The sequence below is a fragment of the Silurus meridionalis genome, chromosome 7 (genome assembly GCF_014805685.1).
Source record: "Silurus meridionalis isolate SWU-2019-XX chromosome 7, ASM1480568v1, whole genome shotgun sequence".
In the NCBI taxonomy this organism is placed as follows: Eukaryota; Metazoa; Chordata; class Actinopteri; order Siluriformes; family Siluridae; genus Silurus; species Silurus meridionalis.
The window spans coordinates 7,406,105-7,525,654 of record NC_060890.1 but is presented as its reverse complement, the minus strand read 5'-3'; the positions used below and the strand labels follow the sequence as shown (position 1 = coordinate 7,525,654).

Sequence of the window (119,550 nt, the reverse complement as noted above, 5' to 3'; positions counted from 1 at the left end):
TAGAGTGAGTAAGCCAGGGGTAAAGTCAGTGTTCCATTTTTTCCCAAAGGTGTTCATGGACTATGCATTATTTGGGTCTTCTAGTTCAAGTTAAGAGACAATTCAATTCTACATATAAAGAAGCAAATATCATTAAAACAAATAAACAATAACTTTTTGATTTATTTATTTAATTCAATTTATTTGGAGTTTCTCCGAAACCGGGTCATGGAAGTTGCTACCAGGTCACAAGAACATTCAGGGGACACAGTATTATTGAAATAATTTCTAAATACTTCTACTCTTACTTGATAATGTTTTTATTTAAATAAATTTATAAATAAAACGTTTTCATTGATAATATTTATTAATTAAAATAAATATCAATTCGACTGGTACAATAACTAATAACTGAGCTTTCTTTTTAATAGGTCATGTTACTTTAATACATTATCAATGTGAATGCATTTTATTACTTCAGTTCTGTAAACTCATAAGAAAATTTGTTGATTCGAAGAATGTGGTTGTTTATTCAATACATTCACAAATAAAAGTGAACATGGACCATGCCACTAATAATAACATTAACCTTCAGTACTGTTTACGAATTTGAAACCATGCTAGAAAAAAAGTCTTTACATAATCGAGGACTTTTAAATGCAAACAGCTTTAAGACTTCATTTTAAGTGTCTATATTCTCTTTAAATTGAGTTTAATTTGACATGCTGAAGCCAGCTGGAAACTAAAGTTACCCCCTGATTGATCTGAATGGGCAATTTGAAAGAGCTTTGAGTTTTGTGTTTGCAAAATTTGATAAAAAACTGAGTAGTCCTATATACTATTCAAATAAAAGTTTGTGGACACCTGCCCACAAGTTTCGTATTAGTTTTTTTTTTTGGTTTTTTCTATTTTCCATTTAACCCCCTTTTGCTGTTATAATAACCTTCACTCTTCTGGGAAGTTGTTCCACTAGATTTTGGAGTACTAATAGCTCTATAGCAGGCCACTCAAGATCTTTCACTCGGAACTATGTAAGCATATCTTCATGGAGCTTAATTTGTGCACAGGGGCTTTGTCTTGCTAGAACATGTTTGGGTCTCCACTGTTCCCAGTGTAGGAAAAATATAATGCTCTTACGTCTAACATTCACTTCTTTCTGGATAAACATTTGAAGGAAAGAAATGTTTATGCTGATCAGGGAGAAGTAGCTGTGAGTCGGTTGGCCCTGCTGCTGCCCCCTGTGTGAGTGTGACGGAGATATACTGGGCATCTCCAGCAGGCATTGTACCAGCCCTGAGCACTGGGAATCAGACAGCAGGACCCCGAGCACCTACATATGGGCTCCTGAGAACCGGAGACGGCACCTTGCCAGCATCTGTCTCTTCCAAAATGGGGCACATCTCTCTCAGGTTTCACTCGATTCTGACAGAGTGTGACGTGCAAGGCAGGGTGTGCACACACACATGCACCCTAATGCTTCATCACAGAATACACACAGAACTGCAGATAGGCTTTTCTCAGGTATCTATATAAGATATATATTATTATATATATTATTTGTATATTATGTATTTAATTAGTGAATCTTTCAATCAATTTATAATAAAACATTTTTCCCAGCATTTTCAGATTTGAATCTGCATTAACATATATAATGCATTTTTCCACAGCATGCTCAAATATGAAACCCTGTAAGGATGTTGTCAGCTATCAGCATGCTAAAAGCTACTTCAAGGTGGTACTGCGAATGATCAGAAAACAAATAAAAGTAAATTCTGTTAGTTTATGTGGTAAAAACAATTATGAGAAGTCTCAGCCTGGAACACCTTTCACTTTCATTTCTTCTTACTTCCTCCATTTGTCTTTTGTATCCTGGGAGCCTGATTGTGATGTACAGTATGAATATACTATGGAATTAACAGCATTTTATCACAAAGCACCATGAATGTAACGAGTTCACGCTCTCGTTCAAATCTAGGGGTAGTTTAGACTCATTACCAGCAATTCCAGATGAACAGAATGACATTTATGATTCCCTAGATCATGCAGTGATATGATACAACAAATTTGCATGAATACACTGTATGGACAAAAGAAGTGGGAAGTTTTCCAGCCATATTTGATACTTCCAAACTGTTACCACAAAGACGGAGGAACACATTTACGATATTTGGCAGATGCCCTTATGCAGAGTGACTTATATTTATTATACAGCTGAACAATTGAGGCTTAAGGGTCTTGCTCATGGGCCCTGCAGCGGTAGCTTGGTGGTGCTGGGATTTGAACCCATGACGTTCCGATACGAAGTCATCCTACCCACTGATCTACCCCTCCCCCCTAGGCACCCTAGGTACCCCTAGGCACAATTGTATAGAGTGTCTTTGATTGCAGTAACATTACATTTTCCCTTCGCTTGGTCTAATATAATGTATATAAGCTCTGACCTCAACCTTACTGAACACCATTGGGAATAGTGATTGCACCCCAGGCCTCCTTAGCATCCCTTAATCCCTGACTTTACTAACACCCTTGTGGCTGAATGTGCACAAATCCCCACAATCACACTCCAAATCACACATTTAGTAGAAGATCTCCCCAAAAGCACGGAGGTTATTGTGACAGAAAAAAAGGGGACTGAATGTGGAATAGGATGTTAAAAAAACACATACCAATTATATGGTCTTGGTCTCCACAAACTTTGTACATATAGTGTATTGCCTGCATTGATAGTTTTCAGGCACCGGTCCACATACAACATTTCATAGTCCTTTGTCCAGTCACACTTTGAAAAAACAGTCATTTAAAAGGCAGGGTCTTTTTCTGTGGTTTTGTGCCCTGAGTGCACTCAGGGCTAATGCTTAGTCACTTACCATTAGGCTGATTTGAAAGCAAAGACAGCACCCAGTTCAGACTCACCATAACAATGCCTGCAGATATACACACTTGCATGAAGACTTGCACTGCTAGTAGCCAATAAGATATAACTTGTGTATGTGTGTCCCTGGACAATTCTGACATCCCAAAACACCTCTTCATTCTTAATAACCTCAACGCTGGTTCACCGAACAAGCAATTTGCTTTTGCCTCAATAATTATGCTATACACAGACGAGCTGGAAAACATGGGATATTTCATCACAACACACAACATGCATCATTTTATTATTCCACTGATAAATCATATAATAAGCAACTGACTGGCCATCTGGAAGTTTATTTTTATGTAACTTGTTTCTGTTTCTGACTTTCTCATGTTAAATTGTAGAAATTGTACATTTCTGTACAAAAATAAAAATACAAATTATATATACATACATACATACATATATATATATATATATATATATATATATATATATATATATATATATAGAGAGAGAGAGAGAGAGAGAGAGAGAGACAGATAGATAGATAGATAGATAGATAGATAGATAGATAGATAGATAGATAGATAGATAGATAGATAGATAGATAGATAGATAGATAGATAGATAGATAGATTTCTTCTCTTCTTTCAGCTGCTCCCATTAGAGGTTGACACAGAGGATCATCTGTCCCCATACCCCCCTGTCCTCTACATCTGTCTCTTTCTAACCAACTACCTGCACATTTTCGCTCACCACATCCATAAACCTCCTCCTTGATCTTCCTCTTTTCTTCCTACCTGGTGGCTCCATCCTCAGCATTCTCCTACCAATATACCCCATGTCCCTACTCTGCACTTGACCAAACCATCTCAATTGGGCCTCCCTCACCTTGTCTCCAAAGCATCGTACATGCGCTGTCTCTCTAATAAACTCGTTTCTAATCCTGTTTATCGACATCACTCCAAATTAAAACCTCAACATCTTCAGCTCTGCTACCTCCAGCTCCATCTCCTGTATTTTACTCAGTGCCACTGTCTCTAATCCATACATCTCAGGTCTCACCACAGTCCTATAAACTTTCCCTTTCACTCTTGCAGATACTCTTCTATCACAAATCACTCCTGCTATCACTCTTCTCCACACACTCCACCCTGCCTGCACTCTTTTCTTCACTTCTCTAACACACTCCCCATTACCCCACATACCTGAACTCCTCCACCTTCACCACCTCTTCTCTTTGCAACCGCACCACTCCACTACCCTACCTCTCATTCACACACATGTACTCTGTCTTACTCCTGACTTTCATTCCCCTTCTCTCCAGCATGTACCTCCACCTCTCCAGGCTCTTCTCAACCTGCTCCCTACTCTCCCGACATATATATAATAATTTCCCATCATTCTGCTCCAGCATTTTGGTGGCACTTCGCTAACGAATTAAAATGTGATTATGCATTGTGAGAGTGTCCTTGAGTGCATCTTAACTAGCTTTCTAGTTCGGCATCGTTTAGAAAGTCTGCCATTTTAAGTGCTGAAGTGCTAAATTTGGAACCTACGCTCCCTAAAAAAAGTCCCTCAATTCACCACAAAAACTAGTCCTTTACAGGATATGACAACACAGGATATAAAACAGCTGTTATTATTGGTGCAGCATTCAAATGATTATATACATTTGAATTATGTGCCTCCAACCTTGAGGTAACAAATTGATGAAAAAATGGTTGGAAAAGTCCCAATCCAATAAAATAAAAGTATATACATTTGATTTGAACAGGCTCTATATAGCTACATTATCAAATAGTCTTGTTATTAAACCTGTAGTATTGATTTTCAATGAAATCCAATGAAAATACTCCCTGCTCAACCTGTGATGGGTGTAATTATCTGTGAGTTTACATAGGAAATACATGGGGAGAAAAAGTGTTGACACACACAATATATTGTAGCAGCGCCAGTCCTGATGAAGTCAGCACTTCATCCTTATTGCTCCACCAGAGTATATTTTAGACAAGAATTAAACTGTAAGCATTTACTTTACCACGTTATTCAACCATAGAAATATACTACAGCATAAAGGACTTCATTAACCTTTGCACAAAAGTGCAATTTTTCATGTATTATGCCCCTGGAAGTTTGCTTGGGGGAATTAACTCGTTATCAGTGTCTACTTGAAGCACAAGGGCATGAGATAGAGTTGTTTTTCACAACTCCTGCTGGATAAATCAATGGTGTGAGGTGTAGTGCAGTCCGTAGAGATCCACCATAGGCTGCTGAGTGTGAAGTTTTTTTTTTTTTCTTCCCCCAGCTCTCTCATTATCGGCTTAGAGAAGGTATAACAGCACTCTTCGGATGGTCCAGGGAGTAGATTTTTACCTCATACAGACACAAAAGCATTCAAGCATGATGGTCCCAACAAAACTAAAGCCCACGCAGGGGATTTTCAATGTGAGGACTTTAGCGATGTGTAGGTCATTCTGAAATGAAGTGTTGGAAATCAATTGCATCGATGTGCCCTTCTAAACAATTGTTACAAAATGGATGAATTGACAAAACACTTCACTCCTGTGATTCACTGTAATAACAGCAAATCTGTGCTGATGTGTATGAATAATGTATGAAACATACAAACATTTATTACCCTGTCGTATGCAGCAGAAAGAAAATTTATAGCAATATCATATGTTGCTAGGGGTAAACATATTCGTACATTTTGGAAGTTTTTCGATACAGGGCTTTCGGTTCGGTGCTCATGTGTAACGAATGCAATCCTTTTTCCGTGCGGAACATAGTTACAATCTGAGTTCCCTCAGGGATGTATCAGGGATGGTGGACCGCACGTTTGTTTGGTCTCTGCTTCGCACTTTTTTTATTATTATTACCCTTATGAAAATATACACAACACTGCCATGGGCATAAAAAAGAGAATAAAGTTAGCGCAGTGTCACTGTGGCTACTCACTCTGTGTGGCTAGCAACTAACAATAGCACTATGGATTCTTCAGGGTTTTATGTCCAGCTTCAAGAATTTTTCTTCAAAAAGAAGAAAATCCTGACAAAAGTAAATAAATAAAGAATGGAGGGAATAAAGATATTAGTTAAAGTATGCTGAAATAAGGTAATTAGTTTTTATATCTAATATATCTATTAAATATTACATTTGAAAAACACACACATCTATATTGCCCAAATGGGGTTTATTTAAAATAACATTGTTAATTTATTTAATTTTATTTAATAATTAAAGTTTTTCATTAACCAATTTAATTGATTACTCAATGTAATCTAATAAAAAGTGTATTGCATTAAATTGATTTATTCTATTTTATTTTTAGAAAATATTAGAAAATATTATTTTATATATTATTTAAACCAAGCAGGCATTTTTTATTAAAAATGTTTTTAAATTGTGAATGGTTCAAACGTTGATTTTCACAGATGCTAATAGTAATAAACTGCGTTAAAAAAACACAAGCAATTTTATGTTTTGTAATTCTTCCCTTTAACCGTAACCGAAATTTAACCGAAGCATGATTTAAAATCAGAGGTACATACCGAACCGTGAATTTTGTATGAATTAATAAACATGAATGATTTGTAAATCTTAGCAAAATAGTAGTCACTATTAGTATGAACAAGCAAAATTCCCACTATGTTCATTTCAACTAAAAGTACTGTTATCAAGTTGAATTTGTATGTAAAATGTTGGACTAGCTAGCTAGCAGTTCAGACCAGACAAACGGGTGAGAAAAGATTTTTGCAAACGTTGGATTTTGTCGGTCTGTTATTAGCTATTATTAGCTACTGTTACTAAATTTGCAATGCTAGCAGACTCAATAAGATGTAGCCTGATGCTATGGTAGCTTTAGTATGTGTTTTGTAAGCTTCTGAAATGTCAAATAGTTGTTGCTTAGGTGTGTGCCTTGTGAAAGGCATTGTCCATATCAATTATCTACTGTCTGGTTAAATCCTTTTTCTCTTCTCAACATCAGATTTACTGAATATTAGCAAATAATTACACAATTCTATAAATTATACAGCTTTATACATGTGCAATTATAAATCAGAGTACTGTAAAGGGTTAATTAAACTGTTAATACTAAATGTAAATTGTATGTTTTATCTTTTTATTAGTTTTATTTTTTTTCAGTTCATTCCTTTCTGCTACTTGTTATTAAAATACTTTGTATTAGAAGAACGCTGGTTATGGCAAATGACGCAAAAAGGTTTGGAGAGGAGGGGTTGTTCTGAGTTCAGTCTGTGTAGAGCATAGCTTTGCAGGGTTCAGGATATAGCCTTGAACGTTAGAAAAAGGACCACCCTGAGGGATTGTTTGTGCTAAAGGATCTTTTGTCTCATCCACTACTGAGGAGAAGAAGGAAAAGAAGAGACATAGGGAGAAGAAAAGCGCTCTTGACATTTACTGCTAAATATGGCAGGATATGCCAACTCGCTTTTATTCAAGATGGTTCGCAATTCTTTTTTGACAAAGGTCGTTTTTAAAAATATATAAATGTATAAATTTTATGGGACACATTATTACCCTAATGTGCCTCGTCGCAGTAACGCTAGAGAAATGACTACCCAGTATAAATACAGGATGCTATGAGCTCACTGTTTAGTTAATGGACTTTAAGACTTTAAGAACAATAAGTGTCTGGCCCTTGTAAGTTCAAATCAGTGTCACATTTTGTCCACAATCAAAGCAGCACCATAAAAAAGCTTAAGAACTGCTGCTCAAGCATCAGTGTAGCTTGGAATTTGGACCTACTGTTTTACATTAACCAGGCCAGAGATATACTGCGGCCACGTACTGCTCTCGTGAACCGCCGCCAGATTCTGCATTATGCGCAGCTTTCGCCTCAGCAGAACCCAATGTGTTGGGACAAAATGTGCAGGTTGGCAGTGAGCAGTGCAATAAGTATAGAAGCAGACACATCCTCAATGCCTACTTTAATTAGCCATCTTGCGGAAATCTAACAAAAGAAATCACTTCATTCCTCTGGCAGGAATTATTAAAATTCAGCAAAAAAAAAAAAAAAAGCTATAGCGATGGCAAAAATGAATTGATTCTTTAAATTAACTGCAGTTCAGTTTCTTTTTCCATATTGATCCACAGACATCATGAGACTTTTACCTACACTTCTGCGTAAGGATACATTTTTTCCTAGATTTTCTGTGTAATTACGTATTTTGTCTATTTTATTAAACTGCAAGTTAATGTACATTGTACACTACAGTGCATAATGTTCAGCAGTGCAATGCACAAATTCACACAAATACATAACAGTCCTCTAGAGTCAGATTCTTGTTTTTGGCTGCCAGGAATGGATCCTAATGTGGTTTTCTGCTGTTGTAGTCCATCCAGTGTTCAATGATTTGTGTATGTTGAGATACTTTTCTGCTTACCGTGGTTGTAAAAAGTGTTTATTTGCATTACAATAGACTTCCTGTCAGCTCAGACCAGTCTGGTCATTCCGCTATTTACCAAAAAGGTCAAGGTCAACAAATCAGTAAGTCACTGTGATATGTTTATTGTATGTTCATATCATTTATCATTAAGTAAAATTTTTTCTTTTTCTAAATTTGGGATTAGTGCACTTTTGCAACACTTCTTTATGTCTGAGAGATTTCTTTAATACAATTACTTTTCGTTTAATTACTTAATTACCGCTTAATTCCCAAAATAATGGTCTGCTCCAAGGTGGCTTCAGGCAAAAAATATTTGAGGTAATACTGAAATGTTCACATATTTGCGAAGCCTAATTTTTTATTAAAATGTGAAAATGAATGATTTCAGCAACCAAGCATTTTATGTTTCTGAATCAAAATAAACATTCGTGTTTTCATTTTATAAAGTAATATGCTGATCTTTTTTATTTAGAATATAAAAATTAAAAACTGAGCTACATCAGGATGCTTAAAGTGATTAATTAATAGAAAAAACATTACTTATAATTACACACTCCAGTGCTCATGTTAGTTCTCACTCTCCAGTGTTCTGTATTGTTGAAAGATTTATGATCAAACTCTTGATGTCACCCAAATGAGGATGGGTTCCCCTTTTGAGTCTGGTTCCTCTCAAGGTTTCTTCCTCATAACATCTAAGGGAGTTTTTCCTTGCCACAGTCGCCATGGCTGCTCATCAGGGATAAATGCACACCATTCACCTTAAATGTTGATTTCTGTAAAGCTGCTTTGAGACAATGTCTGTTGTGAAAAGCACTATAGAAATAAACTTGACTTGACTATAATCCGTAATTGTATCTTAGTAAACTGCATTGAAATTGAATATCACTGTGTGGAAAATTCTCCTTGTGTCTGTGTGTTCCTAGGTTTTGTCCCACCCCCTGAAAACATACACTCACATTGACTGTCTAAAAAGGTTCTATAGTGTTAACTGGATAGGCTCTGGATCCATCATGGCCGCCCTGACCAGGATAACGTGCTTTATGAGAATGAGATGTGTGAATAAACACAGTTTGGAATGCATAACTACACAAATGGGTTGAACCTCCATGTTAGGGAGGAAAGCTTCTTGCTTTAGAAGATGATAAATTGGCCATGTTTGGTGAGCTGAACATCTTTTTTTCTACCAGGTGGTCTCCATCTGAACTCTTATTACTACCTCTGCTGTCAGAGAGGGCAACAAGAAAGCCTGGGAACCTTGCTGCCAGTTTAAACATGAGTGTTTCTCCAGACCAAATGTACTATCATGTTCCACTGACACCAGAGAACCTGGGAAAGGCAAGATGAAGCGGGAAAATCAGGTCAGTTCCTGTTTGCCTGCTGCTGGACATTCCAGTTAGGATTATAAATCTGGTTCAAATCTGGAAAAGTGCGGTCTGTCAGAGCTTATGGTTAAGTCAGCGTTAAGTGAGTAACTGGGTGTATGAACAGAGTTCAGATTCATAAAGATGTCCCAAAGACTGACCAAAGATGTCTGACACATTTAAACACTCTAAGAAATGATTGGCCAAAAAATGGAAGAAATAATGTAGTTAGAATTGTATGACTCGCAATATGACAAGCATTTTCAATAAACCAATGACCTGCAAATTATATTAATGCTGCACATTATTAAGCCATCATTGAATAAACCGGAGTGCTGAAAAGTTATATATTTGGTATTAATTTTTTTCTATTGTACTAATGCAGCATGAAATCAAAATTGATCACTTACCTAGTAAAAATTTTAAAAATTACAAAATACTGAGTGCATCGATCCAGGACACTGCCAATACAGAACAAAATAAAAAATCTATAGCATCCAGGACTTCCGAAACTCATTTTACTGGGCTGAAATAAAGGTTGCAATTCTGTCCAGCAGAGTGTATGCAGAAATAGCAGGCTAATGACATTATCCTGCTTTCAGAAAAATTCCAGAAAAGCCCATTACACTCCCAGTATCCAATCCTTATTAAAGTCCTCTCATGGTTAGGCCAATGGACTCTAGAGGTCATTTTGCCATTAGACTCTAATCAGTATCGATGTCATGCTTTTGTGTGTCAATGATATATGGTGCCCAAAGGAGACCTGAATTTGACCTAAAACATAACTGTCATAAAGCATCATGTTTTTCAGTGAGATTAATCATACTGACTACAAGATGTGCCAAATATGGCCGCATTGTGCATCTCCCTCCAGTCATTAATTACTTCCTGTCCCTAAATAACTTCTTCTTTCAGCGGATTATCCGTCTCCATACCCCCCTGTCCTCTACATCTGCCTCTTTCAACCCAACCACCTGCATGTCTTCCCTCACAACATCCATAAACCTCCTCCTTGGTCTTCCTCTTTTCCTCCTTCCTGGTGGCTCCATCCTCAGCATTCTCCTACCGATATACCCTATGTCCCTCCGCTGCACATGTCCAAACCATCTCAATCTCACCTCTCTCAGCTTGTTTCCAAAACATCCTACATGCGCTGTCCCTCTAATAAACTCGTTTCTAATCCTGTCCATCCTCGTCACTCCCAACGAAAACCTCAACATCTTCAGCTCTGCTCCCTCCAGTTCTGCCTCCTGTCTTTTAGTTAAAAGACTGTCCATTAATAACTTCAAAAAAAAAATTTAAGGATCCTCAGCAACTGAGGAGACACTTGTTTGCTGGTGGCTTTAACATTTCGCTCCAACCTGGCTCTCTAGTTCGCTGCACTAAGCCCATTGAATTAAATATCTCATTTCAGAAGAAGAATGCTCACAAATGAGGCAGTGAAGCATGATCAGGCTTCCAGCATGAGAAATGATGCAGCTTCATCAGGGCATGAAGATACACAGATCTGGTATGGCTGAAAACAATGTAGGATCCCCCCCAAAAAAAAGTTTCATTCCAGAAAATGATTCATGATCATTAAGATAAAAAAGAGCATTTAAAGTTATGAGAACTGAAGCCAGCATAGACATGCAATCTGTCTATGCTGGAAACATGCTGGTTCACAGTTCCAGTACTCTGCCTAAGGCATGATTCTTCAAGCACGAAATTCTTGCGAAGCAGTAAAGCAAAGCGCCTAGCAGCCCTGTGTTTCGCCTTTATGAATGACCTGAAATTCCAAACTCTGTGTTTAACTTTTACACAACTGCACACCTTTCTTTAAAGAACGTCTTGTTGCGTTTTTTATGTTTATGCATGTGTGAAGTGATTTAAAAAGTTATCTGGCATGGGACTCTCTAAGATACACAGGAAGAAGAGTATCTAAAAACGCAATATGCTTGGCATGCATCTCAGCATAGTTCCAACACCAGCTCCGGCTTGCTTTGAGCTGCCAAAGCTCACTTCCTGTGTAGCTCTCCAATTAGAACGAGTCAGTCCGGATTGCCTTTCAGTTACATTAGAAATGCCACGCAGGGTCCAGGGTCAGGTTAAGGTTCCCAGGATGTTAGGATCATTTGAACCTCTGTGAAAAGTAAGGGCATATAGTTGTTTGCATGCAAACTAGTAATCTTTTAACAATCCAACCTATGGCTTAGTTTACATTAACTGAGAGTATAAAATGACAGAAATGACCAAATTTTCGCCAAAATAAAAAAAAAAAACTAAAATTTCAGTCAGGTGTTGGATGGGAATTGACCTCATTAAATAATAAATTTACTGTAGTATTCAGCAGAAAGTGAGTTATGAAGCAAAATGCTAACAAAACCTATGATATTTGTGTTGCATGAGCAACATATGTTTTACCAATGGATCAGAACGCTTGCTCCTGAATGTTTAGCAAATATGAATTCCTATGTGATTTTCAAATAAATGATATAAATGTAATGTCATTTCACTTCTGAAGTTCGGTCTGGATAAGAGAATCTGCCTTTAAATGTAACAAAAAAATATATATATAACACAAGCGGCACCATTAAAAAGCTAAACGTGCGGGCCAGACTCTCTCGCTTCTTGTTGTTATGGTAACACAGACACGAAACCTCTTACCACGCAGGCGCATACTTTAGATCCGATTACATGTGCATTTAAATTACGAATGTTCTGCTCTGAATACAGATAAACTATTGATTAGGAAGCTGTAGTCCAAATTTATTTCTACATGCGACCACAGTGGGTTAAGGACAGTACAGACGTGGACCACAAACCTGGTTCACGTCCAAATCGAAATAAAAAGGACAATGTCGGAACGCAAAGAAATATAGAAGCCTCTCAGTTCTACAACAGGAAGGGGTTTGAAATATTAAAAGGCCAGATGGTTATCCATCGCTCCAATCAGCAGCTGGTTGTATTTTGTAGAACGGGTCAGTGTGAGCGAGAGACACGACTGAGCAATATGTGGGCCCCATTATCAGACCCCACACTACTTTTCAAATAAACACAAACTACTGGTCTTTTCTTCCAGTGTAAATATTTGCAAATCGTTTCTCTTTGAAGCCATCGTCTGATATTATCTAGTCACCCTTCATGGTCTGTCTAAAAAATTCTGACCAATAAGAAATAAATGGAGGTAAATGCTTCGTACTAAAATAAAATAAAAATAGAACGCTCTTGTCAACAAGGCTTCCCAGGAACACTCGCCGTCTCTCTTTTCCGCCAGCTCTCCTTTTTCGTTCTCGCTCTCTCCCTTTCTCCCCGGGAGGCCCCTGGTCGTCATGGTTACAGCCATTACACACCTGCTAGTGATTCAGGTTCCTGTTCTCTGACAGAAGATGTGCGCTCGTTCAGCATCTCTAAACCAGTCAAAGGCTGGACGGTGAGCTGCGCAGGACTCTATTGGACTCGCTGGCACTTTTTGTATCGCGCTGACCTGAGCTCAGTTTGCTTTGTTTCACTCAAAGTGTGCACACATTTGCCTGTGAGAAACCCTCCAAGATCACAGAGCACTAGTCATTCGTACCCGATACACTGTCATTTTGCCACAGGGTGTTGAGGCAGCCTGTGAATATCATGCCAATTCTTCACATCTCTCACTCTGTTCTCCAGCCTTCTGCCTTTCTCTCGCTTTTCCTCTCTCTCGCTCACGCTCTCTAAAATGATGGCTTGGATCCTCATCACGCAGCCATTTTCTTCTATCAACATGTGGGAGGGGTTGCCAGCCATGTTGACTGTGTGCAATCAAAATCAGTCCTTCAAATGTAAATGGCATGAGATTTTCTTTTTTTAATGTCACATAGAAATAAAAATGGGAAAAAAACACACTGCTAATCTCACTCTAACAGCTGGCATTGTGGCTGCACAAAAGACCTGAAACTGTTTTAGAAGTCTTTTGTTCTTCTAAATCGGTGCCATCACTGAAAGCAGCGCTTCTGGACAATGACAGGACAGGACAGGACAGGTCAGGGAGTGAGCTGTAAAAATCAGGATTTGCAGTACCATTCGCATAGCCATTGTGCTTTAACAATACGCACATTAGGAGACAAAGGAGACGTCAAAAGAGTGGGTGTTATGTCATTTCTTAGCCCTTAATTGGTCTTAATTGATGTTGCTCCGTCTGAATACGTCATTTGTGGTTTCGTGTCTGTGTTGGCTCTGCCGATAACTAAAAGCTTTCTGGAAGCAACGTCACATCCCGTCCACATCAAAATGTATAAATGTAACAAAAAAAAAAAACTATGGATTCTTTTACTTGTTTCAATAAGGCTGTTTAAACTAAAGGTGGGGGAAAAACGAGCACATCACATAATCTGCCTTTTTAATCTGAATATGTATGAAGAAGCGATCCGGATTTTCAGAGTGTTTCGCAACAGGTTGGAGTTTCACTGAGCAACTGAGAGAGGTTGCACAGCGAGCGAAGTGGAGACCAAAGCCCACAAACACGCACACCTTCACAAATGCATTCAAACCTCTCGGATGTCATATATAAACAGTATATCGGACCAGACATTATGGACATCGTTTACTATAATCCTTTGACGCACGTAAAAAGCAAACAGATGGAAAAATGGTGCTTGTTACACACAAAGGGAATTCCGTGGCTTGTTCTGAAACGAGCAGCTCCGAGTACCAGGCAGCTGACTCCCAGAGCTGAGTCACATGAAGCTGTATTGCTAATACTCCTGAATGGCTGCAATTAAGCGGATTATACTGCCTGGGCACAGAGAAGCAAGCGAGAGAGAGAGAGAGAGAGAGAGAGAGAGAGAGAGAGAGAGAGAGAGAGAGAGAGAGAGAGAGAGAGAGAGAAGGAAAGGGAGAGGGAGAGGGAGTGGGAGGCAGGCTCCACAGTGGATATATTTACAAAGAAGAAGAAAGCTTGGCATGAGCAAAAAAAAAAAAAAGGTCCTATTATCTAATTCTTCTCTTTCCTTCGTCACTATTCCATGATGTGAGGTGAAGCTCGAGTTGTCGTTTTTATAATGTGTAAAAAACATTAAGTAGGGCAGGTGCAGAATAAATTAGACAGAAGATAAAAAACTCCCAGACCTGAGGGGGCTTAGAAACAGGCTTTATTCATCTGAGCAATGAAAGCTGACCTCATATAAAACTGAGGGATGTGCGTCCCTCGTTTGCCGATTTAAGACCTTAGTTGTACCCCGCTGAACGAGGGCAGCCTCCTCAAAACAAAACCATGTCACGAAAGAACACACCCCTTACTTGATTTCCAGAACAAAAGAGAAGCATCTTTGACTTCACGAGCGCTGGGTTTTTAAAAGATACAAACTTGGGAGCAAAAACAAGCATAAATGACAAACCGACGCGAGGAATCAACAATTTTGTTAGTTTTTATAAGCAATTTCACAAGCAAGTAAGTAAACAATCTGGAATATTTAGCAGGTGTTACCTTTTTGCCTTTCTTCTTCCGGTGAGCTGACTTGCTGTTGCCCTTTTCCTTGGCTTCCTCACTCATCTTGGGCAGGATATTTTCTCAACCACTTAGTCCCACATGTAATCAAACCCAGATGTCCATTAGAGGAACAACTACCCTGCTCTGGTTTTCAGATGCGCTCCTCTCCACATGCGCCCGCTCTCCAGCAGCACTTTAACTGCTTGTCTCTAGGTTCTACACCCTCCACAGGTAAGGAGAATCACTAAGACTAAGAAGGGAATAGAGTAATGGGAAGTGGAAGAGTGGGAATGGATAAATCCACAGTGGCTTTCTAGTGGCTGCCCACCACTTTCTGAACAGAAACCACTAGCTCTACAGCTTCACTGGTTGCTCCACTCAGTGTAAATGGTGCTGATGGAGACACGCTCTCTCCCTAGCAGCCAAAGACAGGGAGGGAGGAGGGAGGAGGGAGGGAAGGCAAGCGAGAGCAAGGGAGGGAGGGAGGGAGGGAGGGAGAAGGAGATAGCAAGAAATGAGAAAAAATACCCTTAGACAAATAGTGGGGTGAACACAGAGGGAGAAATTGGTGGTTAATTAATGGTTAATTAGAGCTCATTGCCAGGGATCCATTGTTCGCCGACTTCAGTTGGAAAGCCATTAGCAAGATGCATCAGGTCCTTTTAGAGCGGGAACAGGCTCTTCTCAATTCCAGCTGGGATCGCATTACCAAAGATGTTGTTCTTGCTCCAAAATGGCCACGCCTAAATTCTCAACCATTTCAAATATGGATAACTGAAGCTAAGCGTATCTGTAAGTGTATCTGCGTAATGTCGTCTTCACCATAAACAGTAAAACAGAGATTTGTTTTACAGATCCTGTGTTGATGTGTTGAGCTGTGATGAGAAACTGCTGAACATTTCTAGTTGAGGTCCATGTAGGGACAAGTTATGGACAAATATGCAAGCTTTTTCAAAGTGGTCCTGTTTTTCGAAAAGAAAAGGAAAGAAATGAGCTCAACTGTCACCAGTTCTTTTCAATATCTTAAAGTAGAGCAACTCACAGCTGTCGAGCTCTCGTAATTAAAATTTCATTTGATTACTGACCTCAAAATCAGGGTTGTGGAGAAAACATTAAGTAAAAGCTGAACTCACAATTTCATAATGCTACCCTTTACATACACTGGACAGATAATCGTTATTGTTTTTCAGTAATTGCAGTCATTTCTTGACATAAATAAGTTGTTTTTTTGTGAATCATGGATCATTTTACGGAAACTCTCATCCAAAAGAGTCCATTCCCAACTGTCTCCCCTTCACTTTATGAATGATTGGTATAAACTGAACCAAACCATCTAGTGACAACCTTCCAGAACCTTCATTTGTCCACCCACAAAATTCTGCTGCATCTTTTAGCTTTCTTCTCAAAGATGTATAATTGGGTTATTAAAAATGTAAAAAAGTTTCCCCCTTAATGAATAGCCAAATGTAATACTGTGGCTGTACCAATTTTTTTTTTTTAAAGGTTTCTTAAAGGTTTCTTGCACGTAAACTAGCCAGCAAAACTCTTGATAGGCAAAGCATATGTGTATATAATGTGACGCTTACTTATTCAACTTGTTCAAACTGTGCTGTGAGGAAGTCAGGGTCAAAAAATAGGCAAAAGGAGTCAAAACAGTAGTCAAAACAAGTGCTTGTGGTCTCCATGTATAAATAGAGAACCTGTGCTATTTACCCATATTAAACTTCACCCTAAAATAGGTTTACACCGTTAATGTCGTCCTGTCACTATGCCTTCCAAGAGAATACAGTCTGCTAGTTTAATTAGCAACAAGCTCAATGACATATAGACACAAAATCTAATATAAATTCAATGAAAGTCAAAATGTCTGGTTGCTTATAATACAAAAAAGGATGAAGGAGAAGGGGGGAGGGGTGAAACAAGAAAAAGAAAGAGGGAGAGGGAGAATATGACAGAGAGACCAAATCCAGAGAGAGATAGCAAAAAAAGCTCAGCCAAACACCAGGTGAGAGGTAGTCAGGATATAAATAGCTGGACTACAAAGTGGAGTTTTGTTTGTCTGATACAGTAAGTACCAGCAGCTTATTGTTTTTAATCAGTCAATGTCCATGAATAGCATTTAAACCCCATTAGATCTTTTCTTTAAATATTGCATATGAAGCCACAGTGCTGACTTAATTAGAAACCACCACTGTATTTTTAATTACATTTTAATCACACCCCTCACTCTGGAAAACCACCATACCAGATTATAATGCACATTCTCTGAGATCTGCTCCCCATCATACGCCCTTTCTGAGGGCTAGACAGTCCTGTGTTAAACTCTATCATTCGCTTACTGAATACGTATCCAATGTAGGAATTAATCTGATTAGAAAGGATTGGATGAAAAACGAGCGAGAGAGAGAGAAAAAAAAAACTGGCTACCCCGAAGCAGATATTTGGATTTATTGGCATTCGAAATGACAAAGAGGATGGGTTTCCAAGATAGATCACGCTACACTCTATTCTGCCCTCTGTTGGGCATTGAATGTAATGGCATAAACAAGCATGTTCTTCACATGCCCCTAGCTAACATATCTATCTCCTATATGACAAGATCAAACATACATCATATATATTTTTTTATATCCTGTATAATAAAGATGCCCAAAGGCTGTGCATTCTTCTGAAGATTGCTGACACGCCTAAATATTACATAATATTATCGCTGCCTACTGAAAGCTTCTTATTAAAAAAATATTATGCCCAGTATCTTTATTCATTTTTGTGACAAACATATTTGCGTTAGATCTTGCTAGAAGTGCAAAATATATAAAAAAAAAACCACAAACAAAATATCATAGATATATTTAATTACAATGTAATTTTTATACATGTTTATGAAGTTACATAGAACTGTATCAATCTCAAAATCTCTTTAGGAGTCTGAATAAAAAATAACGCCGTTCTGATTCTGACACCCCATTGCTGCTGTGATCTTGTTGGCCTCGATTAGTTCTGGCAGTACAAGCTCCAGCTTTTTCACACACAGCTGAAGGTGAAAAAAGTCTGGCCTGTACCTTTCCTTTCTGACTGAATGGCATGCAGTAGGTGATTGGAAGCATGATTTTCTAGCATATAAGTGTTGACTGACAGACTTCCATGATAAAAAGGACAATCTGACCAGTCTGGATATTGTTTTGGCATTCAAGAGCTTGTGGTTTGAGATCATAATCATTTTTTTTATTCAACCACACATCAATAGCGTGTTCTATAATGACTGAGCACATGAGAAAATTCCAGAAAGACTACTTTCATCTGAAAAGCACAATTTCATTCTTAAAACTCATTCACTATAACCTGCTGAATAATTTTCTATAACAGAGACTCTGATGATAATTCTGTCTGCAAGGCAAAGCACATATTTATATTACATGTGCTGTAGTTTCTATAGTAACTGTTAATTCACATGGACACCTTGTACCACTTGTACTTGTTTTTCCAACATAGTAAAGTCTTCAGCACAGAAATCTTTGTCCTTCTGCTACTTCTCTCAGTACCGTGACATGCTGGATTTCTTAGTGTTTTGCAAGTTGTTTTATAGCCATTTGCTTGGCTTATATTGCTACTGAGTGAATTCTTACAGCGCATATTCATGCAAAGGTTTCATTTCATTCTTTATAAAAAATTAAGAAGTATAAGCTGATTTGTTCATAGCAAAATAGACTATTAAGTATACAGGGGATAAAAACTGGTTTATATATTCCCTTACTGCTTTCAGGATTCAAAATCTTCATAAACATTCAATTTATCAAAGATGTGAAAAATGCATTGAGTCCTACTAAGCTTGTGTAAACAGTTAACACACTTGGGGAAGTATGATTCATTTCACACGCTCTCGTCAAAGACTGTACCTGTTGGCAATTCTTGATCTAGCTACATGTGTAGGGGGGAAACTGTTATAAAACTTGAACTTCCCGACTTCTTTAATATACCAAAATACGGGTATATTATATAAAAATACCAAACTGGAATGAATTCGACCTCCCATACATGTGCATACTTCAATTATAGTCTGTAATTTGTATGACAGTGAAATTAATACAAACCACGACTTTTGTCAGTTAATAATTTACAAAGATAAGAACTAATAGGTGATATATTACATGAGAAATGAACAGTCTTCAGAAGGTGCTGGATCACCATAAATCATCAGAACAACTTTATTGTACCTTGTAATTTATTTCATAAGTCTCTGCAACTCCAATGAAGGGATGAACATCAATCGTCCAGATATTCCCTCAGTGACCAAAATCTTTCACAGGTGTTTCATTGGGTTGAGATCTGGTGACTGTGTTGTCCATAGCAATTTTTTATTTTCAACAAACCATTCAGCCACTCCAACCAGGTCAAAACAAAAAAAGATCATTAGAACAAGTTTGAAGTGACTCTTCCTTTTAAGTACCAACACATGGCAGCAAAATGCCTTTGCCTTGTCCTTCAATTTGTTGCCTGTCTGCATAGTAATAAAAATATGATAGGCACTAATTATTGTAATCATACTGTAAATAACTTTTAATTCTGCTGCTCATGCTAGCTAGTATTACAGGATGACAGAGCATTCCTCCCCACCCATACCACTGTCTAATTAGTTCATCGGAAATCATTAGCGGCAGAATGAAAGCTCAAAATGAATATGCACTTTTCACGGCCCTGTGCCTCAGCAAGCACAACATTCTTTGCAAGGAGGTCAAGCATGATAACTCCGCCAAGTTTAAACTGATAGTATGATTAGCGTCTCCATCTACTTCACTTTACTTCGTGTCCATACATGTTTATTTTAGCAGGAGCTTTTGCTCTTCTTGGCCTACGCCCCTGTTGGTTCAACTGTTGCTCAGTGTTCTTTTGGTTTCTTCCATTCTCTTATTGTCTTTCTGACTGGCTATTCAGGTTTTTTTTCTGTATTTCATAACATTCTTTTATAAAATTATATACCGTATTTTCCGGACTATAAGCCGCTACTTTTTTCCCACGCCTTAAACCCCGCGGCTTAAACAACGAAGCAGCTAATTTATGGATTTTTCCGGGGTTTTCCCAGGTTCACAAGCTTCAAGCCAAAAAACTGAGCCCCATAACATTAGACCAATGAAATTGCTGAACGGGTTCAGGTGAACCAATGAAACTCTTTATATTAAATCAGATGCACTCCCACTGAATCGGGCCGCACCACATCATAAATATGGATGAGGTTTCTATGACGTTTGACCTGCTGCTCACTCGGACTGTCAACAGGAAATGCGAATCATTTGTCACTCTGAAAACAACCGGGCATGAAAAAACGCACTTCACCTGTGTTCTGAGCTGCACGGCATCGGGAGAAAAGCGATGGTGATTTTTAAACGCAAGAAAGAAATTTTATATATATATATATATATATACGTGGAAAAAGAAGAATTATAGCAAACATTATATCAAAATTAAATTTGCCATAATTCTGCTTATTTATGATTGAATCATTAAAAAAATAAATACATAAATAGAAAATATTACTACATAATCTGCTTAACTAATGCAGTTTTATTTTCAAAGTTGTAGTTCAGTGACAATTATAGCACAATGAATAAGAAATCCAATTGATTGTACAATTAAGTTCAATGCCTAATACAGGAATACAGTGGCCTCTATTAATAGACAAGAAGCTGTTTCTTATTTCTTATATAAAGTTTTTCTAAATGGATTTTTTTTACCTTATCATATATTATTGTATTTGTCGGGCCTGGTCAAAGGTCACCACGGGTCAACTTCAGCCCAAAGGACATCGTTTGGGCATCTTTGTGCTAAAGAATCGTCACATTTTGTCAATAATCGTAGCCAAGATCTACTTGTAATGGATGAGCTAATGCGATGGACACGGTAGACCAGGTGCAGACCTTTATCCAAAAGAATGCACAATATTATCTTTGCTGCTTTATTTAACTTCTACAAACCAAACTTTAAAAACATGAGATAGTTTTTTCTGCATTTTGAAGCTTATTGCCAGAAAAGTGAACAAAAGCTATCTGATGCTTTGTGGTCTAGTCTTAGACTAGTAGACCTTCAACATTCCCAGACCAATATCAGGCCATTAAGATAGAAACATACTGAATGACATGTTTGCAGAGATCTGTATGTATGTCAATTTAGCAGCAATTGTATTATTGTATTAAAAGGATAAAATTAAAATCTGATAGAGGGAATCATCAAAATCTATTAGAAATTAGAAAAGATAATCCTCTACTTAAGGCTTGTCAGTGCAACTCTTCTGCAAATCCATTATTCATTGTTTTTAGCTGTACTTGTGATAAAGTATTAGTACAGCATTCAGGTCAAGCTGTAGGGAACATTCTGCACTCTTTGCACAGGAAAAGTGGCCTGATTTGTTTTTCATGGCATTTTGAACGTTTATCTTAAAAAACACTCCACATCAAACAAATAGAACTGGGAAATTACCACACAATCTCTCAGCACCTTAGACAGTGAGCTTAGTCATCCGAAAAGCATAACCAGAGGACATTTGGTTGGCTCCCATGTGTGGATCCTGTAGGACTTGCTTGATCTAGTATTTATAATTGCAATTTGAAAGACAGTTTCCCGTTCATTAAAAATATGGGTGCGAGCAAGCCACAGAACCCATACTGTTCTATAAAGTGTTGACTCATAATCCATATCTACTCGTTACTATGCCAGCATAAAAAGTCATAAACAAATAAAGCATTTTATAATCCTTCTGGAAAGTTGATTACCTAGCAACCACATAAAAAGCAATGAAAAATAATAATTAAATAAACATGAGGCTCAATATTATCCAAGGAAGTTACAATGAAAATTGCTAATAGTTTAGATTTTTCATAACTGTGTGTAAATGAAGGTAATGAATAAAACCGAAACTAAATTCAAACAAAACCTGCTTCAACAAGTCACTTGAAAAATCCCCTTAAACTCCAAACTGGGTATTCCCTCAGTAATGTTGCATCATATTAAGAAAAAAGTAAGTGAAGAATGATCAGATGCGTCTTGTATATCATTCACAACCTAGTATCAAACCTGGAAAATAATGTGTACATCCATTTTACATATTAATGCACAAAAAAATAAATAAATAAAAGTTAAAAAACACAATTTGTCCTGTCAAAGTCAATAATCCAAAACAATAAGCAAGCAAGAATACCATAGTGTGTGATAATGAAAGATTTTTTATTCCAGACACAATATACGGCTTCCTGCTTTACATGAGTTTTTATTAGCTTCATTTTATTTGTATATAGTGGTCCCCCCTCTGGAACCAAAGGCTTAGACTCGAGAAGGTTTCCTGACGCTTTCCATGTCAACTTGGACTTGGATTTGTGTTGGTCTTGGACATTGGTCTTGATCACAGTAATGTGTTTTAATGACCTTTACTTTCTTACATCCAAAATGTTGGACAATAATTAATTCATTTTCCTAATAATTGTAGCAACGGACAAATGAACCCAACCAATTTTGAGGGTTTTCATCTTGATTCAATCTCACTTTCATTTAAAACTGAGTTTGACTCAAACGTTTCATTAAAGACTCCACGTGGACATGATTTTGCATTTGACAATGGTAGTCTTGACAGCAGCCCCAGTATGCAGTAAACTGTATTCTTAATGAAATGCTTAAAGTGCTTGGATTCCCAGTGAGAACCGACCACCTCTACTGTTCTTAATGGAGCATTAAATTCACAGTATTGTGGGTTTTCTGGCATGCACAAGATTTGTAGAGAAGAAGGCTTTACATGCGTTTGGCACCAGGTATTCTTTTGCTACATTTACTCTTGTGTGTGCAATAGGAATGGTTTTAATTAAGGACAAAAACTACTCTGACTTTTTTTATAAATTAGCACAGTATAAGAGTTTAAGACTAATATCAGCTGTCTCTGTTGTGACAAGAGCATAATATTTACTAAATATCTAATAAATGTGCTGAAAGGATATGTTTACTTCGACTCTCAGTTCTCATTCTCACATTCTGTGACAAACGCATTGGCCATGCCTGTACACGCTGGCCAAATTCCAAACGCGCTACCCCATCGGGTTACACCAGTACCATTAGCTTTGCCTGATCATGCCTACAGAATCAAGTCCTGCTATTAGAAACCAACCAACTGGGAAATTATTCTTATAATTGGCTCAAGCCAAGGACAACAATGTCACATTCCATGAATAGCTTCCACATTAAATCTTAAAGAATGTTAGTATCATTCATTTCCTAGTGTATGTCTTTAGTATGAAGGTATGAATGTATCTGAATGTGTTGACCGCATTCCAAGATGTGGTATCACTGAATCAGTGACCTTTGGGCATCTCAAATGGAATGTAAATGAACAGGATGCTCTAGGTAACATGTTTACTGAATAACTGTGGCTTCCGGTAAATGCACGCATCTGATTTAAAACACTGATGCTTGCCTACAAGGCCAAAAATGGACCAGCACCCTCTTACCTCAGAGACCTTATTACTCCTCGCACTGCACCATGCTGCCTGAGATCCTCCAGCACTGCTGGACTGGTACCACCTTCTCTCAGGGTAAAAGGTAACTATACCTCAAGGCTCTTCTCTGTTCTGAAACCGAGGTGGTAACAGGTGATGGGTGAAGACCCACCTCTTTCGGAAACACTTTAACTAACACTAATCAGTAATCTAGCGTACCAGCATAGGTTTATTGATTGATAGAGACGCTAAGCACTTTTGTACTGGACAAGGGCGTATGCTAAATGCCATAAATGTAAATGTAAATGGACTGAATATTTGTGTGAACATCCTGAGGGTTTACCATTTGCCGCTTGCAGCACCAAGAGCTACATCAGATAAAAGGATGGCTCGGGTACTGAAAGGTGATTCTGTGAGTTAAATGCCATGAGTATCTATGCATCTATCTGCGCCACCTGCCCACCGTTAGCTAGGAATGTGGCCACAGTAAAGCTCAGCCAGCAGGGATCAAACATTTTGACTGATAGCAATGGTAACATCATGATTTATGATTTACATAGACCAGAATATGATGGTCAGATTTACAAACTTTGTCAATTTTGTATATCTCTTTACTAATTAGTTAAGTCCACAAAAGCACACGAAATAAATTTAAAACATAAATAAGAACACGCCATGGTAATAGTCATAAATTTGTGGTTATATGTCATAGATTTTTATGTCAACCATCTCAAAAATAACAGTGAAAGCATTTTTGCTTTGGCCAAATGCAATAACCACCAGACAAACATAAACAATAAATAGCCAATATAAATATAGTTTTGGGCTAGAAGAGCAGTACCAAAAAAGCTGACTGCAATATTCCAGGTCTTCTTAAGAGGGTCTAACACTGAAACTGAAATGTATTCGCAAACGAATTATCCAATTACAAATCACAACTAACTAACAATCTGGTCTGCAGCCATGATGAACAGAGTCCTAAGATTTACATAATGCATGCAAAACTACAATGGGCATGCACAGGCTGGGACTCACAGTTTTTAAAAACTTTTAAAAATGTAATGCAGATTTTATGTGAATCACCAGAACACCCTATGAATATTTCCAATGCTATCCATATACAGTAAGAGTGGATGTGACTCTGACCTATTTGTATTAGCATGAGGAAATCGTTTTGATGGAAACTCCAAAGCTGTGTTGTAAGTTGCTCTGGATAAGGTCATCTGCCAAATTCTGTAAAATATGACTAATACAGAGATTGCCACAATTTGCCAAGCTACAGTGAAACTATTTCTGTACCATCCCAAAGGACACTACAATAATAGAATCTGTTTATTTGATGGGTTCGTGTAAATAAAGTGCTTGAGCTGTTGATAAAATGGTGCGTCGCACTTATGTCTGAACTGAAGCTCGTTGGATCTGAACTCCCTGATGGCACAGTATGAGTACCCACAGCCTACAGGCAATTCACACACGCCGATGACATGATTCTCCTCCCCATCTCCATGGATACAGCCATTCAGCGGCACGCACGCTTGGAAGGAGAATGATAAATTGCTGGCAATTTGTGTCTCTGTGCAATCCGCAGACATAAAAGAGGATTCTGCAAATGTGGCATATGTGGCATATGTGGTATATGCGGTTCACCATCGAGGGGCAGTTATGACAGGCCACAGAAACTAAACATGAAGGCTTAATCCTTTCTAAATAACACTACAAAATAAGTAAAGGCTATTTTAATATTCACTCACTACATTTTGTCTCTCTGATTATTAATCCTGACCAATAGCAGACATGCTAATGTATAATTCGCTCTTATATCCAAAAAGTAGTTAAGTTTTTATCTCTTTTATGTTGCATTCTGAAAAATACTACCTTGTCCATCAACTTAACATTTTGGTCATGAGGGTGTTTGTGTCTAAATGTGTATACCCTCCTCTGATTCTGTGATATCTCACCTCCGCTAACAAACTCAGGGGAAAATGTTGGCACTACAAAACACACCACTTCACCTCTCAAAAACTGAAGTCCAATTCAAAAAATCACCTCAGAAGAGGTATCCGCTGCCATCTCGCCTCTTATCACATCTCTCCTCAGGCAGTGTGGGGGGGGGTGAAATCAGTCCCACTGACAGGAATGATGATCACCATTAATGAGGTCATTTAGAATCCATGGCTCAAAGCTGGACATGGTGAAGGAAGAAAGTACAGTATGATGGTGGTGAAAAATCATTTCAGTGGAGAGTTTCAAAAAAGCAATTATACAATTATACAATTGAATTGTTAGTCTACCAACAAATAACAGCTTTGTTTTGACTGCTAAAAAACTTAATTTTCACACATATGGCAGGTTAATGTTGATAGTTGAGCACACTAATAGTCTTTGGGTAATGAATTCAGTTATGATCAATACCCTCTCCGTGAGGTTCATTTACTATTGTTACAGAATTGGGGTGTGTCGCACCAACATGAAATGTGCTAAGCTTAAAATACTGTACCTACATGCTGCTAATGTTTGTTCACTGGTGAGTCTAAAGTCAATAGCAATTCTATTTTATTACTGGTTCTTAAACCTACTGGGCAGCTAGGAATAAGATAACACAGCCAGAAGTCTTTGGGGATTTTACTCCTTTTTCCCACTCAATTTCATCTTGGCAACTCCCAGCCACTTGCTAAGCCTCCTCTATTACATAACAGCTACTAACCAATGAGGCAAACACATGCTTCCTTCAGGAAACAGCCTCTGTATCTTTCTGAAATGTTCTCACAGGACAGCATAACACAATTAGAGAAAAGCACAATCTACCCTCTTCCGCCTAGACGACCCTCACATGGTCCGTAATTGGCTTGTGCCAATTCACTAGCTCACTAACAAAAAATACAGTCTAAAAGAAATTTTGCTGTTGAGGAGATACTATAGTAAAAAAAGCACAAAAAAACCCCAATCAATTTATTGAAATAAATATGCTCATTTATTTTCTTCAGTGAAGGTGAGACATAGTAGGTCTTTTACCCCTTCTACTCAAAAGCCGGTCTGATTCCCGGCCACAATAGCATTGCATCATCGGGTTTCAAAATAAAAAATTTTCAACAATGGAGCATTTCTAGAGAACCAAACCAAAAAAATCCTAGTGCCAGGAATCCCAGGTGCTACTGATTTGTCCACTCCTGGCTGACCAAATTGCAGGATAATTCCAGAATGCATCATGTAGGTGTGCAATGTTTGACAGAGACTAAAGACTATAATACATAAGATAAATAATTATTTAAACACCATAATGCCAAAAGTATTGGGTCACCTGGTCATAGCTACGGTATATGGCTTTTAAAAACTGCATTCCACATTTAGTCCCAATTTGCTCTTATGATTCCCTCCACTCTTCTGGAAAGATGTTCCACTAGATTTTGGAGTGTGCTTATAAATATTTGTGTTCATCAGCCACAAGGGTGTTACGAAAGGCAGTTAGTGATGTAGGTGAGCAGGCCTGGCGTGCAGTCAGCGTTCCAATTCATCCCAAAGGTGTTCAGTAGGGATAAGATCAGAGCTCTATAGCAGGCCACTCAAGATCTTCCTCTCTAAAGCATGTAAACCAGATCTTCATGGAGCTTACTTTGTGCACAGGGGTATTGCCATGCTGGAACAGATTTGGGTTTCCAAGTTTAAGTGAATGCAACATTTTATTATAGTGATTCTATAGACGTCCTGCACAATTGTGCCTCCAGTTTTGTGGTAACAGTTTGCAAAAGAACCACATACAGTATAGCAGGAAAGGTCAGGTGACCCAATACTTTTGTCAATATAGTGTATATGCATAAAAATACATATGTATATAATATGAGACAGGCTCATTTGGTAGTCTGATAATTTTTAATTATTATAGTACAAAGCGTTGTTGACGTTCCAGTCAGCAACCGAGTAGTGACACCTCTCTCTCTCTCTCTCTCTCTCTCTCTCTCTCTCTTTTTTTTTTTTTTACTTTTCGGTACAGGTCCCAACAGGCTGAGATCGGAAGATAAGCTAAATTCTCAAGAGAAAGTATTTTAAAATCCAAAGAAAACATGCAACAGGTGTGTTGATCAAAATTGCATGCGGACGCTTTAATCTAAATGCCAAATGTAAAGTCAGAATGCCAACTAAAAAGCAGTGGCAAAAAATATATATACTTGTTTTGGACTTTGAGACACAGATTTGTTTATTGGAGTTCTTGTAATTAGCCAAGTATGTGAACATATCTGGGAAATCAGCCAAGAAAATGACAACATTTACTGCAATCCCACGGTCTTTAAAAAAGGTCTCAGGTACTAAACAACTTACCAGAATATCAATAATGAAAGCCGTCAGTGTTTGTATGTGTTTTTTAAGCTTGTTCTGGAATAAACCTGTATGATAAATTGTGTTCTGAATGATATGTTAGAACTGAATCTGAAACAAACACATCATGCAACTGATATCTTGGTCTGGGAGAACAACAAGGGTCTTATCTAAGAACTGTCTTTCACATAGTGTGTGAGTGTGTGGTGGGTCATCATGACCAGGGGTAATCCTAACAGGGGTTTAAAGATGCATAAAAAATCAACACACACACACACACACACACACACACACACACACACACACACACACACACACACACACACACAAAGAAAAGCAGGTTTACTTTATTACTGTACATAAGTCCAGTCAAGTATGTGTACTTGCTCGCATTTTTTACTCTTCACTTACTACATTTCCAAACACTACATTATTAAATCCCTTAATCATATACACGTGTGTAGGGCTGCAACCAACAATTATTTTGATGATCGATTATTTGGTCAATTTCTTCTCCTTCGATTAATCAGATTTTTTTTACCCTGATTCAGGGTATTTATGTATAAATGTTTAATTTAAAAAATGCAAAAGCCAAATGTTAAGAAATTTTAAAGCTTATATAGTTGCTTGTTGAGGAGTGCATAGTAGATTTCTCCTTTGAACAAATTCACTCATGCTGGGTTGTTTCTTTCTGTAAAAAAAAAATACAATTAATAACATTTTGTATAATAATTAAATAATGTATGCATAAATAAAATATAGCAACATTAAAAACAAGCATTTGAATGTAGTAAAGCCGCAGTAAATCACGTTTTAAAACAGGTAAGTTAACTGTTGCAGTAGACAAATGCTATAAAAAGAGAATGGAACGGAGAAACGCAGCAAGCAAAAATGCTTGAATAAAAAAGGAAAAATATATAAGTTGGTCTGAAAAACAGTTTACACAATAACACTTCATTAAACTATACCATTTTCACATGACGAGAATTATACAGTGTTTGCTTACCGTGCTGATGTTTTGCCTTCATCCATGACTTGGGACGCACGCTTATTCCTGCTGCCGGTCTGACCTTTCGCAAGCTGCTGTGTTATCTTACCGTCACGCTAACCCGGAACTTGAGCAGCCCAACTAATCAATAACGGCATACGTTGAAAACGAATTTCATTATCGATTATTATTGATTTTATCGATTAGTTGTTGCAGCCCTACATGTGTGTAAAGTCATAATGTGACATCTTAGCATTAGATAGGTCCAAAAAAGCAAATGTAAACTTTAATAAATATTAAAATATCAAGATTAAGCGCTTACACCTATTTCTGTACTGTGCTTTGAAATATTTTCAAGTATAATAAGCTAGACTATACATCATGCTCATCAGGGTATTCATTAACCAATCAACTATTTTAAAAGATATAGGCGGGTGGTAAATACTAAAAGAAAACTGATTAGACGAAAGTCTGTTTGCACATCGGTGTATACATGAAACACAAACCAATAAGGAGACATAACGTTGCCTGAGGACGCCTCTATGTCTAGAAAACATATTATGTCTAGAAAATGTCTACATTCCATGCGTTCTACATACACCTCATTTTAATACAATTGTTGACCTTTATCCTAAAGGCTTAGAGAACTTCGACTCACACAAGCTGTAATGATTGTTTGTCTGTTGGCTTTACTTAGCTTAATCCTGACTTCTTTACATGTTGCTTTTTAGACAGTCACTCTAACCAACATCTATATAAGTTTGTTCTACTCATCCAGCACTCGAGCAAGAATGCTTCCAGGAGCTCCTTTGCAATAAAGATAAAGTCCAAATCCTCTTTACATTGGAGTCTCACACATACCCTTACACCGTGGCTAACCATTAAACCATAACAACCATTCTATTGCAATTATATACACCAAAGCTCTATATGGAAACCTGACTTTTCCAGCCATAGATGGTTCTTCCCCAAACTTTTACCACAAGTTTGGAGACAGACAGGATCACTTTGGATGCGGTAACATTACATTTTCCATTCACTTGGACACCAAGACCCAAACCTGTTCCAGCATGGCCACGCCCCTGTATACAAAGCAAGCTCCATTAAGTGTACATGGTCTGGAGTAGAAGACCTAGAGTGGCCTCCTACCGTGTAAGGCTCTGTCCTCAACCCTATTCAACACCTGTGGGATGAATTGGAATGCTGACTGCACCCAAGGTTTCCTCACCCAACATCAATACCTGATTTTACTAATCTAGCGATTAGCATTTCCACATTCATAGCTACTTTGTCTCTTCTGAGGTATTTTCTGTCTAGCTAACATTTGAGAGATGGAAAACCATATTTACCATTAGTAACCACAACCTCTTCTTCTTTCGGCTGCTCCCATTAGGGGTCACCACAGCGGATCATCCGTCTCCATACTACTCTGTCCTTTACATCTGCCTCTTTCAAAACAACTACCTGCATGTCTTCCTTCTCCACATCCATGAACCTCCTTTTAGGTTTTCCTCTTTTCCTTCTTCCTGGTGGCTCCATCCTCAGCATTCTCCTACCGATATACCCCATGTCCCTCCTCTGCACATGTCCAAACCATCTCAATCAGCCCTCCCTAACTTTGTCCGCAAAACATCCTACATGCACTGTTCCATTAGTATTACATTAGTATAACATTAACATTAGTAACTACAATGACAGTGCGATTTACTTTTATAAGTTTAGTACATATAAAAGTTTAAGCATTTTTGTTTTATTTCTCTTTTTAGTAAAGTTGAGTAAAAGATTTCAGCTTCAAATTTGACATTTTATTTACTTCTGTAAAACATTCTAGTACTTTTTTCACTCCTGTAAAAATACTTTATTTGGCAAAAGTTTTCATGCAAAGCAACCAGAAAAGTAGCCACCAAACCACTATGGGGCAGACAGAGATCCGTCTATCAGTCTACACTGGGAAGCAGACTGACGCTGTGGAGCATGTCCGTACTCTTTCATGCAAGCATTTCACATAAGCACAAAGAGATTTTGTTTCCATGAACACAAAATCATTAATAATAACTAACAAATTGACTCCACAATGCGATTGTTTACCAGTAACCCATCAACTCTTTTAAAGTAACTTCCTCAACATTGCTGTAATAAGTCTAGAAACACACTGAAAAATTTCTCTGAAACTGGACACTGATTAATAAGGTCCTGCTTTATACTGTGCTTCATTTTAAAGTAGGTTTATCCAGGTCGTGTTTCTTTAAGCACACTTTCTGCCTAGTAACTACGTGGAATGTGAGAGAACAGTATTTGCATGGCAGTGTTATCTGCTCTACCTGTGTAGACTTTTGTTCTTTTCACCTTTTATGTTTTAGTTATGCTTCTTTAAAGTTTGTGGAGTACGGTAAAGATCTAAGTTAAGGGCATGCATTTGCAAAACAAATTTTTGGAATGGAGTGAGTAGCCACAGTGACACTGTAGTAACTTTTTTTATACTGCTGGTGTATGTTTTCAAGTTTATTAATAATGAAAAAAAAGCACTCAAATTGCGAGGCGGAGACTAAACAAACTTTCGGTTCGCCACTTAATACGTTCCTGTGGGAACTCGGATTGTAACTATGTTCCGCACGTAAAAAGGACTGCATAACACTTAAATTAGCACTTTCCAAGTTTGCTTTGTGGAATTCAAGAGTTATATTTATATTAAGTTTGTAATCTAGCGTACCAGTGTAGATTTATTCATTGCTAGAGACTCAAAGCACTTTTGTATGTCGCTCTGGACAAGGGCGTCTGCTAAATGGCGCAAATGTAAATGTAAATGTAAATGCATTCCGTACACATGTGCACCAAACCGAAAGCCCTGCACCGAAAGATTTATACGAATATGTATACTGTTGAACCCCTAATGTATACTGTCAAGTCAAGTCAAGTTTATTTGTATAGCGCTTTTCACAACAGACATTGTCTCAAAGCAGCTTTACACAAATCAACAGTTAAGGTGAATGATGTGTGTGTATTTATCCCTGATGAGCAAGCCGTGGCGACTGTGGCAAGGAAAAACTCCCCTTAGATGTTATGAGGAAGAAAATATTGTATGTGCATAATTACAATAACAAAATAAACTGGTGAGTCTGATAAAGCATCACTGGCCTGACCATAATTTAACCACTCAGTAATATTGTAATACTGGGTAATTTTTTTCTGCAAAAAAACAACATTGTTGTGTGCATATTTGTGTATATGATCATATATAAGTTTTATGAAATAATCTGATGATGTTTTAGGTCATATTTATAGAGAAATGTCTAGAAAACCTTCTTTAAGCACCACTGTATCACCAGCCACCAACACACATACACACACTGCTTTATAGCTGAGGAAATCCAGATCCAAACAACATTCAAGCACTTTTTACAATTTACGCTCGGCGGCCTTGACTTTGCCCTTGCACCTCGTTCAAAAGGGATGTTTCAGCTCATTGAAAGGGTTGCATAGCAAAACTACACAAGACACAAGCATGGAACTCCTCACAGCTTTTTTTTTTTCTTCTTCTTTTTTTATTATCAGACTTTCTCACACAGTAAGCCTTTGTTTTACTTATATAATAATAAATACTTCCAAGGCAGATATATGACCCATGCAACGCTTTTAAAACCCACTCTAATTAATCCTCTCCCTTGCTTACAGACTGCAAGACACTGTGACACTGTAGAAACCCTCAGTGTCTCATTGCTCTGAATTTCCAAGCCCTTAAAAATGTTTCAATATTATCTAAGGGAACATGTTACTATATGGAAAAAGTTTTGGGGCACCTGACTTTTACAGTCCTATTTGTTTTTTCCCAAAACTGTTACCACAAAGTTGGAGATGCAGAATCGTATAGAATGTCTATGAATGCGGTAACATTTACTTGAACAAGGACACCCAAACCAGTTCCAGCATGTCAATGCCTGTGTGCACAACGCAAGTTCTGTGAAGATATGGTTTCCATGAGTTGGAGTGGAAGATCTACAGTGGCCTGCTATAGAGTTCTGAGCTCAACCCTACTGAACACATTTGGAATAAATTGGAATGCTGACTGCACCTCAGGCCTCTGACCCTACATCAGTGCCTGACTTTACTAACACGCTTGTGGCTGAATGGGCACAAATTTTCACAAGTACACTCCAGAATCTAGTGGAACATCTTCCCAGAAGAATAATGGTTAATATAACAACAAATGGAGACTAACTTTGGAATGGACTGTTCAAAAAGCAGATATAAATCTATTATCTAACATATACTGAATATTATATTTTCATTATATTTACAAATACACACAGCACTTCCCAGGTGTTTCCAACACCTGCCACAATCTCGACCAGTGCAGTCAGCTCATGGAATGTGTGGAATGTTTAGAATGTGTGTAACTGGGCTGTTGGGACCATGATGATGCCTTAACTTACTATATTCTTACTACATGCACTTTTTTTAGTCCCACATAGTTCAGCTGATTGATACACTACAGTATATGGACAAAAGTTTGTGAACACTGGGGTGCATATAGCAGCTTTATACAGCAGCTCTGACTTGCTCTACAGCTTTCCATTTAAGCTCTTTCACTCCAAACCCAGTAAAGCAGATCTACGTGGAGGTTCAAGAAAAAGAGAAAATGTAATGTTACCGCATCCAAATACATTCTATAAAGTCAGGTCCCAGTACTTTTGTCCATATAGTGTATTTCTATTCCTTATTGCAAATACATTGTAATAATTGTTTACTCTAAATCATAGTGTAATTACTGGCAATCCAGGTTGTAAAATCTAGCGTACAGTATGTATAGTACATACACAGTAGCATAATTTATGCTAAAAAACTGATTAATAAAATGAGCATAAGAAAGCAATTGTGGGCTTAAGGCTTAATGCATTTTCTTTTTCTATTACAGCTTTGATAACTGGTTTGTTGAGACCTAGTTTAAACAAATACATTCGTCAGATGTGGAGTTTTTTTTGGACCATCCAGGTAGTAAATATTCCAGCATTAAAACTACTTTAAAGCTCTTTCAGAATAAAGTCCAAATATATAGCATACAGTATGAATCATAACATAAAGTATTCTTTTCTGAATGCAGCCCAGATGTAACACAGACCTGCATCATAAAGAATGTCAACCGACTACTAACCGTAGATTGTTTACCAGTGAAAACAAAAGTCACGAGACATGCTCTCCTGCTGGAATGCATCCTTAATGTATTGGTTTTTTTTGTTTGTGTGTCCACATTGTACAGATGGTTCTAAGCAAAACAGTGTTGCTTTTCATCAGCACTAAGATTTCAACTTACAACTTACCAGGAACTTGCACACACAACCTAAATTCTTCCTTGAAAAAAAAAAGTCCATAAGAGCATTACTGGGAGAACTAGACCATGCTTATGAAGCTTATGCTTTTTATTAATGGAAACAAAAATTCAGGCTCAAACTGGGGAACCCTGGGGCTATGAGATGGCAATAATAGCCATCGTGCCAGCATGCCACCCTGCATTAACCCCCTGCAAGAGTTTCAGGACAAATATACTGTTATCATGGACCCTTCATAATAATTTTAATATTTTGTGTGTGCTTTTCTAACCAGATACTCAGCATTTCAACTCACAAGATAAGACTGGAAGGCAGAATTGCCTATATCCTTCTTAAGCAAGGCATCTTTATCATTCCATTCACTCTGAGGATTCAATTCATTTTCTGCCTATTGAATAAAGTAAAAGTCATGAATTAATGACATAATAATGCTAAATAAAAGGTTTTTACATAGTGTCTAGTGTTTTTATGGTATATTAGGTACAAACCTGAACCGTAAAAAGTGTAAAGCTACATGGAACTTTTCCAGGTAAAACAGGAATAAAACAGGAATAAATGGTGCACATTTGATGGAACCCCTCAGTTTAGTAACTGTAACCATGATGCTCGGGTTAGGAATCGACATGCTCGTTACGTTTATAAACTGCCTGCGCGGTGCGCATACTGTAATTCTTTCACATAACTTCTTTGTGCTGTTCCTGTTTTATACATCTTAATTTCCTGTAGTAACATGGTGATATTTGGTTTTATCATACAACAGCAAGTACATTATCCATTATTCATATAAACTGTATATGTATATATTTAAGGATTATAGACGAAGATCATAATATTATTACATAAATTGTTCTAATCTTATGTAGACCATTGTTATTACAGTTTTTTACAATTGTGCTGAATCTTATAAAAGTATAGAAAATGGTGGTTAGATAAAATTGAACCACATTCCTTTCTTGCTTAGGTGTGTTGTAATTTTTGAATACAGGCAGTCGTCGACGTACGACCTATGCAACTTACGACCATTCGACTTTACGACCACAATCGCTAGCCGCGGCGTATGACAGTAAGAAACAAAATTGTGTAGAGATGATACAAATGGCATAAAATGAACAAAGAACATGATGATATTTTATAACATCATTTCACAGTACTGTACATATAGCCTACTCTACTCACGACCAAATCATGTTAGGACCGGTCTGTCGGAACCAATCATGGTCGACTACCTGTAATTTATAATAAGTGTTTTACAAATGGTTATTTCTGGTTTACTATTTTGGTTAGGTGAGCAGTGTTCCAAGAGTCATTATATTTCCTATAAACGCACGGCAAAATTTCACTTCCTAGTTCAAAACCGTTACTACATAAACAAAAAGACATTACTAGACATTCTTTTTCAGGAATAATAAATTTGACCTCACATTCTGAAACCTCGACAGATAAAGATAAAAGGAAATAAGACAATATTGCTGAAAATTCATGGAACTTTATTGTGAGCTAGCTAGCCAGCTAGCTCTAGCCAATTTCTTTGTTGCACTGATAACCAGTATAACCTCACTCTTGCTGATTGATGTATGATTGCTCTATGCTGAGTGTATAATTATAACTGAACAATAAGTCTAGAATTTTTAGGGTTGAACTCGACATATCCAATTTATACTTAAAAAATGACCACCCCTCTCCTCAGTTTCCTTCCTATAGGCCCCTGACAACTAAAAAAGCATATTTGAAATCCAAAGAAAACAGTACAAACAGGAATACAGGTCATAAATAAGTTACAACCCTTAAAACCACCCTTCATTCGAACCGTAGCCATAATCATTGCTGTGTAACTATGACACCACATATGAGGTGACAGTCCATTATTGGAGAAGATGTATTATCCAGCTGCTGTGTGTTTTACACTATAACAGCACAAACCATTCTTTATGGACTGAAAGGCCCGTTGTTGTGAGTTCATTCCCACCAAGGCACATCTCGTGACATCACGAAAGCCCGGGTCATTGGCCCAAGATGGGGGAAGCCATCTCTATTCACCACAACGAGAGTAACCAGCTGTGACTGTCAAACCATAGCAGCTCTGCCAGCCACTACGCAGCACAAACAGTGCCCTACTCGTAAATGAGTCATTTGTGTGTCTCCAGAGGTGACTTGGCGCAAATCTGACAATCGTAACTGTAATCCATTTAGGACTGCTAAGCAGGAAACCTTTGGCTTCGAATGAGCTCTGAGGCGAAGGTTATGAGAGCCATATCTGCACATGAACAAATACGTGTAGGTCTTAGAGAGCTGGGCTTGAGGTAAGTAGGCATTTGTCAGCCGTGACAGGAAGACACACACACAGACACACACTCCCACACACAAAACACACACTGTTCCCTTTTAAGTGGCTTGCCATAGATGGGCTGGAAACACAGCCGGGTGAGCTCCAGCCTCCAACATGTCAGATCAATGCAACGTACCCAGATAGTAGAGAAAAAAAAATCCCCAGCTTAGGAGAAGGGCCCTTTCCAGGAATCGCTCTTCTTACAAAAACACTGTAATTTTGCGTTTCTTTTTAGCAATTTGCACACGCAATAAATCAACCATTAACTAATAATGGCATGAGAGCAACCACTATTAACGCTACAAGAGCAAGCTTTAGTTACACCAAACATCTGCCTGACATTTAGGCAAAGAATTCCTGTGTAACCAATCACAGGGGATTTACGTTATAATATGCATATACAGCATGGTAAACATACGCAAGCGGAAAAAATCATTTAAAGCCAGTTAATCTTAAAGGCTGATGAATACACAAACAAACGTTCGTCATGAGGTTGTGATGACAATGTGCACTCATTCATTTACTGGACCTGAAAAAAGCGCGAGGTTGTGTTCGATTCTTCAGGTTTATAATGCTGAGAAATTTCACACAATCACACACTAATCTGTATAGACTTACTGATATGAACTCAGATTCGATTGATCTAAACGCACTGTAACGACACATTTTAATCGATTTTATTTATAATGAACGAATATAAATATTTCAGTGTTTTTTTCAGTTTTTTATAATATTCCAGGAAACTCTGGGTCACCATGGTCGGGGTGCCAAAAAATCCCAGGACACAATCACAAACACACAACAGACAATTTGGAAATGCCAATCACTCTACAGAGCATGTATGTTTGACTTGGCAAGGAAACTAGTCTACCAAGATGAAACCAGGTACCGTGCAAACTCGGCACACACCGAGCGAAGAGGGGATTCGAACCCTTATCCCTCGAGGTGCAAATGTACTGACCACAAAGCCACCATAAATTTGTTGTTTCCTGGATAAGATAATATAAGATAAAATAAAATAAGATAAGATAAGCTATAGAGACAAAAATAAAGCACAGTGTATAAGGAAAAAGTAAAAGAGACCACCGATAAGTGGTTACGCTTTCAAACATATTGCACATAGGTAATATTGCAATGGAGGGTTTGGGGATTGTCAAGTGTGTGCATAGTGTTTGTCGTCTGTGTGTGTGTGTGTGTGTGTCCAATGTGTGTATCGGAATCTAAGTAACAGAACTGTCACAGTTGTTATTGAATGCCACCTAACTGAAAGCTAAATATGCACTGGGGGAAAAAAAGGAAATGTGTTCAAAAATGAAAGCAAAAAAAAAACCATGCAGAAAGACTGAAATTTATTCAGAGACAATGAGAAAATATTTCTAAAGTGGAATTAATAGTTGAAAAAGCAATTTGGGGAGAAAACAAACAAACAAACAAAAAATCTAGGAAACCTGATCCTTGCACACACTTACACACACACTGAGAAGGATTTCTACCTGCAACCTGTGCTCAGGGGTTTTATTCTTTATACAGCACTTTATATGCAGAAGTAACCAGCAGCGCGAGCGCACTCACCTGTATGCCGTTGAGTTCACCTGCGCTGGCGGAAGCCATGTTGAACTGGAGGAGTGGAAACTGGACGCGCTCACAGATTTGGACGCTGCACACAAACGTCTTGTTAATCCATCCACTTGAATGCGAAAAGAAATTTGGAGAAGACAAGAAAATCAAGACCTGGAGGAAGATCAGCTGCAGCCTGAAGTTTGGAGAAGTTTCGGAATGAGTAAGGGAAGATCTCAGCAGTAGTGGGCAGGTAGGCTGGAGTTTGAGCCAGTCAATGGGAAGTTGCTGACGGTGGGCGCGGCGCTGCTGCAGCTCCTGCTTCTGTTCCTGCTCGTGTTGCTCCTGCTGCTCTCAAAACAAACACTAGAGCAAAAGTACACACCAACAGCGAGCTGAATCGTGTTAGATGTACACACACACACTCATGAACGTACACACAACCAGTTGACTGTACACCTGTAGCTACAGTATAATACACCTATCCTTGGAGCACCAATACAAAAAGTATTAAAACACACTTTTTCTTGCCATATTTGCTTCTTCCCCAAATTAATACAACAAAGTTGGAAAGACACAATTGTATAGACTTTTTTCTATTCGGTTTTTCCTTCTCAACTAGGAGACCCAAACCTGTCCCAGCATGACAATAAAGATTTACACCAATCAGACATAACATTATGACCACCTGTCTACTATTGTGTTGGTCCTCATTTTTGCTGGCAAAGTTCTGACCCGTCGAGCATTAACACCAACCACTTCTCCAGCAATCTGAGCTACAGGAGATTGTCTGTTGGATCGAACCACACGGACCAGCCTTCGCTCCCCTCGTGCATTAATAAGTCTTAGCCGCACGGGACCCTGTCGCCGGTTCACCACTGTTGCTTCCTTGGAGCACTTTTGACATACCACTGCAGACCAGAAACCACAAAAGCTGCAGTTTTGGAGATGCTCTGACCCAGTCGTCTAGACATCACAATTTGGCTCTTGTCAAACTCGCTCAAATCCTTACACGTGCCCGTTTTTCATGCTTCTAACACATCAAAATTGAGAACAAAATGCTTGATCGCTGTCTAGTGCCATAACCCACCCACTAAAATGTGCCATGATGAAAAGATAATCAGTGGTATTCACTTCACCGGTCATAATGTTATAACGTCATAATGCCTGGTCAGTGTAGGTTACATGGGTTGGAGTGGAAGAGATGTTTTCTGGCTGAATGAGCACAAATCTCCACAAGCCCACTCCAAAATCTAGTGAAATATATTCCCAGAAGAATTGGAATAGATTGGAATGCTGACTTTACCAAAGGCCTCCTCACGCTACATGAGCTTACTAACGCCCTTGTGGCTGAATATAATATTTATATAACAGCAAATTGGGACTAAATGTGGAATGGGATGTTCTTAAAGCAAATACGAATCTTATAATCAGGTGTCAACAAGCTTTTGTCTATATCGTGTACTTATAGGTGATATAGATGATAGGAAACTGTACATATGTGTTTTTAATGTATTAATAAACCCATCGATGGTGCATCGATAATGCCGAATGTGCACATACAGTACAGAATGTGCATCTACAGTGCTGGATGTACCCTCGCAGTACTCAATATACATCTACACTATTTCATGTAACCTACAGGACTGAATCTACATATTCAGTTCCCAATCAACACTTGCAGCACTCAGTCTGAACCTGCAGGATCGAATGTACACATTGTGGCCGATCACACAAACACCCCTCACACACACTCTTATACTTCCTGCTATCTGGAAAAAGGTACCGAAGCGTTCAGGTCCTTACAATGTGTTAATGGAAATGTAAAAATGAAGGAACTGGACTCACACACAAACACACACACACACACACACACACACACAAACACATAAATGAACATATAACATATAAATGCATATAACTGCCCAAGTTGTTGCTAAAACAAGTCAGCGTTTACATGTATTTATTATTGTTGTGCCCAGTTGGTTTTGTGTAATTTTGTGTTTTGTGTTACATTTTGTTAATTTATGTTGTATTATGTAGCACCATGGTCCTGGGGGAACACCGTTACGTTTCGCTGTGTACTGTACGGTGCATGACTGGAAAGACAATAAAAACCTACTTGACTTGATTTGAGCCATTAGTCTTAAGTATCCATCTACAGTGCTGAACGTTTAACTGTGGCCAATGATTAGTTTGCAAATCCTTATAGATATTAACTTTACAAAAAACTGATCGACATGTAACAAGTATAGATTTGTGAAGATTTCATATAAAAGGTGGAAAATAAAAGCGCAGTCTCTATAAAGAGTTTTTGGGCACAAATATATACTAACTAAAAATATATACTAGAACTAAAAATGTAGTATATCAAAGCATATCAAAAATAGTCTGATTTTTTTGAAGTTCTGACAATGATATCAGTGCTGCAAAGGTTTTAACAAGACATGTATGATGCAAATAACATTTAAATAAATTGTAAATAAGATTAGTTTGATATTATTGACACAAACTTTCATGTGGTTGAGTTTGGTTTCAGGGATGAATTTTTGTATGTAAATGATCACATCTTGTTTTTGTTCTTCTTCTTCTACTTTTGCTTCCGTTATAGGTCACCACAGCAGATCATCCATCTCTATATCAACCTGTCCCCTACATCTGCCTCTTACAAACCAACTACCTGCATGTCTTCCCTAATATCCATAAACCTCCTTCTTGGCATTCCTCTTTTCCTACTGCCTGCCGGCTCCATCTTCAGCATTCTCCTACTGATATGATAACAGCAGAACCCCATGTCTTTGTTCTGCACATGTCCAAACCATCTCAATTATGCCTCTCTTGTCTTGTCTCCAAAAACATCCTACCTGCACAGTCCATTTTATAAACTCATGTCTAATCCTGTGCATTCTTTTCACTCCTGATCTGCAACTCTATTGACTCTAAACAATACAACATAGCAGGTCTCACCACAGTCCTATAAACGTTCCCATCACAATTTACTCCTGCCACTCTTTTCCACCCACTCCATCCTGCCTGCACTCTTTTCTTCAGTTCTCTAACACACGCTCTATTACTTTGCACAGTTGAACCCATGGATTTAAACTCAGCTTAGGGGACACATACTTACTTTTACTGTTTATTTTACTTAGTTACTTATTATTATTATTATTATTATTATAATAATTATTATTATTATTATTATTATTATTATTATTATTATTGTTGTTGTTGTCGTTGTCGTTGTTGTTGTTGCTGTTGTTTTTATGCAGTATTCATATAAACCCATTTCTCACTGTTTCACTATAATGCAATCAACACTAAACTGTAAATAAAAATCATGAGAAATAATCGGTCCTGTGGAAACCACTAGAGGGCAGTATTGTTACATGTGACTACATATGTGACTACAGTATAAAAATAAACTATGTCCTGTAATGTATCTTATACCATTTTATATGAAAGGTTGAAAGTAACAGCATGGAATGAAAAAATTATATGTATAATAAAATAATTACAACATCAAATATTATTTCAAGGAATAAATTAATCATGAAATATATTCCTTGTTCAGTTTTGTAATTAATAATTTATTTCACTTTTCATTTATTTCTTGCTGAGGCCTGGGTGAATGCCATGAAATAATAAAATCTGTCGAGATCATTTATCAAAACCAGCAAGAGAAATCCATCCTATTCGTGACTAATCTACGTGTAGCAGGTTATTGGGAGGTAGGTCAATAATGACAAATCTGTTTCTTGCCTGATTTAGACCTGGCCAAAGCTTCAGGTATGTTGTAAAAGCCACTTTGTGATTGGATGTTCTAACTGAAGGATGTAAACTGTAGACTCACTTTGAGAAAATCAGTGACTTGGAATAAAATGAATAAATAAGAACATGTAATTTAATAAAACTGTGACAGGATCTTGAATAACAACGTTATCGAACGAGCGAACCGGAATGGGACGTCATGTTGTTCTTTTTGCATTCATTATTCATAAATTAGTTAGAACACTGAAATAAAGCACACCTTAATCAAGTCTTAAAACATTTGAATGAACCCCAGAGCCACCCGGTTCTTGCAGAACTTAAATGCTTACTATAATATGCTGTTAAACTGCCTTCATTACACCTACATTATACAATTAGCAGATTGCAAAACAATAATTAGTGAGCATGAGGATAAATCTTTTTTAGATACGATGCCTTCATCTTTTAAACAGGCCCACTCGATTCAGAATTACGCCACATTAACATTTGGACAGATTTTGCCGTGGACTATTAAGTTTAAATTTGTTGCCCCATCTGTTTAGTCCTCAGAGTCGACACTTCAGAGGTTTGTGTTTTTCTTGTGCTTGGGGTGGAGATGTTATCGTGCCAGTTACGGACATGATCAACATCCGTCATCGGGTCACGCCCTTAATTTAACAGTTGTATGGGCTAATTATAGACGGTGTAGCTCTCATTTAGGATTTATAAATAAAAGCAGATTAGACTACATGGATAAACAAGCAATCTGTAATGCAACTATGTTGTTTTCTAGGCCTTAGACTATTCACTGGCTTTGGTTATATATATTTATGAGCTGCTGATGAATTACAATCTCCTTTCTTCTCCTCACTTAGAGATGCTTTCATCAAGTCTGTGACACTAGCCCACAGTATAATGAAAAAAAGCTGCTAAGCTAATTATTTCTGGTTATTGTATGGGACTGGTTTTATTGCTATAACTGTCCTTGTTTGTGTTTTTTTCTGCTTGATATTTTGTTACAATGATTTAACTTAGATTGCATTCTGCCTCACTTGCTTTAGCTGAAATCATTCCAAATGATGACTAAAATCAGATTACAGTAAAAAGAATATACATTTTTTTTTGTCACATTGTGTCTGTACCATTTGAGCATTTCGTGTACACTGTGTAAAAGGTGGATAATGCAGGATGGGAGAAAGAGGGGGTGGGGCGTGTTGTTAGCAACGTCTGCGGATGCTATGAGTCGCATAGCAAATTAGTCATGATGCATTTTTCTAAATTGCATTAACCAGAGGCCAGACCTGTCACCCATAAAGACAGGCTCCATCTGCCTGGCCGCAGGTGATGTATGGTCAGGTAATGGTTACTACTGAGCCTTAGATACAGACAGATTTGCTTTGATGTAAATCACTGTAGACATCTTGGTGCCAGCTTTAGATACTTGTTTCCTCCAGCAGTGTCTGTGCTGGACTTATATAACCCCTATACTATAACTTTATAATAATTTAGATTTTTCTTTTAGTTGTATATTTATAAGAACAATAATTTCAGTGTTTATGGGTAATAATAGTGTGTATTAGTTTTACTTTGCACTGAACATCCAATTGTAATTATGCCATAAGGCATGAGTGTGATTAGCACACTCATCTGCTAGGGCTGTCAGCACATCAAGAGCTTTAGAAGCTTAGCAGGATTCCTAGCATCCCCAGTCCTAGTTAACTTGATTGACTTCTGGATCAAGACTTGGAGAATGACCTGTTTGTCATGTAGCACACTAGTGCAGCTAAAGGTTCACTCATTCATGTATTCAATGGCAGGAATGTCTTTATCCTGATCAGTGTTGCTATGAAAATTGAGCCTATCCCAGGAACGTTGGGCATGACGCCACACTCGTTAACACCTGGAGGCAATTGAGTATCACAAATCCATCTTCCTGGAACAAACCTACACAAATACAGGGAGAACACAGACACTTACATGAGCCCAGAATGGATCCAGGGACCCAAAGCAAAAAAGGCTTGCGTTTCCCAGGTCTTGCTTTAAACCTGAGGAGAAACTTTTTATACTTCCCTTTACTCAAAGATTCCAGATTTGAACAGGATACAATTACAATTTAAATAACTTGTTACATCAAAAAAAGGATAACTTCCTGATAGTGATCTACTGCAAGATTGTATACACACACTTTCACTTTTAACATTTTCACTTCCAGGCTTCATACGCAGGATGATGGACAGAGAGATCAACCTCAACAGGTCAAGTGGCTCAATAATCCTGTTTAGAGAACACGGCCAATCGACACAACTCGGGGTTTGGCCTGAGAAAATCAAAGAGCTTGGAGTGATGTTATAAATACAACCGTACTACGCATTTCATTTATGATTCATCGAGCCCGCATGGCTTCCGGGTATTAGAAGGACTTTGAAGTGGTTTGCTGGTGGCTTCCAGCTGCACAGACTCAACTTCTTTCATACTCTCAGGCACACTGTTAATAACATTGAAAATCCAAGTTCTCTGGAAACAGATGTACTGCTTAGTGTAAGTGCTTGGGTCTAAATTCATATTATGAAATGGTATTGATGGGAGGCTTTAGGACTCAGCTCTTTATTCAGCTTTCCCTTTACGTTTGTACTTGGTACATCATTTTCATAAAGATGAATGTCAATCTTACTGTTTAAAAACTCATCTTAGCAACAACCTACGTTACAAAAGCATTTCTGCTACATTAAAGGGGCTCTGAAGGGGTCATGAAGTCACATGTCAAGTAGCTTATCTAATTTGAGGCTGCCTTTAGAACTGTTCTAGCGTTTCTGTTAATCCGCGTAATAAATCTGAGTCACCTTCCTTTACCTAGCTGGCAAACAATGTGCTGTTTGTACAGGAGTTGCTAGCAATTCAGCAAGCGCAAAACCAAAACGGAGTGGCCTTTATACAGTATACTGCAATATTAATCTAATTAAATACAAGATCAGACATGCCACCTAACCTTCCCAAACCTGATATATTTACAAATGTTTTAAAAAAAAAGCCTGCATTGCCCACAAGGGTAAATAAAGACTGTCCTCTAGGCCATTTTAGTGATGTTATGTATTCAAGCAGTGTATAAATTATTGTTCAATATTCCATTAATTTTCAGATTATATCATGTTAAGATTAATAGCTTATAAAAAATGCACATGGGGAAATAAAATACAAAACCCAAATAAAAAATGCATGTGGAACATAAAAGTTTCTTAAACTTTTAAATACAAACTATATTTACAAACTATATTCGGCACAAATGCTATCATAGTTGTACCTTTCCAGTCACTGTGGTGTTACCTGGAAAGGTGTGTCTAGAGCACTATTTAACCTAAAAGCCAGTTTAATGTACTAGTGTAGATCTTAAAATCCAGTAATGCACCTAGAAAGTATGGCACATTCAAATGACCATGTACAGTACAAGATGCATACTGAAGATTTAAAAAGAATGTGCAAAAAAATGTCAAATTTAGTCCTTTATTTCTGTAAGCATTCGAGTCTGTTGTTTAAGCTGATATGTAAACACGATACAGCGGATGTGGCAGGTAATTTTATGATTTTGAACACCTTTTAGAACTTTGCAAGGTCTAAATTGAGCCTTGAAAATCAGAACACACTAAGATTATATATATTCTGTGTGTTCTTTCCACACAAATGTATTTATTATTGTCAGTCACACTCAGTTCAATTAGCAAAACTATATGAATGTGAAAATTCTTAGGTATAAATATTATACAGGTGCATCTAAGTACAGAATATTGGCTGCCGCTCATTTATTTGTTAAGGTTTGTAAATGATAATCCTGAGCCTTTGTGTTCTTTTCACATTTTTTAGCAGAAAGAAAATAAAATAATGTTTTTTTATTTTAAACAAGCAAATCAGAGGGCTTTTAGTGGATGACTTTGAAGTCACTTTGTCTATATATAATAAAACATGAGACATGCCACACTCTTTTTTAAAGGAAAATCAGTCTACTGTAGGAAAATGAAAACATGAATCAGAACACTTATTCTGACACTAGTCAAAATGTTAATTTAATGGACACAAATAAACACATTTCATGGACGTGTACTCAGAGCTAATACTGTGTATATTATAGTTACAGAAAGTTAGCTTCACTTAAAATGTAATTGTGCTCTTGTGTATTCATGTGGGCTAAGCTAGTTAAGAGCTAGAACATTAAGGTAGAACATTACAGGACATGGTACAAAGACAACAGAAGAAATAAACTGCAATCAACATTTCCTGGCAACAGAACAGTATCAGCCAAACCCCTCTCATTTAAAACAAATTGCCCATACTCTAATTCAGCCTCCTGTAAATCAGTTATTTGAGAGTTTTTCCTTTTCTGCTTTCTTCTTTATTGTGCTCACAAATGTATTCTGTTACAGAGAGCCTGAGAACCAAGTTGAACTCATTACACAGTGAAGAAGGATTAGTAAAAGATCTCATTAGTGAGGTTTTTACTGCTGCTTTATAGAGAAAAAAAACCTTCTGACATTTTGTTGAATTATGGGTTTCTGAACCATCATGGTGTAGAGAAATATTAGAACGTGTTACTCATATGAACGAATCTAGACAATGAAAAGTTTAAGAGTACTCACCTTGGTGAGTTTTTCAATATACGTTTAACCTCACATGGAAATCAAATTAGAAAATCAACAAAGCCTTTAATACAAATATACTTCAGGAACTTTAAAATATATCTTGACTAAGTAAATATCATGACAACCTGAAAATAGGATGATAACACTGAGGTGTATAGTATGTGGACACCTGATCACCACATTTATATTGTGGTCAGATATGGGAAGTAATAAAGTACAAATACTTTGGTACTGTACTTAAGTAGATTTTTCTGGTATCAGTACTTTACTATATTATTTATTTATAACTTTTTACTTCCACTCATTGAATTTTTACATAAATATCTGTACATTCTACTTCTTAAATTTTAAAAACAGGTTCGTTACTTAAGTTTTAATCTATTTTAAGCTTCAGCTAACACTAGTACCTGACCTCACTGATCATCTTGTGGGTAAAAGAGCACAAATTCATATAGCCACAGTTCAAAATATAGCCTTCCTTTAAGAGGTTATTCAGTAAAGGTAAAGCTGGTGCACATATGGAAATGGACAGTTTAAAAAACATTTAGAACCTGCATGTTTGATGGTCAGATGGCCACCCACTTTTGACCATATAATGTAAATGCTTGAATGAGTCATATTAATGCTCCATGGATTTATTTTCTTATTGGTCACATTTCTGTGCATGTTTGCTCAGTTTCTTTGCGGGCTTCATCTGGGTCCTATGATTTCCTCCAACCAGGCAAAAAATATTTGAGTATGTACGCTGACTGCAGGTGTGTATGATGGCGAATTTCCACCTCAAATCCAGTGTTCCCAGTGGTTTTTTCAGTGCAGGAGAAACAGATGCTGAAGCATCAAGGTGCAATAATTTACAGATATATCATGCGAAACAGATCGCCTTGTCTAAGAGCACCCTTAGCCATGACAAATCACTTTCTGTACACCCTGGAGTGATTTCAGAGTGCATTATTATGCCAGGCTCACACTGTATGATTTTTATAGTCAATCCCTGACACGTTCCGACCCACAGATCTCACTAATGTAGCTAGCAGCAAACAAAAGCGATCTGTAGCATTCATTTGGTTTTTGACATGCCTTGATAATAAAAACAAGGCATTTCCTGAGACAAAATTTGCAAATTTTTCTCAGGAAAAACAAATCATGGACAAAATCACACAGTGTGAACCCATCTTAAGTTGTTGCATCATGGTTGATCATCTACTAACCATAGCTATCATGATGCACAATAGTAAAACAATGGTAGTAGTCATCATTGTCACAGTCTCCAGATCTCAACCCCGTAGAAAATCTTTGGAGGGAGTTGAAAATCCGTGTTGCCCAGCGACAGCCCCAAAACATCACTACTCTAGAGGAGATCTGCATGGAGGAATGGGCCAAACTACCAGCAACAGTGTGTAAAAACCTTGTGGAGATCTACAGAAAATGTTTGATCTCTGTCATTGCCAACAAAGGGTATATAACATAATAAGTATTGAGATGAACTTTTGGTATTGACCAAATACTTATTTCTTACCATAATTTGCAAATAATTTTTTTTTTTAATCAGACAATGTGATTTTCTGGATTTTTTTCTCTCATTTTGTCTCTCATAGTTGAAAAGAAGTGTGATCATACCTATGATGAAAATTACAAGCCTCTCTCATCTTTTTAATTGGGAGAACTTGTAAAATTGGTGGCTGACTAAATACTTTTTGCCCCACTGTATAGGAATTTTTAAATATTTGCAAATTTTGTCTCAGGAAACCAAATCATGGACCAAATCACACAGTGTGAACCCAGTTTAAGTTGTTGCATCATGGTTGACCATCTACTAACCATAGCTATCATGATGCACAACAGTAAAACAATGTTAGTAGTCATCATGGTGACCATGAGGTAAGGCAATAAAGCTTATTGTTTTCCTGTGTGTTTATACACAAATGTAGTCGATCCTGAATGTTTTTTTCTTCCCTTGAATGAAACCGTAACACGCTATTAATAGCGTTGACGTCAGAGTAGGCGGGAGGGAGGGATGGAGAGATGGAGGGAGGGTGCGTTGACGTCACACTGTGGGCTGCGGCTGCTTTCTTTATGAACGCCTGTGAATGGAGAGTCAGGAGCGCGTGCAAGGCTGCAGCCGAGCGGGCGAAGCGCGAGACACAGTGCGTCATTGACGCTTAGAGAATATTTGTTTGTTTGCTCGTTTGTATGTTTGTTTGTTTTTGCCTGGGCTCGGGGTGGGACAAGCCAAGCAAACGGGAAATGATCTCGGTGCATGTGCACAGCTAGCAGTCGGAAAGGAAATATTGCAACAAAAAAAAAAGAAAAAGGCGCAGGTCGCCTTGGTGCACTCCTTCAAGTCAAGACAACAAAACAAACCCAAAGACACGGTAGGTGGGGGGGTGGTCGAGCGAGGTGGGAGGTGTTTGCTGGAATGTATGAATGCATGCGCATGCATGTGCGTCCGCGAGTACGCGCGTGCGTGTGTGAGTGAATGTGTATTCACAATCCCAGCACTTGTACTTACCTGTTCTGTCCACTTACGGTACCTGTTCTTGTTTACATTCGTACTGCAGCACATAGCCTACCTACCTGATCTGTCCTCCGTTATCTTTTTTATCACTCGGGTCAGTTTTCCTTCTATCTTCCTTCTATCCTATCTTCATAATAAACTACTCTTTCAAAATCCATCTATCCATAAGGCAGCTTCATAGTACTAATTAAAAGGTTCCAGCACAATGTTGTTATTGCAGGCATCAACAATAGCTTGCAGTACCTCATGCATTCAAGCACATCTCAGAGTTTCCAATGTGTTCACTGTTGTGTGAACATTTCTGGTGTGTTTTTTGTATGTACAAACTTTTGCTACAATATGCATTTCAAGGAGAACATGCACATTCAGGATCAGGAAACATTCCCTTGCAACCAAATCATTTGATTTCAACATGCAGTGCATTTGAAAGCCATTGCTATTTTTAGTTGTATCAGCAAGTGTGTTTCTGCTGGTCTATAGATTTCACCTTTGAATTGATTAGGAGGTCTATGTTGGGACACAAGGAAAGCTTAAATAGAGTAAATCATCTAATCACATCAGCAGCATAAGGAATAAACTCGTGCAGATGCAGGTTCAGTGCTTGAGTTATACACATTTTATTATACAGGTCCAGTGCTTGAGTTATACACATTTTATTATACAGGTCCAGTGCTTGAGTTATACACATTTTATTATACAGGTCCAGTGCTTGAGTTATACACATTTTTATACATCAAAAGAGGGATATATATATATATATATATATATATATATATATATATATAGAGAGAGAGAGAGAGAGAGAGAGAGAGAGATATATATATATATAGAGATATATATATATATATATATATATATATAGAGAGAGAGAGAGAGAGAGAGAGAGAGAGAGAGAGAGAGAGATATATATATAGATATATATGTAAAAAGAAATCGTAGTAATTTTGAATGTGTCATGATGTGGATGTTTTTTGTTTTCTCCACCATTCTGTGTAACACCTTAGACTGGTGTGTAAATATGTGAATGTGTTTATGGACATAAATGCATACATGTAATTCTGAGACCCAATTAAAATCAAGGAGTATAAGGTTTAAAAAACAAAAAAAGTAAATGTTTAATATTTTCAAATATTTAATAGTAATAATTCTTCACTATTAGTGGCCTACTCTGTGGAAGCATGGGTTCAGGCAAGTTCATGCCAGCTGGAGTCCACGCTGCTATTAAAGCATAAATGGAACATAGGAAATACTAACAAGCCCTGAAATCCATGTAATTATTTAAAAGCATGAAATGTTTGACTGGAGCTGTCAATTTGATAATAATGCAATCATTTGTATTAAAAATTGTTGGATTCACAATGGAAACATTTTCATTGTTGCCCTCGAACTGTGTTTTAGTTTCAGGTTATCCTGAAATCAGCACACAGACCCTTGTGCTGACCCATCAGTCCCTGAACTTGGTCAAACTTCTAGCAAAGTTCATGGTCACACTTATTAAAGTTTGTGAGATTGTCAGCCTTTTCTTGTTATTTACTCTGTTTCTTGGCATTTGTTGTCATTCCCCTAGTTCCTAGATTTATTCTTGTGTGTCAGCATTTGCATCAGTCTTTGTTCTCCATTACGTGACCGCTTTCTTATAAATAAGGGTTCTGTGTCAATCCTTTTTGGTAACAAATATTACTGTCTTGTGGTCTTGAACCAGTTGAAGAACCCATGTGGAACTGTTTAAGAGTGTAATTCCTGTTGCCACCCACACTGACAAACATCTAGGTTAGTGTCCAAGCAGCATACATCATTACTATGGGTACATGATACCCATAATGCACTTTATATTGTTTTGTGTAATGATTAAAGTAATTAGCATCAATAATGCTGTGTCATGCTGGATAATAAGATGAGAAAAAAAAGCTCGCTTACAGTGATGCCATGATTAATGACTGGAAAAATAATGATCTCCTCATAATAAGGTTATGCTGATGCTCTGTATAACTGATATTGATGATCTTCCTCACTTTGTTGGGCAAGCACTGAGAGACAACACTCTCTATTTATGTTTATGAAAATCTTAAGGTGTGAACTCGTATACAGAATGTAATATACTTTGGGAGCAGGAAAGCAAATCCATCATTCTAATGAGTTCCCATTTAAAAACCCTGTTGGCTATGTAATATAATACACATTTTTATAAACTCCAGTTCAGTGATGGGATTTGAAAAGAAAAGAAAAATCCTCATCCAAATATGATTTTGTAACAAGCTCACAGTTTTAATGATAACTTACTTGCACTATAGGAGGGGACGAGGGGACATTTTGAATTGTTTGTCTCAGCATAAACAAGTTACAGGGCAACTATTCTGGGTGTGTGAAAAGTCCTGTATTACATATGCAGTGACTCTGAGCCAAGGTCAATGATCTCAGAAAGCTCATAGACACAGAAACCTGTGATCAGTCAGAGACATTATTTGTTCCCTGTGCATTTAACACAACCTTCCGTGGCTGAAGATGAAACCCCTCTATCCTCATGCAGGATCCTGGGGTGCAGAATGGACTACGAAAGACCCAACGTAGAAACAATAAAGTGTGTTGTGGTGGGAGACAATGCTGTAGGAAAGACTCGCCTTATATGTGCCCGAGCCTGTAACACCACTCTGACCCAATACCAGCTCCTAGCCACCCATGTCCCAACAGTCTGGGCTATTGATCAGTACCGAGTCTGCCAGGAGGTAAATCTCTTGATCATACTGCATTGGATAAAATCTTTAAGAATTTGCTGAGGCCATTTTCTGAAAACAACTGCATGATGACCAAAATCAACCCGCGATGATGATTAAATCTGTTGCCACACAGGTATTAGAACGCTCCAGAGACGTAGTGGATGATGTCAGCGTGTCCCTCAGGCTATGGGACACCTTCGGAGACCACCACAAGGATCGGCGCTTTGCCTACGGCAGGTAAAGTAGGCTAATTTAAGCAAAATGTAACTATATCCGCAGCGTCACTAAAAGAGAACAAATTGAAGCGGAAGTCGAATAAGATTTATCCCCGAAGACACAGACGCAGCTGTTGATACATTTTGCACAAATATAAGAGCTCCAGTGAAATTGCTGCCGCATCCTGCGGTCAGATCTTTTTCAGGTTTTGAAAAAAAAGAAATTAAAGAAGAAATCGGAAACTTTTCACGTAAAAAGATATTGAATACGACCTGGCTCATGCATCCATCGCAGCCATTTATAGAGCTTTGATTTGACTCGTATGGCTTTCATGGTTTCTTTTCTTCTCATGACTTTTATTTATTTAATTATTTATTTTTCCCTTTTTTTTTCCTTTTTTTTTTAAAACCAATTGGTATGAGATTGTATGAAACCTAGCACCTCATATTTAATCTGCATTACCTGTGTGGTAAATCATATTTGTATGCTCACTCATGCATCCTTGAATTGATCCCAATTCTATTTCAAGTTATCATGCAACTCTAACTGTAATTTTAAATACATTTTTACCTTGGTGACCATTTAAAAAGCAGTTTTTAATCAAATTTTGGTCCCATGGATGAAAATCGGAGCTTCATAGTTGGGAAATTAAACTCGAATATAAGGCATTTATGTCAGTTTCTTTTTGAAAATCACTCAACATGCCTTGTCTTGTCAACAACTGTAAGAAGTACTCATCTTATTTAGGGGACAAGTGTATATTGATATGTTTCAGCAAAGCTTTTGTGTTGTATACAGCAGATGGTGCTTGACGGTTTGAGCGCGTGCTGACTGGAGAGTGTCTTTTGCTTCTGACAAGCGAGGCAGGCTCGTAAGAAAACAGAACAACAGCAGTCACGCTGCTTGAAGTCCCTGTCATGTTCGCTGAGGGCAAATTAGAAAGCGCTTGATCCTTGATTTTGTGCACCGTTCAGCAAATTCGCATGCTCGCATACGCCTGGCCACGCCGTGCCGCGCTCTCTGTCCTTGGGCCAGTTGTCCTCTTGAACAGAATTACGTTTCCCATTCTGTGATGCCGTTTCTCCTCTCGACGCTTTTACAGGGTCCTAAAAATAATACAAAAGTGCTGAGGCTATAAACTGTAAAATCAGCCCTGGATGCATGAGGATAGGAGGGCAGCCTCTGGGCGATCACTGGACCCTGATGTCTTTTATCCTTATTGTATATAATAATGAGAGGAACTGTGGACTTTGAAGACATACAGTATTTCTGGCTGCTGATCGAGTGGAGTTGCCATATATTAGGTTGGGGGTTCACTTTGGCCTGATGGCATTTGTCTTTAACTATAAGGAGAATTATGCTGCTTCCTTTATACCAAATGGTTCCTGAGCAGTGCATTGTTTTTGACATAGACTGACTTAGGATTGCACTGCAGAGATGATATGCTATCAGCTCTTCTTTGGTCAGTGGTTTCAGTATGCCATTGACTTCCTGGAAAGGTTTAAGTTTGGCAGCTGTTATCTGAGCTGTGTAACATCCCATGTATTGAGCATACCTATGTATAGAGCTCATTCCTGATCACTTTCTCTCTGTTTTAAATAGCAATGGATACAGGTTCTTATCCCAAGATATTTGTTTTCGAGTACTGTATATTTTTAAAGGGCTGCTGATTGGCCCTGATTGACATATTTTGAAAGGAAAAGGGTTCAGGGTTTGAGGTGTTTTTTACGAGTAAAAGACAGAAAAGATTTCAGTACAAAATGAGATTCATTTTACAATATTTTGTTAATAGCCATCTACTACTATGGAGCATTGTTTTGGTTCTGTTTTTGTTCATAGGGCCCCTAGGACCTTAATGCGAGTCTGATCATAATCAAGACACTGTAAGGCTGCAAGTCCACTCGCATCTTTATAACTTTCTGCATTTCCAGTTTGACTGTGTGGTGTGGTAGCTGCGTCCATCGCTTGCCCTGTCAGCGAGTGCTGCGCAATTCCTTTGGTGGACGATGACGAAGGGGTGGTCATACATTGTTCACAGTTCTTGTGTCCTCCTGTCAGCATAGACAGTGTACTAACCTCACTCTGAGAAGGTATGCCAGCCACTTGTCAGTATGTCTGCATGTCCTCCTTCTTAGTTTTTCGTTTTTTTATTTTTTTTATTTTGCCATTTTTCCCCATGTTTGAACTGGTCCTAATCGAGGTGGCCTGAAAAAAAAAAACATTGCTGAAGTTGTTCATCGCCCCATAAAACAGACGTACGTCTTCAAGGACGTAGGTGTCAACACGATGCCAATCTTTTCACATACTGTCAGAAGCTCATTGTCAGGCCTGCATCGAGTTTATCGGCAGGTACTTCCTCTGCATGCCGACCAAACACTGTAGGTCTATGGTGTTGCTACGGATGCCGCCTGGCTCCTGTCATGTACAGCATACTTTGCTGCACGTGTTCGCATGCCGTGTCAAGTGATGTCTTGCCTTTTGTAGTATGGCGATGTTTCATGGCTGAGCAGTTGCCAGAGCTCCCATTTTTGTTTTGTTTTTCATTTTCATACCCCAAGGTCTGACGTGGTGGTTCTCTGCTTTTCCATTGCCAACCCCAACTCCCTCTATCATGTGAAGACCATGTGGTACCTGGAGATTAAACACTTTTGCCCACGTACACCTGTTATTCTGGTCGGGTGTCAACTTGACTTACGCTATGCAGACTTGGAGGCTGTCAACCGGGCTAGACGGCCATTAGCAAGGTACTTGTTTATGTATTGATTCTTCACATTGATAATGCAATTTAGTTTTCTTTCAAGATAGTTTACATTCCTTATATTAATGAAAGATTTATAATGTATTAGTTTGAGGAGGTCATGTTTCACTTGCTTAATGTCGGCACATTATTAAATTATCCCCTATCTTTAAAACAGGCCTATAAAACCAGGAGATATTTTGCCCCCAGAGAGAGGACGGGAAGTAGCCAAGGAGTTGGGGATTCCATACTATGAGACAAGTGTCTTTGATCAATTTGGCATTAAAGACATCTTTGACAATGCTATCCGGGCTGCTCTAATATCCAGACGCCACCTTCAGTTCTGGAAATCCCATCTACGGAGGGTCCAGAAGCCCCTCTTGCAAGCACCATTCCTCCCCCCGAAAGCTCCTCCACCACTGATCAAGATCCCAGAGTGTCCCTGCAACAACCAGGATGGCCCCCGAAAACTGCTGGAGAACCCTATTTGTGCTGATGTCATGTTTGTTGTTCAAGAACACTTCAATGTGTTCGCCCACAAGATCTACCTATCTACCTCATCCTCCAAGTTCTATGACCTCTTCCAGATGGACCTCTCTGAGGAGTCCCAGTGTATGGTTGTGACGGAGCGCCACAGACGAGAGCACCTGATGCGTACACTCAGCCTGGACACAGATGAAGTCATGTCTGTACTGCCTAACATCTCACCTAATTCCCTACGGGCTTCTAAGAGTGATGGGACTCTGAAAGTAATGGGCTTTAATGCCAAGAACAACCACAACGGGCTGTCCTTGGCATTTTGGTGCAAAGCCTTCCAGAGCATCCACAAGGAAACGGTGGTTAACCCGTTGACATGCACAGCAGCTGTCATGACGGTGGTAAAGATGGACAACTCCTTCCAGCTGGGACCCTTTAGTGCAGTGCTGCGGTTCCTTTATACAGGAGAACTGAATGAAAAAGAAACTGACTTGATGAACATTGGTCAGATTGCTGAGATCCTTGAAGTTTTTGACCTAAGGATGATGGTTGAGAACATCATGAACAAAGAAGGCTTTATGAATAAGGAAATTACAAAAGCGTTTCATGTGAGAAAAGCCAACAGAATAAAGGAGTGTCTTGCTAAGAACAGCTTCACAGGTAAGAGACATGATTTCAATGCAGATTCATTTGATTGCCTACAGCAGTGAGTAGAATGATCAATATCTCTACTGGAATAACCTACAATACCTAGAACACAATTATGATTTTATATTAATTAATGATTTGCATGAGCTTTTTTTTTCTCATGGATTTCTGTTGCCATTTTGGAAGATGTGGTATTCAGGTTGGATGATGGCACCATAAATGCCCATAAGCCTTTGCTGATCTCCAGTTGCGATTGGATGGCTGCTTTGTTCGGAGGCTCATTCATTGAGAGTGCAAATAACGAGGTGAGTGTGAAAACTATGGTCTGTGCACTCCCAGCTAATTTCCTCCTTAGATTTTGTCATTTGCTTTGTGTGGTTGGAGGAAAAAAAAACTGAATGCACTTTCTTTCTAGCAAGTGCAACCAGGCATCAGTTTCAAGCATTGGTATACCAAGCTTGAAGGCAGGCCTATTTTTTTCTGTTTGGTGCTATGCTGGGTCAACATCATATACCACTTTACAATTGGGACAGCATTATTTTAGGGATGTCACTGTCCTACTTACACCGAGTAAATACTGCACATTTAATTAGGGTAGTTCTTGTAATTTTCCTATGTATGTATGTGTGTATGTATGTATGTATGTATGAAGGTAGGTAGGTAGGTAGGTAGGTAGGTAGGTAAGTACGTGGGTGGATCGGTAGGTAGGTGGGTGGGTAGGTAGGTAGGTAGGTAGGTATAAGATAAGATAAGACCAGACTGAATTTGTCCCACACTGGGGAAATTTCCACGTTACAGCAGCAAAGAAAATTGTGCAAATATAATGCAGAGACATAGAACAGATATATACAGTACAGTATAGAAATACAAATGAAAGAGACAAACAATATAGTAGTTGTTTTGCACAAAGTTATTGTTATTGAGCAGTAAAAAAAATAGTCAGTCGTGCTCCCTGCACCCCAAAAGATCTTAGACCTTATTATTAGTATGTGTCCATTTACTTTATTGATATATGTATATATGTATGTATATATGAGAGAGAGAGAGAGAGAGAGAGAGAGAGAGAGAGAGAGAGAGAGAAAGATCAGGCTTGTGGACATTTGTGCTCATTCATCCACAAGGATGTTAGTAAAGTCAGGTATGTAGGTGAGGTGAGGAGGCCTGGGGTGCAGTCAGTGTTCCAATTCATCCCAAAGGTGTTCAATAGGGTTGAGGTCAGAATCCACTCAAACTTATTAATGGTCTAAAGTTTGGGTTCCATTTATCACCATCTAGACCTTTAGACCATTATTTTTTTTTAACCTGACCATTCTCCTTTTTCGAGTAGTTTTATTACCATGTGTCTGGCTCCCTCTGGTCTCACCCTAAATCCTTCAGCACAAACCTCATTTTCACTGCACTGAAAACCCCTTTGGCTGTGTAATCCACTACTCCTAACCTTTTAATACACATGAACTATGTAATTTTGGCAAAGCAGCAATGCACAGCAATGCATCTCATGCTAGGTTATAAAGCTAGACATGTAATTGTCAAAAAAAAAAATTCATTGCTTTTGTTGCTTGTATGAAATTTTCAATTTTCATCAGGCAGCTTGCATGTTTTTGTGTGGTGAATTTGATACAGAGATATTTTTATACTAGGTTATCATACCACAAAAATATGAAACAGTAACACCCTTATTCTGAGGTCAGCCTGCTTTTGATTCCATTAAACTATAGGACAGAGAAAAGGACATCTTCAGAGCTCTGGTTTTCACTGAAAGATTCATGACTATGACAGTTGCATAGGCAGATACAGGATAGACTTGTAATTCATTCATTAATAATTGAACAGCACTTATAAAAATAACCCCTCTTGTAGAACCTAAATACAGGAATACTAAGCAAACAAAAACCCTACTCAAGTTGCTCTACTTATCTTTCTTTGAATATAATTATATAGGGTGGATTTTTTTTGTGCAAACTGCCATATTAAGCTATCAAATTTGTATTAGTTTGTAGGCTCTAGGCCTAGTTCATATCATTTTATCCAGTAAATCCTCCACATGGTTTACTACGTAGGTATAAAATTACTCACTGTAGCCCATCTGGGAGAAGATTGCTATGTGCAGTTTGTGAGCTTCCCACAATCCCTCTGCAAGGAGCTTTTAGAGGATCACCAGTAGCCAACTGTTATTTGGGAATTAGACCAGTTGGTTGTGATTCTTTACTGACTTCTTATTAGATGCCCCAAGGTTGTTATTCCACCTTGTGTAGGTGTACAATTAGAGATTATAGCTTATATTTGTCTGTGTTGAAAGTGTTCAATAATGGGTACGTTTTTCGTGTGGCACGTTTCATCACTGCTGTTGACTGGATATTATTGGTTTATATATCAGATTGTTCTCATACCATTTGTGACCTTGAAGTGACCAGTAGTGTTTTAAAGGCTCGTTGGTGTAGGTCTCTGTCTCAGTGCAGTGCTGAATCCGTCACTGTACAAAGAGTATTTGGTCAGAGATATTTTGCCTGTAGTGGTGGTCATGTAGGTCTATGTGAACAGAGCATCGGTGAATATAAGTACACTGTTAAAAGGGTAACTGTCTTTTAATTATAAAGGCAAACATATCGAAAGGGTTACCAACACCATACTCTGTTTTTCCAATTTATTTTATTTGAATACTTTTTGACAAAGAATTTTCCACAGATTTGTTTTTAGTGCTCTCTTTTTATTCCTTTTTTTTGGTTTTAGTCCACTGTTAGTCTGCCAGTTAATGTGTGCATCTGCCTTTTTGAGCCTTAGCTTTCCGCAGTCCCATTTTGTTTAGTTCTAGGTTTACTTCCAGGTTTCTACCAGGTCTGCTATTGTTTATGATAATAAAGAATACTTTGATTACCTTTTTTCCCTACACTTTAATCCCAACTGTGGATTCCTGCTATGGTTCTTTACTGCAGACAATTACACATGCATTAAATAATTCAATACATAAATGCATGGTAGTATAATAATAGAAGAACATGTAATGACATAATGTTCAAGACAAGATATTTTTGAGTAGTTTAGCCGTAATAGTTCATGTATTTAGTACAGTGTTTTTTTTTTTTTTTTACGGAATTTCATAATTTATTTTTATTGTACCTCTGTCTTTATACAATAGTTATAGGCAGAGATGGCTAGCACATGCTTCCTCCATGTAGTCATGTATTTAAACAGCACTTTGAAGAGAGTGCTATTGACCCCTTATACATTTACATAGGACCCACTGCATACATAAGCTGATTTGATAGTGTCATTTTGATTGACAATGAATAGGGAAAATGCCATCCCTGCCACTCTGAGAACATGGCCAATATTCTGTTTTGGCCATGCATGGCTGTGACTCCATTGGTATTTAAACAAATGAGTGTGGTGGTTTTTAGGGAGATTTTTTGAGATACCATGTTCCTCAGGACTATGTGTGTGTGTGCTCTGTTGCCAGGTGTCTTTTCCTAATACCAGCAGGGCGTGTATGCAGGCAGTCCTTGAGTATCTTTATACCAATCAACTGTCACCCATGGCTGATTTGGACCCAATGGAATTAATTGCTCTGGCAAACAGACTGTGCCTTCCCCGCCTCATCGCCCTGACAGGTGCACCCTCCATCTCTCTCACACACACACACACTACAAACTTGGATCAAACTATCATTGGTTCTTCTGTTCACTGTTGCTTAGCAACAAGCAACGTCAAGGCTCTGTTTAAAAAAAAAAAAAAAAAAGGAGCCATTTTACACATCATGGTTGTCTAGATAATGTCATCAAACATCCAGGTAAAGCAGAAACCCTGGCAGTCTGACTTTCATCCAAAGCTCTCGCGTAGGTAAAGGGTTTGTGGAAGGGTGCCTCTGACAACAAAAACGCAAATCTGTTTCCTGATTTCCATTTTGCAAACACTTCCTAACGTTGAGCCAATATGGTTTCCCGAAACTGATCTCTGTTTTAAAAAGCCGTCTCTTCTCCAACAGAGCAGTATGCTGTGAGTGAGCTGGTGAAAGCCTCAAGGGATGCCCAAGACATAGACGGCGAGGTTCTCAACTACCTAGAGCTTGCTCAGGTGTTTTTTTGCTACATATTATTAAATATATTTCTATATAAATATATACAGTGCAACCTCGATACTCGCTGAGGTCACGCTCTAGGACCCCTCACGAGCAACAAAAAAATCACAAGGTTTTGACTACTACTTTAAATGAATAATACAATAATAAAATAGTTTTCCAAACATTTTTATGTAATTTATTAGTACAAACTTTGTCCTGTTCCAAATGAACAGTCGCGAACTGTCGAGGCCGCCAGTATCGAGGTTCCAATATATATATATTGGGCTATGGTTCCTTGGGATAGGATTCAGACTCCCTTACAGTAGTGTATAGGATACGCGGTATAAGATATATATATATATATATATATATATATATATATATATATATATATATATATATATATATATATATATAAGTAGTTGTGTTTAGTGTGTTTTAATTTGCGATGTACAGTGAGTCACATGTTTCCTTTCCCCCCCTCACAGTTCCATAATGCCAACCAACTTACTGCTTGGTGCTTGCATCATATATGCACTCATTATAATAACATCTGTGCCAACTATCGCAAAGAGATCAAGTCCAAATCGCTAGGTAAGTGTATGATATTTGCGTGGTTGCCAATTAGCAGATTTCCGGTGCTCTTTATGCCAATTTATAAAGTTGCATTTTTCCGCTAACTGTTCGTTTCTGTTCAATGCAAATATACAACAACCTAGCATAACTAGCATATTTATGTTTCCTGGTTATAATGTTTCATAGCTAATTTAGGTCCAGGTTAGGATTAATAAACGTAATGAGTAACTCAGAAATTGTGTAGGAATGCTAATAAGGGATTTAAAATTATAATTGTAGCATGTTGTAAAATCTTTCCAGGAAGTTGTAAAAAAGTCAATCGTTTGATTTTATAATTTGGTCTATTTTCTGATTTTATAGTCTTTATATAGTGTGTGTTTGTGAGTGTTTGGGCTATGGTTCCTTGGGATAGGATTAAGACTCCCTTACAGTAGTGTATAGGATACGCGGTATAAGATATGCATGGATGGATCGATGGACGGAATAATTGCACATGTGCCTGTGGTACCTTAATGTTTCCATAATTACAACCTCTCAAGTTTCTATTATTCCAACCTTAGTAAGACAGCCTGTAATTATCCCAATGTCCTCAACCTTAACAGACCTCTGTGTACGAGACCAGTGTGTATTTTAGTGTACCACCTTTCTTGCACTTGATTGTTCTCGGTCTGTCTGGCGTGTGAGCAGAAAACCAACAGTACTTCGAGAAGCATCGCTGGCCTCCGGTTTGGTACCTGAAGGAGGAAGATCACTACCAGCGCGTGAGGAAGGAGAGGGAGAAGGAAGACGTGGTCTTGAACAAGCACCACTCTCGCCGTCGCTGGTGTTTCTGGAGCACTTCTCCTGCAGTAGCCTGATCAAACAAGAGCGAGAAAGAGACAGAAAGAGAGGGAGGGAAATCGAGATAGAGATGGCACTTTCTTTCTGCTAACTGCTAGCCATTTTCTGTCTTAAACGTCAGATGATAATATCTGGAAATGCACTGAAAATCTTTTCAAAGCACAACTTACAAACTGCATCCACACAAAAATAGGAGAGAAAAAAAAACACATCCTTGGACAATTCATTTCTAATATTCAAATGCTGCTAGTAACCACATGCTGGCTTTCTTCGCCATTTTAGAATTTAAGATCTAGAATAAATTCTAATCTACATCACGGCCTTTACGACTCGAACCCAGGATACGTAATGAGGCAGGATCCGTGCATGCTGAACGCTAAACAGCGGCTTCCTTTGACACCAGCGCTAACAAGAAACATCAGGTACATCCTACCCGCTGTATGTTACGAGGGCCTTAATGGCACCGTGTCCATACTTTTCATAGTGCCCAAGCTATATAACCTTAGCTTCCCTAGCTAGTCCTGTAATTTAGTATAAAACATTACTGGTCGAATAAAAAATGTTGACTCCTCGTTGTTATTATTAGAAGGGCTTAGCACTTACGGCTTTGTTCAGGGCTTACTTGAAACAACCGAGCAGCAAAACAATCAATAACCCCTGACCACATATACTATCTTCACCGTGATTGTGCTAGATGTTACATGTAGGTGTTCTATAGTAGATTTGACCTTTTATCCTTTATACACATTGACGTGTTCATTTGAAGGGTTAAGAAATTCGAATGTAAACGAAGCAATAAGCTTAAAGTACAGGCTTTTGCTTTCGTGTGATATTGTCATGTCTATGTAGTGTCGGTCAGGATAGACGATTTGTGTTTGTATGTGATGCACCACATCATCACCGCATCCCGATCCAGCCAGGTCAGACTGACACAGAGAGGGGAAACTTAATACTTGAAAAATAAAAAACACTCGCTTCTGTTTTTAGCCAACGTAGCTAAATATTATGTAGCTGCTGCTCACTGGTGATTTGTTGTTTTTCAGGCAGATGGTATGTTTATTTTTATTAGCTGCTGCAAAACCAAGTGGCTGGTTCATTTGGTGTTTGGCCTTTTGATTTCGCTCTTCATCGCCACCCGTAATGCCGGCTGTTGGTTTATGTATTTATTTATTTTGTAAACAAAATATTGTATGGTGAATTACAATAAATGATCCATTTACTTACGCAGAGTCTTTTCTGTCTCTGTGAAAATGTAGCTTGTGGTAAATCCTCACATTTATCACAATAAAGATGCATAAACTTTTCCCTTGAAAGGGCCACATTTGATTGAGGGCCATGGGCCTGATGTAAATGTGCATTTTATCACACTGTATTATATTAAAATTAAAGTGGTCCTGGTTCCCCTCATTTATGATTTCATAATAAGAAATAAATAAATACCATTAATTTATAACCTGCTCAACTATGGTATTCTACTTTAATTAAACTATTAGTACCACAAAAACATCGAAACGATCCCATTTATAGCACAATAGGGTTCTGATTCACAAATAAAGATCCGAGTCAATGGTGTTTCCCCCCCCTTTTTTTCTTTTTTCTCATGGCATGGAATTCTCTACTCATAAGCAATATTATTTTTCCACCATAAGAGAGTCTACTGATCTTTCCGGTCCTGACACTGTAACATAAATAACTAAATTATACATTTAAATAAGAATATTTGACAAATTTGTGGTATAAGAAGAATAAAGGATTTTGGAATATGTTCTCAATTCCTTATCATTGATGATTTTTCTACAACGAAAACCATTAGAAAAAAGCTTATAGGAAATTAAAGCTGATGGTTTGCATCATGCAGGGTGAGTTTGGATATGTGTTCAAAAGGAAATTCTGCATATACAGTATATATTTTTTATACTCTACTGGTCCTTGTGGTCTTTCAGCGATTCTTTATATATTTTAAGAATAATCAGGTGTGAGGAAAAGTTTTCTGTGTTGTTATGTGTAAATAAATTGGGACAGGTCAGTGTAATTATTATATGGTCAATTTAACTTTGAGTCTTATGGTCAATTTAACTTTGAGATTAAGTTAAAAAAAAAAAAAAGAAGATGGACAAAAGTATTGGAAACACCTGCCATACAGTATGTTTTTCCCCCCCAAGACTCTTAAACCACGAGAGCCAAACCTGTTCCAGCATGGCTGTGTCCCTGTGCACAAAGCCAGCTCCACCTGAACGCCTTTGGGATGAACTGGATCACTGACTGCACCCCAGGCCTTCTCACCTCACCTACATCAGTTCCTGACTTTACTAACACCCTTTGTGACTGAATGAGCACAAAATCTCCACCAACACAATCCAAATTCTAGTGGAACATTTTCCCCGAAGAGTGGACGTTATAATAATGCCAGGGAAATAAATGTTGTTTCTTCTTCTTCTAGGGATCATCCTTCTCCATACCCCCTGTCCTGTACATCTGCCTCTTTTACCCCAACCACCTGCATGTCTTCCCTCACCACATCCATAAACCTCCTCTTTGGCCTTCCTTTTTTCCTCCTTCCTGGCAGCTCCATCCTCAGCATTCTCCTACCAATATACCCCATGTCCCTCCTCTGCACATGTCCAAACCATCTCAATCTTGTCTCCCTGAACTCCTCCACCTTCTCCACCTCTTCTCCCTGCAACCGCACCACTCCGCTGCCCTCCCTCTCATTTACACACATGTACTCTGTTTTACTCCTACTTTCATTCGCCTTCTCTCCAGCACATATCTCCACCTCTCCAGGTTCTTCTCAACCTGCTCCCTACTCTCACCACAAATAACAATATCATCTGCAAAAATCACGATCTACGGAGACTCCTGTCTGACCTCGTCTGTCAACCTGTCCATCACCACTGCAAACAGGAAAGGGCTGAGAGCCGATCCTTGATGCAATCCAACCTCCACCTTAAACCAGTCTGTCGTTCCTACTGCACACTTAACTGCTGTCACTCTGTCCTCATACATGTCCTGCACCACCCTCACATACTTCTTTGACACACCTGACCTCCTCATACAATACCACAACTCCTCTCTCGGTACCCTGTCATACGCTTTCTCTAAATCCACAAACACACAATGCAACTCCTTCTGACCTTCTCTATACATCTCTATTAACATTCTGAAAGCAAATAAGGCGTCTGTGGTGCTCTTCCTCAGCATGAAACCATACTGTTGCTCACAGATGGTCACCTCTTCTCTCAGCCTGGCTTCCACTACTCTTTCCCATAACTTCATGGTGTGACTGATCAACTTTATTCCCCTGTAGTTACTGCAGGTCTGCACATCTTCCTTATTCTTAAAGCTCGGTACCTGCACACTCCTTCTCCATTCCTCAGACATACTCTTACCTTCCAAAATCCTGTTAATTAAACAATCTTGTTAAAAAACATAACTGCCAACTCTCCTAAACATCTCCATGTTCTTCCGGTATGTCATCCTACTGACTTTCCACTACTGAACTTCTTAATTGCTGCTCTCACTTCTTTCTTACTAATCCTATACATTTTCTGCTTCACCATCTCCACACCATCCAACTTTCTCTTTCTCTCATTTTCCTCGTTTATCAGCTGCTCAAAATACTCCATCCATCTTCTCAACACACTCTCCTCACTACTCAACACACCTTCCCAGCTCGGTTCCTCTGCCTGGCCAATCGGTACAAATCTTTTTCTCCTTCCTTAGTGTCTAACTTCTAATACAGCTCCTAATATGCCTCTTTACCTGCTGCAGCATCTCCTTGTACTCCTGCCTACTTTTCTCATCACTCTGTCGATCCCAATTGTGTTTTGCCAACCTCTTTCTCCTTAGACTCTCCTGCACTTCCTCATTCCACCACCATGTCTCTTTGTCTTCCTTTCTATTTCCAGATGTCACACCAAGTACCTTTCTAGCTGTCTTCCTTATCACTCCTGCAATAGTTGCCCAATCATCCAGCACCTCCTCACCACCACCGAGCCCCTGTCTGATCTCTTTCCTGAATCTCACACTACACTCTTCCTCCTTTAGTTTCCACTATCTTATTCTTCTTTCAGGCCTCACTCTCCTCCTTTTCTTCTTCACCACCAAATCCATCCTACAGACCACCATCTGATGCGGTCTGGATACACTGTCCCCTGCCAACACCTCACAGTCTCCAATCTCCTTCAGGTTGCATCTCCTACATAGAACATAGTCCACCTTTGTGCACATTCCTCCACTCTTATATGTCACCCAATTCTCCTCCTTCTTCTTAAAATAAATATTTATCTCTGTCATTTTAATTCTTTTAGCAAAATCTATCACAATCTGCCCTTCCTAACGCAACCCTCCTTTTTATCCGGGCTTGGGACCAGCACTAAGAGTGCACTGGCTTGTGCAACCCTAATGGCTGGATTAAAAAAATGTTGTTTATGATGTTAAAAAAGCACATATGAATCTTATGGTCAAGTGTCCACAAACTTTTATCCATATAGTGTCTTTAGTAAGGATATCTGTGAACTACCTCTGAACCATTAATGTGGTGCAAAACGAAGCTCAATGCGTAACACAATTGTTTTAGTAAAAATTTAAAAGAAAATCTCTAAATCATTTTTAACCTAATCACTTAAACCTAGGTTTAAAATGGCTGCCAGTTTTAAATACCATGTAAGTAATTACTAAATTATAGACGCTTGCATTTAGATATTCACCTGGGAAATTTGGATGCACTGTGCTGCTTGAAAGATTCCTTCATATCAGACTGCACCATTAATAATGCATGCCTCAAGGTTGCTACAAGTTTCTATCTAGCTGACCTAGAATAGTGTGACCTTGTTGACAACACTGTGATTTTCATCTGCCCTTCAGAATCCTTTATGTCGTTCAAGCCAGAGAGGAACGGACTCTGTTTCATACACACACTCCATCCTCTGAGTTTATTATAAGCCCTGACCTGATCTGACAGGCTGAAACATGTCATCTGTATTTAGAAATGGCTCCATATTCTCCATATGTGTAGCATATAATAGTTTTTGTATTGTTTTTTTCTGTTTTTTATGGTAAGGATTTTATATTAATAATTAAAGACTGACCGTTTGCCAGGAGCTCCTTCTTGTTGTCGATGATTTTTTTTAAATTTTCTAATTAATTAATTCCACATGAAAGTTGTATGTATTCAAGCTGGATTGTTCATAGTTTCTGTAATTAAATTATTTGTATTTTTTAGTAAATGTTTTTTTCTTAGTAAACACGTAGATTGTTTTACAGAATATTTTTTGTATTGTTATTAATTATCACATTATGAATAAGTAATAACAAATGCAATAATAATAATTATGACATAAAACAGGATAGGATTTTTTTTTAGCTTCATCTTGATTGTATCATTTATAGGTTTTGTAGTGTTTATTTATTATTGTATTATTTTTATCTGGGGTTTTTTTTTTGTATTAATATTATGTAAAATTAATATACAAAAGTTTGTAACCCAGTCATTAGGGTTGCACTAACCAGTGTACTCTCAGTGCCGGTCCCAAGCCTGGATAAATGGGGAGGGTTGCGTTATGAAGGGCATCCAGCGTAAAACATGTGCCAGATCAAACATCACGAATCAGACTTTTATACCGGATTGGTCGAGGCCCGGGTTACCAACGACCACCACAGTTATTGTTAACCAACAGGATACCGGTGGGAATTGGGCTACTGTTGGCCAAAGGAGAAGAAGGAGAGGAGGAAAATGTCTACAGAGACAGGAGGGAAAGGAGAAGTGGAAGAAATTGAAGGTAGTGTTGTTACTCTAAATGTTGGTACTATGACTGGTAAAGGCAGAGAGGTAGCTGATATGATGGAGAGGAGAAAGGTAGATACAGTATGTTGTGTGTTCAGGAGACCAAGTGGAAGTGGAGTAAGGCAATGAACATTGGAGGTAGGTTTAAACTGTTCTTTCATGATGTGGATGGAAAGAGAAATGGTGTAGGTATGATCCTGAAGGAAGAGTACAGTAAGAGTGTAGTGGAGGTGAAGAGTTTCTGATAGAGTGATAAACGTGAAGCTGGAAGTTGAAGGGGTGATAATAAACTTCATCAGTGCTTATGCTCCTCAAGTGGGTTGTGAGATGAAGGAAGAGAAATTCAGGAGTAAGTTAGATGAAATAGTGAAAAGTGAACCTGTAAAAGACTGTAGAAAGGACATTACTCACAATCTTACATTTCAGTGCTCATGCTAGTTCTCACTCTCCAGGGTTTTGTATTTTTTAGGATTCCTAATTTCTGTTTTTTAAGAATAAACGAGATAGTCAGACCTGCAGTAACTACAGGAGAATAAAGTTGATCAGTCACACCATGAAGTTATGGGAAAGAGTAGTGGAAGCCAGACTGAGGGAAGAGGTGACCATCTGTGAGCAACAGTGTGGTTTAATGCCAAGGAAGGGCATCACTGACACATTATTTGTTTTGAGAATGTTAATAGAGAACTAAAAAGAAGTCAGGTGTGTCAGAGAAGTATGTGTGGGTGGTGCAGGACATGTATGAGGACAGTGTGACAGCAGTGAAGTGTGCAGTAGGAAAGACAGACTGGTTCAAGGTGAAGGTTTGATTGCATCAAGGATCAGCTCTCAGCCCTTTCCTGTTTGCAGTGATGATGGACAGGTTGACGGACGAGGTCAGACAGGAGTCTCTGTGGACTATGATGTTTCTGAATGATATTGGGATTTGTGGTGAGAGTAGGGAGCAGGTTGAGATGAGCCTGGAGAGGTGGAGATACGCGCTGGAGAAAAGGGGAATGAAAGTCAGTAGGAGTAAGACAGAGTACATGTGTGTGAATGAGAGGGAGGGCAGTGGAGGGGTGCGGTTACAGGGAGAAGAAGTGGTGAAGGTGGAGGAGTTAAGGTACCTGGGGTCAACAGTGCAAAGTAATGAAGAGTGTGTTAGAGAAGTGAAGAAAAGAGTGCAGGCAGGGTGGAGTGGGTGGAGAAGATTGATAGCAGGAGTGATTTGTGATAGAAGAGTATCTGCGAGATCGAAATGAAAAGTGTATAGGACTGTGATGTTGTATTTTTTAGAGACAGTGGCATTGAGTTAAAGACAGAAGGTGGAGCTGAAGGTAGCAGAGCTGAAGATGCTGAGATTTTCTTTGGAGTGACGAGGATAAACAAGGAGACATGGTGAGGGAGGCACGATTGAGATGGTTTGGAAATGTGCAGAGGAGGAACATGGGGTATATTGGTAGAAGAATGCTGAGGAATGCTGAGGTGCCAGGAAGGAGGAAAAGAGGAAGACCAGGCAGAGGTTTATGGATGTGGTGAGGAAAGACATGCAGGTAGCTGGTTTGAAAGAGGCAGATGTAGAGGACAGGGGGGTATGGAGACAGTGATCCTCTGTGGTGACCCCTAACGGGAGCAGCCGAAAGAAGAAGATATGGACAAAAGTTTGTACACAAAGGTACCTGAGATTGGTATGTGCTTTCTGAAAATTCTATTCCACATTTAGTCCCCATTTGCTGCTATAATATCCTCCACTCTTCCAGGAAGATGTTACACTAGATTTTAGAGAGTTATTGTGAAGATTTGTGCTCATTCAGCTACAAGGGTGTTAGCAAAGTCTGGTACTGATGAAGGATGAGGAGGCCTACAGAGTTGTAATTCATCAGAAAGGTATTCAGAAGGGTCCCATTGGCTTTGTGCACATGGGAATTGTCATGCTGTGAACGGTGTTGTTGCTGGAAAAGTCAAGTGTCCCCATTCTTGTGTCACGAGTGTAAAGTAAATAGTATAGCATTTAAATTGGTGCATAATCACGTAGATAATATAATTGAAAATATAGTAAACAAAATTGTATATCAAGCCCTCCTGAGACACTAAAATAGAAGCACAAATGGCAACAATAAGTTATTTGGCATCATCACATTATTTTACAGAAAACTATTTTTTACAGCAAAATCGTTTTAGGAGTCATGTCACCCTCTGGTGGACAGATGATGTTAAACCACGTTCAAGGTTACTTACAATGTACCTGTAGGTGAGCATGGCCTGAATAAGACCTCCTGTTAACACAAAAGGCAAAACGGCTGTTATTATAGGTAGCATAGGATAAGAAATCTGATATATACATAAACTAGCAAATTCCATAGAATGAAATTATAAATAATTTCTTAAAGATTTAAAAGAAATTCTTTCTTCTAAGGACGACAATTCATAGAATTAAATGTCTTCCTTAAGTCCGAATCTAAACACTGCTCTGTCTCTGTGTTAAGTATTTTGCCCAATGAGGATTTTATAATGTGCGTGAGCTCCAGTGAACTTTGTTTAGAGTTTTTCCCAGTTAAAAAAAAAAGAAAAGCAAAACAGTAGAAAGCTTTGGTTATTAAGAAACATGTCCCGGGGTGCAACAACAGTAAGTAATCATGAATGACTGTAATTAGTTCTGGATTTAACCGCCTAGGTCGTGATGTTTTGTATCTCTGTGTCGCCCTCTGGTGGGAAGATGTTGGCATGCACCAGACATACGATCCATAGACAGACAGACAGACAGACAGACAGACAGACAGACAGACAGATAAAGAAGGACTTGATTTGTTGATTGAAAGAGAGATGGATTGTCATTTTATTATTATTTAAAGTATATTTGCTAAGACTTTAACACTACTTTATCTATCTATCTATCTATCTATCTATCTATCTATCTATCTATCTATCTATCTATCTATCTATCTATCTATCTATCTATCTATCTATCTATCCTTAGATATTTCATCCATAAAACACCAATTCTATTATTTTTTTATTTTTTTTTAAATAAGGACAAAAGCTTTTGTTAAAATTAAGACTTCCTCTCTACTGATTGCCCATAGAATCTGCAGATCTGTATGGCTTTTTTTGTTTAGACTTCTTTTCCAGCTCATCAGAGATAAATCTGTGATTCATTAAAGGAACACATGAAGCAAGTCGCCAACTCATTTAGTGATGGTTACCGATAATGACAATAAATAAAAGTGCAAACTCATGTCGAAAGGTTCCCACCAATTTGCAGTGCTGATACTGAGAAGTGCAGCATGCAGGAGGGAAGAAGAAAAATCTTATTACCATATTACTCACAATGTTAGTAGAATTACATCACTATTAATATAGCCGAAACCTCTAATTTCCTCCCTTTTGTCCTTAAAGAATTAGAATATGTACATACTTCAAACGATTCTTCATTAAACTACAAATCATTTAAATTCACTTTTTACAGCTATTTATTTTGTTCACACTGCGATAATCAAATACAAGAGGTCACGCGTATCATTTTCTTATTTTTATTTTACTTTAGGTGCTACATCATCATGGACTTGAGTATTACAGCTATGTAAAAAAAAAAAAAAAAAGACTTTTCATACAAGCAAACATTGAAATACAGTAAGTGTTAAAGATGCAGTTATGACAGTAAGAAACCCTTTCAGTGAATTCATAAAGAAAAAAAAACAGCTCCCTTTTTTATTATGCAAAATCAATAAACACTATATTTACAAAAATTTTGTGGACACCTGACCGTATGATTGGTATGTGCGTTCTGAATACCGCTTTCCACATTTAGTCTCTATTTGCTCTTATTCTAGGAAGATGTTTCACTAGATTTTGGCGTGCAGTCAGAATTCCAATTAATCTAAAAGGTGTTTGGTAGGGTTGAGCTTAAAGCTCTATAGCATAGCACTCAAGATCTTCCACTCTTACCCATATAAACCATATCTTCATGTTAGAAACACATACAACTGGAAAAGTCAGGTGTCTCAATAGTTTTGTCCATTCCATTAATGTGCAGCTTGTAAAGCAGTATAGATTTACTGTCCATTCAACATACAGCCATTATTATTAAAAGTGAGTACACCCTACGTGAACATGTGTCCAAAGTGTCAATATTTTGTGTGAGCACCCCAGTTATCCAGCACTGCCTTAATCCTCCTGGGGATGGAATTGACCACAGCTGCACAGGTTGTTGCTGGGATCCTCTTCCACTCCTCTATAATGACATCACGGAGCTGCTGGATGTTTGACACATGGCACTTCTCCACCTTCCGCTTGAGGAGCCCCACAGGTGCTCAATAGTGTTAAATTCTGGATACATTCTTGGCCAATCTATCACCATCACCATCAGCATGGCAGTTGTCATCTTAGCGGTGTGTTTGGAAAACATGTTGAAAAACTGCGGTTCGGCCCATTTACTGAAGGGAGGGCATCATGTTCTGCTTCAGAATGTCACAGTACATGTTGAAATCCATGTTTCCCTTAATGAACTGCAGCTCCCCAGTACCAGCAGAACTCATGCAGCCCCAGACCATGATGCTACCATCACCATGCTTGAGTGTAGGCAAGACACAATTTTTTTTAGTTCTCCTCACCAGGGCGTCACCACACATGCTGGATACCATCTGAGCTTAAGTTTATCTTAGTCTCATCAGACCAGAAGACATGAGTCCAGTAATTCATATTCATAGACAGGATGACTTCAGCAACAGTTTGTGGGCTTTTTTGTGAGCCAGCTTCAGAAGATGCTTCCTTCTGGTACGATGGCCTGCAAACTGACTTGTTGCAGTGTGTGGCATACGGTCTGAGCACTGACAAGTGGATCTTCCGCTTCTGCAACCTCTAAAGCAATGCTGCAGCACCTGACGCACAGCACGAGGACTCGGACTTCTTTAATGGACCCTTGCGAGGTCTGTTCCGAGTGGAACCCGTCTTGGAAAACCTCTGTATAACCCTGGCCACTGTACTGTTACTCAGTTTCAGGATGTTACCGATCTTCTTATAGCCGAGGCATCTTTGTGGAGATCCACAATTCTCATTCTCAGAGAGTTCTTTGCCATGAGATACCATGTTCAACATCATATAGTATAAAAGAATTGTACTCAAAGTTTTACTGCTAATACAAGATAACTGTATACATGCTATCTTAACACAAATGTGTGTGGTTCAGTCAAGCAGACAAAATATTAACATGTTGAATATGATGGTTAAGCAACATCCAGCTGTTATTTCTTAGGGTGTACTCACTTTTGTTGCCAGCTATTTAGACAATAATGGCTGTATGTTGAGTTATTTTCAGAAGACAGAAAATCTATACTGCTATACAAGCTGCACATTGACTACTCTAAAATATGTACAATTTAATTTCTATAGTATTGTCCCTCGGTAAGTTATATTCGAATGGTTGCTGAGATGTGAGAGATGTACTCACTTTTGTAAGGATACTTTTATTAATAATTGTATTCATACATATAACTTACATCTAACCCAAAATGTATTTCGATTGATAGTACAAAATGTTCCAAACACTCTATAAAACTGCAAATATCACTTGAATTGATTGTCTACATACTAAATCGTGTAATTTTTTTTGGGTACTGCTGTTCGGCAGTGTATTCCAGTGCTCTAGTTTTGACCTGACTTTCACAATACAGGCAGCTTTGATGTAAAATCTATTAAACAGTGAGGAAAAATCCTGTTTTGTCTTCCTGAACAGAAACAAGTTAGTCATCACTCCCAGCTATCTTTTTCTTCCTGATGGGTGTAGACATTGCATGAGCTCTTCATAAACAGTTTACTCACAGAAGGTGTCTTTGATAAGTGTTTGGTGTTGCTGATATGTTCAAGCCGCTGAGCCGCTCTGTTTTCATGATGTCACCATGCAAACATAAATACTGGAAATATAGCACACGTGAATTTTGAATGATTTTTTTTCTTCTTCTGTATCAAGCATAACAAAACAAAAAAAGATTGCAATATATATAATAGTTTGTGCTACTTCAAATATGTGTGTGTCCGTGTATACAAAAATACTGTCCATCCCTGGTATATGTATACAATAATTTTGCTGGTTTGTTATTTATACTAATTTATAAACTAATGTTCTGATCTACTATTCTACTTTGTGTTATTTTTTAATGGAAAGTAAAAATACTACATGGATGTATAATTTATCCACTAACTAAGTAAGTCAGAATACACTTTTTTAATGAATCTCAAATATAAAATGTAAAAAACTGTTCAAACAAGTTTTGGATAGATGATGGCAATTTTTTTTAAAGTGCGTTTTACGGGTCTAGTGACGAGACTTTTTCAACATCTGGAGTCCCAACAAATGACCCAGAGTCGATATATGTTAAGTGCCACCACCAGTAAATTCTTGATGGCGAAGAAAACCAGCATTTGGTGAAGAATTTCAAAGTGAAACATGACGGTCAGACGGACCACCAAAAACGGGCCGTCCTGAATCAAGAGGGCTTCGATCGCGGACCAGAGGTCTGTTCGGTGTTGAGAAATGAGAGCGGCAGCCGGCGTCTCATACTCCTCTGTTTTAGAGCCTAACACTGGGGACAGCAAACAGACACATCCATAGTCAGCAATGGTAATGTACATCATTAATTGAATTGCATTCATTTAAATACAGTAATCCCCCGTTTAACGTTTGGCGCCACCACAAAAATGCTATTTTATGTATACAGTACTGTACTGTATTAACATTTTACTTCATTTTATAATTAATAATATTTAAATTCAACATAAAACTCCATAAAAATAATTCCCTGTACGTTTTTTGGTTTATTGCGGTATCCACAAATTAGTTATGTGGCAAATGCAATTCCGCGATAAACCGGGGACGCAAGATTCGAACCGTGGTAAAGCGGGGGATTACTGTAATAGTATACTATAAATACTTGTTAATAAATACTATGCATATAAATGTATATCATAGTATTTTATCAACACCTAAGTAATTTCCTACCAATTTCCTACCTAAGTAATGACCTACCAATGACTTGGGAAATTACACAGTAAGAAAATTATAATAAATCAATAATAAGTTAGTCATTAGACATTAAGGAATAATTACAGATTGCTTCTGGAGACTGGACTGGACACACATTCAACGCACTAGTAACTCATTGTGTACCATACAAATTACTTACTCAGTCCTCATTGTAATACATTATATTGGTAAAAGTATTAGCACACCAGACTTTTTCAGCCATATCTGATTATTCTGCAAATTATCCACACAAAGTTCGAGGCACACAATTGTATATGATGTCTCTGGATGCAGGAGCATTCAAATTTTCCCTTTACTTGAACTAGGAGACCCAAACCTGTTCCAGCAGGACAGTGCTCCTGTGCACAGAGCCGGCTCTCATGAAGATATGCTTGATAATGGTTGAAATGGATGATTTTGATGAAAAGTAACACATACTATGCTCCATATAGAGATGAACTCTAGTCTTTAATGGTACCACTACACAAGGTGGGATAACAATGTGCTGTATGAGCATGTAATAATATAGTCAGTACAAATACACAATGAAATACACAGAAATCTTTTTTCAAACTGGCTACAGTGAGTCATTTCATATCTACAAAATATACCAAGGGGTAGCTTAGTGGTTAAGATGTTAGACAATTGATCAAAAGGTTGTGAGCTAAACTGATACTTACTGCTGATCAGATAAGACATTTTTCACTCAAGATATAAAGGAAGTACAGCAAGCTGCACACGAAAGTTGATTCGTGTGTGGGGAAACATTGTTTTCTTAAATTATAAGTTGCATTATTGAAAAGAAAACATGCTTCGTAGTGAACACAGAACTCCACAAGAAAAAGTTATACACAATATCCTACTTCCTGTATATCTTGAGTGACAGATGTCTCGTAAAATAAGCGGTAAGCATTTCAGCATTCTATTTGCAATAGAATTTATACCTACCTTTTTAGTTTTACCTTTTATTATTACTGATCACAATTCATTCCACCACCATTTATTTATTATATATATTTAATCATATTAGACTGTTTACCTGCTGTTTTTTGCACCTCGTAACTGCTACTACTGCTGTTTTTGCACTGCATTGTGTTTCTGTTTACAAATACCTTTCGTTCATAGTCCTTTATAGTCCTCTTTTTGCACAGTACTGTATAATCAGAGTATACAGTAGGTTTACTGGTTGGCGCTATTGTGTATTTTGTGTTATGTGTATTTTTCCCACACTGTCTTGTGTCTGTCTGTACTGTTTTTTGTTTGCACTCGATGCACTTTATGTAGCTTTATGTTGTGTGTTGTAGCTCTATGTTGTTAAATGTAGCACCAGGGTTCTGGAGGAACGTTGTCTCATTTTCACTGTGTACTGTCAAGTCAAGTCAAGTGGCTTTTATTGTCATTTCTACTATACACAGTGGTACACAGTAAAAATGATACAACGTCCCTTCAGAACCCTGGTGCTACACTAAACAACAACATAGAGCTACAACACACAACATAAAGCTACATAAAGTGCATAGAAACAACCAGAAATGACAATGAAAGCATCTTGACTTGAATTGCCATTGTGTTTTGTGACTTTGGTTTTGCATTTTTTATACCCCATATACACTGGATAAAAAGGCACTAGGTCGAAAGCCCACAAAGAAATGAAAATTTAATTGCTTAATATGCCATTTTGCACAAAAAGTCCACCCCACATACATTTCGGAAAGGAAAAAAGTAGGGTAACTTAAGTAAGGTTTTGTTTGCTTAGTATTTCCTTATTTAATATCTATAAAATATCTCTAATATCTTGTTTTTTTGAATAATAACGAATTAGTTGCAAGTCCATCATGTATCTGCCTATGCAATTTTTATAGTCATGAATCTCTCTGTGAATACCAGACCTCTGAAGTGGTCCTTCTCTCTGTCCTATAGTTCAATGGACTCAAATACAGGCTGACCTCAGAATAGGGATGTTAGAGATTCATATTTTCATGGCATAATAACTGAGCATAAAAATATCACTGTAAAAGTATGCAAGCTAAAGGAGATAAAGTGACAAGCAATCAAAGCAGTGCATTAGACTTATAACCCCTTTTTAAATATATATTTATAACTTACCTATATTTTGTTTTGGACAATGACTAGAAATGATCCTACACTGTTAATATGTATATTATTGTAATAGGTGGGAAAGAGTAACATGACAGTGTGCATTGCTGCTTTTTCAAAAATAGATCTGTGCATTTGATAGTTGGGAGTATTATAAAGTTAGTAGTAGTGGTTTACAAAGCTGAGGGGTTCATACTGCGGTGAAAACCTCTCAAGGTTTGGGCAGTTGGATTTAGGTTGCACAAAGTTGAGTTGGAGGCATGCAGTGGTGCATAATGTCTTTGAATGCCATAGCATTAGATTTCCTTGCACTTGAACTACGAGACCCAAACCTGTTCCAGCATCACGATGCCCCTGTGCACAAAACCAGCTCCATGAAGCTTGAATGAATGCTTTCCATGGATTGGAGTGGAAGATCTTGAGTGGCCTGCTATAGAACTCTGAACTAAACCCCACTGAACACATTTGGGATAAATGTGAACGCACCATGGTCCTCAATACCTGACAGACCAACACGCTTGTAGCTGAATGAGCACACAAGCACACTCTAAAAACTAGTGGAACATCTTCTTAGAACAGTGGAGGTTATTATAACAGCAAATGGGGACTGAATGTGAAATGGGACGTTCAAAAATCACATACGAATCTTATATGAGTTGTCCACAACTTTTGTCCATATAGTGTATTGAGAAAAGATATCACAAAGACTATGAGATGACATTAGAGCAGCAAAGTGATGTGTCTATTTGTATTGTGTAGGTGTATGTAATGCTTTCAAGTCAAAGATTTCCCCTTTTTTTTCTTCAATTTAAATTCTGCATTTTATTTGTCACATACAACTTTACACAGTATGACGTAGTGAAATGCATTTTAGTACAGTGGAACCCCGGTGTACGAGATTAATTCGTTCCTGAAAACCGCTCGTGTTCCCATATGCTTGTACTCGCATGTTAATTTTACCATAAGAATGAATGTAAAAGCAATTAATCCGTTTCCAGACCTCAGGCGATCGCTTATTTCAGCCCTTAAAAAATGTTTTATGTTTAATTCAACACACAAATATACTTGTAACAAAGTATAATCGTAAAAAAGTAATAAATTATAAACATAAAGAAATAAATAACTATAAATAAATAATAAAATGTAATAAATTAACTTTAGAGTACTGTATCTACATGGTGTCCTAGTGGTTGATGATGAGGGTGAAATGATGTGTGGGAATAAACATATAAAGTACTGTAATACAGTAAATTACTGTATGAATATAAATAAATTCTACTGTAATTAACTGAATAATAAATTAATAACTTTATAAGTACTGTACTTACATGGGAACATGTAAGTTACATGTTGGGAAAGAGGTGGAGGAGATACATTTTTGGAAGGGAAGTCAGAACAATGTCTATAAAGCAACTGAGCATGAAGCGCGGGGACGGAGGTGACAAGCGACGAGCGGATTAAGTGACTGGAACCAAACGCGTCAAAAGAAATGCTCGTCTTCCCGAAATATGCTCGTACTACTACAAAGATTTCACTGCTCGTGGAAATTAAGATCGCTCGTACACCGATTTTCTCGTACTAAAAGGCACTCATACAGGGGTTATACTGTTGTAGGATTTTAAAAAGGTACTGATTTAAAATATGATCAAAAGAAACAAAATTAAATTGTTAAATAAAATCAAATGTAATCAGAAGGGAATTATAAAAATCTAAATAGAATATGGAGTATACATACATAAAAGCTGTCAGTCGAGAGAAACTAATGTTACATATACAATGTGCTTGTCTATGTTCGATAAGTTAGATAATTATGTGTAGATCAATTTTATTTTATGTTAATAAACTCAAAAAACGCTCTGTAAATCTAGGGTTTGAGTTAGTGCAAAGTCAAGGAAAAACCATGTGGAATAGCAGAGTGAGCGAGGCTTTCAAGCACCATTACAAAAATACACACCGGAATATTCTGTGTTTATATTCTGGAGATCTGATTTAAAATAAGTAGCGCTGGTAGTCCCACGTAGCTCACCGAATATTCATTGTAGTATAAAATCATGTAAAGATGATCAAATCTTCGTATTTCTTTTAGACAGTAGTGTATAAACCTGAGCCTTTTTTTTTTAGGTTGAATTGGTTCATACTGATGACGCATACAAAAGTTGAAAACAGAGCGCAGGATTGAGGAGAATAAATAATCTGTGCTCAAGTGTTGGATTAAGCTACTTTAAATGAGCTACTAGTTTTTGACAGGTATTTACGAAAGCACAATTGTATATGCAGCATGTAATACGCAATATTAGCATGTTACAATGTGATGCATATCACCAGATAAGGTCGGTACCTGTAAGATTGTGAGGGAACTGTAGCATACTCCACGTCCAGACGCCTAGAATAATGTACACCAACACTGGGCTCTTATCCCTGAGAACAAAGGACATCTAGTTACAGTACTTAAAGCACGATGCTGAATTTCATAGAAAATAGAAGCACAGTCTAAAGCAAACAGTGTGAAAAAATGATTACGTCAGCTTTTAGGAGTCGCTTTGAGAAGCTGAAATACACTTAATGATATCATTGGAAGAAACGGACATTTTTCTGAACACCTACTGTGTTATTTTAATTCTGCTACACCCACCAGGATTCTAAAGCAGTGATGGTCGTGATTTCCCTTTTTTTTTTTCCTTTCTCCATTTGTACTAGCAAGTCTCATAGAGGCACATATGACCTCTATTAAGAATACATGCCTTGAGAGGCAAATGAAACAGGGTAAGGCATGCATATTGGGAACGAATCAGCGTTTCAAGCCAATCTAAGCACAAAGTAGGGGCGGCTGTAAATATCATCTGACCAACAATAATCGTACAGTAGTGGATGTAAGCCAAGACGGCTGAACGTTCGCCAAACAAGACATGGGTGAAGCATTTATCCATGTGGGGTTTGTGTGTGTGCATGTGTGTGTGTGAGTGCAGAAAAGGTTACGTGCAGTAAAAAAACTTTTGTACAGCAAAAATAGTTCAGCTAAACAATTGAACAGACTCTCTGAACAGAGTTCAATGACTACAGGAAATAGTGCCGTTTTACAGAGAAAGCCTTTAGCTGTGCCATTGTTCGTACTTTCACCACCATGCATTTGAATGTCTGCCTCTTTAATATTGTGTATTTTTGTACCAAATGCTGCATGTCTTTGCAAGACTAGATTTTTTGTGCAGAACAACCGGTCTGCTAAGTTAAAAGACAAACACTGCTTTCTTTTTCTTTGTGTGTACACATTCATTTGGACGCATCTGGACGAGATCACTGATTGTGAGACATCAACAAGCAGAAATCAATATGCAGGACTTACTTGACATCAGACAGAGTCTCACTGGTGAATTCAAGAATGTCCGCCGCCGTTCCAACGAAGATGAGAAGCAGTTGCGAGAGCTCGTCTCTAGTAAGGCCTCCTTCATTAGGCATCAGCCACTTCCCCACAATCAGCAGCACCAGCAAGATCTGGTGGAGCGCCAAAATCCAGTCGTTGAGGCACACTGATGACAAGATCTTCTGAGAGTTCTGTATAATCTAAAGGCAAGCCAGGATGGAAATTGTAAATGAGGAAAATTACAATAATCAAAACATCCTGACAATCTCTGCTAATCCACAGCAAAAAAAAAAAAAAAAACACTGAAAATAATGGATGTTTGGGGCACATTAAGCAAGACCTAAAATCACACGTGAGAATGAAAACGCCTGTGTCTGAGATGGATTCTTGTTTTTCCTACAGGGTGGAGTGTTTTCATTGAAAAAAACATAGCTGCAGTCTTCTTCTCCAAAGGGGGAAAAGAAAACAGTAAATAAACCATTTTTTTCCAAGGGGCCCACAGCATTATAGACAAAAGCTGACACTGTTGAGACCAGCCTTAGGAAAAAAAAATGTATGGTGTGCAGTCAGACTCAAGACAGACATTCAAGACAGTATGAATAAAATAAATTATTTACCTCAAACGCATTGGTTCCATTCGAAGAATTAAACTGCTTATTAAACAATTCTTTAATGCTTTCTGAAGAATCAAGTCGATTACACTGAAATAGTAAGTCAAATATTAGAAGTGCATAATAACAAATAACGATACAGAATAATACAAGTCATTTTCTACTTTCATAGAAAGTTTCACATGTGCATGTTCCAGATTCGAGTTTCATTCATTTGTGAGATATTACCTTGGCTTCCATTAGTTTATTCTGCTGATGATGAAGCTCAAGGATCCAAATGCTCGGTATAATGCTGACAAGGAACAATAAAATTGCTGGAGAGAACCTGTAGGAGCCAAAATCATAAAGATTTTCTACATTTTTTTCTTTACTGACTGATTTCATCGTGAGAAACTTGTAATTTAGTATCTGAAGGGGCTGCTTCCTTTTCTTTTTTCTTTCGTCTGTACTCAAAAACAAAAGGTTACTCAGCAGAACTACAGAAGCAAAAATAATTTTTTTTTCAAACCCTATAGTCCATTCATCCACTAGACCCCAATAATTTAATGTGAGCTTCTTCATTTTTAACTCATGCACCAAACCAGATGTTACTACACATGTGTTAGTTTGTTTATTGTTTAAGCATCCAAAGGTTACAAAGTGTTACCTAATAGACAACTCGTGTTTACTTACCACTTACAGTCTTGTCCTTGTCTCCTCCTCAATGTTAAAATCATTTCCACCAAAAGAGGCAGAAACAAGATAGTTAGAAGCCAATAGTGCCGATTATCTTTCACCCATGCCACTCTCCACACACCTATGAGTGAAATTAAAATAAATAGTGCCCTAGTAACAACCGCACAGATAAACCTGAGAAGCATGGCTGCAAGTCACCACGGCAAGCTGACTGCCGCTTACCCTGAAAGCCCCGAAAAAGCAGCAACTTATCAGCGGACTCGATTCAGGAGTCGGTTCTTTTCAAACGACTCTTTAAAATGGATCAAACGAATCACCAGCACTTCCCTCCAACAAATTGGTCAACAAAGGGGCTTTTTTTAACCAGATTTTTTTCTCATCTGATAAACACTAAACAAGAAGTCTTAAGCTTTCAGATCTCAGAAATATATACTTTTATATTATATTCTATATGTATTTTTACTACTGTTCACTACAGCCACAATTAAGCATCAATTTATAGACAAATCCTATTCTTAAATCCTGGCTTAAAAAAAATACAAATAATTACATGATGCAAAGAATTGAGTCAAAAATTGAGTTAATGCTGAATCGATCAGCACGCAGCTCTCCATGTGCAAATACTAAAACCTGTTAAATGATGATTTAGGCTCCAAGCAGGGAATCAGGGTGTAAAAAAAGAGCCACATGTACAGTTTTAACAATTCTAAACAATGGCAGATGGCAATCAGGAATGCAAGTAGGAAGAGGAAAAGGAAAAGGCAACAAAAACGATATAACAGTTTTTTAGTGTTGATAATGTCAGTGAATTTGTAGAGATTGATAGATAGATAGATAGATAGATAGATAGATAGATAGATAGATAGATAGATAGATAGATAGATAGATAGATAGATAGATAGATAGATAGATAGATAGATAGTTTCCCACAAGGGTGCATCTGCAAGAATCTATACAACCCCTGGGAAAACTTGAAAGCTTCTACCTTGCCTGGTATAGTGGTGGCATGAGCAGTTAAAAAGCAAAGGACATGCCAATCTGAATCATTCTCGTCTCCTCTACTACTAGGTTTCTCACTTGGCTATGTTTTGGTTTTATAATGAATAAACTATGTGCCTCAGACAGTGAATTCGAAGAGGATGTGTGTGAGTCACACAGTGCTTAGAAGATGTTGTGGAGGACCCAGATTATGTTGGATCCTCCTCTGATGAGAGAGGATGGCCCTTCTAAATCCTCACAACTATAAGAGGAACCTGTTGCTCATCTATGCAGACTGGGCACATCTGCTTTCAAAAATGAAAAATTGTCATAGAAATACTGCCTGCGATGTAACAGATATAAAGTCGGCTTTCGAGGTTTTCCCACCTCCAGTTGAAAAAATGTTTCTTGAAATGACAAATGTAGATGGGAGACAGGTGTATGGTGACAAGTAGTCTTACATTTTAAAAGACTAAAATAAATCGATATCTGACCATTTTATGACATTGTAACATTATGAGCGGTGAAGTGAATAACACTGATTATCTCCTGATCATGGTACCAGTTAGTGGGTGGGATTTATTAGGCAGCAAGTGAACATTTTGTCCTCAAAGTTAACATGTGAGAAGCAGGAAAAAGTAGTTGGAAAGTTCCCGGTTTGCAGTGGTCAGTATCTCTCAAAAGTGGTCCAACGAAGGAACAGTGGTGAACCGGCGACAGGATCATGAGCGGCCAAGACTCAGGCTGGCCCATGTGGTCCGATCCAACAGACAAGCTACTGTAGCTCACATTGCTGAAGATGTTCATGGTGTTAATGCTTGACGGGTCTGGGCTGTTTTGGCAGCCACATCTATTTTCTGTGGGGTTTATTTCAAACATAAGAAATATATATATATTCATTCAGCAGCATACACAGATCATAGCTAGATTTACAGGGTGGTGCAGGGATATGGGAAATTAATGTTATTGTAGTGCAGCCAGAGGAAAATTTTTAATATAGTGAAGTGTGTCAGGTTTTATTATAAGCACCCAATCATTGGATTAAATAATTTTAATACGTATCAGTAATACATTATTATTGATTTACATCATTATTAATTGTATTTATTTATATTATTATTATTGTTATTATTACTATTATCGTTGTTGTTTTATTTACAGCATGAAATTGAAATTATGTTGTGGCTTTTTTGCTCTAAAAGGAGGAAAAATAGTAAATAGTTTTTAAAAAAGTAAATAAAATAAAAATAATTAGACTTTATAGCTGAAGTACCTGCATGAGTCTTCGTTAGGTGGGGGCGATGTGTAGCCCCGCCCACCCGTTACCTAGGCAACGTTTGTATTCAACACGGAAAGAGAGCTGAAAACAAAATGGCTACCCATTCAAATGTATGTATTTGTTAACGTATGTATATTATTATTGTTTTATTTAATTATGAGTATTACCCTGTAAAGAAAATGTGTAATAACTGCTTAATGTCAGGCAATAGGAAATTATTTTCAAGTTAGCCTCGTTAGTAACAGGTTAAATCTCAATTGTCTCTATGCACCCTATATAAGTGCACTATATCAGGTATGAATTCATGGCGTTTTCAGCCTATGTAGTGTCCTATTCGTAAAACACGAAACAATATGGGATCAAGCTGCTATACACATAGGCATTAGTTTTTTTATGGAAGAAAATGATCAAGTTTATTATTTATATTTAAGGTTATTTATGAGGATTTTACTTCATCTAGCTAGTGGAAGATTATCAGTGTAATACAGTGTTAAATGGTGACTTGTTTTGTGTTGAAGGCAAATGAAGCAGGTGAGATGTTTCCCCAGTGGTCTTGTCTATCATGTGAAAAGATAGATCTGCTGATGAAGCTTTCTGTGGATCAGGTGCAGCTGTAAGTAAGCAAATCGATGTAAAACGAAATCAATTAACAGACTACTCAAGCCTGCAATGTACATCAAGGGCTATATTATTAGACAACCCCAATTCTTAAAAGGTTGGGAGAAAAAATTCTAAAAATGCGATGATTTGCAAACCTCATAAACACATTTTATTTACAAATAAAACAGACATATTATCAAAAGGTAATTTTAAATTTGATAGCTGCAACAGGTTTCAAGAAATTTGGGACAGGGCCATGATTACTACTGAGTAACATCACCACTTATAACTTGTTAACTTTCCCATTAGGGGTCACCACAGCGGATCATCCGTATTTATGAGCCGCATGTTTGATGTGGCACATGTTTTTATGCTGGATGCCCTTCCTAACACAACCCTCCCCATTTATCCGGGCTTGGGACCGGCACTAAGGGTGCACTGGCTTGTGCAACCCTAATAGCTGGGGTTGGTTCCCTGACCGGGGATCGAACCCGGGCCGCAGTGGTGAGAGCGCCGCATCCTAACCACTAGACCACCAGGGAACCTAGTAACATCACCACGTATACCTTTCGTAATTGACGGTGCCTTTTCTAGATGTACAAGCTGCCCATTCCATTGGCACTAATGCACCCCTATACTATAAGAGATGCAGGCTTTTGAACTGAGCGCTAATAACAAGCCAGATGGTCCCTTTACTCCTTAGTCCAGATGTCAATGGTTTCCTAATTAAAAAAATTAGAATCGTATGAGCACATAACAGTTTTCCCTTTTGCCTCTGTCTATTTTAAAAGAGCTCTGGCCCAAAGAAAGCATTTCTTAATATTATTCACATGTGGATTTTTCTTTGCATCTTTAACTGGCATTTGTGAATGACATGCCAAACTTTGTTTACAGACAATGATTAATGGAAGTCTTTCAGAGCCTTTGCTGTGATTTCCACTAAAGAATCATGCCTTTTTGATGTAGTTCTGCCTAAGGGAACAAATAAATATCACTGGGATCCAAATTTGATTGTCTCTTGTGCACAGAGATTTCTCAAAATTCTTTTGATGATATTATGTACTGTAGATGATTACTGTAGTCTGCAATTCGATATTGAGGAAAATCTCTTTTCCCCTTATTTGTAGACAGTTTTTCCCAGATTGCTCAACCGCTGCCTATTTTCTTTTACTTCTGAGAGAAACTCTCTCTCGCTAAGATATGCTTTTTATACCCAATCATCTTATTGGCCTGTTGCCATTTAACCTAATTAGTTGCAAAATGTTCCTCCAGCTGTTTCATTTTAGTAACACTGTAATGTTCCAGCCTTTTGTTGCTCCTTCCAAAGTTTTATGAGACGTATTATAGCCATCAAATTCAAATGTACTTAATTTTTTCCTTAAAATGGTTTTATCATATATGTTTCCACATACATACATACATACATACATACATACATACGTTTTCTGTGTTTTACTGTGAAGAAAATATGGGTTTATGAGTTTTGCAAGTTGTTTTTTTATTTTCTAACTTGGAACTTGGAATTAGGCTTATAGACAATTTAATTACAAATAAAAATACATTGATATGAAGGTTTGAATTATTAGCATCAGCATCTGATTTTGCTGATGGCAATTACACAATATAGGTAAAGGTTGGTGGCCACATGACCATCAAACTCGTATGTGGTCCTAACCCAAATGGTTGACACACAGCTGGAAGCTGAAATCTCACAATAATTTAGTATATCTTTGTATGCTTTTGCGCTATAATTTGCCTTCACTGAAATAGTAGGCCCAAACCTGTTCAAGCATGCACCTGTGCATGGTTGGACTGGAAAAACCTAATTTTCCTTTATAGAGCTCTGACCATAATCCAGCTGAACACCTTTTTTCTTTAACATATATGGACTACATTTGGAACGATTTGTTCAGAAAGCACCAATAGGCATGACAGCCAACATGTAGCCATATACTATATTAATTATTCGGAATGAACAGATCATATGTACTAAATTGTACAAGCTCACAAAAGCTCCAAATTTAAATCTTTTGGGCAACTAGGATCCCACTGTTCAGATATGCAGAAGGACAATGTTGATTAGCAAATATATGTAGCACTGATCAATGCATTTATTTATACAGAGATAAATTAGTTTTTTATTAATTAGAACCAACAAATTTCCTTAGAATGTTAAAGCATATATGCATAAATACACATATATGTATGTATACATGTTTATGTGTGTGTGTGTGTGTGTGTGTGTGTGTGTGTGTGTATATATATGTATATACACACACACACACACACACAAACATATATACAAAAGTAAAATACACATTTTTTTAAATTATTTTGCTGAAAAGTAAAAACAAATATAAATACTGGGTGAGTGCTAGTTGAGTGCAGATACACCATCAGAGCCAGAATTTGCACATCTGTTATGTGTGGAAACAAAGCATTTGTGTGTTTTTCAAGATTTATAGAAGCAGTGTATGGCTGCATGGTAAAAATTATAGATTTAAAATACTTCTTATAGCTGATATTTTTCATCTCTGATGATAAGATGTTGATTATATAAAACCAGCCAGTGATATTTTTTTGGTTTTATGCACTATGACATTATTGACAGACCTCTTGCTTGTCATTAGGGAGCTAACTTAATCCTGTGCAATACATGAAATTGTATCTAAAGCTAAGTGCCCTTATTTCTGTGTCATAATAGACACAAATGCACAGGACAAATCAGTGCTTTGTATGTCAGTAGAAAAAAAGGTAAATTTGATTAGAAGCTAGTGTGAATAAGATCGGGGTGATGTGGTCATATCTTTTGTGTCTAGTAAGGACTCTTGCTGCTGCATTCTGCATTATTTGACCACATTTGATTCTCATGGAACACTAAACTTTACATTAGTAACTTTATCATTTACATCTACAAACTGTAAATGATCAGTAAAATAATATGTGAGTCAGGAGAGAACTAAAAAAAGAACTAGGACAGATTGTCATGCTGTCGATGCATAAAAATTCTTCATTATATTGACTGTAGTAAATGAATTGGTAGCTTTCAAGGCAAATATTCTATTAAATTTGACAGTGTAGATAAGAAGCAAAATAAGTAAATAGCATTTCAATGATGTTTGATTAATATAACAACAATGGGCCTCATTTATCAACCCGGATATGGGCAGATTTATATGTAAATTCATGAAGATCCTGTCATTTCTGAAAAAGAAATTGTACTCCTGGTGTGTGTGTGTGTAAATTATGCATAAAAAGACTAAATGTGTATAAAACTCGTATCAAATTCTCTACTAAAAACACACCATGCTAGTTCACTAGGTCTTGACTGGCATAATTATATGGTATAAAAATAAATAAAATGAGGCAATACAAATTCATAAAATTAGACTTTCTGGGAATTTATGAGAATTGAGAAAAAATGAGAAAAAATATTTATATTTAGCAAAAGAAAAAGCACCTTTTAATGGTCCACATACAGTGAGGAAAATAAATATTTGAACACCCTGCTATTTTGCAAGTTCTCCCACTTAGAAATCGTGGAGGGGTCTGAAATTGTCATCGTAGGTGCATGTCCACTGTGAGAGACATAATCTAAAAAAAAAAAATCCAGAAATCACAATATATGATTTTTAAACTATTTATTTGTATGATACAGCTGCAAATAAGTATTTGAACACCTGTCTTTCAGCTAGAATTCTGACCCTCAAAGACCTGTTAGTCTGCCTTTAAAATGTCCACCTCCACTACATTTATTATCCTAAATTAGATGCACCTGTTTGAGGTTCGTTAGCTGCATAAAGACACCTGTCCACCCCATACAATCAGTAAGAATCCAACTACTAACATGGCCAAGACCAAAGAGCTGTCCAAAGACACTAGAGACAAAATTGTACTCCTCCACAAGGCTGGAAAGGGCTACGGGAAAATTGCCAAGCAGCTTGGTGAAAGAAGGTCCACTGTTGGAGCAATCATTAGAAAATGGAAGAAGCTAAACATGACTGTCAATCTCCCTCGGACTGGGGCTCCATGCAAGATCTCACCTCGTGGGGTCTCAATGATCCTAAGGAAGGTGAGAAATCAGCCCAGAACTACACGGGAGGAGCTGGTCAATGACCTGAAAAGAGCTGGGACCACCGTTTCCAAGGTTACTGTTGGTAATACACTAAGACGTCATGGTTTGAAATCATGCATGGCACGGAAGGTTCCCCTGCTTACACCAGCACATGTCCAGGCACGTCTTAAGTTTGCCAATGACCATTTGGATGATCCAGAGGAATCATGGGAGAAAGTCATGTGGTCAGATGAGACCAAAATAGAACTTTTGGGTCATAATTCCACTAAGCGTGTTTGGAGGAAGAAGAATGATGAGTACCATCCAAGAACACCATCCCTACTGTGAAGCATGGGGTGGTAGCATCATGCTTTGGGGTGTTTTTCTGCACATGGGACAGGCGACTGCACTGTATTAAGGAGAGGATGACCGGGGCCATGACAGAGATTTTGGGAACAACCTTCTTCCCTCAGTTAGAGCATTGAAGATGGGTCGAGGCTGGGTCTTCCAACATGACAATGACCCGAAGCACACAGCCAGGATAACCAAGGAGTGGCTCTGTAAGAAGCATATCAAGGTTCTGGCGTTGCCTAGCCAGTCTCCAGACCTAAACCCAATAGAGAATCTTTGGAGGGAGCTCAAACTCCGTGTTTCTCAGCGACAGGCCAGAAACCTGACTGATCTAGAGAAGATCTGTGTGGGGAGTGGGCCAAAATCCCTCCTGCAGTGTGTGCAAACCTGGTGAAAAACTACAGAAACCGTTTGACCTCTGTAATTGCATACAAAGGCTACTGTACCAAATATTAACATTGACTTTCTCAGGTGTTCAAATACTTATTTGCAGCTGTATCATACAAATAAATAGTTAAAAAATCATGATTTGTGATTTCTGGATTTTTTTTTTAGATTATGTCTCTCACAGTGGACATGCACCTACAATGACAATTTCAGACCCCTCCATGATTTCTAAGTGGGAGAACTTGCAAAATAGCAGGGTGTTCAAATACTTATTTTCCTCACTGTATAGCTATAAGCTGACAGAGCAATTATTGCTCATTTTTTATTATTTATGTATTATATATGATTCATTATTTTATTTGGAATGTTAGTAAACCAAAATAACTTTCTGTTTTTGTTCATTGTGAGGATTGATGTAACCATTACCTGAAGCTGCCGGCATGATTTTCTGCATTGTACAGATATAAAATAAAAAAAATAAAAATAAATGACGAGTAGGTGTACAGGTGTCAGAGTTCGTAGTAAAGTGCTCTGTGAGTGTATTATGTATAGTTTACATAAGATACATCATGACTATCATTACAGTGACAAGTGTTTGTTTATAAATTTGTGTTGCCTCACTTGATTTATTTTTATACCCTATTATTAATGCCAGTCATGACCTAGTGAACTAGCATGATTTGTTTTAATTCATTTAACGCATATAAAATGAACATTGTGTGGTTTACATTACTTTAATGTTAGTGCTTCCATTAACACTAACATTACAATAATGTAAATCCCATACTGTTTATTTCATTTGTGTTACATTAACACAATCAGCAAGGACTATATTGCAATCTTGCACCTTGGACTGATCATTGCACAAACTGTACATTTAATGTCTTTATCTTTATTTATTATTTTATTGTTCTAGTTAGTTTTTCATTCATTTATTTTTAGTTCCTTTTACATATAACTCGTGATAATTAAAATTATTCTGATTGTGATGTCTCTCATCAAAATGTGATTTCTTTGCTGATAAAACATTAAATTAAGTTTTTAATCACTAGGTTTTAATTATTTAAATTGAGTGTGATCAGTTCATGTAAATTGTTTTAGTTCAATTATATTGTATAGTGCATATACCAACGGACATCGTCTCAAAGCAGATTTATAAAAATAAATAGGTTAATCTCTATGAGTTTATGCATAATAAGCATGCCAAGATGCTACTGGCCAAGGAAACACTCTGACGATAATATTGTACATATGCCACATTTTTTTAGTGCATGGAATGTCGTTTTCTTTCTAGGAAGGGTGGCAACTCTTCCTGGTAATGTGCTCTATCTGAGTGCAGACTTTGACATCCCCATTTACATTAAAAGGCAAAGCGGTTACATTAAAAAAGGAACAAAATGTAAGAAACTGAATGCTTTATTGACTAAATGCCAAAGAGAATAAAGGGGTTTCGTTGCAGTTATAAAGTTTTGCAGTGTTGCTATAAAAAAAAAAAATAATAATAATAATAATAATAATAATAATAGTAATATTTTATATATATATATATATATATATATATATATATATATATATATATATATATATATATATATATATATATATATATTGTATGCAATTCATCCTAAATGTGACTAAAAAAATAAATAAAAAGGAATTACAGTACTAAAAATTAATTTTCAACAATATGTAGAAATAGTGGAAAATGGAAAACTTTAAAAACAAAACTTAGTTTGAGTTTATGTTTCAATATAAATGTTTGATCTGTAAACCCTCGTGAACTTCAAGTTCCCTAACTCTCTGACCCAGACAAAGTTTTGCAATGCTTCGAAGAAAAAAAAAAAAGCTGAGTTCATTACTTCTTCTAAATTACAAGATGCCAACATCATTATAAGGAAATAAAAACACAGCGAAAAAAAATTGTGACAATCATTAAAATGAAGAGGCAGGCATTTTTAGTCATTTTCAGTTGGATTATCTTTAGAGTGCATATAAGAACTTTGTTTGCATAGCTATTAAAGTAATTTTGTCAATGACATCCTGTTTCTCTGAAAGCTGTACAGTATGTTTATGTGCAGTCTATCATTTTGGCTCAGTGTGCTGTCCATAAGCATAATGTGCTCTTTCCTTTTCAAAAATATTTTCACTTTAGAGAAAATGCAGTAACAGAATAAGGTGGCTGAATGCCACGTAAAAAAATTAGAAGCCTTTATTTATTAGATGTGCACTACAGCACAGTGACATTCTTTTGTTCGCATTTTCCAGCTTGTTGGGATACTGGGATCAGAGTGCAGGTTCAAAAATAAAATGCTGTCTCGGAAGCCATAAATAAATCCTCAGTACAAATTGATTCCTGGTTACAAATAAGGAAATGGGCACTAAAGGTTTATGAATGTTATTAATCACAGGTCCTCTGATTGGGATCTATTGTCCCTATTGTATTGTTTTTAAGATTTATAATCACACTCTTGATGTCATCCAAATCAGGATGGGTTCCCTTTTGAGTCTGGTTCCTCTCAAGGTTTCTTTCTCATAACATTTAAGGGAGTTTTCCTTGCCACAGTCACCATGGCTGCTCTTGAGGGATAAAAACACATTGCTCACCTTAACTCTTAAATTCTGTAAAGCTGCTTTAAGACAATGTCCACTGTGAAAAGCACTATAGAAATAAACTTGACTTGACTTGACGATTGATATCTGTGAGCAAATAGAAAAAGTAATGAAATTTATAACTTATATATGCAATCCATATATATATACCGATCAGGCATAACATTATGACATCACAACATATTGACCAGTGATTGAATAACACTTATCATCTCATCATCATGACAACTAGTGGTTGGGCAAGTGGAGCAAGTGAACATTTTCTTGTCAAAGTTGATGTGTTTAAAGCAGGAAAAATGGGCAAGCGTTAGGATTTGTGTGAGGTCGACAAGGCTCAAATTGTGATGCTAAACGACTGGGTCAGAGCATCTCCAAAACTGCAGCTCTTGTGGGCTGTTCCCGGTCTGCAGTGGTCAGTATCTATTAAGTGGTCCAAGGAAGGAACAGTGGTGGAGGCCAAAGCTCATTGATGCATTCTTTTACAGCAACCTTGGTAAACCATATACAGTATTTATGACCTTGCTTAGCATGCTGGACCAGATTTAAGCCTCTTAGTTCCAGTAAAGGTAATTGGAATGCTACAGCATACATGCATTCTAGAGAACGTTCACTTCTCTTCTGCCAGAACAGGACTGTTGTCCACTAATGGAGAGTTCTTGGGCTTGGAGAAGGTCGAGAACTGTCTTCTATTACAGGTGGAATTTTGTCAGAGTGACAGAGGGATATTTAAAAGCTCATTTTTGTTCATGAACAAAAATTTAAATGATAGCATACCTAAAAGATGATATTCTTGATATATTGCTAGTGGACAGTTTCAGTTCCTGGGAAAAGTTCTTTGTTCTTGACATGAGACCTTCTCACTTAATTCTGACTAGCAAATCGATATTGTGAAATTTCTCGGAGACTTTTTGTAAAAGCAGAAATAGAAGTGGCAAACTTTTGATAGATGCTGACCACTGCAGACTGGGAGCATCCCACAAGAGCTGCAGTTTTGGAGATGCCCAGTCATCTAGCCATGACAATTTGACCCATGTCAAACTTGCTCAAATCCTTATGCTTGCCCCTGCTTCTAACATAATAACGTTGAGGACAAAATGTTCACTGTTGTGACAAATATATCCCACGTATTAACAAGTATGATGAATATATAATCAGTACCACATACAGTGAGGAAAATAAGTATTTGAACACCCTGCTATTTTGCAAGTTCTCCCACTTAGAAATCATGGAGGGGTCTAAAATTGTCATCGTAGGTGCATGTCCACTGTGAGAGACATAATCTAAAAAAAAATCCAGAAATCACAATATATGATTTTTTAACTATTTATTTGTATGATACAGCTGCAAATAAGTATTTGAACACCTGAGAAAGTCAATGTTAATATTTGGTACCTTTGTTTGCAATTACAGAGGTCAAACGTTTCCTGTAGTTTTTCACCAGGTTTGCACACACTGCAGGAGGGATTTTGGCCCACTCCTCCACACAGATCTTCTCTAGATCAGTCAGGTTTCTGGCCTGTCGCTGAGAAACACGGAGTTTGAGCTCCCTCCAAAGATTCTCTATTGGGTTTAGGTCTGGAGACTGGCTAGGCCACGCCAGAACCTTGATATGCTTCTTACAGAGCCACTCCTTGGTTATCCTGGCTGTGTGCTTTGGGTCATTGTCATGTTGGAAGACCCAGCCTCGACCCATCTTCAATGCTCTAACTGAGGGAAGGAGGTTGTTCCCCAAAATCTCGCAATACATGGCCCCGATCATCCTCTCCTTAATACAGTGCAGTCGCCCTGTCCCATGTGCAGAAAAACACCCCCAAAGCATGATGCTACCACCACCATGCTTCACAGTAGGGATGGTGTTCTTGGGATGGTACTCATCATTCTTCTTCCTCCAAACACGTTTAGTGCAATTATGACCCAAAAGTTCTATTTTGGTCTCATCTGACCACATGACTTTCTCCCATGACTCCTCTGGACCATCCAAATGGTCATTGGCAAACTTAAGACGTGCCTGGATATGTGCTGGTTTAAGCAGGGGAACCTTCCGTGCCATGCATGATTTCAAACCATGACGTCTTAGTGTATTACCAACAGTAACCTTGGAAACGGTGGTCCCAGCTCTTTTCAGGTCATTGACCAGCTCCTCCCGTGTAGTTCTGGGCTGATTTCTCACCTTCCTTAGGATCATTGAGACCCCACGAGATCTTGCATGGAGCCCCAGTCCGAGGGAGATTGACAGTCATGTTTAGCTTCTTTCATTTTCTAATGATTGCTCCAACAGTGGACCTTTTTTCACCAAGCTGCTTGGCAATTTCTCCGTAGCCCTTTCCAGCCTTGTGGAGGTGTACAATTTTGTCTCTAGTGTCTTTGGACAGCTCTTTGGTCTTGGCCATGTTAGTAGTTGGATTCTTACTGATTGTATGGGGTGGACAGGTGTCTTTATGCAGCTAACGACCTCAAACAGGTGCATCTAATTTAGGATAATAAATGTAGTGGAGGTGGACATTTTAAAGGCAGACTAACAGGTCTTTGAGGGTCAGAATTCTATCTGATAGACAGGTGTTCAAATACTTATTTGCAGCTGTATCATACAAATAAATAGTTTAAAAATCATATATTGTGATTTCTGGATTTTTTTTTTTAGATTATGTCTCTCACAGTGGACATGCACCTACGATGACAATTTCAGACCCCTCCATGATTTCTAAGTGGGAAAACTTGCAAAATAGCAGGGTGTTCAAATACTTATTTTCTTAACTGTAAGTATTTGAGTTAGTTTCACAAGGCTCAAATTGTGATGCTAGACGACTTGGTTAGAGCATCTCCAAAACTGCAGATTTTGTGGACTGTTCCCAGTTTGCAGTGGTCAGTATCTATTAAGTGGTCCAAGGAGGGAAGGGTGGTGGACCGGTGACAGGCCAAAGCTCATTGATGCACGTCGGAAGTGAAGGCTGGTCCGAGCGGTCCGATCCAACAGATGAGCTCCTGTAGCTCAAATTGCTAATGGACTGTTATGGCAGCAAAAGGGGGACACACTAAATAATAGGTGGGTGGTCACAGAAGTTATTCCTGATTTGTGTAAATGCTAAATGGCCAGATGTTTGTCTATGATCATCTCACTCTGAAGGCATGGTATTATAGTGGAGTTTCCTCTTCGCTTATATAAGAGCCTTTCTGTTAGATCTTGTGTGAACTGCAGCTTGAGGAATTATGCTCATTCAGGTAGAAGAGCCTTACCCAGGTTGGGCACTGGAGGGCTGCTGTGCAGTCAGTGTTACAATTCATCCCAAAGATTTGAGGTTAAGGCTATCTGCAGGGCACTCCAATTCTTTCACAGCAACCTTGGTAAACCATATAATTATGACCTTGCTTAGCATGCTGGACGAGGTTTAAGCTCTTAGTTCCAGTAAATGGAAATTTTAATGCTACAGCATACATGCATTCTAGAGAATGTTTGTGAACGTCCACTTCTCTTATGCCAGAACTGGACTGTTGTCAACTAATGGAGCTTTCTCGGGCTTGGAGAAGGTCGAGAACTGTCTTTCATTACAGTTGGATTTTTGTCAGAGTGACAGAGGGATATTCGAAAGCATACCTTCTTCTTCTTTCGGCTTCTCCCAATAGGGGTCGCCACAGCGGATCGTCCATCTCCACACCCCCTGTCCTCTACATCTGCCTCTGTCACACCAACTACCTGCATACCTACCGTCCCTCCTCTGCCCATCTCAATCTCGCCTCCCTCACCTTGTCTCCAAAACGTCCTAAATGCGCTGTCCCTTTAATAAACTAATTTCTAATCCTGTCCATCCTACGTCAATCCAACGAAAACCTTAACATCTTCAACTCTGCTACATCCAGCTGCACCTCCTGTCTTTTACTCAATGCCACTGTCTAAACCATACAATATTGCAGGTCTCACCACAGTCCTATAAACTTTTCCTTTTACTCTTGCAGATACCCTTCTATCACAAATCACTCCTGCCACTCTTCTCCACCCACTTTACCCTGCCTGAACTGTTTTCTTTACTTATCTAACACACTCTCCATTACTTTTGCACAGTTGACCTCAGGTACCTGAACTCCACCTCTTCTCCCTGTGACCGCACCATAAATCATGAATCCAATCATGGTGGCACGGCAGTAGCTCGCAGCGGCCGCTCCAAGCCCCAAAATGGTGCTACTTTCAATTTGTAGCCCACCTTACGAAACATATGGACATCGGAGCAACCGGTGTCCCTATGTACCACTGCCAAAAACTCAAAGAACTCAGAAACAACCCCAATAACACAATAAATGATGATCTGCCGGCAGAAGCTACACGACCTCCGTGTGCTTCAAAAACCAGGCCTCCAGACTTTGGCGTTGCCTGTGGCGGATAGATGGAGGAGGGGAATCAAAAGCGCTGCATGAGGAAGTGGAAGCGCGGAAAGCAAGTGGGGGCTAGTGCTAGTCTAAAAGCTAACCCTAGCCGGCCTGCTCTACCATCTCTACTGCTGGCAAATGTATGCTCCCTGGACAATAAATTGGACCACATCGGACTCCAACAAGCTACTCGGCATGAGAACAGACACTGCTGCATCTTTGTGTTCACTAAGACGTGGCTGAGCAAAAGACTTCCGAATGCCGCCATTCAGCTGGACGGGCTAGCCATGTTTCATCCCGACAGAAATGCAGCTCTGTGCGGTAAGACTCGCGATGGCGGTCTGTGTGTTTACATCAACACGGAATGGTGTAAGAACTCTGTGCTTGTTTCCACCTACTGCTCATCGCTGTTGGAGTTTATGGTTGTGAGATGCAGACCTTTTTATTTACCCCGGGAATTCACCACCGCTATTGTGCTCGGATTGTACATACCACCTAGCGTTAATGCTAAGGAAGCGCTCAGCATACTCTATGGGACCATTAGTGAACTACAAAACACACACCCTTTCAACGATGCAAATCTCAGGACTGTGCTTCCTAAATTTCATCAGAGTGTGGACTTTGCAACCAGAGGAGAAAACACGCTGGATGTTGTTTACACAAACAAAAACAAAAAAATCCCACCACCACCTTGGGTACTCAGACCACATCTCTAAAATGCTGATCCCAGCATACAGACCACTCAGCAGGCGTTTAAGACCAGCTCAAAAGCAGGTGAAAACCTGGCCAGCAGGATCCATGTCTGCTCTCCAGGACTGCTTTAAATGCACTGACTGCGACATGTTCAGGGAAGCTGCAACCAACGGCGATTTTATCAACTTGGAGGAATACACGTCAACAGTGACCAGCTACATCGGCAAGTGCATTGCTGACGTGACCATCTCCAAGACCATCACTACACGCTCCAACCAGAAGCCGTGGATGACCGCTAAGGTGTGTGCGCTGCTAAAAACAAGAGACTCTGCCTTCAGAGCAGGGGACAAGATGGTCCTAAAGACAGCAAGGGCCAAACTGTTCCATGCCATCAGAGAGGCGAAATGCCACTTCCAGAACAGCGGAGACACCTGGCACATGTGGCAGGGCATCCAGGCGATCACGAACTACAAGACAACATCACCTGCTTGTGACTGTGATGCCTCCCTTCCAGATGCGCTAACCAGATGCTCTGTCTAACCACAGCTAAAGTGAAGAAAACTCTATGCAGCGTTAACCCACGGAAGTCTGCTGGACCAGATAACATTCCTGGCAGAGTGTTTAGAGAATGTGCACAACAGCTAGCGGATGTCTTCACCGACATCTTCAACATCTCCCTGAGCAGCGCCATTGTTCCCACGTGCCTCAACACGACAACCATCGTTCCTGTGTCGAAGAAGTCTACTGTCTCCTGCCTCAATGACTATCGTCCCGTCGTGCGCACACCCATCGTGATGAAGTGCTTCGAGAGGCTAGTCATGAGGCACATCAAGACTCAGCTTTCACCCCCACTGGACCCCATGCAGTTTACATATCGCCCAAACCGGTCCACGGACGATGCCATCTCCACAACCCTCCATCTGGTCCTCACCCACCTGGACAACAAGGACTGTCTGGATGCTGTCCAGATGCTGTTCATAGACTTCAGCTCAGCATTCAACACAATCATCTCTCAGCACCTGATTGAGAAGCTGAACCTACTGGGCCTGAACACCTCTCTCTGTAACTGGATCCTGGACTTCCTGACTGGGAGACCTCAGTCAGTCTGGATCGAAAACAACATCTCCAGGGCTGTGTGCTCAGTCCACTGCTGTTCACTCTGCTGACTTACAACTGTGTAGCAATGCACAGCTCGAATCACATCATTAAGTTTGCGGATGACACGACCGTGGTGGGTCTCACCAGCAGGAACTATGAGTCAGCATACAGAGAGGAGGTGCAACGGTTAACAGCCTGGTGTGGAGCAAACAAGCTGTCTCTGAACGTTGACAAAACTAAAGAGATAGTTGTTGACTTCAGGAGAGCACAGAGCGACCATTCTCCACTGAACATTGATGGATCCTCCGTGGAGATCGTCAAAAGCACCAAATTCATTGGTGTTCACTTGGTGGATAATCTCACCTGGTCACTCAACACCAGCTCCATCACCAAATAAAGCCCAGCAGCGTCTCTACTTCCTGAGAGGGCTGAGAAAAGCTCACCTCCCTACCCACATCCTGACCACATTCTACAGAGGGACCATTGAGAGCATCTTGAGAAGCTGCATCGCTGCCTGGTTTGCAAGACCCTACAGAGGATAGTAAAAACAGCTGAGAAGATCATCGGAGTTTCTCTTAGCATTGTGGATGACCACACACACCTGTCACACACACTTTTCACTCTCCTACCATCAGGAAAGCGGTTCCGAAGCATTTGGGCCTCCACTTCCAGACTGTGTAACAGCTTCTTTCCTCAAGCCATCAGGCTTCTCAACAAAGAAATGAACTGAACTGAACTAAACTGAACTCACACACACACACACACACACACAAAACTGTGTGACTGTGATCTGTACAACCCAGACTCAACACACACTCGTACTCACTTCGCACACCCATGACTTCAGTACCAACAACATTACATCACCTCATTACCATAAACTTTTTAAATGCTTTCTTTGCACATCCTTTCTGAAATGCTGCTATATTGCTCTTTGCACAACATTTTTTGTTTACATTTTGTACTGTTCAATTTTGTTCACTTTGTCTTGTCACAAAAGGTTTACTGGCGGAGCTATTTTGTGTTTTGTCCTGTGTTGTCTTTGCACTGTCTTGTGTTTTCTTGAACTGTCTTGTGTTGTCTTTGCACTGTTTGCACCAGGTTGCACACATGCACCTTATGTGGCAAAGACACTTACCTCCAAAGTCCTTAGCCCTGTGTTTACTGTTTCTGTGATAATTGTTGTGTGTAGCATCAGGGTTCTGGAGGAACCATGTTTCATTTCACTATGTGCTGCGTCAGCTATATATGGTTGAAATGACAATAAAAGCTTCTTGACTTGACTTGACTTCACCTACATGCCCATTGAAATCTGGCCCAATCACCAATCGTTCATTCCTAGGTACACCTTCTACCACTTCATCTAATTCACTCCAGAATTTTTCCTTCTTCTCCATCTCACAGCCGACTTGTGGAGCATAAGCACTGATGACATTAATCATCAACCCTTCAACTTCCAGCTTCACGTTCATTACCCTATCAGAAACTCTCTTTACCTCCACTACACACTTACTGTACTCTTTCTTCAGAATCACCCCTACACCATTTCTCTTTCCATCCACACCATGATATAACAGTTTAAACCCACCTCCAATGTTCCTAGTCTCCACTTGGTCTCCTGAACATACAACATGTCTACCTTTCTTTCATATCAGCTGCCTCTCTCCCTTTACCAGTCATAGTGCCAACATTTAAGGTACCAATCCTAACCTCCACTCTCCTATACTGCTCCTTTCCTCGCCGTCTCTGTAGACGTTTTCCTCCTCTCCTTCTCCTTCTTCGACCAACAGTAGCCCAATTTCCATCGGTACCCTGTTGGCTAACGATAACTGTGGTGGTCGTTGGTGACCCAGGCTTCGACCGATCCGGTATGAAATTCTTATTCGTGATCTGCATGTTCGATTTGGCATGTTTTACGCTGGATGCCCTTCCTAACGCAACCCTCCCCATTTATCCAGGCTTGGGACCGGCACTAAGAGTGCACTGTCTTGTGCAACCATAATGGCTCGGTTAAATGATAGCATACCTAAAAGATGATATACTTGATATGTTGCTAGTGGACTGTTTCAGTTCCTGGAATAAGTTCTTTATTCTTGGCATGAGATCTTTCTCACTTAATTCTGCCTAGCAAATCGATATTGTGAAATTTCTGGCAGACTTTTTGTAAAAGCAGAAATAGAAGTGGCAAAGGCGAGTGGTGACTTGCACCCTGATTGTTTTGTTGATACTTAGTTGATTTACCATTACCTCAGTTATTTTTTTAATTCCAGCCAGGCATAACTTTATGGCCACTGATCAGGCATAGCTTTTCTATTGGATTAAACTGCAAGAGCCAGGATTTGCTCCCCACGTGCATCAATAAACCTGGCCACCCATGACCCTGTCGCCAGTTCCTTTCTTAGACAACATTTAATAGATGCTGACCACTGCAGACTGGGAACATCCCACTAGAGCTGCAGTTTTGGAGATGCCCAGTCATCTAGCCATCACAGTTTAACCCTTGTCAAACTTGCTCAAATCCTTAAGCTTGCCCATTTTTCCTGCTTCTAACATATTAACATTGAGGGCAAAATGTTCAGTTGCTGCCAAATATATCCCACGTATTAACAAGAATGATGAATAAATAATCAGTGTTATTCACGTCACCGATTATAATGTTATAATGTCAAATGTTATGTCTGGTCGATGTACAGTATATACCAAAACCAAATTTCTGTGGGACTGAATATACTTAATAAAACTTAAGAAACTTAAAGAAATCTTTGAAAAGCATAACCTGGTACATAAGTGTGCAGACATCTTAAATTTAACACTGTTGGCTCTGTCCCTTTGAATAGGAGTCTAACGATTTCTTGCTTGCCACAACTTGCTGCCATTGGCATTCATCCGTCTTTGCAAAAATGTTGCCAACGTCAATAAGATTTAGACCTGAGCTTTTTTTTATCGTCTTGGATTTGTGTTATAGGTCATTATTACTGTATACAGGAATATGAAATCTTTCTTTGTCTTTAGCTGACTAAGAAAGGGCTCTATTCATTAATTCCTTAATCTTTAATCAAACCCTAGTCACAGCTGAAGACAAGCAGAACCCTAGCATGATGCTACCATCACCATGCTTTTCTTTTTCCAAAACGCATCTGACCAAATAATTGTTTTCACCAGCGTGTGCAGATTTGTGTATTTTCAGTAACTCATCTAAAAGCCTTATATAAGTTAAGTTTGAGGACACTAATGAAAGGTTGCTGGCACTAATGAACATGGCAGACACGCCAGAAGCACATAATTTCTAAACACAATGTGTCATAACGCTGAAAAAAAGTAGCCTATTCATACAGCAGCCAGACTGAGTGTGTGCATATAGTCCCAGGAATGAGACAGGCATATTATTGTTGCAATGGCTTTTGACAGGAAGGTAATGGCAAAGAAATAGCCTGATGCCATGTTGTGCAAGAAAGACACCGTGACACAAATTTATCGCACATAAATATCTGCATAGTCAAAAAAGTGCGCAATATGCATCTTTCTAAATGTTGCTCAACTATTTAGTATATGCTTTGTGTATTATCTGTATTTTATGTATTTAGTGTACAGTCAGTAAACATAATGTAAAGCATTTTTTATAATATTACATAATCGAGAGACTACAGTAGTGATGTAAGATGGCATAAATAAATAAATACATAAATAAATACATAAATAATTAAAATCCTGCCAGCTGTAAATGACTTTTTTAAATGGTCACGTTTTATGATTTTTTAAATGGTATCGCTATATAAAAAATGCCATCGAGATTCAGATAATGGAGTGTGAGAAATAATTGGCATGTAATGAAGCAAGAAGTGAAAGCAAGTGCAGATCAAGTTACATAAAGTGCAAAATACAAAATAATAAAAACCCACCTCAAAAAAAAAAACAAAACATAACCAGAATATTTTTGGAGGGGAATCATAACAAATGTAAAAGACAAACGTGAGCCAAAGAGTGCTGTACAAGGAGAGTCTTATATACATGTGCTAATCAAGGGTGACATGAAACATATGTGAGAGATTAGTTACAGTCATGTGACGTGACAGTCATGTGATGGTGCATTATCGAGACAAAAGTAATCAACATAATTTTTTACTTCCCTGATCATATTCTTTTTAATGCTAAGTAAAAAGAAATATACAGGAAAGGTTTGTTAATGTTCTGGATGCAGAGGCAGAGCCCCCACCTCTTGTGTCCATCTTTCTGAGGGTCTTTAATGATTGCAACCAGTCTGTAGTAACCACTGCAGTCTTCTTTCCAGCTGAAATTTGGGAAGGCATAATTGAAGCTGTAGATGCAAAAAAACAAGCTTATCAAAAGCTGCTCTTTAGATGGCTTTGTGTTGGTGGTGGTGGAAAAGAGAACACTGAATAAGTTCATAGTCATTCTGGACAATAAACAGCATCCCTTCCTTTATTGCTGTTTAATTATGGGAGCTCTTTTAGTAAGAGACTTATTTAGCTCGGCTTTAGAAACGAATGGCACAATAGGTTGTTTGTGTCATTCTCTTTTTTATCTCCACTGTCAAAAAGGAATGGAACAAAAGGTCATTTATTTCCAACAGTGATCAGTCTGTACAACTGTGGTGTTACTGGTATTTTGCACTGAGCCAGTCTTAAGATATTCATTCGAAATCCATAGTGGATCGCTCATTCCACTCTTCATTGCTTATATTTTGATTCTATTTTAAATGTAACATTTTGGTTTACTCTGAAATCTCTGTGTTGATTTAATATGTGGATTTTAGGAATAAATAGTCATCTGTTTATCTGATCTCTTTTTTTTTCTCCCCCAGATCTGTACAATATTGACACTGCAAAGTGTGCAATTGAATTTAATGCCCCCCCTTGTGTTTCTTGTCTTCCTTGTTTAGGCAATTTGTGGATTTACTTGATTTGAAGAACTACCAAGTTTGTGTAAAGGAGGCGTTCCTGTTGGATTATTTTGTTGCAGGATTTTGGTGGGCGAAGGAGATGGCTTTAACATGCCAGCAAATTTCATTTATTATGGCCCTCTTACAGCTGCTGCTTGACAACATCAAAGGTAAATATGTAGTAGGACAGAATATACACTTTGTGATCAAAATTTTATCAACCCCTGACAATCACAGCCATGTGTTCTTGCTGATTTAGTTCCTTTTTGGTAATATAATAACATTCTGCTGGGTTTTTTACTAGATTTTGGAGCCAGGCAGTTGGGAAATATTTTATATACCATAGGCGTTGTCAGGCATTGATATTGGGGCTGAGGAGGTCAAGGGGTTCAGTCACTTATCCCAAAGGTTTTTAGTACTGTTGAGGTCAGGGCTCTGGTATGGATTTTTTTTATTAAAATAATATAATAATGGTGCAGAAGGGGTGTTTAACTATTTGGCAAGACCCACATATGGGTGCAAAGAAAACATGTTCACATACTTTTGGCCACACCGTGTATATTAGTATAAACAAATAAATGTGATAGGAAATGCTTAGGGACACTGTAAACAGTTTGTAAACAAGTCGGAGATTCTGGAAATTAATGGCACCATAAAATGTTATATGCAGATGTTTGGCAGAAGCGTTAAATTTTCACCCACGTCTTTATTAGGAACACTAAAATCATACTGGGAAGGGTATTCCCATTTGCTCTTAAAACAGCCCTGATTCTACATAGCAAGGATTCCACAAGGTGTTGGGGGAAATCCTGTGAAATTCTGGTCCATGTTGAGACATCACATAGGCACACGTTCATGAAGCTATTCTTATGCTGTATCACATCCCAAAAGTGTTCCATTGGTTTATGCATTTTTTTTTTAACTGGAACTAATAGTTCGGACATTTTCCCAGCATGACAATGTCCCTGTGCATAGAGACAATAATTTTAAAAGAATAAAGTGGAATATCTCAAGTGTCCTCTACAGAGCTTTGACCCTACTCAACCATGCTGAACTCTACTTTGAGATGAATTAAAATACTGACTTGGCTGAACTGGCAAATTCCCAGAACTACAACTGAACTTATAACTGAAATCCTTCCAGGAAGAGTGGGATGAAAAAAGAAATTTGGAAGGCTCAAAAAAGCATGTATGGGTTTTATAGTGTGATGCCCAACAGCACCTCCTCTGGCCTAAATGCTATCAAAATCACTGACTTTACTATATTTTTGTTTCTCTCATCCGAGTGTAAGTTCAGGTTGGAGATCAAGTAGTGCTATATAGCCAGCAAAAATGAACAGTATGGGTTCTTAGTAGGTTGAAATCTATGCTGCTTGAAGCTGTTGCTTTAACCAATCGGACTGCAATATGGTCACTTCAAGGCCCCCAAGCTGGCGTCCAGTTAGCATTTTCATGTCTTTTGATTGGATGTTTAGAGAGCATGCTATTCAGACTCGCAACCCGCAACTGTAGCAAACAGTGCAGGCTCAAATATATTCATGAGGATTTTTTTACATTTAAAATGTTTTTCCATTCCACAATGTTGACAGAGGAGAAAAAAATGTATTTGGTATTAGATACACTTACAAGACTGACTGTTCAAGAAAAGCTTGAGGGAAAGGTCAGCCTAAACAAATCAAAACAGTTGTTAAGCTTTTTCCTGAACTATTTATACTTTTGCTTTCTTTCCCATTAAATTGGAGAAAAACACATTATCCCAGTAAAATCGTAATGTGCAGAAAGAAATGCAGAAAAATGCAGGAAATACCCTTTTTATGATGTTAATATTGATGCTTCTGCTAGAGCTGATGTACGCGATATATTTACAGTATAATCTTCAGACAAGCACTAACAAGCCCTGGATGTGTCATTTTCAGACAAGCAAATGCAATTTGCAGAGAATTTTAAGAAGTTCACCAGAATGCTGCTCGCAACTAGACAGCCGTCACCGTCGCCAAGCGCCACTGTTAATCCTCTGTTTGATGTGGATCAAATCAAATCCATTACGGATTACTTCAGGAGCAGGTTAATATTTCTCCCCTACTGATATCACATTATTATATATAACATTCACCTCAACATGCTGTAATTATCTTAAAATTATGAGCTAGTGGGATGAATAAAAACGAGATCATTCTTTTTCTGTTTCTCATTAATAACCACTGTGAGATATTCACTCCTTTGCCTACTAGCAATAAGCAAATTGGATTCCTTTTTATATCCTCCATAATTAATACTATGCATAATTCATAAAGCAATGGATTGTGAAGAGTGTAGGCTTCTGCAGTGCATAACAAGTTGCACCGATGTGGGAAAAAGATATATCAAAAAAGAGAAGTGAGAAACACAAGCAAAGCAATTATATTTGCACTGATTTAAATTCTTTAGCATTTTAAGCAAGCAAATTGTGAGCATTTGAAATCTGCAGGTCTTTGTGTAAAGCACTCATTAGTGGTGCAGTCTAATCAAATCATTTCTTTAGCCTCTTAATCCTTTCACTGTCACTCATAAAATAGCCAGCAGCAAGCTATAGATTGATTATAGATGCAGTGTAAGAGAACCGGCTTTCATTTAATAGTCCCATCAACCTTTCTTATATGATATACTGGAATTACACTCACCATCCACTTTTTCAGGAACACCTGTACACCTGTATGTTGATCTAGGCAATAATGGTGCTGCAGTACAATGCATAGAATTGCAATGCATAGAATTATGCATATACAGGCCAAGAGCTTCAGGAAATGTTCACCTCAAACATCAGAATAAAGACAAACCTTCATGGCTTTGATCCTGGTAAAGAAGGTCTGGTTTGATTATTTCAGACTGCTCATCTCCTGACAACATTCTGTACAAATTATATAAAAAGCATTAAATGAGTGACAGATGTGTCTGTGGAAAGATCGTATTGACAGAAACCAGCACAGGAAAATGGAGAGATTGGTACAAGCTCCCAAGAATAATACAGTAACTCAAATAATTATTATTTGCAACGATGTTGAGCAGAGAAGCATGTCATCCTATACAATATATCAAAGCACAGACTACAGAATACAGACTGTATTGGGGTTCCATGTCTTAGAAAAAAAGATTAAGAAAGTGCTGTTTGGTTGATTTTGTTTGCATGATAGACTCCGATTCTTATTTGTTGACCAGAGTGAAACTTCAACTCAAGTCAAAGTGTGTGGAGTAAAGTGCAAAGTTATTACAATATTATAATAAATACTGTAGATATAAACCTATTGGTTAGCAACATTTGGTTTACAGTGCTCAGAAGCAGTTCATGTAGTCTTCTGCTGTTGGAGCATTAAGGTTTAATATGTTGTGTGGTCTGAGATACATTTCTCACAACTGTTGCTCATTTGAGTGTCAGACTAGACCGCATATTCTCTTATTCTGTTTCTGGAATACTCAAAACTGGCCATCTGTTATCAGCAACCATATCACGGGCAAGAAGATCATATTTTTCCTTCATTCTCAACTTTAATTAAATGTATTAAATGTAAAAATGTAAATGTATTTAATTAAATGTAGCTCTTGACCTGTATCTACATGATTTTTTTTGCCATTTTGCTGCTGTCTCATGATTGGTTGGTTTACAGGTTTTCCTAATTCACCATCATTTCCTGCTATTATATTATAACCCTGTTATAAAAATATATACGTTCCATTATTTATTTAATGTTGAGCAATGTTCGAAGTTGTATGGCCAGACATAAATGAACAGTTATTAACAATTGCACAGTAACCTGAACCCAGCCATCTGGAGCTGTTAGACAGCAATTTGACCTTGGATATTTGTGGGCTGTCATGTAATTTGTTATGGTTTTGCTTACAAACTGATTCAGTTCAGTGTACATAACATACAAGTATAGCTAGATGAGAAAAAGTATGGTCTATGATTGTGGGGATCTTTGATACAGATATTTGTCTCACTTAATAAACCTACAGTCAATCAGTATAGCACTGGCAAGGTTGAATGAAGAATGAAGAATCAGGCATGTGAAATTGAGCCATTTCCAGGATCATGATGTTATTTCACTGTTGTTGCTGGTGGGGGCCTTTTTTAATTTTAGGGCTTTGGAGGAAAGGGATTTAAAGAGAATTGAATGGAGGAAATGGCATTGAAGGAAGGGGGAGGATGCTTTCTGCAGAATCTGGGAGGAAGTCAGCAGGCGTGCCAACACTGATTACTCTAGTTTTAAAAGCAACTCTTATTAGCTACTGTCAGCAGTTGCTGGCAAAGTTTCCTTTAAAGGTTGCCTGTGTATCTTGTTCTTGTGAATCTTACACATTGTGGCCTCAAATGGCGATGTTATAAATAGGTTACAGCTATGACAGGAGTAATCCACATTTTCAAGAAAGCATCTCTTTGTTGGCATTCTGTTACTTGCTGGTGGTTTGGCTAATAGCGGTTTTAGAGTGCTATTTGCTAGCTTGGCTACTTGGAAAAATCTGTGTTTTGTGATACACTGTAAAAAAGACAGTAAAAATCCAGTGAAGTTTAAACTGCGTTGGCAAAATGTAAACTAGCTTATTAAGTGTATATTGATTCAGTTAAACTATCAATCTGTCTGTCTGTTAGACTTTAAGCTAGTTATGTAACTAGCTAAGTAGTTTTAACCATAAAAAAACCTCTTCTGTTTGCTAACTGCAACTGGTTAATTAGATTGATAGCTTACTGGATTGTTAGCATTAACTACAAAGATCTACCTGACAGCTAGCATGTTTCTTATATTTGAAAAAAAAGATCCCAGAAAGCTCCATAAGATATATAAACCATGAACATATTTAATTGCAAGTTTTATTGCCTCATACCAATAACCTAGGCAACTTCAGTTTAATTCAATTTATATTTATTTGCATACTGCTTTTTACAATGGACATTGTTAAAAGTGCAATACAAATATTGAAGTACTCACTTCAAGTATGAACACCTGTACATTCATTCAAGTTATGTAGTCAGTCAGTCATATGGTAGGACAATACATTATACATGCAGATGCAGAGTCTGAGATAATGTTCACATCACAGATGGTTGTTGGTGCCAGACAAGCTGGTTTGGGGAATTTATGAAAAGAAAAATACCCAGGAGCAGTTCTCTGGTCCAGAAAAGTATATATATTTATATAGACCTAATATTGTGTTGGTCCCCTTTTTGCTGCCAAAACAGTCCTGACCCTTTAAACATTAACTTCTTCAGCAATTTGAGCTACAGTAGCTCGTCTGTACGGTAGCTCGTCCACACAAGTAAGCCTATGCTTCCCACGTGCATCTGTGAGCCTTGGCTGCCATAACCCTGTTGCTGGTTCACCACTGTTCATTCCTTGGACCACTTTTAATAGATACTGACCACAGCAGACCGGGAAACTCCCCAAAAGAGCTGTAGTTTTGGAGATGCTCTGACCCAGTCGTCTAGCCATCACAATTTGGCCCTTGTCAAACTCACTCAAATCCTTACGCTTGCCCATTTTTCCTGCTGCTAAGACATCAACTTTGAGAACAAAATGTTCACTTACTGCTTAGTATACTATCTCACCCACTAACAGGTAACATGATGAATAGATGATCAGTGTTATTTACTTCACGGGTCGTAATGTTATAAGATCATAATGTTGCAGGTGTACATGTGTTCCTAATATATTCCTTTTTTCCCTATTGTGCTTTATAATTGCAAGAATAAGTACACTGTGTTTTTTTGTTGTGATTGTGTATTTTCTCTACAAATATAAAGTCTTATATTTTATTGTTATTACAATACTATACAGTTTACGGTAAATTAAGTAATGTAAATTACTGTTATATTACTATAAAATATTGTTATAATAGCTTTTTGATCAATTCATAAACAGTGTTTTAAATACTCTAGTCAGGCATTTTGCCTTCTGCAAAGAGAAATCCTGCCACCTAGTTGTCATAAAAAGATCATGCCTGAAAGTCTTCCCTCAGGAACCCTAACCAAACACCTCCATGTCATTGTTGAAACAAATGGAAATCTGTTTGCATTCAGCATATTAACTGTGTGGTACAATTGCAGTCTTTTCCAGCATTACACACTCTACGAATTCCTCTTCAGTCAGTCGAGAGACGACATGCTGTTTGGAATGGAGGTGATTACAATCTTATCACATCTATACACATTGCATGTATGTAGGCTTCATGAGGTTCAGATAACGGATTTTAAATGATGCAGATTCAATTCCAGCATTCTGTAGTAGTCCCCCACACCCCCAGTGTCATTAATCTGCAATCAGGTAATCAAGAAAGATGTATAATCGTGTTTAGCCAGTGCGAGGATGTGTCCTGTGACAGGAACCCTAAAAAGAGTAAGAAGGAAGGGCAGTGACGTGTGTGGAGATCAGCCAGCTTTTCCTATCTTTGTTCTTATAGCGATAAACTGTCTCTTATCACGAACAATCAAGCACAAGGCTCGAGATTTCTCTACATAAATAATATTTGTTGTTTTTACTTCAACCCAGGTTCATTGTTTTTAGCACAACATTTTCAATGCATTTCGTCTTTTGTGCAAACAATGTCATTTCGAATAAAAGGAAATAAGAAGGGATTAATTGCCTACATTGACATTTTCAAGGATTTGAGCGAATCAAAGTGTAATTTAGCACAATCTTCTTTGTAATTGCTTTACTCTGAAATTTAATTGAAGCTGACTAGCATGTGTTTTTTATCCCATCCCATTTCAAGACACAGATATGGCAGATATGTGGTGACTCACCAGAAGCAGATATAACAGCTTGTTCAAATTCATTTATCATCATCTTAATTACCACGCAAACATTCACCAATCAGACCTTTTTTTTTTTTTTTTTCTTCTCCGTACGAAAGCTATTCGACCACTGGTTCCTTCTAAAATAAGACAACCCAGATGCAGCTGCAAATGAAGCACCAGTAAATTGTTCCATGTCTTGTCTTGGCATTCAGAAAAGCACGCCCGCTCCATTTTGCAGGTGGCGAAAGGCATTAATGAGAGCTGTCATCTCTCGCCGTTTGAAATTCAGCTCGGGCGGATCTGAGCCTGCCTCTCAGCTGATTTGCTCATCCATTATTAACATGTAATGATTATGTTCCCATACACACTTTCAAAATGTCAGACAGCAAAGAAAAAAGAGGGTATTGCTAATATTTTATCGTCCAAGTGCCATTAATATTCATGACATGTCTCACCGTCGCAGAACTCTAAAAGTGTAACGTCCCAAGAAAATGGGAAAACTCATTACATCAGAAGCTTAAGACAAGAAGCAAGATTTGTTTAGCGCCTGAATGGTGCTTTAAGCTGCTCCGAGCGAATAGCTATATTTGCTGCAGCGCATCGTGGGGATCAGTGAACAAATCTAGGTCAAGCGCTGTGCCACAGACATAATGGGTCCCGAATGTCATATAACACGAGCCGTTTTCTATTTGTTTTGATGAAGGGTTCAAAGCACTGTTTGAATATTAATGTCCTCATTTTCCACCCCTCCTTTGTCTCTCTATGTATATTGGAAACATTTTAGTGAACCAACATGTTTAACAAGTTACACAAAGGGAAGCAGAAAAAAGGGCTTCTTTCTTTTTTTTTTTGGAGCCATTAAAGTGACGTTAATTCGTTTATCAGGAGATGAAAAAGCATGAATCATGTGCAGAGGAGTAATGCACAGCAATTGAGTAATGAAGGACCATTGTTTTTACCCTCACCCTCCATTTGACATTGTAATTATCTCAAATATGTAAACCGCAGCGCCTTTGTTTTTCTTACAGAGCTGAGTTTGGGTTCTGCTCGCGGGGCTTTCCGCCAAGTGAACTGTAAAAGCATTCCAGCTAAATGACAAGAAAATGTAACTCGAGGCCCCTAATGCGCAGCCTAAATACCTCAGAGCATAAACGTTTATTAACACAAAAAAAAATCTCCTTTTTTTAAAGTAAACAAGGTAGACATGTGGATAAGATATGCACTGTTATTGACAATCATCGTTGGTGTGTGACGTTCCAGAGAAACATCGAAGTAGTCGATTCAGCTGACTTCATCGCTCCGCTGGGGGAGGGAACGTTAACCGACGACCTCCGTCACACAGCTCCTTCACCTGACGCGCCGCCTAATCAGGTAAAGACTCTTGCTCCAAACACGGATTACAAATTCGACAACAAAACTTTCTACATAGCAACACAAGAAAAAAGGGTTTTAAACCGTCTCCAGTTGTTGTGCATGTAGTGATTCAGTTTTTGGCCTTGTGATATGACCAGCAAGCGAGAAAATGTGTTTCACATGTGAATCATTTCGAAAAGGAAACATGAATCTAGTTCCAAGTATGAGTAACATTTTTCCTTTTTGCTCGCACCATGCAGCACTCCAGCTGGAATATGCAGGCCGTGCTCCATAGTGAGGGAGGAGAGGGACTGTAATTCGCAAACAATCTGCTCTCTGTCCACAGGCCAAAATTCCACTTGAATCGTCTTTATTTTGGGAAGAAGTGGTTTTATACTACATGATATATGTGTGGGTATATATATATATATATATATATATATATATATATATATATATATATATATATATATATATATATATTTATGCATATACTGTATATTTATTTATTTATTTATTTATTTATCTATTTAAATCTCTTGCGGACAAAAAGCCTCGACACTCAATACATTTCTATATTTCTATGAAAGTTCAATTGTTTCATTTTCTATAAAATCATGGCTGACACTTTAGAAAAGGCTGAAAAAACTGTTTTTATTTTTATTTTTATAATAATACCAAGAACATGTAATAACAAGGACACTTCAAATACTGTAAATGCAGTTCAAAGCAAGACCACATGTAGGTGCTCTGCCTCCTTTAACAGTTTTCTTAGAAGGTCCTTTCCCTGTGTGTCAATATTGCTTCTGCGTTAACGCCCCTTTTTAATAGTTATTTAGAATCATGTGTCATATCTCATCTGTAAACGGTTACTCCATTTACACGAAAACATCTTTTCCCCATTATTAACAATGCAGGTTCCCATCATAAATCGCAATACTTCGTTTTTTTTCTATTATGCAGAGTCCAAGAATGTAACAAGCTTTCCGGCTTACAGCAGCATTAGCGGAAACAGTTCACACCAGTAAACACATCTGGCATGTTTGTGTAATCCAGTGCATTTGAATGTTGGTTACACTGTTTATAGCTGTCTGGCAGGTCAGGATTTATGCTAAAATAAAATTTATTTAATATTCTCTCAGGATTCTGACACACTCCTGGAAAAAAACGTGGATGAGTCTGCTGAATGCGAACAGGGAGAGACACTGGAAAGCCTGGAGGGCTTCAGTGTGGAAGATGTGCAAGAAGTGCTCGGGGAAATGACCAGAGAAATGCTGGTAAAACTGCAGGTATAACACATGTTTCAGGTGTGAGAATGAATCAGCATTGTGTGTAAAAGTCAAAAGAATTTTGGTCTGCTTTCATCTAGTCGTATATAAATGTTTTCGCAGGCACAAATACACTGATAAAAGAATTACAATTTTCAGTAATACATTCTAATGATTCTAATGATAAATAACCAAGCCCACAAATTTCCATATAAGGCAATGCTTGCAACACTCAGAAGGACAAAATGATGACTAAATGGCAAAAGAGCACCTCGTAAAAGCAACAGCCAGTAAATCTTTCAGCGACCGCATCTAATGCCTTTATGTTTATGTCACCCACCATAAACACACACTAAGTCTTCCTCGCTATTAACTTAGACATTACTTATATCCTAATTGAATTGCTTGTCTCAAGTCATTGAAACGAATTGAGTTTCATTTTTAAAAAATGTGCCATAACACGTGGCAGTTATGCGAGCTGAAGACTATCAATCGACATTCCTGTGCAATCACTGGTCTCCAGTTTGATAAATGAGGTCCATTATCTGCATGGTTGTCCTTTCCCTTGTTTGCAAAGCATGCAAATAAAGGGAACCTTCATATATTAAGAAAAAAAAGTTAAACCAAATGAGGGAGAAGCTGCAGGGTTCCTGGATGGAACGATATTATTGAAAATATCAGGTCTGAGCTCATACTGTCCCACCGGCCTCCTCTACTCAAGTGATTGTGCCAAAAGATAAAAAAGAAAAAGAAAAGAAAAGATCTAATATAAAAAACTTGAGTTTCCACAGTTTAATATCGTTGGTATTCTGCACATAACACGGAACACATTAGACAGCTCCTGGCAGATATTCTGATTAATTTTACGCTAGACTTAAGGTGGAATCGAATTACTGGGTGTGCTGCAGTTGCAGAAAACAATCTGCCCTTGCAGATCGCTGTATTGTGTCCTCCCTGTCGTACATTCTCACAAGCTTAACAAACAGCGGCGCGATTTTCATTTCGACGGGACAAGCGATTCTGCATGCACTCGACTCGACTTCCATAAAGACGTCTCCGTTCCTGTAACGAGTCATTTCTTTCAGTGGACACCGTGTAAACCGAGAGGCTGTTTATATGCTTGGGTATGAATGAGCTGCTGTAATGTCCTATTTCCGTCAATTTTTTTTTGTTTACTTCGCTGTAACATCTGCTCGGGTTCAATTACATATTTCACTCCAAGCTATATTTAGCTTTGTGTAAAACAAAAAAAACACTCTCCCAGCATAAGGAGTCTGCCTTGACCATTCGTTGTGTGTTTTATTTTTTTCCTTCTTCTTCTCTTCTCTTCTCCTTTCCTTTGAGGCTTTTCTCTCAGGATCGGGTTAAGCTGTTGAGTATATGCTTAGCATCACAGCCTGCTCCAGCTAGTTTGAAACGTTTGATTTTGATGTGGATTATATCTGCCACTAGAACCGTTCTTCTTTCCCCCATTGAGTGAAGTTTAATAACATCCGTTTTTTTTTTCTCTCCCTCTCTCTCTGGGATATTTTAGTTGCGAAAGTTCCCAGGAGTGTCATAACTCATGTGGATCTCATCAAGCCTTATATGGTAGAAACTCTGAAAAAGGCAAATGCTAGAAATGCTGTGGGTGACTTCCCAACCATATTGTTACCATTACAGATGTGCGCTGGAGGCATTTAAAAGTCCTTGTGTACAATGAGGATTCAGGAACAGTAACTTCACCCTCGCTATTAAAACATCAAATTCTTAACTTCTGGGAGTTCAACTTATTCTTGTAGCACAGTTGTTTCTAAACAGGTTGTTTAGGCGAGTAGAAATATGCAGCTTGTCCCGTTTTACATGTCCCATTTTAGAATATCTGTGACAGTGTTATAGATGAGTTTTGTTTGTGTGCCTTTTATTTTTGTATTTCAGGAAGATTTCACAGAGAAGCTGCACATCCAGGAAAAGACCTACATGGCCAAGTTAGAGAGTCTCAAGAGACTGATGTCCAAATAACCCTGCGAAAAAAAGCCACAATCATCCAGCTCTTTTTGTTTATATGCAAAATATTATTACATGACACCATTAGTTATATATTAAAAACATAAAAAAATTAATATCTTTAATAATAAACAATGACAGTATGCTGTTGGAGGTAAATCATTTCCAAAAAGAGCTTTTATTATTTATTTATTTATGACACATCATATATATATATATATATATATATATATATATATATATATATATATATATATATATATATACATACAATAATACATACAATAATAATAATTTTATTATTAATATAATTATGTGTATATATTATTTTATTATTACTATAATTGTGTATATATTATTTTATTATTACTTTTTTTTTAAATCAATCTTTCATTATATATAAACTAGTAGAATGCCTAGGAGATAAATATCTACTCAGGAAATTTCACAAAAAAATGGTACTTAGTTTTTATTGTAATAATAAACATTTTATTTCAATAAAATCCTTTTTAAACTAATTTATAAACTATTGACAGTGCCGCAGTTATAGATAATTAATCAGCACCTTCGGACCATACAGATTTAAAAATTCAAAACAGCGTTGTGGTATAAAACAATCTGAGAGACTAAACTAATTTTGGTTTCTGGAATGACCAACTAATTGCTAAGCAGCAAAAGTATTGGGACACCTGACTTTCCCAGCCAGTCATATTGTTCCTACAAAGCTAGAGGGACAAAGTTGTTTAGGATCACTTTGTAGGTGGTCACATTTTCCCTTCACATGAATTAGGAGAGACAAACCTGTTCCAGAATGACAGTGCGGTTGTGCACAAGGCCAGCTTCATGAAGATATGCTTTACATCATTTGGAGGCTAAGATTGTGAGTGGCTTGCTATAAAGCTCTGATCTTAACCCAATTGAACACCTTTGGGATGAAAGTAAACACTGACTGCACCTCAGGCCTACATTAGTACCTGACTTTACTAACACTCATGTGGTTGAATGAATCCCACAAATCTCCACAAACACACTCCAAAATCTGGTAGAACATCCTCCCAGAAGAGTGAACAAACAAAAAAGATATATTTTTATACAAAAATTAAAAAAAAATAAACATCCAACATGGACTAAATGTGAAATGAGATGTTCAAAAAGCACATACAAATTTTTTTTGGTCAGGTGTCCACAGCCAATCTAACAAGAATTTGTTGGATTAATGCAAATTCAGTCATGTTGTTTACTAAGCAATGGAATGCATTGTTGCAGTGCTAAACATTCCTGTGGACTTACCCAATCATAAAGAGTGTAATCTTGATTTACTGAGAATGTGGGTTTTCCCCTTTGCTGTATTTGAGCTATGATTATTCTGAGCGTTTGATGTTGACAGCAGATTTGAAAAAAAGACATCGCTTTGCAGAAAGACGTTCGCTTAGGATTTATTAATGTAAACAGCGGTTATAATACCCGTTAACAGCTCGTGAGCAAAAGGAATATGTAATCGAGTGGTTTTGTGTGGAGCTTTTCCCACAAGTCATTAGCTGTGTGAAAGTAGCCCAGCGCTATGGCAACGCAGGGTAACTCATGGCCTAAATAGCTGAGTTGCCATATAAAGTGATGTATTATTAAAGCTGAATAGTGAGTTTTCCACTGCATTAAAAAAAAAAAGAAGAAGACATATCTATAAATATGCACTGCAGTTTGTATTAGAAACAGGAGAGCCATCTAATTTTGTCTTTCATAATTTATAGAGTGAATAAACTTGAACATGTGTGTTCAGTCAGCGCAGTATCAGATTACATTAATATTCGCCAATGCCTGCGTCGTGCTGCTTTTTCCTACTCGGTTGATTTATTTCTTCATTAGCCTGCGGCTCTTTGTGTTGACACAGTGGGGTAAACTGAGATACTTAGGCTGAATTCCTGACGAACATGTTCGTGCAGCCTGTTGTTTGGAACTGCTTTTTCTTCCCCCCCAACCACGCCCCCACCCCAGCATACTGACTGCTATAGTCATTTCCAAGCCAAAGAGCTCAGTGACCTTTTTGTCAGTTCATAGAGTAATTAAAAAAGATATAAAAAATCCCTCTGCTGGTCACACAAAGACACTGCAGATATATTTATCACTTAACACACTGTGCCGAGCCGCTCACCTGCCCCTCATGCTGATAATGGATTACCACAGGGAGGTTTGCCGTCATCGTCTTACAAGCAGCGAGTTTGAGGCTTAATGAAACAAGCCCGGCTCGTGTTCCTCAAGGGAGTCCCTCTCAGTCCAGTGCACAATCTCGGTCTTTAATTGCCCTCTCTTTTGTGGTGGTGTAAACATGTGCTTTATAGGACTTGTTTACATTTCACTCAGTCCAGTACAGTACAGTATTGCCTCTCTCTTTCTTTGTGCCACAAAACGTTTGCCCCGGAGCTATAAGTCGGAAAAAGAAAGCTTTGTTTATGTTTGTTGTAAAAAGACACAGTTAGCTGTCAAGAAAAAAAAAAAATTAAATAAAAGACAACATTCCTGTATATTAACTCGAGCATGCCAAAAATCGATTTATGGCATTTAATCAAAAACAGCACTTCCTGTCAAAAAAAGCAGCATAAATCAAAGAGATTTCTGTGAAAAAATAATTTCATAACCATCCCACTTAAAACAACGACGCTGCAAGACTTAATCTATCATGTAAAGCGTTTCAGTCGGTTACGCAATCGAACGGGGTGGAAAAGTAAAGGGAGGTCAAATTTGCTGACAACAGCACGTTGTTTATCTTCTATCGCATCGCCTTTGAAATTCAGACTGTTTCCTTGTTTCTGCACCAGTGCAGACCTCTCTCCTTCCCCCCCACTCCACTTCTAATCTTATTCTCGATATTATTAATTGCCATCGAATGCCTTTGTGAGCGCTTCCTCCTGCACGCGAGCGCGGGTCTGTGAAACCCAATCCGACGCTTTCCAAAGGCCTGAGCAATAAGACCTTGTTTAAATAACAAGTCAGGAAAGCAGTTTAAAAATGAAATGTACACGTTCCTCCTTTTAAACAAATGAGCAAGTTGTTTCTCAAAATATCTCTTTGATTTAAATTGGGAGTCACAGGCCCTATGTGGTTACAGAATGACTCCAGGCTTCTGGCACTCTCAAACACAACAAAGTCCCGAATACCGAATTGTGATAATTCCCCTTCCTGTTGATGAAAGCAGCCCTGGCGCTGGCGTTCTGCAAACAAATGCGCGAGAAAGCATAACAAAGTTTTTACAGCTCTTTTCATGATTGCCTGCTGTCGGCTTAAATTACTTTAACGGCGTTCCGCTAAATTATAACAAAGTATAACATTTAACACGCTTAAAGGATAAGTTGAGGATGGAAAGGGTTTGAAAATCCAACATTGGTCCTGGTCCCGGGTCCAGATGCTAGATTTTCCTTGAGTAGAGGAAAGTTAGGAGGGGAATCCAGAGTGCTTCACTGGTAGTCTCTCGCCTTTCCACACATTCCTAAATAACCATGTAATATAGCGCCTGTTTTCACTGGAGAGCCGCAGTTACTGTCCTGTTACAGACACAAAAATAATGTCTGAGGTGAAATTTGGCATTACTGAGCTCATAATGACAAAGTAGAATCGGTCGCAATCTGATGAAACCTTTTAAAGAGAACAACTTTGGTGTATTTTTTTTTTTTTGCCTCATTGGCCTTATATCCATGCAAATGCTACACGTTGATTTGTTTCCATGGTACTCGTGTCATTTTTAACCGTTGCTCCCTATATCATTTACATGAAAATACTTCCTCTTTAGAAACTTGACACTTGAACACTAACAGCATGCTTCCTGTGTGTTTCAGCGCAGAGCGCGACCTATAGTTCAGCCTCATTATCCTGTGGTTACACTTCAGATTCTTTTCGAGCCTTGTTCACTGCCATTACATAATACAAATTTTTCCCCATGTATGTATTACTAATTCTCCACCCTGTGCCTTTATTTCCTCATTTTTTACAGGCAGCCTTGTTTATTCTTTCTTTTTCCTTCCCAATTTCAATGGAAGGAATGCAGAGAAATGTGTTTGTACCTGTTAAAATTGCCACATCTCCTCCATTCTGACTGTCACTGTGAAAGTACAGCCATATGAATGACTCGATATAACTCACCCCGCTCGTAAGTAAACCGCAAAGGTTAGAGTTTGTCGAGGTCAGATACTTGCAGGCGGCACTCGATTACACTGATAAGATAAAATTCCCTTTTAAAAAGTTGCCTTTCAATAGATGTGTTACATTTATTCAAGATGAGAGTGTACACTGAACACTTTATGCTTCCTCTCCATAAACCAGAAGCCCATAAAAAAAGGTCATTACAGACAAAGCCAGACTGTAATTTACTGTCTCATGATTATTAAGAACATGGCACTTCTGAGTCACAGTACATAGTGTGATAAAATAATTACTCTTTACAGTATGTTTGTAAAAGATACGAAATCCACATTGCACTTTGGTCCTTATATATATATATATATATATATATATATATATATATATATATATATATATATATACACCATTATTATATATTCTCAACGGATAAAACTCTAGGAATAAATCTTTAATATATTTTACAGTAGTCAATGTGCAGTTTGTATAGCAGTACAGATTTACTGTCCACTAAAAATAACTCAACACACAGCCATTATTTTCTAAAATACCTGCCAACAAAAGTGAATACACCCTAAGTAAACATGTCAAACCGGTGTCCAAAGTGGTAATATTTTGTGTGAGCACTATTGTTATCCAGCACTGCCTTAATCCTCCTGGACATGGAATTCACCACACCTGCACAGGTTGTTGCTGAGATCCTCTTCAACTCCTTCATAATGGCATCATGGAGCTGCTGGATGTTAGACACACAAGACACTTCTTCACCTGCCGCTTGATGAGCCCCACAGTTGCTCAATATGCAGGTATACAGACATATTTTAACCCCTTTATTACCTTCACCTTCAGCAAGGCAGTTGTCAACCTGGCAGTGTGTTTGGGGTCATCATTATGTTGGAAATCTGTCGTATGTTTTCTGAAGGGACACATGAAGGCATCATGTATAATTTTTAAAGGGAGCCTGGTCACTGTAAACACACACACACATATATATACAGTATATTTCCAAGATTTAGCTATTATCATTTATTTATCATTACAAAGGTTTTGCCATATTAGATCATAATGCCTTGAAAATATCTGCTTCAAGTTATGAATTAATATATTGCAATATTGCAGGAACATGTAAATACATGTATCCATACTAATTATGAAATTGTTGTCCTTACACCAATAACAATGATAACAGGGTATCAAAAATCTGCAGTAATTTCGAAATTCATAATCAATCTTTAATCATCTCATAATCTAATCTTTAATTCACAAAGCAATTAAGTAAGGAATGTTGTATTATTCATTTCAGCCATTATATTCCTTTATTTTGCCTTTTGCCCTTATCGTATTTTGTCCCATATCACTTCCATGTTTGGTAATTTAAAACATTTTTTTTCAAGCAGAGCCAATGCCATCAGTGGTGAAAGATTTGTTGATGATTTCCCTAGATTTGTTAACTTTTATTGGACCGTGTTTTTTTTTTTTAAGAGGAGCCTGGCAATAACTGATCACTACTGTCCTCATCGACTAGTCACTGATTACCTCATCCCCACCGATCAACATTCTTACCTTCAACCATAAACTGATCACTATTGTTTCTGTATACCAACCATTGATTATTAATGTTTCTTTCAACCAATCATTGATCACCCATCAACCAGTCACTGATCGGCATCATTCCAATTGACCAATCAATGATCGCCATGTTCTTATCAGCCAAGAACTGGTCAGCATTGTTCCTGTCAACCAATTGATTATCATTGATTTCATCAACCAGTCACTGATCACATTTGTTCCACATGACCAATTTCTGATCACCATTGTTCATGTCAGCCAATCACTGATCAAAATTGTTTTTATAACCAATCACTGATCACAATTGTTCCCATCAGCCAATCACTCATCAGAATTGTTCACTTTCAGTGAATCACTAATCAAAAATTGTTTCCATCGGCCAATCACTGATCAAAATTGTTCCCATTGACTAATAATTGGTGAAAACATTTTCCCATCAACCAATCACTGATTAAATGTGTTCCTA

At 38.1% G+C, this 119,550-nt stretch overlaps 3 protein-coding genes across 6 annotated transcripts; 2 read left to right on the top strand and 1 right to left on the bottom strand.

Moving 5' to 3' along the window:
* Positions 1-48,474: 48,474 nt before the first annotated feature.
* rhobtb1 (Rho related BTB domain containing 1) lies at positions 48,475-62,410 on the top strand. 4 transcript variants are annotated; one of them, XM_046854245.1, is made up of 10 exons: positions 48,475-48,778; positions 51,449-51,644; positions 51,769-51,872; positions 54,410-54,595; positions 54,767-55,725; positions 55,900-56,018; positions 59,171-59,321; positions 59,696-59,784; positions 60,259-60,364; positions 61,034-62,410. In XM_046854245.1, exons 2-10 carry the CDS (start codon positions 51,465-51,467, stop codon positions 61,201-61,203), a joined length of 2,064 nt encoding a protein of 687 aa, XP_046710201.1. In that variant the 5' UTR covers positions 48,475-48,778; positions 51,449-51,464; the 3' UTR covers positions 61,204-62,410. The 4 variants fall into 4 exon arrangements, with proteins under 4 accessions (XP_046710201.1, XP_046710205.1, XP_046710202.1 ...); XM_046854246.1 differs by lacking the exon at positions 48,475-48,778 and adding an exon at positions 53,691-53,941 and having other exon boundaries at positions 51,630-51,644; XM_046854248.1 differs by lacking the exons at positions 48,475-48,778; positions 51,449-51,644 and adding an exon at positions 53,783-53,941.
* Positions 62,411-66,922: 4,512 nt separating this feature from the next.
* On the top strand, positions 66,923-113,561 carry cabcoco1 (ciliary associated calcium binding coiled-coil 1). Its single transcript, XM_046854421.1, has 8 exons — positions 66,923-66,966; positions 83,482-83,576; positions 102,016-102,185; positions 103,931-104,078; positions 108,091-108,163; positions 110,041-110,151; positions 111,276-111,422; positions 113,319-113,561. Exons 2-8 carry the CDS (start codon positions 83,500-83,502, stop codon positions 113,400-113,402), a joined length of 810 nt encoding a protein of 269 aa, XP_046710377.1. The 5' UTR covers positions 66,923-66,966; positions 83,482-83,499; the 3' UTR covers positions 113,403-113,561.
* On the bottom strand, positions 72,578-80,942 carry tmem26b (transmembrane protein 26b). The gene is made up of 6 exons (XM_046854420.1): positions 80,704-80,942; positions 80,260-80,356; positions 80,038-80,121; positions 79,403-79,620; positions 78,401-78,480; positions 72,578-73,525 (listed from the first exon to the last, which is right to left on the bottom strand). The coding sequence occupies exons 1-6, from the start codon at positions 80,889-80,891 to the stop codon at positions 73,275-73,277; spliced, it is 918 nt and encodes a 305-aa protein (XP_046710376.1). The 5' UTR covers positions 80,892-80,942; the 3' UTR covers positions 72,578-73,274.
* Positions 113,562-119,550: the final 5,989 nt, after the last annotated feature.

What these genes read in the sequence shown, in the direction of transcription:
- rhobtb1 (XM_046854245.1), top strand. Translation starts at nt 51,465, where the DNA reads ATGGACTACGAAAGACCCAACGTAGAAACAATAAAGTGTGTTGTGGTG. An exon ending in CGGCGCTTTGCCTACGGCAG is followed by an intron (nt 51,873 to 54,409) that starts GTAAAGTAGGCT and finishes TCATACCCCAAG; the next exon opens with GTCTGACGTGGTGGTTCTCT. An exon ending in TGCTAAGAACAGCTTCACAG is followed by an intron (nt 55,726 to 55,899) that starts GTAAGAGACATG and finishes CCATTTTGGAAG; the next exon opens with ATGTGGTATTCAGGTTGGAT.
- tmem26b (XM_046854420.1), bottom strand. Translation starts at nt 80,891, where the DNA reads ATGCTTCTCAGGTTTATCTGTGCGGTTGTTACTAGGGCACTATTTATT. An exon ending in ATAAACTAATGGAAGCCAAG is followed by an intron (nt 80,122 to 80,259) that starts GTAATATCTCAC and finishes TTACTATTTCAG; the next exon opens with TGTAATCGACTTGATTCTTC. An exon ending in ATGGAACCAATGCGTTTGAG is followed by an intron (nt 79,621 to 80,037) that starts GTAAATAATTTA and finishes GCTTGCCTTTAG; the next exon opens with ATTATACAGAACTCTCAGAA.
- cabcoco1 (XM_046854421.1), top strand. Translation starts at nt 83,500, where the DNA reads ATGTTTCCCCAGTGGTCTTGTCTATCATGTGAAAAGATAGATCTGCTG. An exon ending in TCTGTGGATCAGGTGCAGCT is followed by an intron (nt 83,577 to 102,015) that starts GTAAGTAAGCAA and finishes TTCCTTGTTTAG; the next exon opens with GCAATTTGTGGATTTACTTG. An exon ending in AAATGCTGGTAAAACTGCAG is followed by an intron (nt 111,423 to 113,318) that starts GTATAACACATG and finishes TTTGTATTTCAG; the next exon opens with GAAGATTTCACAGAGAAGCT.